At 35.6% G+C, this 140,720-nt stretch overlaps 5 protein-coding genes and 1 long non-coding RNA gene across 76 annotated transcripts in view; 4 read left to right on the top strand and 2 right to left on the bottom strand.

Annotated features, from left to right (window-relative positions):
• Positions 1-3,900, top strand: part of sdha (succinate dehydrogenase complex, subunit A, flavoprotein (Fp)) — a 16,264-nt gene extending 12,364 nt beyond the window's left edge. The window contains 3 exon segments of the mRNA NM_200910.1: positions 227-357; positions 645-758; positions 3,301-3,900. Coding sequence (NP_957204.1) covers positions 227-357; positions 645-758; positions 3,301-3,387 — 332 coding nt within the window. The 3' untranslated portion in view covers positions 3,388-3,900.
• Positions 3,901-6,937: 3,037 nt separating this feature from the next.
• Positions 6,938-35,121, top strand: rxrba (retinoid x receptor, beta a). 50 transcript variants are annotated; one of them, XR_015515722.1, is made up of 16 exons: positions 6,938-7,071; positions 7,623-7,759; positions 9,473-9,521; positions 9,732-9,961; positions 11,463-11,489; positions 11,920-12,073; positions 14,406-14,585; positions 16,855-16,878; positions 19,315-19,475; positions 21,490-21,619; positions 21,792-21,924; positions 27,055-27,096; positions 27,563-27,654; positions 29,547-29,652; positions 29,980-31,122; positions 34,068-35,121. XR_015515722.1 is itself a non-coding variant. In XM_087293900.1 (15 exons), the coding sequence occupies exons 4-15, from the start codon at positions 9,815-9,817 to the stop codon at positions 30,125-30,127; spliced, it is 1,344 nt and encodes a 447-aa protein (XP_087150026.1). In that variant the 5' UTR covers positions 6,938-7,071; positions 7,623-7,759; positions 9,473-9,521; positions 9,732-9,814; the 3' UTR covers positions 30,128-35,121. The 50 variants fall into 50 exon arrangements, 16 of the variants coding, with proteins under 16 accessions (XP_087150026.1, XP_087150018.1, NP_571350.1 ...); XR_015515721.1 differs by having other exon boundaries at positions 29,980-33,228; XR_015515720.1 differs by having other exon boundaries at positions 29,980-33,911.
• Positions 35,122-39,298: 4,177 nt separating this feature from the next.
• LOC147832458 (uncharacterized) lies at positions 39,299-42,767 on the top strand. Its single transcript, XR_015516463.1, has 2 exons — positions 39,299-39,378; positions 41,956-42,767. It is a non-coding gene; the product is annotated as an uncharacterized LOC147832458 (long non-coding RNA).
• An 11,960-nt stretch (positions 42,768-54,727) lies between these two features.
• Positions 54,728-100,453, top strand: col11a2 (collagen, type XI, alpha 2). 12 transcript variants are annotated; one of them, NM_001328265.1, is made up of 66 exons: positions 54,728-55,011; positions 55,123-55,236; positions 63,432-63,593; positions 65,553-65,763; positions 66,432-66,594; positions 68,287-68,409; positions 70,561-70,677; positions 75,691-75,819; positions 78,054-78,275; positions 80,580-80,633; positions 80,824-80,865; positions 81,153-81,215; positions 81,329-81,403; positions 81,580-81,666; positions 82,366-82,422; positions 82,571-82,624; positions 82,788-82,841; positions 82,962-83,015; positions 83,184-83,237; positions 83,375-83,428; positions 83,552-83,596; positions 83,783-83,836; positions 84,316-84,360; positions 85,066-85,119; positions 85,202-85,246; positions 85,344-85,397; positions 85,593-85,637; positions 85,815-85,868; positions 86,465-86,509; positions 86,637-86,690; positions 86,782-86,889; positions 87,803-87,856; positions 87,943-87,996; positions 88,111-88,155; positions 88,319-88,372; positions 88,474-88,518; positions 88,610-88,663; positions 88,752-88,805; positions 88,884-88,937; positions 89,741-89,938; positions 90,110-90,163; positions 90,273-90,380; positions 90,464-90,571; positions 90,662-90,715; positions 90,835-90,888; positions 91,017-91,124; positions 91,309-91,362; positions 91,483-91,536; positions 91,643-91,696; positions 91,795-91,848; positions 91,979-92,086; positions 92,170-92,223; positions 92,378-92,431; positions 92,510-92,563; positions 92,760-92,813; positions 92,904-93,011; positions 93,096-93,149; positions 93,304-93,465; positions 93,824-93,877; positions 94,007-94,042; positions 94,143-94,196; positions 94,602-94,881; positions 94,973-95,085; positions 95,471-95,539; positions 96,865-97,101; positions 98,708-100,451. In NM_001328265.1, the coding sequence occupies exons 2-66, from the start codon at positions 55,155-55,157 to the stop codon at positions 98,852-98,854; spliced, it is 5,412 nt and encodes a 1,803-aa protein (NP_001315194.1). In that variant the 5' UTR covers positions 54,728-55,011; positions 55,123-55,154; the 3' UTR covers positions 98,855-100,451. The 12 variants fall into 12 exon arrangements, with proteins under 12 accessions (NP_001315194.1, NP_001073461.2, XP_087150757.1 ...); XM_087294631.1 differs by lacking the exon at positions 70,561-70,677 and adding an exon at positions 73,778-74,548 and having other exon boundaries at positions 54,841-55,011; positions 98,708-100,453; NM_001079992.2 differs by lacking the exons at positions 70,561-70,677; positions 75,691-75,819; positions 78,054-78,275 and adding exons at positions 74,277-74,392; positions 74,473-74,500.
• Positions 100,454-100,498: 45 nt separating this feature from the next.
• Positions 100,499-106,322, bottom strand: hsd17b8 (hydroxysteroid (17-beta) dehydrogenase 8). Of its 2 annotated transcripts, NM_001005292.2 has the most exon segments (9): positions 100,502-100,652; positions 100,775-100,849; positions 102,246-102,288; positions 102,759-102,843; positions 103,261-103,346; positions 103,473-103,568; positions 105,443-105,559; positions 105,648-105,850; positions 106,259-106,322. In NM_001005292.2, coding segments are annotated over 9 exon segments (771 nt in total). In that variant the 5' UTR covers positions 106,305-106,322; the 3' UTR covers positions 100,502-100,632.
• Positions 106,323-109,518: 3,196 nt separating this feature from the next.
• Positions 109,519-127,719, bottom strand: brd2a (bromodomain containing 2a). 10 transcript variants are annotated; one of them, XR_015515703.1, is made up of 13 exons: positions 127,068-127,719; positions 122,927-123,221; positions 121,954-122,091; positions 121,628-121,772; positions 120,945-121,147; positions 118,839-119,327; positions 118,630-118,758; positions 117,954-118,040; positions 116,518-116,739; positions 116,139-116,401; positions 113,735-114,057; positions 111,131-111,259; positions 109,519-111,029 (listed from the first exon to the last, which is right to left on the bottom strand). XR_015515703.1 is itself a non-coding variant. In XM_087293877.1 (12 exons), exons 2-12 carry the CDS (start codon positions 123,197-123,199, stop codon positions 110,899-110,901), a joined length of 2,457 nt encoding a protein of 818 aa, XP_087150003.1. In that variant the 5' UTR covers positions 123,200-123,221; positions 127,068-127,719; the 3' UTR covers positions 109,519-110,898. The 10 variants fall into 10 exon arrangements, 6 of the variants coding, with proteins under 6 accessions (XP_087150003.1, XP_087150005.1, NP_571275.2 ...); XR_015515702.1 differs by lacking the exon at positions 127,068-127,719 and adding an exon at positions 125,553-125,696 and having other exon boundaries at positions 116,506-116,739; XR_015515701.1 differs by lacking the exon at positions 127,068-127,719 and adding an exon at positions 125,553-125,696.
• Positions 127,720-140,720: the final 13,001 nt, after the last annotated feature.

Raw genomic sequence — 140,720 nt, 5'->3', positions numbered from 1 at the left:
AACTTTTTTATGTTAAGTAGCCTTGTAATCAGTAGGATAAAGTACATCCAGAAGGGTTGTTTTCACAGAATAAAGCATTCAATTTTATACAACAGTGCTGCCAATGAGCCTGTTGATCTTTTATCTGCCATAATAACTTATTAACTTATAACTTATTGTGTTATATCTGCAGCATGATTGTTCTTGTACTGTGCTGTCTTTCATTCTTCAACTTTTGTGTGTTCAGGTATTGTGTGGAACACTGATCTGGTGGAAACGCTGGAGCTGCAGAATCTGATGTTGAACGCGGTGCAGACCATCGTCAGCGCTGAGGCTCGTAAAGAAAGTAGAGGCGCTCATGCCCGCGAGGACTTCAAGGTCGACTTTCTTAAAACTACACACATCCATTAATGCACAAATTGAGTTGAATAATTCCTTCCCTGTACATTTTGATTAACATAATGAACTGCATCTCACCTGTTGTAAAGCAAATGTTTCACTGTTTTTTTTTTTTACATAGAGTTGCATTGTATTTAGAGGAATAATATTTATAATCCAATAATATGAAGGCTACCAACTTAAAGCTTATAGGGTTGGTGTTTGGGCTGTCATTTTGATGATATGTTCACATTTTTTATAGTTTTGTTAATCTGTTTTTCTTCTAGGATCGTGTGGATGAGTATGATTATTCCAAGCCTCTGCAGGGACAAGTGAAGAAGCCTTTCGAGCAGCACTGGAGGAAACACACATTGTCCTATGTGGATCCCGAAACAGGAAAGGTAAAAATATAATGGATCCTTTGGTTCATTGCAGCACTGTCAATGCCAAAGAGATACTTTAAATCTGTTTTTTTTTTCTTCTGTTGAGCACAAAAGAAGATATTTTAAATGATTTTGTAAACCCATAACCATTGACTTCCATGGAATTTTGTTTTCCTACTAGGGAAGTCAATGGCTCCTGGTTTCCAACATTATTTTAAGCATTATTCTAAATCTGTTCACTTTATAACAGGATTGATTGTGTGTCTATTCAGAGGACTTTACCCTTTAACTGTCACCATCCCTTAATCGTGACACTTTTTAGATCACTTTTTTGCAGTTAAACCCTAATCTAATCAAGACTTCTGAATACATTTTTTTTTCATTGTTGTTTTTTTTTTTTAAGAAAAAAAAATAGTAATAGATTAAAAGACATAGACTGTTACCATGCAACCCGTGGAACCATTTATTGTAAAATCTTTAAAGCATAATATTTTAGTCTAAATATAATCATAACAACCCATATGACATTTTAAAGCTTAATGTCTGGTTGTTTTATAGATATCACTGAGCAACAGATATTTGTTTATTTGAAACAATGATTCATCAGATTCGTAAAACATTCGTTAAACATTACTTTGCTACAGCAATCCACATGTAAAATAGTTTTCGATGTTTCTTTAGAGGCTTAATTCAAATCAAATGCCATTAAACTTCCTATACTACTTTAGAATTGTATGTCAACATTAAAAATATTGTCAAAAGTATGAAGGAAAAAAGGGTTTATGTACATCAAAGCATAGGGGGTGCCACATTGTATGGTCACTGATTGAAACCGAATGTCATACGGTGGTGATGTTGGGTACTGTGGCTAAACAATCCTCCTGAAAGCTCATCTTTTAAGATTTCAGCTTCATATTTTTGGAATATTATTTGTTCAGATATTTAGCTTTGATTTTTCTGTCAATTCTGGGCTAAAACAGGGTAATCATTAAAGTTGAATATGTTATGTTCATGTATATTTTCAAAAAGTGGGGGCATCAGTTGAGGGGTTAAACCACTTGTTTCATATTGATTTGGGTTTTTTAAGTTGGTAATCATCAGAGTTCTGGACAAACCAAACAGATTTTCAAGTACGTTTGAAATCAAAATTGACAAAGTTTATTTTGCTACGGCATGTTGTTGTTTTTTAGGTAAGTAATGAATCTGTTCAAGTTAATCTTGGTCATTTTATTAATCTTTAATCAAGATTTGACCATCTCTTGTCAGTTTGTTGCTTCAGCCACAATATTCTTAACCTCTTCCCTCTTACTGTTCATTTGCTAAAAGGAAATGATGCATATAAATATTCCGTTCAGTTAAAAGTAAATCAACATACTGAAATAAAAGTCTCAGCAACTTCTGATTCATGCCAAGATAAAATAAAGTAAGAGAAATTTCTCTGATTTTAAAGATTTATCACTCACCTTCTCTCTCACTCTCCAACTTAAATTTTCTGTCAATATCTGCTGTTTCATCATATTAAAAGCAAAAATGTATTCCGAAGACTAACAAATTTTGAGTTTGGAACAACAAAGAGGCATTAAATGATCACAAATGATTTTCATTTTGGTGTGTACTATCCCTTTAAATCAGGGGTCACCAATCTCGTTCCTGGAGGTCTGGTGCCCTGCAGGGTTTAGGTCCAATTTGAATCAACACACCTGCCTGAGTGTTTCAAGTATACCTAGTAAGACTATGGCTGTTTCTCAATTCCATGAAGGCAGAGAACGGACTTGTGTTCTTGTGGAGACAGGTCTTGACCGATCTCCTCGGTAGAGCGAACTCAGGAGACTGCGAGGGCAGAGAACGCGTCCTTTGAGGAATGAGATGCTGTGTTCTTCCTGGTAGTCACATGACCTTCACGCGTTTTAATAGTAAATGATTTAAACATTACAGCATTCATTCAACGATTTATTGTTTTTCCCCTTTTTTAAATATATACTTTGCATAAAACATAATAAATATACGTTGCGCAATATAAATAAAACAGATTTTAATAGGAATTTCAGCAAACAAACACCCTTAATGTGTTTATTCCTTTATTAAGATGTTCATGGTGATGTTTACTTTCACTGTTTCATTTAGGGAAGCTCCTGAGGTAAATAAATGATAACTCTGAACTTTAGTAATAAATCTAAATAAAATGCTGCGCTTCACACCTCCAGTCGCAATGACTTCTGGGACTTCCAGAGCGAGATCGTTGCTCAAGTCTGCATCTGTGCGTCCTCAATATCAAGAACACATCCTGGAAGTTTCACGTGGCCTCCATTCTTACAGTCTTGAGTATTGGAACTGAACTTTGTCAGCTGATGATGACGTTACACGAGGAAGCAAGACCGCAGAAGAGCGCATATTGAGAAACAGCCCTTGATTAGCTTGTTCAGGTGTGTTTGATTAGGGTTGGAGCTAAAATCTGCAGGACATTGCTCTCCAGGAACAAGTTTGGTGATCCCTGCTTTAAATCCTTTATGCAAGTCTTCATACAGTGCTATCAATGAGCTAACAATAATGTGTGTTTCAGGTAACTCTGGAGTACAGACCCGTGATCGACAGCTCTCTGGACGCTGAAGACTGCGCCGCCATTCCTCCTGCAATCCGTTCCTATTAAACTCCTCCCCTCCCACCCAAGCTGACTCCGCCCTTTTCTTTATTTATAATCAGCCAGTAAAATGAATATCCTGCATTTAACAGGCTACGCTTCAGTTAAACATGAGCACTTGCAGAAATATCAGTGAAATACTACTCCAGTCAGACTTCATGTTAAAGATTCAACCGTTCTGTAAACTTCAGACAAAAAATGCGACTTTTTGGTGTGTATTCTCAGAAATGCATCCATCACATTTGCTCTAAACTGCGCTGGCAAGTAAATCATGAAATATTTAATATTTAAGTGTTGAATGATTGTTATAACGCTGTCAAGTAGCAGTTACTATCACAGTAGTAAACTCTTCAACTTAACAGCTTGTGTGCAATTGAATATCCGGTTTCGCATGTGTTCGACCTGGTGGCCTTTCATCTGCAAATATGCTCACAACTTGTCTGTATGTAAAGTCCTGTACATCTTGCTTTGTTCTGTTTCGTAGATTCAGTTTCAATTCAATAAAGATTATCCGGGTGACAATAAATGCGTCTGTGATATTGACTGAAATGTTTGAGGATTCACTGTAGAAGAGAAGTTTTGGGTGAGGGAAAATATGGAAAAATATTTAAAATAATATTACAAATTATTGGGGGTCATGGTGGCGCAGTGGGTAGCACAATCGCCTCACAGCAAGAAGGTTGCTGGTTCGAGCCTCGGCTGGGTCAGTTGGCGTTTCTGTGTAGAGTTTGCATGTTCTCCCCGTGTTTGCGTGGGTTTCCTCCAGGTGCTCCGGATACTGGATAAGTTGACGGTTCATTCTGCTGTGGCGACCCCTGATTAATAAAGGGACTAAGCTGGACAGAAAATTAATAATGTTACAAACAATTTGTCCGTAAATGTCACAGAGTTCTTAATATATTCTGTTATGCTTAGTTTGCTCATTCATTCATTTTCCTTCGGCTTAGTCTCTGATTTATCAGTGGTGGTCACAGCGGAATGAACCGTCAACTATTCCAGCATTTGTTTTGTGCAGCGGGTGCACTTCCAGCCACAAGCCAATACTGGGAAACACCCATACATATGCTCATTTACACACAATTACACACTAAGGCTGATTTTGTTTACCCATTTCACCTAAAGCGCATGTCTTTGGACTCCACACAGAAATGCCAACTGACCCAGCCGAGGCTCACAACAGCGACCTTGCTGTGAGGCGACAGTGCTAACCACTGAGCTCTTCAATTAACATTTATTATTATTTTCAATAATGAATACAGTCGTGCTGCTATATTTTTGTTTGAACTTGGACAATTTTTCAGGATTCTTTAGCAGGTCGCACACCAGAAGCGCCGCTCGGCGGCGCGCCGCGCAGCGCCATGTATTTTAGAATTCTAAACATAGGTTTCTATCAGGATACACACACCGGCGCCGCAAGTCGGCGGCTGTCGGCGACGGCTCAGGACACAGTTCATTTTTCAGCCGCGCCACAGAGCGCCATCTGATTAGTTTCATGTTAAATATCATTCGAATGTGCGCGTCTGGTGTGTGATACCTTAAACTGTCATGTACGCGCCGTGTCGCGGCGCCGAGCGGCGCTTCTGGTGTGCGACCTGCTTTTCAGTAGATAAACTGAATAAACTGTAGATTTAAATTTATTTAAATGAAAACATTTATTTACTGTTGGTTTTGATATGTTCAATATATCCTTTCTGTACAAGAACACAACTGTAAACTGCACATATTTGATATTACAGTAAAACTTTATCATAGCACATAAGATCTACAAATATAGGTAAGTTATTGTTTTCTTAAATTGCCTCATTTTGGTTGTACAGAAAGAAAATGTCTAAAAGAGACAAAAATATCCATTGAAACGAACTGGCATTTGCATGACGCAAGCCATTGAAATGAATGGGTTTTGTGAAGGCAAATTGATGGAAAATTTTGATGAGAAAAATTAAGAGTGCACTTAGTTATGGGTTTGAGGGAAGTGTTAATATTTGTGCTTTTGTAATATTTTGTTTTAATTAACATTTATAAAATATTTAACAAAGTAGTACAATACCAAATAACACCCCAAATCCGACCAAAAAAAGGAGGGATCATCTCTGTTACCATATATATATATATATATATATATATATATATATATATATATATATATATATATATGTGTGTGTGTGTATATATATATATATATATATGTGTGTGTGTGTATATATATATATATATATATATATATATATATATATATATATATATGTGTGTGTGTGTGTATAAAAGAGATGACAAAACTCACATTTTTACAAAGCCAGTGTAGTGTTATAAATTTATACAGTAGGTTAGAAATAAAGGTGAAGATTTACAAACTTAAAATGATAGGCCCTTTTGTGGTTTCAGCTTTTAAGTTTCAAGATGTAGTTGTTCCATTTGAATGACATAAAGCAACTCGTTTAACCATCTCTGATAACAGGGAGCTTTTGGAGATTTCCAATTGATTATCTTTTTAGCTGGAGTCATGCCAAGCATCAGGACTTGCTGTTGGGTTAACGGAAAGGTGTCTATTATATTACAATATCCAAAAATAACCAAATTGTAATCAGGTTGGATATTGGTCTATAAGCACTGTAAAACAATTCAAAAATGTTGGAACAAAACAGGACAAATTCAAAATGATTGTGCCAAAGTCCCTTCTGCCCCACCACAACTGTCACATTTAGGAGATGCAGACAACAGTATCCGGATGCAGCCTTAATGATGCAAGCTGAGATTGGATCTGTCAGAAAGGAAATGTCATACACAATGCACTCAATTGAGCTAGTGACGTCACTGTGATGGTAACAAAGTCCCTATATATATATATATATATATATATATATATATATATATATATATATATATATATATATATATATATATATATAGTGTATTCTATAGTCTTTTTGGGTAAGGTTAGGGGTCAGGTGAGCCCATTCAAAAGCATTGCATGCAGATTGCGTCTGCAGCCAGGCCCCTCTCCATACAGAGGGAATTGTTTTACTTTATCCGGTTTTAGAGAAGCGAAGGCGATGTAAAACTTTAAATTATATTAATTAACATCTTGAGTTTATCAACCCTTTCTTTACTCTCGACAGGGCTTCTTCTCAGATCTCATCAGCCAATATTTGTGTTTAATATAATGTCAATTAATGTTTTTTTTCCCAAGTAATGACAATTGACCTGAATGACAAATAGTTTTAATTTGTTGCAGTTGAAAATTAAGAATACTGCCCCAAATATTAATTTCCCATCTTCTAACATTGTTTTTACTTTAAATTTAGAGTAAAAAATCCAGATCCAGTTCCATAGCTGTAAATTTAGAACAACGTCTGTATTAAGTTGTATATTAATGTGTTAAGTTAATGCGACACACTTTGAAAGAATGACTCAGGCTGTTACATAAATGCACTTTCACTGCAGAAAACTAAATTTGGAGTTAGACATTTTGGCTCGAATCGTCTATCGCATGAGCCAAAATGGCGTCGGTTTCGATGCGCGGACGTAAACAGCTTCAGTTTCCTCCTCAGAAAGGAAGAACAGGGCAACTGTGAGAATCACACCGAAGAGATGGGAACGGAGAGTCGCGGCCCTAAATAAGCCATTTTAAACATAAATCTTTATCGCATTAACGTAACTCGGGTTAATGCTGCTGTTGTTTACATTTCCCGACAGGTATATAATGTTATTACTTGTATTATAATACTCGTATTTGTATTTTTTCGAGGTTTGTTTGCGAGCTGTAATTTGTTCTTGCAGAGTTATTAGCGTTTAGCTAACATGCTAACTGAGTCGATTAGCCGAATAAAAATGTGTTTTAACACGTATCACTCTTAATATAAATAACTGTCGTTTACTAAAACGCAATCAATGATTTTAATTATGTACTTTCATCAGGTTTAAGAGGGGGAAATTACACTTGTTTTACTAGTACATTAAACCTAACGTTACCATTACAAGCTAATCGGCTAGCCGATACTGAAAATTACATTTGACATGGTTTCCCTTTAATAGTCCTATTTCATCAAACTAATGTCATGCAGAATTCACTGAATGCAATTTTTTGTTTGCTAAAAGTCACGCAACTGATCGTAAAATTAAAGCTTTTGGCATGTTTACATAGAAATGTAATATACATGTTTTAAAGCATAACGACTAGTTATATCTATATATTATTTGTTTAAATGTTCATTGGTATCATTTACGCGGTGTTTTGGGAACTGCAGGGATCACTTCGGTTGGTAAAAGATCCAAAGGCCCGGGCCTCAGTCCGCGGTCTTGAGTTCGACAGCCACCCGACATCAGAGCGAGAGAGTCGGTGTGAACAGCAGAGCCCGGCTGCACAACATGGGCGACAGCAGAGGTGAGACTGTTTTGCTTTTATACCTACATGTGGCTCCATGTTTACGCGGTGAAATTTACACTTGGAGTTGTAAACTTTTTAATTGCCATTTCTAAGGTTTAATAGCCAGAATATGATTTTTATATGACTGTAGTATTGTTAAGGTGGTTAATTTATATAGCTTTGTTTGCCTGAGTTCTATTACAGAAGACAAACCTTTGCACAAGGCCCGCAAAAATTTAGGAATCTTTATCTCTGGCTATTTAGTGTAGTGTATTTATTTATTTTTATTCATTAAAATATTTTATGACTAATTTTAGGTAAAACTGTGATAACCTAATGTTTTTAAAATACACGTCAAGCCACTGTATCTGAAATTTGAGAATTAAAAAAGATGAATACAGGTATACAAGATTAACACTTGTGGCTCCTGTTAATATATTGTGACCTTGTAAAGGGAAATGTTCGATCAGTGCAAGAAACTGAACATTTATTACAACATTATTACATCCACAGCGTAATGATTTACATGGCAATCTGGAGCATACGCTTAAAAAATATATTGTGCGTAGTTAAATTTGCTTTCAAGCTCTTGCTGTTTGTTTACAATTGTGAGAAAGAACACATTAATAGTATTGTTATCAAGCATATCAGTACTGAAGACAGAAATTGAATAATCACAATGCAAAATGATTTCCCAAAATTTTTAGTCCAAATATCTAAACAATTTCAATCAAGTAAAAAATTGTTTTGTTTTCAACTTTAGAAGAAATAAATAAAAATTAAGCATTTTTATTCTTAAAGCAAGTCAAAGTGGAATAAGTAATATAATCTTGTTTTCACTTTAAAATGTAGATATTTGGACAAGAAACAACAAAAATTAAAGTTAGACTTTTTTCTTCTTCGTTTATTAAATGGTATAAATACAATAATTAAATACATTTTTTTAGCTCCTGGTAAAATAGAATTCAGACTCAAATTTGCACACTGTGTGATGCATTACATTACGATATCTGTGCTGAAATGATATATTATGCAGCCATAATTTTTAATCTAAATGGTATTTACTTGTGCTCTTGCTCCAGACTGCCATTATCAACTATGGTGTAGTGTGGCAAGGCTGTAGATTAAAGGATTAGGGCTGGGTCATTATCAATAGCTGTCAAGGTAAATGTCAAATCTCTATTTCATTCCAATTTAAAGGTGTATTTTTGCTTTTGAGTGTGAGTTTTAGAAACCAGATTTTTCATTTTTACTTCAACTCTTATATTGTAAAAATGTGACAAACAAGTCAACTAGATAGACATTTGACAAATCTGACTTGCAATGTATCAGTATTTATAAAATGTATAAATATTAACTTAAAATCTTTATAAGAGAAATGATTTTCCTAATTTCAGCATGTTCTAATATTTATATCAAATCCTATAACAGTTTGTTTTCTGACTTAAAAGGCACAATGCAGATGTGAATTTATGTTCAGTAAAATAAAAACAAACATGATCAAATATTTAAATAGTGTGTGTGCTTGATTTTAGTAATCTTAAATATTGTTATATCTAATATCATCCATCTTGAAATGTAACTGGTTTGGTGTTTATGATGATTGGTCAAATATATTAAGAATAAATAGGAATACTGTTGCTTTTTCTGGGCGAAATTATGTAGCGATACATTATCGTTACTGTTTTATCGCCTAGCCGTTCTATAAATAATATTCAGTTTCTTGCACAGGCTGATCGTTTTGCTTCATAAGACCGCAGTGTATCATCAGGAGCCTCAGGTATTTATTTTGTTTGCCTGTATAATTTTTTTTCATTTAATGAATCACTAAAAGGTCACAATTTCAGATTAAAATCTTTTTGTGTTGTTCTAATCTACGGATGCTTTTGGATGGCCCGAGGGAGAGTAAATTAAAATAAGCCATGTATCATCTATTTAAATTGATTGTCCAGTTTGTATTCAGTGTATAATCTTTTGTCTGTCTTCACAGATTCTCGTAGTCCAGACAGTTCATCCGTTTCCTCACCACCATCAGGTCAGCGTTCGCCCCCGTTGGCCCCGTCAGCTGCCGCCATGACTTCTCTCCCACCCATCACTTCGGCTGTGAACAGCCCCATCAGCAGCATGGGCTCACCCTTCTCGGTCATCAGCTCATCCCTGGGGTCTCCTTGCCTTCCTGGAACTCCCTCGGTGGGCTACGGCCCCATCAGCAGCCCACAGGTGAGCAGCTTTTCAGCAGGGTTTCATTCTGTGTGGAGGGCACTCAAAGAAAAAGAGTTCAGCTTGTTTTTGCCATCAGGATATTTTTAGAACATGATCATACTAGATTTAAGTCACCTTCTTTCTTTTTTTAAAGGTTACAGTTAGAAAGCTGCACAGTAGATCACTCAAAAATGAAAAACAAATTATTTAATAACCTGTCAAGTGCTTATAAATCTTAATCTACCATGATAATACTAGATTTTCTACCATGATAATACCATGATGATATTAGATTTTTATGTCTATGTTTTGTATCTAGATAATAAAGTAGATACACAGTAGGTGAAGGATAGCTCACTCAAAAATAAACTCATTTACACCCCCTCAGGTGGTTGTATATCTTCATCTACCATGATAATACTAGATTTTCTACCATGATAATACTAAAGTCTATTTTTCTATTTATATCATGGAGATTGCAGTCAGAAAGCTGCACTGTAGATAAAGGCATAGTTCACTCAAAAAAGAAAGTTTACTCATTTAATATCCCTCAAGCGGTTATAAATGTAAATCTACCATTATAATACTAGATTTATACCATGATAATACCATGATAGTACTAGATTTATGTCATGTTATTTTATTTAGATGATGATGACAGTCAGAAAGCTGCACGGTAGTTAAAGAGACAGTTCACTCAAATTATAATTAACTCACCATTTACCTCTCCTTGAGTGGTTAAAAGTCTTTGAGTTTCTTTTCTTCGATTGAACACGAGAAGATATTTTGAAGAATGCTGAAAACCTGTTACCATTGACTTCCATAGTTGTAAAAACAAATACTTTTGATGTAAATGGTTGCAGGTTTTTTCAAAATATCATCTTTTGTGTTCAAAACAATTAAGAAACACAAGCCGGTTTTAAACAAGGGAGCGTAAATGAGTGAAATTATTTTTGGGTGAACTATCCCTTTAAGTTATCAGCATTGCGATGTATATTACAGTATAAAGGTTTAAGGTCAGAAAGTTTTTGAGAATAAATACTTATATTAATGAAGCACAAATTTTAATATTAATATGTTTTTTTTAAAAGGATCATGTGAAACTGAGTACAGGAGTAACAGCTGCTTTAAATTTATCTGTAAAATTATATTTTGAACTATATGAAATAAGCTTTTACAAATTTCACAATTACTGTCTTTCAGTACTTGCATTTGTATACAAATTTCTCTATTTATGCGAACAAATTCATTGAAAAAAATCCCAGTTTATTCACCAAGATAATTGTAGCGTTTCCCTCTAAAACTGTTAATCTTTAACAGAGCTTCTGGTATTTTGACCTTAATTTCCAAAGTCTCTCAGGTATGCTTCTGCCGATCTAAGCCAGATTTTTTTTGGCAGTCTAAATTTTACTCTTAACAAACTAAATTTCATAGTGGATTTAGTGATTCTTTAGCAGCTAAACCCTCAATCCAGAAGCTTTTTTTGTGCGCTCCTTATCACTGCATTTCTGCTTCACAGATGAACATGTTTCCCAGAAACGCAGAGGTGAGACCTTGTACCCTCGCTCAGTTCCTCGCTCTCCAATGCTCTTTTTCGTTTTCTAGTCGCTTTTCTTTTGCATATTCTTTTTCTCTTTACTACTGCTGGTAAATGCTCAATTTGGACAATTAAATATCATCTTTTTGTGAAGGGCTGTGTTCAGATTACATCAAAATAAAATCAAAAAAGTTGATCATGTGTTCAGAGGGTTTTATTTGAGATGAAATGCTGCTTGAATGATTTGGGGAGAAATGTCTGGTCATGATCAGTTAATTAATTATCATAAAAAAATTAACATGTATTTTTCTGTTATCGTTTGATTTTTAACACTAACTAAAATGTAAGAATTATGTCATTTATCTATAATTTAATATGCAATTTTTCTGGCACTTTATGTCTGTTTTTCGTCTTGACGTCTCATCATCATCCTCCTCAGATCAACTCCACCGTGTCCATGTCAGGTCTGCATGCCGTCAGCAGCTCCGATGACGTGAAGCCACCCTTTGGTTTGAAGCCGCTGTCCTCTCACAGTCCAGGACCCATGGTTTCACAGAAACGCCTGTGTGCCATCTGTGGAGACCGCTCCTCTGGTACATCACATTAAGCATTCTGAATAAAACATGAACATGTTCTTTTTAGCTACTGAGTTAAATTGCAAACCTAAAAAGGAATTGACCTTATTCTGTAAAGCGGAAATGTGCCCATTTTTGCAATTGTTTTAGATGACTAGGAATATAACATGGCAGAAAACGCTCAGACTACTAGCTCTACAAACAATTGTGTTTATTATTATACTTAAAAAAAGTACAATAATATATCAGAAAATATCAGTTTGCAATGTCAACCAGCATAACAAGCTGCTTTCAGAATCTAAATATCTATGGAAGTGAATGAGACCAAAAGTATTGAACCAAAAAAGATTCCAATGACTGCACCTGCTCATATGTGAAGAATAAGGTCAATAGTATCATCAGTTTGGGTTTGTGAAATCGGAAGTTTTATATCGGAAAACACCTACTTAATAAAAAAATGCTGACTCACTTCATACTTCTATTACAGTGCAGCCTTATTACCTTTTAATCAAGAAGACATTTTAAAATAAAAGTTAGTAAGAATGTCGTTTAATTTGATTTATTTTAACATTTCATTTATCAGGTACATGTGTTATAATAATGTAACATGATTTCGGCCATTTTTTTTTGGTAAATTTTGTTCACAGAAGTTATTTTAAGACTATGATGTAAACACTTTAATATATTTCTGTGTGTATAAAATCTGTTTTTTGAATGCAACTTTTAGGGTTGAGAGACAAAATTGATTCATTGAAGCATTGCGATTCTTCAACCATTCTGAATAATTCTCAACTTCAGAATCAGTTCTCTTCAAATTAAGCCTGTGTGGGTGCATGCTCGAAACAATAATAAACATATAATACATATATATAATAATATACATTAAAAATAATAAACCTATACTGCTAAACATGCGTCAATTGGACAAAGATGGATAAATGTAAGAATTTTATAGACGCTGCACATTTCATCCATTGTGCAACTAGCTTCAGTTTAGAATTGCTAAAGAATGTTATAAAAACAAAAACAATTCCTAAATATATTTTTTTTCTTTGGCATTACTTAGTTTAAAAGGTTATTAACAAACTGCAAAAAAGAAAGCTCTTGCTTTTTTTATTTATATAAATTTAACAATGGTTTGTTCTTTATAATGACTCTTTGTGATTTGGCCCTTTACCGTTTCATTCAGACCTTCTTCATGCTAAATATAGCTTTAAGAAAATAAAATGTTTTGTAATGGCAGTGCTGTCAAACAGATTTCGATTATAATCAAAAGCATTGAAACTCAAATTCTGATTCAAAGGTGAAGATCTGTCAGCGCCAACAGCCTAGTGTTTCGTGTGTCCACATATAGCACAGAAGTACTCACAGTGACCCGAGTTCGATTCCCAGCTTGAGGTCTTTTGCTGATCCTTTCCATTTCTCTGCTCTCCTCACTTTCCTGTTTGTAATCTCTACAGCAGGGGTTTTCAAGCTGTGGGGCACCAGCACCTATTAAGGGGGCTGTGAGACATTTGAGGCGTGCACTCAAGGAAATTATGATGACGATTTTAACGCGTTCACAAGAGTGAATCTGATTAATGTTAGCTGCACATCTAACTATCTGGCCCCTGTAGAGTTAATGCATTTGAGTAAAACATAAACAACAAAAAAAAGGACCTGGTGCTTTTTAAAATGATTGATGGCGAATGAAAGTAAAACTGGTGAGCCATCTGAATAAAATCAGCAGGATGCCCTTTCAGATCTTTCACTAACTTGAGACACTACTGATTACGCTTACATTTAATTTTTTCTATTACATCACTATTTGCCTTAATAGACAATAATATAATTAAGTTGTTTACGTGAAGTGCTTTCATGTAAGAGTTTCATGTAATTTCAGTTCGGCAGTTTCACCTTCACTCATGAACATTCATGCTCCTGTGACAAACCGGAGGATTATCCGCAAATAAGGTGTAAGATTTACACGTGTCCTAAAAGGTTGAAAACCCCTGCTCTACAGTTCTATACATTTTTAAAGCTGAAAACCCCCAAAAATAATTCTTTTAAAAATAAAAAAGTCAAGGTCAATTTGAAGAGCCCAGAAAATGGGGAAAATGTAGGTCAAGGATTGTTTTGGAATCATAATCTGATCCAATTCTGGAAGTCACGATCTGAATTCTCTAAAGATTCCCACATCGAGTAATTTATTGCAAAAAAAATCGTCCATCTTGTCTTTGATTCGTTTACATTATTTCATGATGTAACACTTACATAACAACAACATTATGAAATTGTCTAAATTGGGTCTCTCCAATCTGGTGACTAATCTTCCACCTCGACAAACTGACCTGGCGTCTGTTCTCTCCAGGCAAGCACTATGGAGTGTACAGCTGCGAGGGCTGCAAGGGCTTTTTCAAGCGCACTGTGAGGAAGGACCTTAGCTACACATGCAGAGACAATAAAGACTGTCTGGTGGACAAGCGCCAGAGGAACCGCTGCCAGTACTGCCGCTACCAGAAGTGCCTGGCCATGGGGATGAAGAGAGAAGGTAAGAAGACAACCTTACACATACACATATTAGACGCCAATAGGAGTTTCACTGGTGGTGGTGGTGACCTATAAGGGGTTTGAAGTGGGTGATGTCAGTGTTTTCTTTCCTCATGAGTGGCCCTGTGTTTAATAGTCATTTGTTTGTAAATCACAGTACATCGGTCACAGTGTTTGTATTAACATGAATATGATGCAGCCGAAAGACTTGTAATGTGAAATATGTTTTGCTGTGATGTAGTGGTGCAGTGATAGTGTTTGATAGGAGAATTAGTGTGTAGGATTTAATGGAAATGTGGATGTAGCCAAAACCTGCAGAAATCTATGTATTTATTTATTTTATTTAGTTTATGTAAATTAACTTGGCCAAAATGTTAGTCCATCACTAAGAGAGATAAATAAGGGGTTAATGCTTAATAAAATGTAGCCAAATCAAAACAGTAATCACAAAAGCGGGTAGGGCTGGGCGATATGAACTAAAAAAAAAGATCATTATTGATAATTATAACAATAAATTTCCAATCTTAAAGACTTTTTTTTATGTCTGGGTAGAATTTGGTGAAACCAGACAATTAATTTAACTTTTTATTGTCAGAACATGACAATATCTGAGGTACAATCACAAATCTGAGGTACTATATTTATATTTTAAATTTTAGCGGTGGATGTACCAAAAAAAAGAAGTGATTCACAGAAGCATTGCGATTCTTCTTTCTCTAACAATTCTGAATCATTTCTCCATTGTTGTAGAATTTCAGATCTCTTAAAATTAGGCATGCATGGGTGCAAGCTGGAAACAGAAAAATAATAAGCTTTTTACCCATGCAACTACATGCTGCAGAATTTGGTTAATTTGGACAAAGATGGACCAACATATTTACGACAAAGATTTGACATACACAAAGCTTTAAAACTTTTTGGTCTGCCTAGATCAGGGCTGCCCAAACTTTCTCTTTTGAAGGGCCAAAAACTAAACTTGATCAATATAGTTCACAATAGTTAGATACTTTCATAATTTATTTAATGATGTTTAAAAATGACTAGAAAACACTGCTTTATATTACTAATACAGTAATACAATGAACTTAATACAGTAAAAACAAAACAGTCTAGTTTATAACAGAATTACACTAGTTTTTGCCTTGATTTGCTCACCAATGTCTTCTGCATAGTCTTCTACCTGTCAAGTGACTGTATTTGCAACATTTGAATGGAACTTGTAATTTCAGGTTGTTGTTTTTTTTGTAGCTCAAAACAAACAAAAAAGGTTGTCAAATTAGAAATGATGGTCTCTGTGTTAAAAGCATTCGCCCCAACCCTCTTCATCATACTCACTCTTCTCTCAGATAGGATGGTGGGCCAAATCAAAGGTTACAATGGGCCACAGGCCCTACTTTGGGCATCTCTGGTCTAGATAAAAGTTGGTCAAACCAGACAGTTATTTTACCTTTTTTATTTTCAGAACATGAACACAGGTATAATCACAAGTTTGAGGTGCAATATTTATGTTTTAAAATATTTTCAAGTAAGCTTAAATCCTTATTGTTAATAAATAATCTACTGTAGATTAATTAATAATAATAAAAACTACTACTACCAAATACTACTAAATAATAAAAATAAACATTATATAATAAACTCAAATACACTATTTCCATATTTAAACATCAATTGCTGTATTTCATTCTATTATTCATTTAGTACATTAATACTAAAATTTCATCTGTATAATCTTCCAATGTTGCCCTAAAACTACAGTAAATCAGTGGAATCCCCTTCAACTGAATTGCTTATGGGGCCGTGCTTTGTTTGTCCGCAGTATTGAGAATGTTAGCATGCCTTCATCTTTGCTAATTTCTAGCACTTCTCTTAAGAGCTTGACTTAAAATCAATAAAAAAAATGTGCACATTCAAACGAACCTAAATATGGTTTGGTGTGATTTGCAAACATTAAATGAAACATGCTATATTCTAACATTATGAAAATATTAAAGCAAACATGCTATATTATTATGCAAACATTAAATCAACGCTATATTGTGCGCTATATATTTAGCAATATTGTTTTATCGCCCAGCTCTAACAGTTGCTATAGCAGAGACGTGTAGATTTCATAAGATGTTAAAAAGGGCATGATCATAGACATCACAGCACAAACCGAAGAGGAGAGGAGAGGGGGAGGGAGGGCTGTTGTCACCACTAACACATGTCCCCCTCTCTCCCTCTTTTGTTTCCTCTCGTTCTCTCTCTTCCTCCCTCTCCTTCTGTAGTGGTCCAAGATGAACGACAACGATGTAAGGAGAAAGCAGGGAGGGAGGGAGGGGTGCTTGTGTGTATGTATGTATGTTTGTGTGTGTGAGAGAGAGAGTATGTGGAAATGATGAATGGATTGCTCTGTAGAATTGTAGTCACATCCATTAAAGCGTTCATTTCATCTTTTATTTTTTATTTTTAGATCCACTTTGAGTGTTAGAACATTTTTTTAAGCTAAACGTAGAGTGCTGGTTTAATTTATCCACCTTTTACTGTCTAAACAATGTTTTTCAAGTCATTTGTTTTCCAAATGATCCATAAAGGCAAAGTTCACCCAAAAAAAGAACTTTCCATCATTTGTATTTTGAAAAATGCTTGCTGATGGTATCCTTTGACTTCCACAGTAGGAAAAAGTTTACCATCGCCGGCATTTTTCGAAATAACTTTTCTGTTCAGCAGAGAAGAGGAACTCAAATAGCTTTTGAACAAATAAAGATAAGTAAATAATGGCTGATATTTCATTTTTGGGTGAACTATTCCTTCTTTGCCAGACTGATATAATATTAGATGACTTTAAAAATTAACTTGACACATGTATTTCTAATGTTAAAATGAATATTGAGAATTAGGTACTACACAGACAAAAACAGCACATTTTACTTCCTATAAATATATATATAAAAATGTATTTAAATATATTGTATTGATATTTATTTAGATTTTTGGTGTTTAAGAGTAATAATATCCATTTGCCATTTTGTAATTACCATGACCATATGCACTCATTTTTCTTTTTCCCATCTGAACTATTGACATTCATGTGTCTTCTATTTGCCCATGTCCACTGAATGGTGTGGTTCGGTACGCTTTTATAGCCGTTTCCACGGTCAATAGGTACCAAAAAGCAAACCATACCATACAACTTTTTTGGTACCCTTTAGAAAGGTTTCCTAGCACAACAAAAGGGTACAGAAAGGCGGAGAAAGACACGCAGCTGAACGCTATTGGTTTACAGAGATACGTCACTAACTCATACACAAGCCAGGAGAATAAAAACAAAGAATCGCCATTTTTTAAATACAAAGCTGAGACATTACACAGTAATAATAGATAATAACAAGCCATGGTTAACCCGAGCTTAAACAAACCATGTCATCATCTAGATCAACAGCCACAAAGCCAAGAAGAGCAGAACTACCCTGTGCCCCGTAGTTGTTTACAAGGCTGTCTAAAGGAAGCGTGGTTTCGCTTTCTCGCTTGCACTTGCCGTGCGTCTATATTTAAAATGACAAACTTCTTGACCTGGTGATAATAGAGTGTGCATGATTATTGAAGCACCTCTGACATCTGATCCTTTCAGAAACGGACAAATGCATAAGTGATGCGCAAAAAACAAAAGAAAAGTCAGAAAAAACAAAGAAACAAAGAATTTAGCCTTTAGCAACCTAAAATATGAACAAACTGCCATGTTTAACTATTATCATCACCTTTTGGGCTATTACGAACTCGGAATGACAAAAAAACTTTCTAACAAGGGGATACATGTGCTGGTGAAGATTAAAGATGCAGATAAGAGGTTTGCACTGTTGTATCCAAATAAGTACTAAATGTATGCTGTGTGTAGTTTTTCTGTAATGTATTGGAGACTGTAAGGGTCTGTATGTGTTCATATATGTTGTTTATTTGTTTCATATTATTGCAGATGTTACAGTAGGCTATTTCACATTATTGATCTGCAGTTATAATCAAATCATGTTCATAGAAAGGTTATTAATGAACATTTATACACAAGTATTTCTGTGTATAAAGCATCTGTTTTGTGAGAAGTGCTTCTCATTTGATATGTGAACGACCCGTACAGCTTTACGTTGACATTTCCTCGAGCGAAAATGACGATGACTAAAACTTTGCATCAGACAATACGCCCACCAATCCATTGGTACCCTTTTGGCAGTGGAAACAAGACTGATAAAGGTGATCCTGTATCGTACCACTCAGTGGAAACAGGCCATTAGACAGATGCAGAAGTTTTTATTTTTTGCTGATTAGTTTCTCTAAATTATTTTTTTTGAAGGTTATGCATCAATGTTTTGCTTCCACATGGTATGATCCCCTTTCAATGACAGAATGCAGCAGAAACATTAGTCATGTGAGAATGTTGTCATGAATATGTGTGATAAGGCAACTTTGTAGCCTTTTCTGGGTCATGGAAGAAGGAATGTTGCTGGAGGACTTTGAATGTGTGCGTGTGTGTGAATGAATGTGTTGAAAACTAACCAGGAACTACATGTATCTGTATATCTCTGTGTCTCTCTACATCTGTTTCCATCTTTACCGCTTTACCCATTCATCCCCCTCCCCTTTCACGTTCTTTTTTCCCCCGTTATGTTGGTCTTTCTCACACTATCCTGCACTCTGCCCTTCATCTTCGTTTCCCCGTCTTGTTCCTCTTCCTCATTTCCCTGTGTGCGATGCAGCCGTTCAGGAGGAGCGTCAGAGAAACAAAGAGCGCGATGGAGAGGTGGAGTCCTCCAGCGCTGCCAATGAGGAGATGCCCGTGGAGAAGATTCTGGAGGCAGAGATGGCTGTAGAGCAGAAGACTGAGCTGCATGCTGATGGCAGCTCAGGGGGAAGCTCTGTAAGTAACCCATAAGCGTGTTAAGGAGGATTATTGACCTTTAGTGCTGGGATTATTTTGTTACGTGATTGAGATCTTCAAGGTGATTGAGCTGTAATTGTAGCAGCCCATTGGCAGTGAGATGGTGGATTAGTTAAAAGCAGGAAGTTGAATAGAAACATTATTCATGTTAGAGTTTTGATTTGATGCATGATATTGGAATTTCCAACTTCGATACCACACCTTGAAAATATTTCATTATTTATTTGTTTTTTGATACCTTAAAACAAACAAATCCCGCCACATTAAAAGTATGCAAATAAAGTAAAAGGGAAGCAAATAATTAAAACGTATAATGCTTAAACCAGGTTTGTCAACAGTCCTTAAGTCTAAAGGTAACAAATAAAAAATATACAATCTCCATCTTTCTGATTAAAACAAACATGTTAATATATTATTATTTATTATTCATTATTCATCCCCCTTTTGGTGAGAAGAGAGAGTGCGAGAGAGCAAACCCATTATCGATATAAACCAGAAGCAAGATTGTATTGTAATAAATATTTCAGTATCGATATTTATCTATACTAGTATGTATATCTGGTTCTATCGCCTCTAGAGACTAGATATTCTAATTTCCAATTGTAAATGGCCCCCAAAAAATCTACAGTGGCAAGATGAGCAAAAAATATTAAAATGCCCAAACTAATGTGAGCTCAATTAAGGCAGATACTTTGCATTGTCTACTCTGCCTTGAGTTTGGTTTAATCGTACTAGAGTTCCATTTCTCATTTGGTTTCGGGGTGAGTTTGCTCCACTGTGTCTATCATGGATCCTTAAAAAAAAGGAAGATAAATGGACACAGTCAGTCCTATTAGGGCCTTGACACAAAAAAGCAGACTGCAAAAAACTAGCACCAACTAAACACAACCGTGTTGTCGCCTTGGACCAAAAAGCTGCACATTAACACACCAAACAAATGAAATTCAACTGAAACTAGAGTCGTGTTGGCATGTCTTTCTGCTCTTCAGGGTGGCAGTATTCCGTTTTTTCATACTACAAAGGGAAACCAAACTTCCAGTTCACAAACAAAGCAGCGTTTAGCACCATTAAAACAGTAATTGTCACTTGCCATGGAAGGATTCGTTCCTGCAAATAAGTCTGATAATCTAATAATCCTTATCTTAATGCAAATATTTTGGAAATTTAGCACCCAAAGACACAAATAAGGAGGTGTGTAAGGTATGGGGTAATATGGTGGACTAATTACTTTACAAAACTAATTTGCCTGAGCCAAAATGATGCCATCAAAATAATTTGGTTAAACAAGCTACCAGAACACACACTATGCTTTTTCCAAACATCAGTCATCTAGTTAAAACCACAAATTAGCAAAACAGCTTATATTGTGCATGTGTGAATTTGTATTTTTTGGGCTGCAGTTTTGAAATAAAAGTAATTTGTAATGTCAAGATATAAAAATAGCTGCAGTGCTCCCCATTTGCAGTGATTTTTTTTTTTTTTTTTTTTTTTTTTTTTTTTTTTTTTGCTTGTGTCTTAAATGCTTTGCTTTGGTTTCTGAGAAAAGGCATGATTTTGATCTCCTTTAAGACATGACACAAGCAGGAAAACAAGTAACTGAACCTTGTTTTAGTTCATTTTTCACAACACATGCCAAAATGGTCATGTGTCAGAGCAGCATGTGGACAGGAAGTGTTTTTTTTTTAGCTTATCATATTCATTTGATCACATGAGTATTTGCAGTACAAATGCAATCCGATCAGTTCATTTTGAATTATCTGTGGAAGGGATCAAAAGCGGACAAGCTCTGTATTTTTCATCTGTATTTCACCTGTACTTAGTAAAAGTGTTGTCCACTTGTGGTAAGCTTTATGAGGGTCTTGTCTGCAAAGTATTAATGTGTTTTTTCCAGATAAATTTACAGGTCTGCATTGGAATCAGCTGTTTTTCAGTTATTTACTTTTTTCTTACTCTTGTTACGTTTAACCTAAAATGCATGTTTTATTCTCCTCAGCCGAACGACCCGGTCACAAACATCTGCCAGGCCGCTGATAAACAGCTGTTCACTTTGGTGGAGTGGGCCAAACGGATCCCTCACTTCAGTGAGCTCTCTCTGGACGACCAGGTCATCCTGCTGCGTGCCGGTAAACCCATTTACCTCTGCTTTTGCCACTCTGTGTAACGTTTTTGCACATTTAAATTATTTATCTGAAGCTGCAAAATGTTTTTTTAGTGATTTCTTCCCCTAGCAAACACTGTTAATAATTTATATCTCTAAATATTAAGTCCCCACTCATGCTCTGCTTTATCTGTCAGGCTGGAATGAACTGCTGATCGCATCATTCTCTCATCGCTCCATCACAGTGAAGGATGGCATTCTGCTGGCCACCGGTCTCCATGTGCACAGGAACAGTGCTCACAGCGCTGGGGTGGGAGCCATCTTTGACAGGTAATAGTCATGTCCCGTGACTGCAGGCAGGATAGGCTAGTGTTCAACTTTAGTCTGCCAGTCAAGTGTTTGAGGTCAGTGGGCTTTTAAAGAGTCTTAAACTCATCAAGACTGCCTTCATTTGATCAATAAAAGTCAATTGTTTGCTTGACAAAAATCATTGCTAATTTTCAGAACTAATATTCTAATTATTTTCTACTTGCTTATAAATGTTTTTTGAAAACTAGCATTTTAAAGAGTTATTAACTGAATTGAACTTTCAAACAGGGCTGGGTGATATTATAGCAAAGAATATTAAGATATAATGTATCATAACATTCAGTATAGATAATTTTTTTATTTTATTAAGTACATTTAAGAATGTTAAGTTTTTCTTTTATTTAACCACTTTATAGTTATAATAGTTAAAGTATTATTATAAATATAATAATAGTTTAAATATTTTTATAAACTATTAAAATAATAATTTTTAAAAAACAAACAAAAAAATCTCATCACGTATGTCTTATAAAATAAACATAAGTGTTAAAGAGACTTGATAAATAAAATGTTAAAAAATGTGTGCTATGGTAAATTGTAAATGCTAAACAATCAAAGCAAACTTTAAGGTAGATCAACATCTGTAAGATGTCAGTATTAATGATACGTTAAACCTCAAACTCTATAAACAAAACAAATTATGATAATCAAATCTGAGCTTTCAAGTAAATAAACCAACCATCATTATTCTAAAATACATATTGCTACATTACAAATTGTGAAGTTGAAGTCTTTATTACCCCGTATGCTACAATTTTTAGTGACTGGGATGCACAAGAAAAGAAACCAAAAAGCCATTCTGGTAACATCCTTACATCCTTTTCTATTTACTGTCTCCATGCTGCTTGTCATGACACTTGTCAATTTATCATGTTATTTTGACCTGAAGTGCCCTTGACAAAACCCAAAACTCGCAAGTGAAAAGCACAAGCGCGCAAATACCTTCACCATTTTTCACCGTCTCTCGTAACTAGGTGACCATCAACCGTTTTCTCAGCAGATGACAAACAGACAAACCATTGCTACAGTTCCGATACAAGTTTTTACTTATAGAGAAAATAAAAAAGCACTGCAGCATTTGGGTGCTCTGTGTTTGTCTGAGGTTACTACTGTAATGTGGATATTCCATACAAAGTGTAAATTAATAAATTGTGGTGCGCTCTCGGCATTCTGAAAAGTTTAACTGTTTTCAATTAGGTGCAAGTTGCCTGAAAATCCGAGCGCGCCTCGTGCGCGTCGTTTCCTATTTGTGCGTGCAAGTCACGTGCCTCGAATTGAAATAAAGTTACACCCTAAACCTACTGACATTTTTTCCAAGACGCGCGCTCAACAGCCACAATTTAATAAAACTATAGCGCTACATACCCAAACTTAATACCAAACTATTTTTTTTATCTTATCTGACATTGGTGTTCGGTCAAAAAATACAGATACCGTTTTTATCGCCCAGCCCTACATTCAAAAGACAACACTTTATTTGTATTAACTGGCTCTTTTGATCAGTTTAATGCATTCTTGATTAATAAATACTCATTTTTATCAGAATTTTCTTTTTGACCTCAGGCTTTTGAATGGTAGCACATGATCACATTTTTATTTTGGTGGAGTCCAAATATCAGTTATTGATGTGTCTTTAGCTATTCCTCATTAGAGTTGTGTACAGATCTGCATGTCACCTGCTATGCTTATGTCTGGAAAAGGATTAGGCCATTAATCGTCCGTCATACCCTGATTTGTGGTGCTCCTGAATCTTACTAGCATTGATTCTTGCTTTGACACATTTAAGCCTGCAAAGGTGGTTGGATTTTCCTGTGTCATGACAAAAAAAAAACTTCCCGACAGCCTGCCGTCTTGACGCTGCTGTATACTGCACAGAATGAAACTGCACAAACAGACAAAACACACACGCACATGCAAACACTTCATATGTGCACCGGTGCTCTCCTCTGCTTATAGTCTCAACACACACTCTCATTTACATGATTAATGGAGTGCACGCTTGTTACGTCACTCTTAGTCTGCTGGTTGTTTCTCACAGCAGCTCTTTATTTCAAGGAACAAATTTAATACATTTCTCCCAAGACTTCCGGACTTTGTCTCATGCAAATCCAGGAATAATGAGCTACAGGCTGTTGTTTTATTTTGTAAAATGAGCTCATTCTAGATGTTCTGTGCTACAGTTTGTTGTGATGTTCATATATGAAGTTGTCTTTCGTTGCCATTCATCTTGTCATAATGTCTCTGCTTCAGAAATGAGCCTCCTCCCCGTGCTTGTGCTTCACTGTCCATCTCACCTGAGTTTTGCAGCGCTTCATTGTCATCCTGTTGGTGCCATGTGATGTGTGTGTGCGCGTGTGTGTTTGCAAATGCTTTCTGCTTTGCTTTATCAGCCCATGCTTTAGATGCTGTTTAACCTTCTGTGCAAAATCTGTTATGTCTTCAGAATCATATTATGTGCTTTTATTTTAATAATCTGCTTAATATTATAGTCTAAAGCAATGATGCATAAATGAATAACATGAATGAGCAGTTATTTTCCTCAATAGTATATATTTTTTTTAACAGGGCTCAACCATAATGATTTAAATTTATTTTAAGGGAAATGTTTAAAAATGGTTCTTCAAGACTAGGGATGCAACGATTGTAGATTTAGGTTGTCCGATTATAGGAATAATCATGGTTATCAGGGTTATTATGCATTCATTCATTTAAAAACACCACTAGTTTAGATAATCACCTGAAAACTTGTATCTAAAAGTGATTTTATTGCTGCTTAGTAGCCAAATAATACAGCACAAAATAATAATAAAACAAACAATATTCCCTTTGTCTTTAGACTTGAGGGAATTAATTGAAAAATCTGTATTTGTCTTATGTTAATCTAAGCTACATATTAGCTAAGTATTTCCCTTTTAAAGAGAACAAATTAAGTCAAAGGCTGCTGTCTTTGCCTTTGTCTTTTGATCAACTATATTACAAAATTGTTTATTATTTTTCATTTAGTATTTTTCCAGTTCTTGTCCCACGACTCGTGGTGCGTTTACGGCATTCTTTGAACTAGGTGCGCCTGGAAAGCGTAAGCATGTTGCGCCGCTCGCACGCTACGTGCATGTCGATCCTAATAGCCTCCATTAGAATAAACAAATTTGCTTGCGCAAAACATGCAATATTTGAATGGCCCTTAGTTAAAGATGCCAAAAACATAACTGTAGTATATCTAAACACAGTCCCTTACCTGCCTCCAAAGCCACACCTCCTGAAATCATGAACGCGCACCTTAAAGATGACAGTAGCCAACCCACTAGATCATGTCATTCGTTAGTTAGAAAACTTTATAGTATTTTATAATACTATGATTCTGAATGGAAAACTGTGTTATGTATAGGACATCACTGGTCTCACTCTGTCACACTATTTGTCCTAAAGTGATGCTTAGTGGTTGGCTGACGGTGTGCTGGATTTACATTTATTACTAAGCCATACTTTCATGCTACTTTACACCAAATATTCAGAGTAGCATGGTGAACAATACAGGAAGCAAAATCAACCAATATGAGTATGAAACCAACTTTACCTCAGTAAAGCCGGCTAGGCAAAATAGCCATAGTTACTGATGTTTTGTTGTTAAACTAAATAAAAAATCTACATTATCAATGCTGTAAAATGACCTTATGAAACTGAAAATAGTCACATCAATCTTTTGCTGGAAGATGTCAGTTGCTGAACAACACTTCTGTGCATTTCATCCATTCGTAAAACAAAACAATCTATTTAAGCTTTGCGAGATTAAAATAGTTTTAAAACAGAACATTACCTGTCTAAAAGAAATACTTCAGCCATGGTGTCGTCCTTCATCCAGCTTGCAAAAATAACTCCAATAGTGATTCAGGTTTTTAAAAAGCTCTCTCGTCTGTACGCACAATTGGCGGATCTTAGTGAACTGGATGCACAGATTCACAAATTTGCATTTTCCTTATCCAGAATATTAAAATGCATATAAATACATTTAGGTCATTTAATTTAATTAGTTCTATTGGAATCTGAAGAGACTTTTAACCAGCACAACAAAAAAAGTTTCTGAAGACAATCACCTACGGCACTTTTATAACCTCAGCTATCATTAATTCAGTGTGTGTGCGTATTAGTTTCTGTGTACAAGCTCCGAACTTCAAACTAGCGCACAGTTCACGTAACTAAGTTGCAGTAGTATTGTTTTGTACAGAAACACGGTGTTAATAAGTCTTTACGATTAAGCCTGACGAGTTAAAGCGCGGTTAATAGAGAAACCAGTTAATCATGGCATCCCTATTCTGGAGAAATTTTTGACTGTTATTAATCAAATTGAAGTGACTTTTATGATTTTTTTTTAACAGTGTTGTTTGTATTTTTTTTTTTTGTACAATGAATGATTAAAGTCATGATTGTAAATTATATATTAAATATTTACTAGATGTTGCCATGATTACAGCTAATGCTATTGATATGGCATTAAAATACAAATTCTTATTTTATTCCTAGATTTTCACTGGTAGAAATCTGAAATGAAAATATATTTTTAAAAGTAAATTTTTTTTTTACCTTTTAAAAATAAATAAATAAATAAAATAATTAGAATTTTTGTCATTGCTGGAAATAATTGAAAAACTGATGCTTAATTTATTTTATTTGTTTATTATTATTATTACTTACAAATTTACACCAGAGTTCGCAAACAACACTGCTCAAACACTGCTCAAAAATAAAGATTAATGTTGCATTTACGTGAATAAATTCTAAAAGCATCCATCGTTATTGTTGAGCCCTGATGTTTGATCCTGATTTTTATTTATATTTTTTCCCCTTCATGTTATGTTGTGTTTGTTCTGTGCTGGGAATTCTCATTTTCAAGCTTCGCTGCTGCCGCCCCATGAGCCCGTCTGCCTTCCCCTTTCAACAAGAGCCTGTAGCTTGTTACTCTTTGAACTGGGCCTACCGCCAACACATTGTGGAGTCTTTAACGTCTCTGCCTGGGCCTTTCTGGAGCGGGGAGACATTATATAACAGTGAAATGTGTAATGACATTTGAATAACACGTTGTGATTGAACACACAGGGAGAGTGCGCACAATGCAGAGGTTGGGGCCATATTCGACAGGTAATGACACTCCGCCACACGCCATAAACAAAACAAAAAAACAGCAGCAGTCAGGAAAAGCCTGTAGCTTAAGACAGTTTATTTTTGGATATAGTTATATGTCTGGGGCTGTTTGGGGCAGGTAAACTGACCTTGTCTGTGTGTCTGCTTGCGTGTACTCACAGTGTTAACAGGAATGACTGATGTTTTACATGGCATGCTGTTTGTTTTTTATTTTTTCATTTGCATTTCTGCTTGTTTTGTTTTGCTTTTAAGACAAATTCTGAAGTCTGTTGTGTTATTTTTTGATTTTGTGTATTTTGAAATGTGGCTCTGAAAACGGCTCCATTGAGCTTTTTCTGTTGCCTGATTTGTTGCATTTCAGATGTTAACGTGAATCATCTGTGTTTTGTTTATCCCTCCTCCTGACGTTCCCTTCCTGCTTGGCATCCCTCGCTCTTTCCTGTCCCTGTTTTAATGGCATCAGGGTGCTGACCGAGCTGGTGAGCAAAATGAGGGACATGCAGATGGATAAAACGGAGCTGGGATGCCTCAGAGCCATCATCCTATTCAACCCAGGTCAGAACCCCATTGTTGTAAATATTAAGCTCATATTTGTTCTTGTTAGCCTTTATAAAATATCTATATCCCCCCCAAACCCTTGCTTTTGTATATTTCCTACAACATATTCACTTAACCTCCTTAGAGGCCACATCTGTGGACGGCACACTTTAGCTCTTAACTGGCTATTTAAAATACTTATGTTTTATATTTTGTTATAGACATACAGTGTCATCCTGCAACTGTTTTGCAGCATATGAAATGTCCCAAACACTATTTTTAACTGTAAAAAAATGGGGAAAATTTTGTTTTTACTCTCTGATACTCAAAACATGTTCCAAAAAAATTTCTGTTATATATGCATGAACTTTAGGGGAAAATGTTTTATGTAAATTTGGACCACAAGTCCACATATATGGACATAATTTTCTCTGAAAATACATCATATCAAAAGAATATACTTAGGTTTTATTCTAATTAGGTTCCAATTAGCCCAAATGGCAAAAAGAAATCAAAAATGCATGTAAAAAACACCTTGGGCCTTAAGAGGTTAATACACAAATACACTTCATTCAACATGTACATAGGCATCACCTATATGCTGTATAACTGCAGGTTAGCTATGTTTATATATAATAACATTCTGTTAAAAGCTATTAGTTATTTCCCAGTACTGGCTTGTGGCTAAAAGGGCATGCACTGCGTAAAACACATGCTGGAATAATTGGTGGTTCATTCCGCTGTGGCGGCCTCTGAAATGGAGATTAAGCCGAAGGAAAATGAATGAATAAATGAAGCTAATAGTTACTAGTTAATTAGAAATAACCTTAACTTTTCAGAATTAAATTGGAATGCAATAATGTACACTTTTTGTGGAGCTGTTTTGAAACTATAATTTTTGGGAAAAGCGCTATACAAATAAACTTTGAATATTTGTGTATTGACTGTTGTCTTTTGTTTTATTCTATTAGGATTGTTGTGTAAAGAAGGCAAGAGAGTGTGAATTGTGCTAGTTCGCTTTAGGGATCTGCTAAAAGTATTTGCATGTCAACATTTTGGCTGAAACCAGCTATTTTTAGTTGCGGACCAAAATCATTGACCTGAACAAAGAGATGTTAAAATAACTTCTCTGCTGGCTCTGTTTAGCATCCATTTTCTGCACATTACAAATGTAGAGCGCAGTGTTTTGCAATATTGTCTAAAATGCTTTTGTTTCATAGATTATTGAATGAACTGTATTTGTTTAATATGTTTTACATGTAATTAAATGTAACATTAACACACTTTAAGAGTGGTTAATTTCAAGTCATTTTAGGCCAGATTTTTCTTAAATTGTTGATTTTTGTATATAATTTTTATTTTGGTGCATCACTGATTGGTTTTGTTTTTATTTATTGTTTTAAAACTAAAATATTTTTAATCAATGTTTGGCCAGTTACACAAATTAAAAGGTAATTTTATCTGGTACTTTTAGTATTGTAGTATTTTAACTTAAATAACAAAAAAATATTTTTAAACCAAATGACATGTCCTGACTAAGCAAACCGTAGTCATGCGAATGCAACAGAAACATAATCTCCCTCTTTGAGAAGTACAATTATGGAGTATGTGAATCATTTAGTTCCCCTCGTCTGGACATTGAAATGAAGAATTTAATGACAGACTTTACAGCAGTCAAAGTTCAACCAAATTTTTTACTCGTATTCTTGTATACTTATATATGCGTGTTATATAAGTATGTAAATGTGAGTCTATATTTAGATCAAGACACAAGTGAAACACTACAATTCCACAAGTCTTAAGTTCTTATGCTTTCACATTCCACTTTATTGTTATACAAGATTCTTGCTGATCTGCAAAATGTTTGCGTATTCATGATGCATGATGGCAGCTTTTTATTTTATATGCAGATGCAAAGGGATTGTCAAGCCCAAGTGAAGTGGAGTTACTAAGAGAGAAGGTCTATGCATCGCTGGAGGCCTATTGTAAACAGAGATATCCTGACCAGCAGGGAAGGTGCACAACATGATTTTTCTCCTTTCTGAAACCCCAGTTCATTGTAATTTGTATGTTTTTGTTATGCAACAAATGATTTAGAAGTGGTTATGATTATAAATTATATATTGAATATTTAGTACATATGTTGCCATTAATATAGCCAATATATAGCTGCTGATATAAATAATTAAATAACCCCAGTAGCAACTGAATGACAGAAGAAATAATCTATTATACTTTTTAAAGGGTAAATCGTGGTGGAAAGTGAGTTGTTACTGTTTCACTGTAATGTCCTGCTGTTATTGTAGCTGAATGCAGTTTCTGTACATGTCGCTCTGTTTTCAGGTTTGCAAAGCTTCTTCTCCGGTTGCCAGCATTGCGCTCCATTGGCCTCAAGTGCCTGGAGCACCTGTTCTTCTTCAAGCTGATTGGAGACACCCCAATCGACACCTTCTTAATGGAAATGCTTGAAGCGCCTCATCAGCTGACCTAACCTGGACCAGTCTCGATCCAATTCAATCCGGTTTGCACCAGGGTATCGCAGTACCCCCTGGACTCTGGGGCTTTACTGTGTCTCACTTCCCAATAACACCTCCCCCCCCCCACAATCCTCTCCTCCACATTCTCCCTGCCGCACCTTCAAACCAGTACAGCCACAAAAAAGACTCTTAAGCTGTCTGAAAAAAAAGAGATGTTTTCCATGTAACGTTTTACACCGTATGAGCTGTCCAGAGAGATCTTATTTTTTCGAATTCCCTGGAGGGTCTAAATCAAAAGCTTTGTTTTAAAGACTTCAGCTTCCAGTTTTAGAACTCTCGTATTGATTCTAGAGATCTCAGTGTGTCGTTTTGGTTTCTATGTTACTCTGAATGCACGAACTGTACTTTTTTCTTTTGTTTTGTTTTTGGGGTCACTGCAGTTAGACAGCCCTTCGGCTGAATTTACAGTGCATGTGTGACTGGGGTGAGAATCCGGCAAGCCTTTTGGCTGGTACGAATCAAGTCGCGGCAGGCCTGACCCTTTGTGTTTGACTGTGGAAAACTGCTAACATGCTATTTTTGGGATTTTTACATTGAGATCCCACTTTGTACTGTACTCATGAAATGAGTCCAATTTATAAAAGGCATTGGAAATTCTTGGCCTGCTGCATCTGGCCCATATGAAATGCAGGCCGGGGTTTTACATTTGTGAATAAATGTATGGAGGTTTTGTTGGACATGAGTTTTTGATCATGATCCATGGAGGGCCTAAAGGCACAGATTAAATCTCGCAGGAGAATCCTGCTTTTTTGGTGGCAATAGGAGGGATGACCTTGTTATTTTTGTGTTGTTTTTAAATGAGCAAATGTGTTGGTATTGGTTTCGGTACCGTCTAGAGGACCTTATACCTTTGCCGTTTCATTATTCCCACAAGTTCCTTCCTTTGATGCATTTTTCTGTCACCAAGTGGGAACCAAATCCACACCATGGAACCACACCATACCCCCCAGTAGACAAATATTTATAAACCGTGTGTGTGTGCTGTGAAGTATGTCCAACCACTCTTGCCCTTTCCATGTCTTCGGTGTAGCAGGCCTATTTTCGTTTGTGATTGTCATCAGGCTCCTTTGGAATTAACTGGTACTAACTTTGGCGTATTAAAACCACAAAAAGTGATCTTGATTTGGTGTAAAGGCTGGGGATGCATTACATGACTTTGCCTAATTTGGGTTATCTACAGTCTAGACTAGAGGAGTCGATGCTTGTTGCTGAATTAGAACGACAGTCTGCAGATTGTTGTCAAAGTTGACTGATTGCACGGAAAATTGGTGTTTGATTGGCACAGACGTCTTTGATTATCGAGACCTGTTTGATATTTTGAGCCAATCTTAAAACACAGTTTTTGTGGCACAAGTGTGTGTGCAAGTTGGTTTTGTTTGGATAATCTGATTTGGTTTGTGATGCACGGTTTTTGTTAAACTATCTGAAAAGTTCTAGATAATGTATTTCTGCATTCCATCTGTTCAGGTCGCCTCCTTCAAAACTACGGCCATTTTGTCTTATTCAGCAGGAAATGAGGGTGCAGGGCTCTGTGGGAGTTGTGCAGTTGGTGCGAAAGGGCGAAGTGTCAAAACCAGCATCCGTCACAACATCTATGCATTTATGCGAGAATGATCGAGATCATGCATCAGGGAGAGAATTCAGGCCATTGAACAAGATCCAGCAAATGCACCAGTGTTGATGGTGGGAACATTGGTTTAAGCCACAGAAACCAATGGGCATATAAAACAAAGTACTTTTAGGCAGAGACTTGAGATCAAATACTCTCAATTACTCTAGTATTTAAAGGTTTTATAGAGAAGAATGGATTGAGTGGTTTCACCTGTTTTGGTGCTAAAAATGACAACGCTTGGACACAAATGTTGACACCAAAATAGACACGCACAGCTGTGGTGAAAATATGCAATTTCTTCAATAAGCTTGAATTTGATATGCCAATTTCTTGTTTAATACACCATCTTCTACATGACGATCAATTGTAGTATCCAGCTATATGCAGATATTGCTATCTGAAGTGTTTTTTTACATCTGTAAGGTGCTTAATTTTCCAGTATAATCATGCAGTACATCATGTAAGATGGTTCACAGGATTGATGGGTTTTACTGTTTTCCGTAATGCTAGCCATTGACATTTGACTGAATCCAGACTTCCTCTTTGTGACTTGTTCCTCATGTGTTTTCGGTTGGGCCACTGGTCTTTTTAATGTGATTAACAACTGACCTCTGGTCCAGTAAATTTGGCTTCCCAGTAGTTTAGCCTCCTCAAAGAGTTCTTGCATGCTTGTCCACCCAGTTTTCATAAATCCAGGAATTGAGGCTAATTCAGTTGGCGATGATGGTCTGCTCAGTACCGGAACAGCGGGAAGGTCATTTGATTGTGCACTGTATGCTTGTGCTTTCACGTAGGTGACTCGAGTGTTGGCAGAGTTGTCAGTCAGCCTACGGGGGTAGGTGTATTTGGGTATGTGTGTGTATGTGCGTCCTGTCTATGTGAAAGATGCATACAAAAGTGGTGAAACGCTTCACTGTATTTCCTTGAAATGGAGTGCAATGGCCCCAATCTCCTATTACTTGATTGCTTTTTGCCATAATCGACTTTCGCTTGACTACATATTACTAAAAACATACGCTGTAAGCTCTTTTGGGGTCCAGGTTTTATCCCCCCACCCTCTCAACTCTTTCATAATCTCACATTTTAACAGTTCTCAATTAGTTTAGGGTTGCAAAGCATTCATTGAAATGAACAATATATATATATAAGCCTTGCGCAGGTTTTTTTGTACCATTTTCAGTTTTGTTACAGCAGACAGTAACGCTTCAGTTATCCGTAATGCACCTGAACTGATTCAGCACTGCCAAACAGGTGCGACGGGAGACCCCTAACTAACCCCTACTGGTCGACTGTGTACTGTGATGATCACTAAACAGAACCCCTAATGCAACTATTTATACCCAGCTGAGAGACAGAGAGATCCAGAGGGTTCTGTTGGTGCATTTTTTTCTTAAGGCCTTGTTGCTGCAATTTGTCACACATGTTGGGGAAAAGCCCTCCCGGGTGTGTATTTGAAGCCAAGTGGCGCTCTGAAATATGCACAGTGCAAACTGAATGAATCTCCGCCTGAGAATGAAGTGGTTATTATGCACGTTACAGTCTGAGAGCTGATTGACTTTGATCTTCGTTTGTGGTTTTTCAGCGAATATGTAAAGACAGATCTGCGTTAGATATGAGGGAAGCGTTTGCGAAGGTCAGGAGGGTTCACACAGGTGAATTACACAAAACGTGTGTTTACATGACACCGCTGTTGGCTAAAAATGAAAACGATTTTTTTTTTCAATTCATTTAAAGCCGTCAGTCCTGGAGGGCCGGTGTCATGCAGAGTTTAGCTTCAACACAATTAGACACACTTGAAGCTAATCACGGTTTTACCGGGTGTACTAGAAACTTCCTGGCAGTTATGTTGAAGCAAGTTGGAGCCAAACTCCTTGGGCACCTGTAATTTAAAGGGATAGTCCACCCAAAAATGAACGTTTACTCTCATTTAGGTGGTTCTAAACATTTGAGTTTTTTTTTTTTTAAACACAGTTGATCTTCATAGTAATAAAATCAAAAACTGTGGAGTTCAATGGCTACAAGTTTCCAACATTCTTCACTGTCTTAGTTTGTGTTTAGCAGGTGAAACGTGAAGGATGAATAATGGCAATTTTAATTTTTAGGTGAACTATCCCTTTAATCCAGGGGTGTCCAAACTCGATCCTGGAGGGCTGGTGTCTTGAATAGCTTAGCTTCAACACACCTGCTTGGAACTCTGGTATACCTAGAAAGAGCTTGATTAGCTGGTTCAGGTGTGTTTAATTAGGGTTGGAACTAAAATATGCTGGACACCGGCCCTCCAGGACTGAGTTTGGACACCACTGCTTTAATCAAACCCTCATTTGAGAGTGTGAAACTGTTTTCAAAGCGCACATTTTTGCACATGATGCCATTTTCGTCGCCTCTGTGTAAAATAAAACAGTGATGTCATGTAGCATGTACAATTAAAACAACAGTGGCGGACTAGAGAACTCGACAGGTGTGTATTGTTTCTTCTTAAAGAGACATCACCAGCTATTGATCAACGTGAAGGGTTGTATTTCTGGAGTGAAACATTTTGAAAATGGGTGGAATGAAAAAGATTTCCTTTTTTTTATCTCAGGGCTGTCATGTAAACACCTTAAGAATGTGTCCAAGTCATACTTCACTGCAAAGTAAAATCTCATTAGGTGCACATTTTCACTTTTTATGCAAAGTGTTTTTATTTATCCTGATTCAAATTGAAATCGCTGAGCTACAGTAATGGAAATTACTATTCAGATTAATTGGAATGAATAATTAAATGTGGGAGTGCATTACTGAAGTGAACTTATGTCAAAAATATTTTGTTGTTGTTGGTTTTGTGGTGAAATGTGACATGGACATGTTTTTGTGCGATTTCCTTTATATAGGAATGTGTTGGATAGATGTACAGCTGAAGGAGGGCTACATAATAGATGATTTTGTACTTTCAAGTGGGTGGGCTGATGAAAATGGTGATTGTTTTTGGGAGTCTTTAAGAGATTACGGACTTGAAAGAGCTTTCTTAATTTACTCCCACCAAAAGAAAAAAAAACACACAAAAATATTGCTTCTCAGTATGTTTTCTGACTGCTCTTTTCTTATGCTTTACATCTTTGTGTATCCTGATGTATTAGTGTAAACTGTTATGTTATTTGGGGTCTTTTCCCCCTATCCTCAACCTTCCCTCTTCATTTTTCTTGTCTAGTTTTTAAATCTGTCTCCAGCAGTGGTGGAAAGGATTGACTGTACGGAGTGTGGAGAAAGAGAAAAAAAAACTTTCTTTTTGCTTTATTGTCATTAATTCTGAATCTGTTTTGTTGGATGTACCATGTGCAAGTAAAGGTTTTAATACAGTACTGTTGTCAGCTTATTATATGCTCTAAGAAATGTACGCATGCAGTTCAGCTGCCAGACCTTTATATAAAATAAAATATGTGAGAATAATACAGAAAATACTTGGCATTAAAAAAAAAAATAGAAATGTAAATTAGGGCTGCACGATAATTAAAAAATCTAACATTGTGATATTTATTTATTCTGCGATTACTGTATATATTGTAGGCTGGGCCGGTATAAGATTCTGGCGGTATGATAACCTTAGATATAAATATCACTGTGTTGAGATTACTGCTCTAAAATATATTGTTTTTAAATGTCTGGGTAAAAAACAAAACCCTTTTCCCCTTTGTACACAATATATTTCAATTATAATTAACATGTCAGGCTAAATAATTCAAATAAATCATTTGACTTCTGCTGTCTTCACAAAAACGCTGATTTCATTACAATTTAAAAAATGGCATTTTTGGATATTATTTCTGCTAGAGATGCTCTTGTCCTAAATAAAATGTAAATAAAAAATCTGTAACACTTTACAATAAGCTTTATTAGTTAATGCATTTACTAACATGAAGTAATCATGAACAACACATGTACAGCATTTATTAATCATAATTGAACACTTACTAATGCATTATTAACATCCAAGTCCATGCTTGTTAACATTAGTTTATGCACCATGAGTTAACGAACTAACAATGAACTGTATTTTCATTAACTAACGTTAACTAACATGAACAAATACAGTAGTAAATGCATTGTTCATTGTTTTTATGTTAGTAAATGCATGTTAGTAAATGCATTAATTAACATTAACTAATGAACCTTATTGTAGTGTGACCAAAAAATCTTATTCATACCTTAGAAATGGTATAGCAGAAAATGTTGACAGTTTTAAAACCTTGATCTTTCCCACCTGCGGTATACCTTGAACACGATTATCGATCCATGCCTAATATATTACAATATGAATAAAATTTTAATAGATGATTTGAATATCCGTTTGGAAATATGGATTTGGATGATTTTGTAGGCAAGTGCATAAAACAAAAACAATCTTCAAGCATAGATAAATTAAATAAAGAAAATTGTACAAATAAATAAACAGCTTTTTATTGTTTTCCAAGGAGTCAACCTGTATTCAGGTATACAGTAACTGAATAATCAAATGTAAAATAATACTGCATAGTCTTCATTTAATAAACAATTTAATCAAATTTAATTTAATCTCCCACAGTCACAGGCCTTAAAAACACTTGCGAAATGATCATATTGCGATATCGATACTGAAACTATACTGTGCAGCCCTGATGTAAACACTTGATATTATATTTCACGCAGTATACTAATGCGACAGACATCCAGTGTCCAACATAAGTTCACCTCCTTTGAAAATTAATTAAATTTGAAAAGCAATAATTGTTGCTTTTTACACAACTATTTTTTATTTTTATATATTTTAGATATTGAGAGTGTGGTCACTTATGTTAATAATGACAAAAATAACATTTAAATTCAAATGACATGTAAACTCAACAGATTCAATTAAACAAAATATAACAGTTTGCATTACCTCATTGATTTTCCAGGTTATTTACAATTTTAGGTTGTTTTAACAATATTAATTGAGATGAACCAAGCTTAAAGGGGTTGTTCAACCAAAAATGAAAATTTACTCATTATTTACTCACCCTTAAGTGGTTTTGATCTTATTTACTTTACTGTGCAAGTCAAATAGTTATTTCTTCAAAATATCTTCTTTTGTGTCCAACAGAAGAAAGAAACAGTTTTAGACAGGTAAAGGCTGAGTAAATGATGACAGAATTGTCATTTTTGGGTGAACTGCCCCTTTAATGTCCTGAAGTAAAAGTTATCAGACTGGTAAATACCATTCTTTTACGCCATAGTTTACATTTTAAATTGCTCTCTCACCTGTGTTTTCTAAAATAAGCTCTTCGTTTGTGAGTTGGGTGAGTCTTTTTAGTTTTGGGGTCCCTCGGGCTCTTAGGTGAGCTGGTTTGGTCTTCAGTCCAGCAGGACCCCCGGGCCCTGAGCCGATGCTGGGGTTTCAGTGACGCGCCGTGGCCGCGAGAGGGAGCGCTCCTTGTACGTCACTCCTCCAACGAACCAATGGTATTTTCTGACTCAACTCTGACTCCTCCTCCATTCTTATTGCTTGCAGCTTTCTAAATTCTAGAAGACACAAGCAAAATGGTCAGCAAGCTGTCTAATTCTCCTGGTTTAACTGATTAATATATATATATATATATATATATATATATATATATATATATATATATATATATATATATATATATATATAATATATAATGTTCTGACGAGAAATCTGGATCTAGCTAACAAATACTTCCTTATCTTGGCTTGGGTGCGGTTTATGATAGTGTGGAGCTTATTTAGTTAATAACCAAATAATTAATTTGACTTAAAACCTGTAATGTATTTATTTTGACAGCTAAAATGCTTCTTACATGCGACGTCGTGCATTTTCTCCATCAAAGCCCGTTTCACTGTGTAAGGTGCGCCTGCAGTTCCTCTCTTCGCCGGCAGGTAGAGCTCCTACAATGACTCCTCTGTGCTGGAATGATGAGGGCAGCATATTTTCGCGGTTATGTTTGCGCGGTAAACATTCTGAGTCCTGAAACTGACGCCAAAACCTAATCCTTACCCATTTGTAAATTTTGTTTGCAACATTACCCGTTTCTGTCACATCTCACGACAACAGAAAAGGCAAGACAAACCCTTTTACTCTTAACTCCACCTTTTATCCAGTCATTCAAATGTCGAGAGGTTTATTTATTCCCATGACTGATTCAGCAGATTATATAGACTTACTGACCTATTTTGGGCAGTATTTTAAAGTATAGGTTCCCTGAGGCTGTGTTGACATTAGTAGAACTGGACAACGCGTTTACAGTTGTTATAAACCTTAAAAACGCCAGGTTTAGTAACTGTGGACTCGGTTATCGGTGGAGTTATAAGGCAGCTCCACCTATCAGCTGCTGTGAGGTGAATGAAGGACAGAAAATACTCTTTCAATGACTATTACTGTTCCTTAACATGGAATTTCACAGCAAAGTAAACCTCATGTCAGGTCACAGATATACTGTGCTCAGCATATACAAGTACACCCCTCACAAATCTCTCTTTTGAATTCATATTTTTAATAGGAAGCTATACAATATTAAAGTTGCGTGTGTACATTAGATCAGTCAGTAGTGAAGCCAAATCTGGAGCTAATCTAACATAAAACTAATGATAATGGTCCAAAAACTATTACACCCAAATTTATGTTCTAGGAAAAATATTAAATACACATTTAACAAGGAGGAAAAATCAAGAGAAGCAAAATAAATAAATAAAAAATAAAAACAAATTTGTTGAAATTTTCATTCATTTATTCATTCATTTTCTTCTCGGCTTATTCTCTTTATTATTCTGGGGTTGCCACAGTGGAATGAACCGCCAACTTATCCAGCATGTTTTTACGCAGCGGATGCCCTTCCCGCCACAACCCAACTCTGGGAAACATCCACACACACATTCACACACACACTCATACACTAGGGACAATTTAGCCTACCCAATTCACCTGTGCCGCATGTCTTTGGACTGTGGGGGAAACCGGAGCACCCGGAGGAAACCCACATGAACGCAGGGAGAACATGCAAACTCCACACAGAAACGCCAACTGAGCTGAGGCTCGAACCAGCGACTTCTTGCTGTGAGACGACAGCACTACCTACTGCGTCACAGCGTTGCCTGTTGAAATTTTGTAGCTTGTAGTTTATTTTTGTGATATTTAGCATGAATTTAATTGTATCATCTTTCAATTTCTAAATATGTTTAGTGAAGTATTTTGATAAATATATCTGTTTATTAAATTTGTTTTGTTTAAATGCACCAAAATACATTGCCTATTTTCACCGAGAAATGCATAAAAATATTAATTTTCAGGGTGAACTCAATTATGCTGAGCACTGTGCATTCCAATATAATTGGCCTTTATTGTAGATGTATTAATTGTAGTAGTAGTCGTGGTAAAACAACTATCAAACTATTATTTGATAAAGAAATAGTTCACCCAAAACTAACAATTCAGTTTTTTTTTTCTTCTTATGAACACAAAGTTATTTTGTAAAAATAAAAATCTGTATCTGCTTTTTAATGGTTAAACGTTTCTAACATTTTTTTTATGTATTTACTTTTCAACAAAAAAAAATGAAACACATAAAGGATTGCAACCAGCTCAGGGTGAGTAAATTCTCTTTAAATATCTCTTTAATTCTTATGTTTTTGTTCACATTGTAAATATTGTTAAATTTAGCAATTGCAATAATAATTTGACCTGCCTGATCTAAGTCTACTAAACTAAAATTGTTTGCCAGGGAATGTTTAAGCTGTGAAAACTGTGAAGTGGACAGAAATGCTGAGATCAGTGTATACTGTAATGGAGGCTAGCTAATGTGCATCTGGTAAATTAGAGCTGCAGAAATGAGGGTTCTTGCAAATTAGCAGTATGTATCAGCCATAAGAGGTTTGCAAATTAGCACTTTGGTTTGTGAGTTTAAAACCTGACGTGAGGCAAACTAACAAAGTTTCTCAGGGGCTAAATGGCTGCCCAAACTGCAGTGTATTTGCCACAGACACTTCAAGTCTTATTTCAAAGAAAACAAGAGTCCAATACAAGGACTTTAATTTAGATTTCCTTCCCTATTATTCATTTCCTGACTAATGATGAAAAGAAAATGAGTGATGAGAAATGTTTTTTTTTATTGATTATACTTATTGATATTTTTCTCTATGCAGATCTGTGCATGAAATATGTTTTTATAGTTGTTGACGTTTACAATAGTTTTATTTCTACTTGGTGTTGCAGTGGAGAAGCAAAGGAATGCGTGTTTGCTTTTGACTAAAATATATAAACGTTGTTGTGTGTGCTTCTGGGACATTGTGTGGCAGTGTGGATGACCAGGCTTTTGTTTTCTCACATAACATGCTGCTATTTAAAGCACGTTTTTTGGAAATGTAAAGTTTTCTCTTGTATAAAAGCACCGGAGAGCAAAAACAAGTAAACATTGGGATACATTAAACACTGTAATTTGGTATTTCAACAAGCTACTCACCCCCAAAAATGCTAATTTAATGCAGAATATAGAGTTTGCTTTTAGATTGTATTGTTCGCTTTTAGTTATCTTGTGCAAAAAAATAATGTTTTGTTAAATATGATTGAACTTTAGCTTTCAGCTGTTACAATGCGAACAAACACCAATTCTGAATAAATGGGTCTGAACTTATAATATTAAATCTCTATTTTAAAGTAATTTTGTGACATCTTCATCATCATCATCATGTGACACTGAGGACTGGAATGGGGATAGTGAAAGCTTTCCCAACAAAAATCAATTATGTTTAGAAAAATGTTAAAATAGAAGACTTTTGAGATAAAATAAAAATAATATTTAGCAATATTTTATTTCAGTACTGTTGCCTTACAACAAGATGGTTGCTGGTTCGAGTCCCAGCTGGGTCAGTTGGCGTTTCTGTGTGTAGTTTGCATGTTCTCCCTCTGTTCGCATGGGTTTCCTTCGGGTGCTCCGGTTTCCCCCACAGTCCAAAGATATGCGGTGAATTGGGTAGGCTAAATTGACCGTAGTGTATGAGTGAGAATGAGTGTGTGTGGATGTTTCCCAGAGATAGGCTGCAGCTGGAAGGGCATCTGCTGCGTAAAAACGTGCTGCAAAAGTTGGCGGTTCATTCCGCTGTGGCGACCCCAGATTAATAAACGAACTAAGCCGAAAAGAAGATGAATGAATATTTTATTTTATGTACTATTGTGATATATTATTGTATATTTAATATACTTTAGTTGTATGAAATGCAACTTATACAATTTAGCCTACCCAATTCACCTGTACCGCATGTTTTTGGACTTTGGGGGAAACTGGAGCACCCGGAGGAAACCCACGCGGATGCAGGGAGAACATGCAAACTCCACACAGAAACACCAACTGAGCCAAGGTTCAAACCAGCGACCCAGCGATCTTCTTGCTGTGAGGCGACAGCACTACCTACTGCGCCACTGCCTAGCCCACCAAAATATGCATATTTTTTTAATATCATTAAAGTGCTATTAGAGTTTTGTTAAGGTATTGAATCTTTATTTATTCTTTTGATTTTTAAAATTTGATGTAAAACAAAAACACGTTCCTTTTCTGACTTTAGTTTATATACTTTTTAAAAACAGTATTATATGAATGAAATTTAGAGATATTCCATCAGATTCTGCAATGTCTTTATTGTGTATTCAGTTACATTTATAACATTCATTGTTTTGACTCAACATCTGCTTTAATTCATAAAACATTTCATTTAAACAATAACTAAAACCTAAACACTCAATTCATTTAAACAGAAACTAAATACTGGTCATTATGGTGGTACTTGGAGAGACACTTTTTTTCTGAGGTGGTACTTAATGAAAATAATTTGAGAACTGCTGTATTAGTAGGTTTCTCTGCTGGAGGGTTAAGCTGTTTGTAATGAGCATTGGTTCATCATGACTTTCTCATCCCCAGATGTGTACGGTTGTGTTTTTGTCTGTGTAAACAGTGACATGATGTGTAGATGTTAGTCCTTCAAAACATTGGTGTATAAGAGTATAAATAAAAGAAATATTGTAGTGTACTGGAGTATTTTTTATGGTAAAATTCTACTATAGATTTTACAGAATTTTTAAAGACACAAATAAATGTGTTAACTGTATAAAACTCTTGTTAGGAGTCACGCTGGCTGTCTTAGACGTCTCCATCTCTGCTGGTCTTCCTCCAGGTCTCTTCAGTCCTGTACTGTACCTCCCGCTCGCTGCGTGTCTCTGCGTTCCTGCCTCACAAAAGCCCCCTCTGTTCTCCGCGCGCTTCACCCCGGCGCCCCACACCCTTCCTCAACACCCAAGTGGTACATTCCCTTTCCTCCTCAAGCTTCCCTCATTGTGGAGCTCTTCACCTTTAGCTTCAGTCCATCTCAAAGCTGCAGTATTACAGTAGAGTCTGTGCCTCAGACGCCTCAAGCTGACGTGTGAAGCACAAACTGACCTGCTGCTTCACACACACTGAACAGACAACAGCGTAACGCTAAGACCTTTGTCTGTCTCGACACGACAGAAAGCACTGAGATTGACTAATGCTGTCCAAGTACTAATGTTGGAAAGTTTGGGATTGATCGTTTTCATGTTTACAATCGAAGTTGTAATAACTTTGCACTTGTTAAAGGTCCCATGACATTAAAAATAAGCTTTTATAGTTATTAGTATCAGTATTGTTCACTTTTAGGATATCTATAAGCTAGTGCTCACCAAAAAGTGACAAAGTTGGCGTTTAGAACATATAAAACTAATATAAACATGTAGAGCTTGTAGTTTGTCACTTCTGCCTAAATAGATCACCGGTTTGATTCCCTTTATTCCCCTTTAAGACACTTCTCATTTGATGCGCTTGGACTAAACCACTCTCACTGGCAGAGTGGTGATAAAACAATACGCTATTGGCTGTTTTTTTAAAAAGAGGAGGGGCTACAATATGTCCCACCCTCTCTTCATGTTTCGGTTGAGATTACGTCAAACATCAAATAAAAAGATGCAAATTTCAAAGGTGATTGTCTTCAGAAACTATTTTTGTTCTGCTAGTTGAAAGTCTCTTCACATCCTGATGGCAATCAATAAAGTGGTCCAAATGCATTTATGTGTTTAATATTCAGTATAAAGGTGTAAAATAGACCAATCAAAACGTTCCGTCTGAACATTATGATAGGCTGTTCTACTCGCCCGTTAAAATAAATGATTGCACACCTCTTTGGATCATGCTTATGCAGAAAGGATTTCATTAAGCACATTCATGGATGTAATTCAGCGGAAAATGGTAGATAAACGTCAAGAACGCACCTTTTTTAAGGTTTGGTATTGTAAAAACTAATTGTGTTATGTAGTTTTCTCTCTTGTAAGTTGTCTAATGTGTGTTCATGTGTTCAGGAGGCTTTGGATGGTGATTTGTAGGGTTGGACGTAGGCTTCCAGTGCTATCAGGCTAACGTTAGCATTTTCTCCTATTGATCTTTTTCTCCATTAGATCTCCTATTAAATCTTTAACAGCTTATTTAAAACACTATATTACGCATACAAATCTGTCCCCATGTAATGTGGTTATGTGAATTAATTTTTTTGTAATATATAAAACTATTGAACCACATGAAAATTCTCAGTTTTAATCTATTTTCAGTTCATTATGTGTTTGAGTGAAACATAGATTGCATTCAACAATGTTAAAAAGCTGCCTCTGAAGGGATGCTGTTCCATGGTTGTATATATGGCAGACAGGAAGGCATTAAAGTACGTCTGAATCCATATTCTTCTTCACTTCTGATCCCAGTAGGTTATTCTGATTGAATTTTGAAAGCAATGTCAATACAAAACAATCCTCACTCACTCCCCCACATTCCTTCAGGTTTAGCTGATGGTCATCTGTGTTTTGGTCATTCATCAGTGCTGGAGTGACGTATGCAGCCCTATAGGTTGATTGGGAGCGGTTTTCCTGCAATTAGAGTTTTCTAAAATGCTTGTTTTTGTAAAACATTTTCCTAAATAACATAAGCTCTGTTCTGAAATCCTGCCGGCTTCTTTGCCAAACTCTGCACCGTTTCATTCAAAATGATCATGTTATATTTAATGTGACTTTGCCTTTAGTTTACTTTTTCCTCCTGCATGAATTGTGAGGAAAGTCTTTAGGTTTAGCCTCCATGGGTGGATTCAGATTTGATGGCAAGTTTACCCACAGTGCCTTTTCCCTTAAATAACCAGCCATCCTGTTTGACATTTATTTTAACATTTTTTATTATTATTATTCCAGTGTCTTTTTTCATCTGAATGCCACCAGTGATATTGAATATTCACCAAGTTAAAATTATAATGGCTTATGCAGGCTATAGCCAAACCTCTTTTCCATTAAATGATATTTTCTTAATATTGTTTAAAATTATGTCATTTTTTACATTAATTTTAGTCATGTGATATATATATATACATATAATTGGACTTTTACTGCCTGTTGTGTTTTGCATTATTTTTAAAAATGCATATTATTAATAATGATCTTAATTAACTGCTAAAACGAATGATTTTTTTTTATCACAGCTTAACGGAATACTTCCGATTGGTCTGTCACAACACTTTTGAGGTATGGTTTTGCAATAACACTCATCAGTACCGATGCTGATTGACAATGTTAATGCTGAATATCTTGTATTAAGTTGGTTGATTGTATTAAGAATGTAATCAAAGTAATCAAATAATTGAATCACTACTTTATTGCATTGTTGCAATGTTCATCCTCCTGCCTGAACGATCACATCACATTTAAATTATTTATAAGATAACAAGCATATACAATATAATCTTACATTTGCAACATGTGCTAGTCTGCCATTGTTTCTTCTGTCAATTGAATTATATCTGCTTTCAATAATGAGTTTATATTAATTATTATTGCGAATGAAACTCTTTCAGAGTGCTTGAGTCTTGTTATTCTTGTCTGAGTTTATTCAACAACAACAACATTACACACTACAACTACAAAACTGGCTGATCCTTTTTTATTCCATGTGTCAAATGAGATGTTGTAATACATCCAGGAATTTTCTATGACATCCTCTCCCTCTCTCTCTTGCTTTCTCTCTGTCCTCTCCATCACCGTCCCCTCTCTTGACTCATCAGTATGTCCCCAAATTTCCACTTCAGTCAGTGGGTCATGAATCCACCTCCTCTCTTCAGCTCACCATTCCCTCCCATTTCACCTCTCTCTCTCTCTTTCTCTCTCTCTGTAAATACTGTTTGATCCCTCTCTCTCTCCCTCCATCAATAGACCTCATTCATTCCCTCTCTCCTGCTGCATGCCATTGGACCCCCTCACATCCCTATTCATTCCAGTGATTTTTTTCTCCCTCCGTGAAGTTTTCCTTGACTTCTCAAATAGTTCAGTACCTGTTCTCTTGCTTTCACATTATCTCTTTCCATATAGTCATTTAGTCTCCATCATTCTCCTATATTTGTTTGTTTAATCTGTTTTGCATAAATGTAGATAGCTCTGTCACAATTATCATTATAGGGTTAAAAGGGGTTAAAAAGGGGGGTCCTTATTTACTACATGCCCTGTTGTTGTTCTAATGCTGCCCTGGATTTGTTTGCACTACAATAGGAGAAATGTAAAGCTAATTGCAAGTACAATAGTTTAGTAAGAAACAATCGCAAATGTTATATTTAAACATTCTGACCATGATTGTGAACATATTTTTTCAACATTGAATAGTAATGAACATTAAAACAGATCTTATCTGAGTATGTTTTGCAAGATAATACTATCTCAATGTTCAATATAAGTAATGTTATATGTTACATGCTAGTTAATTTTCTTTTCAAAATTGCAACTGTTTTGGTCGCATATGTGCGCGAAATTTAATCTACATTCCAAAAATTTTTTTTTTTTTTTTTTTGCTGCTTGTACAAACTAGTTATTTTAGCTGAATCTAGTTTTTTTAAGGACAACTTAATCCCAGCAGGCACAGAACGTCAACATGACGTCAGATTGATGTTGTACACCAACAGCGTTGGAAGTTGCATTTTGTTTGGAAATAAAATTGGGTTGACGTCAGAACCCAACATCCAACCTAAATTAACCTATAATATCAATGTCTAATGATGTTACAGCTTGACGTTGTGTGCACTTGACCACTATGACGTCTATCAGATGTTGGATTTTGGTCGCCATACTTGACGAACAAATTGGACATCAATATGACGTTGGTTTAAGATGTGTGCTCAGCATTGGATTTTGGTCACTTCCCAACACAACCGAAATATCAACATCATTTCACATTGTTATTGGACGTCAAAATAACATTGTCTTAAGATGCTGGCGACCTAAATCTAAGCTAATATTAACGCTTTATGATGTTGTGTTTCTGCTGGGATTGTTTTATTTTCAATCCACTTAAATTTTTCTGACAATTTGTTTAAACAACATGAAGGAATAGTGTGGGACCCTGCATTTTTTACAGTATATGCAACGTCCAAATATATTTGGGAGCATTTGTTTATACGTCAGGCAGTCCCAGTATGTGCATGCAGATTGTTGTTGTTGTTTAGTTAGTATTGATTAGTGTTGTTTCAAATATATTAAATCTGTTTATATAAAATTGATAGTAGTGGTGCTCTTAATTTTAGGTGATGTCCTTAAATTTTGGCTGGTGCTCCTCAATTTATGAAATTGGAGCACCAGTGCTACCAAGGCAAAAGGTTATTTTCAAGCCATGAGAATGTATCTATTATTTTTAGATTTCACAATAAGATATTGCTTAATGCTATTAGCAGGTTTGGCACGCTGTCCAGGGAGAGAACCCTAAGCTTAGATATGATTGAGCCCAGGTTTCCCACCTGGTCAATTAGCATGTAAGGGGGTTCAAGGTCAGGTAGGTCTTGAGAACTCCCCCTGGTAAAGAAGGAGATGGGGTGGAAGGGGGGATTCTTCTAAAATGAAGATAAAGCTATAGGGTGAAATCAGTCAGTTTATTGTAGACTTGGATCAATCTGACTGGATTATTACTAATTACAGATGAGGAACGAGACACAATCAATCATATCACACGCTCCTCTTTAAATTAGTTTGTAAAACTTTACTTATGTTCCATTAGATTCAATTATATTTCATTGATGTTTCAACTGATTTTTTTTATCTTAACTGATCTAAAATTAGAGAAATAAAAGTTTAGTATACTTGCGTTAAAAAACAAATAGTTTATGCTACTGAAAGAATTTAGACACCGTGATCAGTCTTGGGTGAAAAAGAATAGTTAAAAATGAGTCTTTTGGTTTCAGTTTGTTTATTTATTTATTTATTTTAGCAAATCTGAGCTAATGTTAAGATCTGTGCTGAGCTTAAAGGAGACATGAACGAACCAACACAAAGTCTCTTTTTACTTCCATTTAATCTCATTGCCTTCTAGGAGAAATGATCCTATATCACTTCTCAAATCTCCATTAAATGAACTCTCAATGTATTTTCCTACATTCCCTAGAAGTAGCCGTTAATTTAACTTAATGGTGCATAATTGTGTTAAATGATCTGAGGCGTATTCAGCGGCCACATGTAGAAAAAATAAATCAGACAGAGAATTTATATAGTGTTCACACACTCGCACATACCAAAATAATCCTCACAACTAACAAACAAACATTTATTTGATCCGCTCAAAACTCTTGATGGTTTTATACCATGTGCGATCTGGCACATTTAAGCTTTATGAACCTTCTTCCTCCCTTTTTCCCAGTCTGATCTGGGCGTATATATGAGGCCGGTCTCCAAAATCACTGAGCCATTCTCTCTATAATCTGAATCTCTTACTGGGAGCTCTGTGTAGCATAGAACAGAGCTACATACATTTTTTTCCTCAATGCTCCTGCTGTAACCCTGTACCAACCCAGTCCATTTCCGCACACATGCCAATCTATTTCCTTCCCTCCCCTCTTCTCCGATCTATTTTGGTGCGTTGTAGTGGGCTAGGGTGTGTGTGCGCGGTTTGCAGCCCTGCCCAGTAAAATACAGACTTTTTTAAGGAAGTCTGCAATATAATCTGGTCGCTTTATTGTAATTACAAGGTCCCCATTTTGGAAATAACCAGGCTGTCCGCAAGCACTTGCCGTGTCTGTCTCCAAGGAAAACTTGAGCTCGCTTTCGTGTGCCCCCCCATTGTACGGCTCCATGCCCAGCACGTAGCCGTATATCGGCAGATAATTTATTTTCTCACAGCGATTTGAATTGGCTCCCTCAGATGTTGTCATAAAACCTGTTAGCATGGGTGGCCAACCAAAACCTACACAACCACATGGCTAACGGCCTATCGTCAAACCCTGAAATTACTGAGGGACAAATGAGTAGGCTGTATTAATCCCAACAGCTGTAGGTGGGAAACGTCTGTCATGAGGATTTCGCTTTTCAAAGACTGAGTGGCTTTTTACCTTTTTTTGCTTTCGGTTTTACCTTGTTGATGGCTTGTACACGTGCCAGGACATTATGTCAGTCGGCTATTTATGTCAATGTTCTCAAGGTACTTCGCAGTGTTTGAGGTGTAGATGTAAACTGGTCGCAGGCCATTTCAAGTCCAGCTGTTTTTTATTTCCTCTCAAGGTCTGTGTTCACCTGGAGGTCAAATTCTGCTTCGTTGTGGACATTTTCTGATGTCTGTGTTCTCGTGTCAGACATTTGAGAGTAAGTGGACATATGGTGAAATATGGTGGATCTCAGTGTTTACTCTCTAAAGTACAAGGTATTATGTTAATACTTTGGTTTAGGTTACAATTCAAGTTAACTACTGGCTTATTTTATGCCTATTATTAAGTTATTAACTGTTCATTAGCAGTTTTAAAGTATGATCTTATTCTACATCCCTAAACCTACCCAAAACCTAAACCCAAATTCTACTACTAACAAAAAGCAGCTAAATAGTAATTTATTAGGCTAAAAATGAATTGTGACTTAAAATGAAGTGTTACCTATATTATGAGTACAAATGGATGCCAAATGGATTCAAGAGATAAAAATTAAAATATTGTTGATGTTGTTTTAGCAAAGCATCAAAATAACATGAGCTGATAATACAAACATGATTAGAAAAAACTAAAGGTGCAATCAGTGATTTTTAATCTTCATTAAAAATTTGTCATTCTACTTGAAAGCCTCTTCACATGATAGCAATTTAAAGTGGCATCATCATTTTTCAGAAGATAATTATTTCTAAATATAAACTGAAAATGTGACTTTAGATTAGATTAGATTAGATTCAACTTTATTGTCATTACACATGTACAAGTACAATGCAACGAAATGCAGTTTAGGTCTAACCAGCAGTGCAATAGCAGCAAGTGCAGGATACAGGAATAAGTTATAAAGTGCTGTTATAGAAAACTATTGTGATATTTACAGATGGATGTACTATGAACATTATATACAGGTTGGATAAGCTATGAACAGATTTACAATATATGAATATATGTGCAGGTTGCTATTAATAAACAGTAGTGTTCCGATAGATAAACATGATAACAAGTGTATATGTTACAATATATGAATATATGTACAGGGATAGATGAACATGATAACAAGTGTATATGTTACAATATATGAATATATGTACAGGGATAGATGAACATGATAACAAGTGTATATGTTACAATATATGAATATATGTACAGGGATAGATGAACATGATAACAAGTGTATATGTTACAATATATGAATATATGTACAGGGATAGATGAACATGATAACAAGTGTATATGTTACAATATATGAATATATGTACAGGGATAGATGAACATGATTACAAGTGTATATGTTACAATATATGAATATATGAACAGTTTGCTATTAATAATCAGTAGTGTGCAGATAGATAAACATGATAACAAGTGTATATGTTACAATATATGAATATATGTACAGGGATAGATGAACATGATTACAAGTGTATATGTTACAATATATGAATATACGAACAGGTTGCTATTAATAATCAGTAGTGTGCAGATAGATAAACATGATAACAAGTGTATATGTTACAATATATGAATATATGTAAGCATGTTAACGAGAGAGAGAGAGAGAGAGAGAGAGAGAGAGAGAGAGAGAGAGAGCGCGCAATGTCCGCCACATAACCAATATAAACTAATATAAAACGTGATGAGCGACAGGTTGCTATTAATAATCAGTAGTATTATTACTGATTATTTAAAACTACTGATTATTTAAAACTTACTTTAAAAGTCCCATGAAATTAAAATAAAGTTTTTAGATGTTAGTATCTGTATTGTTATAGTTTTTTAATATATCTATAAGCTAGTGTGCTCCAAAACAGTGACAAAAAATCACAATTACAAGAATTAAACTGATGACTGATAATAAAACTGATATCAACATGTGAAGCTTGTAGTTTGTCACTTTTTACATCACCTCAAACTACAGTTTCTCATCAAATCATAACCAATCAAATGATCTCTAGTATCTGACAAACTCCACCCCCTTCAAGACGCTTTTTTTTTTTGGATACACTGAAGCGCATCACTGGCAGAGCGGGGGTAAAAACAAAACGCTATTTTTTATTATGTCCTACCCTCTCTTTGTGTTTTGGTTGAGATTACGTAAACATTGAATAAAATGCATATTTCAAAGCACTTCCTGGGACCTTTAATATATAATATATTGTGTATCATACCCATGCCTAACAGAAAGTCTTTTTCTTTTATAATGTCTCATCTATTAGATTATCAGTTGTAGCTTCACCAAACATAAATAAACTTTAAGAACACGTATATTTATTTAAAGCATTTTTATACAAACAAGCTACTTAAAACTGATGCATAAATCTTAACATTTTTTTTTAATTATTGGTTTTACTTGTGGTTTGGATAACTTCCAATCAAAATACTGCTGACACATATTTATTAATTTATATAGTAAGTTTGCTGCAAATTTGTGAAATCTAAATAATTTGTGTTTTCCTTTGTGCTTTACTTTTATCTGTCATGATTTTATCTGTCTTATACTCTAGTTTTTATTTTAATCTGTGTTCCTATAGATTATTTACAAGTTGCTTGTTCAAACTTACATAAAATGAGCTGAAACAACAAAATTCTTCAGTTGGGACAACTTAACTTTTATATGTTTAATTCAATTAAATTTGTTAAATCTGTTAACTTAACTGATTTATGTTTGGACAATATGGATAAATTGTGTGGAATCCAGTGGAATCTTTCAGTGTTTTCTCCTTTTTCTGTATGCCATAAAGTACAATAATGTTTAACATGTTGATAATATTGCGATGGAAAGGCTTGTTTCAGGTTTTTAGGGTTATCCGTGGTCTGCTAAGAGTTATTTGTTAATATAAAAAAGTTTGCATTTAATATTCAGTGGCTTCAATGATTGTGTACAGTTTAAAAGAAATTAGTTTCATTATTTATGCAAGGCTTTATGGGTCAGGTAGATAGTACATTACAAACATTACATACTTTCATCTGAGTAACTACATGTATTTGTGTCATTTGATTGGGTAACGAGTCATCAGTCTGAATGCAACCACACCACTTGTTCCTGTTCTATTTTAGGGTCTCAGACAAAGCAAATGAGTGGAATTTGAATGTGTTTAGCTGCTTAATGTGAGCTTTAAGATTTCACATCCTTTTTTTTAATGCTGTTCAGGATAAGATTGTAATTATGAACAGCTCACAGCTCTTTTATCCAACTCAGCATAGCAGTTACTTTTAGCTTCAGTGCTAATTAGAAAAAAACACAATCATTAGAAAATTTCAAACCCACACAATCTGTTATAAACATGCGCAGACTGTATGTATGTCTATGTATGTAGTCCATTTGTTTCTTCATTATATATTTACTTGTAACATTTAGTTTTATATTAGGCTTTTAAATATACTTTTATTCTTTTAGGTGGCACAAGAGCAGTTCAAATATGCCATCATTTATATTCAGCAGTATGTAGTTCACCTGACTCCCACATCCCTCATTTTCCATCATCTTTTCTCAGATTTGTAAAAATACCTTGATTCTTTCTGACATTCTCCTCTGACCTCTGTGTGTCGATGGGAACACCACAGATTTAAAGCGTATGATTATCCTGTTTTATTATAGAAACGCTAGAGTGCACCAGCCAGATGCCTCACAAAAACACACACCATGATTGTTATGGATTGTCTCCTTTAGACCATAAAAAGAAGCACTGGTCTGAATCACTTTTCATCCTGCAAGTTACAATTTCCCTGCAGGGCAAAAGCTCTCATCAGCTCCTTAATTTGGAGATATTGTATATTCATAAGTGCAGGTCATTTCGGTGCAGGTTATTTGGTGGTTAGCGGCTGATGACAGTTTGGCATTTCATTAGAATATAAAAGTTTTATACATTTATGGATCTTTTTTAAAAGAGATAAAAACAAAATGAAAATATAGTACTCATTTCAGGAATGTACAGTACTCTTAGGTTATTTCTTCAAAAGCACAGGCACTTATAACAGTTCTTGGACAGAACACAGGCGTAACCTTAAATAAATGACTTGGTTTCCTTTTTTTATTCCTTACTTTGAAGAACTGCAGCGTCTATAGGAGGCAGTGACAGACAAAATGGAGAAACATCAAAAATGGACTGGCTTCTTGTGGTGTATCAGAGATCAAAAAGTAAATGAGAGAGCAGATGATTACATTTAATCATTGCTTTCTGACTCACTTAAGTAAAAAACCTAAGGGTTATTTGAGTGTATAGAGTTATGATGACTTTTATGAACAACTAAACCTCATAACGCGCTCCAGTTCGTTCTGGCCTGGAGGAAACTTTTTTTTCTAAAAGCTGAAATTAAGCATAATAAATATGCTTTAATACCCAAATAATTAATTCATTAAACCATTTATACTTTTCCTTATCAGATGTGAATACTTTGAGAGAATTTATCTATGAAGTTCATTACTAAAATATCCTATCTTTAGACTTCTATCTTTCTCCATACCTCAAAAATATTAGGGACTGTATTTTGTTGATAAACATGTATGAAAATCCAGTGCAACATCAGAATAATCCACTAAAACATATGCTCGCCATGTGACTCGGTTAGCTACTATAGCAACAGTAAGCTGGATGAGGGTTCCATCAGTTGACATAGGTCGATAAAACTTGTAATAATAGGCCTAAGAGTATATATGATACGTTAAATCGCCAAAAATTGTGCTTGTTTTCGATGATGAATGCTCAATGTCTTGGTAAAATGACCAACCTTAGCAAATTGTATGCCAAAAATGACTAACAGAAAATAAGGAGCTTAATTAATTTGCATATGCAGTGAAAAGTTCATTAATAACGGTGTGACTCACTAAATTATAGCTTTGCTGACAATGCTAGACATACATTTTGTTTCTTAACTGTTGGCGTGGTCAATTTCGAACTCTCTGAAGAACAAAGTGAGCGTGCATTTCTATTCGTAGCTTAGGGGAGAGGGGGGACGAAAGTAACGTGGGACGAAAATAATTTTGCAATTTTCTCAAAGCCTTGACAACATTTGCTTTTCAGGTTATAACAGCACATTCAGCATGCAACCCTTGATGGAGCTGCCAAATATCAGCTGATTTTGGGAACGTGTCCCGCGGTTAGCTCCAAATTTCAGTTTTTAAGTGCAAAAAGTAAATTATTTTAGTGGTTCATTTTTCCTTATTACATGTTGTGTTTCTCTTTTTATGTGTCACAGTGATGATCAATCTACAGGTTATTTAGTGCAATGACACATGCTTGAGTTTGAAATCTCTGAGTGTTTCAGTATAAAAGTAAATCAGGTTTAAATGGCAAGAGTTCCTGTGGGGACGAAAGTGTTATTTATATCCCACTGCTAATATAAACCTTATTTTTACTTCCACATTAGAGTTTCCAGTGTTTTGATGGTTTTATATTTATAATATATGCATATTGCCAATAATAATAAAAAAGATTTTAAAAATTGTCATAAATTTTAACATTTTGCATTGTTGGCTTGCTTTTAAAACATTTGATGGAGCTGAAATTTAAAATGAAAATGCTGTTTAATATTTTTTTGCAAAAATAAAGGACAAAATATGTTAGCAGTGAACATTAACAAGGTCATAGTCAGGTATATTTAAAATAAACAAAATTAAGCCAGTAAATCTAGCAAATATTTTTATGTTACTTTGACCCATTCGTGTGTAACTTTCATGCCAGCTGATGGGGTCAAAAGTAACAATGTACAACTTCAGTTTCAGGTGAAGTTACAGGCTGTTGGAGTTGTTCCACGTTGATATAAAACAACAGCTGATTTTGCACTCGTTCTGAGTTATTAACCACAGCAAATATTTATTTCTGCTAAAACATCTCCTAAAACATCTAAAACATTATCTTTAAAAATTGTTTGTATGAAAAATGTCACTTTCGTCCCCGCTCTCCCCTATTTTAAATTTATCCCTAAAGCCGAGTCGAGAACGAGCGAGAAAGGCCACTTTTAAGTTGTCCTGCCTTATAATCCAAGCAGAATTGGGAACTCTGAATACTCAGTAAAAGCTGAGTTTCCTCAAAGGCGTGTGATCTAAAATGAAGTTTTGCTGACAGGGCTAAACGGTCATTTCGTTACGTACCTGCTGTCGTGGTCATTTTAATTGACCCTGTAGGACCAAACTATGAAAAGGGGAGGGATTAGAAGCAGCCATGTGACGTCACGAACGGATAATGATCTGATTGGCTGCCGAAGTTCTCTTCTTGTCTACGGACCCATCGGTCCTACATGGTTCAGCTGTAAAATAGACATAAATAGAAAGAAATAAACGGACTGAACTACATGCCAATTACTGGCACGTCAACATCAAACATCCCAGTTGATGAATGCTGATATTTAGGGTCATATAGATCATTTTGTAATTTAGTAAAGTCTGTCGACGAGAGTATAGAAATGCGCTCGCATCCGTGTGCATGAGTTTCCCTCCCTCTTTTTTACTCTCTACCCTCTCATTCACTCTCTCTCTCTCCACGCACACACACACGCACACACACACACACACACACACGCTCCCCTGCATTTCGTGGGAGAAAGTAAGAAGAGGGAGAGAGAAAGAGAGAGATTGAGAGAGAGTGATTTGAAGCCTCTCTCTGCTCTCTCCGCTTTTCTGTTCTCTCAGACTCAATGGGGCTCTAGCAAAAGGGATTTCAAGCTGTAAAACTACATATTTATTACCCGAACCCTTCTTTCTATTTAAGTTTTGTACATAGCACAGATAACTTATTGAAGAACAAGGTGGGTGTGCGTTTACGACGTCTCTAAAGGCTCTCTTAAAGCCGAGTCCACTGAGTTTTTGTGAGAGAAAAGAACCAAAAGGCTAATTTCTGAAACTGTCCCGCCTTGTAGTCAAACCAAACCCGTCAAAAAACTTGGGAACTATGGATATTCGGAAGAAGCGGAGGCCGTGGTGCATGGAGACCTCGTTTGTGCTCCTCCTGTGCCTTTCTATGGCACAAGCAGGTGAGCATTTTGCTTTTTGGGTGTTTGACATTATTTATGCTCGCTATACCCCAATGAAAGTGTCAGTTTTGATGCGTTTTCGTGCAGTCCATGTAGAAGAGCAGATAAGAGTATGTGTCATTGCACTAAATAACATGTAGAAGAGTCTGTCCAAGAAGATGCTTGAGTGTTTTCCACACGTTCCTCGTCATTTTGGACGCGTTTATTAGCGGGTTAACTTTTGTTAAGCTCACAATTGTGTTATCTTCAGTATCTTAATTGTGTCTCTTCAGTCGTCATCGTTAATTTGCCTTGTCAGGGTTTTTAATTGATGAGGCGTGAATAGGCCCGTGCGCTTGAGGCCGCGTTGGCACGCATAATGTGGCATCCCCGGCGGGGGCATAGGACAAGACGGTGCTTTCACTGACAGGATTTCAGGTGTTGGTTCCAACTTTAATTCAGCATGCAGCAGTAAGGGATTGTTGTATGTTGTTATTACCTCATAAATCATATAATCGGTTTATTATCTACACGTTTAAACGATTTTTAATTTTGTTTTTATCTATTTCAAAAAAAGTATTATTAGTAGCAATTTTATTTATCACACAGCTTTCTAAAATTATTGATTCTTATTGGTCAGATATTGGCATTCCAGTATCGAATATCCTGGGCTATTTCTGAATAGTTGTCTTATAACACTTTATAAATGACGGCTCATCTAATGATATATAATATATGCTCGTAGGCTATTATTTTCGTTATCCCTTTAAATAAATAATCATTGGTAATTTGATATGTGACAACAACTAAATAACTTACCTTCAGGGTGATCTAAAATTTTTGAGGATCTCCTGATGCGTCTTTCCTGTTTGTTTTCCATAATTATTGTCTGATGTTAGGCTATTCATTTTAATGTAGCCTGAAAACCATCTGCACTGTGATTTATTTTAGAATTAAATATAAAATTGTCACTGCATTTGATTTAATGGTTTAAATATATATTTTGTATTGTTTATATTGTCATATGACGGAGCCTATATGATTCTTTAAATGTTTTTTTTTTTTCGCGTAGAAATGTGGTCCGCGCTCCTGCACTTCCTATGTTCACCACTATTATTCAGTGGCGCTCGAGATTCAGCTGCTTTACAAAGTCATTCATCTGCAATAAATAGAGAATGTATTATTAAATAATTTAAATTCAGATTTATTGCCCTTCCAAATGAATAGTTCAGTCAGTAACCATGCATTTTTTTTTTATGTGCACCTAAAGTCCCTAAGGCATGGATGTAATTCCAGATTACTGATTTGATCGCTCTCCTTTTTTTCTCCCCATTCCCTCCCTTGTGTATTTAGAGGAAGTCTGAATATTTGTACCTCGTATGAGTAGGTTATTATTCTGCCCTGTGGTTCAGAGAGATGTAGTGAATGAGTTAGTGTCTCCGTGTACGTGTGAGCTCAGTGATATTTGTGTAAACGTCTATTACACTTAGTGGATTTTCCACAGTATGCAGGCTCAGTGAATGTTGCACTGTGAGCATTTCTCTATCTATTTTGTATGGTGTATATTAGTAAGAAGCTAGTTTAAATGGTTCAAAATAGAAACCAAGCCACTGTCTGTTTACCCTTTATTATCTATGTTGATTCATTCCAGCTAGCTGCTTTAAAACCAGTCATTGTTGCTCCACATTGTTGAATCTGACTTATGAAAGTGCAGTGATTTTAGGTGGGGAATATTTATTTAACATGGATGTTCCTTCGAGCTCATTTCAAAGGCAGCGAGCTCTCAAAGAACAGTCTGTCTGACTTCTGCTAACCAAAACACCCTCAACCAAACGCAGTGCTGAGGAGTGAATGGAGCCACTGTGTGTGAAGGAAATGCCCGGAATATTCACATGTATATTCGCAGCATATGAGAAAAGACTGTCCTCACGGGTGTGTCCATCATTGCTGACAGTTTCATTAAAGCAGCATGTCATTGTGTGTTACTTTCATTCATAATCTTTTTAGCTCTTACTAACTCAACATTGTCAACTAGCAACATGTAAAGGGATAGTTCACCCAAAAATGTAGTTCACCCTTCATGTCTCTGTTGAACTCAATTGAAGATATTTTGAAAAATGCTGGTTCACATTGACAACCATTGTAATTTGTTTTTACCTGCTGTGGAGGTACTGCTGGTAGAAGCTCAACCAGCTTCTTCACCACAGTCTTTATGTCACATGAGGGAGAAAAAAAAAAGTAGTAATACATTTTATTTTATGAGTGAACTTAATATGACGAAAAAAGTTGAATGGGTGCTCTTCAGATGTTAAAGTTGTGCATGAATCGTGTACATATATATATATATATATATATATATATATATATATATATATATATATATATATATATATATATATATAAACGATTCATGCATTACTTTAACATCTGAAGAGCACCCATTCAACTTTTTTCGTCATATTAAGTTCACTATTCACTATATATATATATATATATATATATATATATATATATATATATATATATATATATATATATATATATATATTTATATATATTTATATATATATATATATATATATATATATATTTATATATATTTATATATATATATATATATATATATATATATATATATATATATATATATATATATATATATAGACTAATATTGCTCTTACTGCTTTGCATATTTAATATTAAACAAGTAAATAGTGCTATTGTAGCTAGTTGTATCCTGTATGGCTGGGGTGTCCAAACTAGGCATGGGATGATAACCGTGTTCAAGGTATAGCGCAGGTTTGGAAAAGTCAAGGTTTTTAAACAGTCAAAATTTTCTATTAAATCGTTCCTTAGGTAAGATTTTTTATTTACTTTTTGTGTTGTTTTTTAGGACAACAGTAGAAAAGATATCCAAAGATATTTTAAATTTCTAAAGAAATCTGTGTTTTTAAAATTAATGAAGACAGCAGAAGTCCATCATTTATTATAATTATTCAGCCTGACATGTTTACTGCTCCAAAATATTTTAAATGTTTCTCAAAATTAAAATATTTTGTGTTCAAAATGGAAAAAAAGTTAAGATTTTAATCCAGACATTTAAAAAGTAGATATTTTAGAGCAGTGATCACAATACTGTGAAACCGTGATATTTTTATCCAGGTTATCATACCGTCAGAATCTTATGCCGGCCCATGCCTATAGTCCAAACCTGGAGAGTTTAACTCCAACCCTAATCAAACACACCTGAACTAGCTAATCAAGCTTTTATTAGATATACTAGCAAGGTGGAGCTAAATTCAGCAGGACACCGGCCCTCCAGGACAGAGTTTGGACACCCTTGCTGTATAGCTTTGTAGTTAGCATGAATGCTGCTTAATTGAATTGTTGTGGTGAGCTGTGCTATTAGTTTGCATCCAGTCCCAGTGTTCCCAGCTGTAGGAACTTTTCCACACTTACACCACAACAGGGCCTCCAGAAGCCTTAAATGACTCTGTTGACAACAATACAGTTCCTCTTGGTGGAGAAGCGCTGCTTTGCGGTATGTTTGGGAGAGATAGATATTCATCATGTCCTCAAGGTTCAGTCCACACAATCTTTTCCCTCTTTTCTTTTTTAGCTTAGCTTGTAGAATATACTTGATCACTCTTCCTGACATGTTTCTTATATTATGGATTATGGAAACATCTTTAAAAATACAAACGTGCAATAAAATTGTTTCAGCAGTTTTTATATCTCACAAAAGATCTGTTTTTCAGTGCAGGTTTAAAATAGGCTTTGTGGGATTCAAGCAACTGGCCACAAGAGGGCCCAAAACACTGCTCAAACTGAAGAGCACCACATCTGAAAGATTCACTCAGAGCATAATAAGCACCTTCATCCTTTAGTCTGACTTTTTTATTATTATTAAAGGGAATGTTGTGTGTCAGATGATTTAATAGCTGCATCTTCTTTAGTTGATGAAAGTCGAGGTTAAAGTTTTAACAATTTTGTGCTTTATTTTCACTGTTCAAATTTCAGAATATTTGCAAAACATGAGCCTTAATTTTAGATTGCTTTTCATTTGTCTTTGTATTAAGGTATTTCCACAAAATATAAACTTTACCCTGAGTGCTGCATGCTTTGGTTTGCAGTGGAGGGTGTATACAGTAGCTGTGGGGAGTCTGTATAAACGCTCAATCTTTTTTAGCGTACATGATGTTTAATATAGTGGGCGTGTGGTCAGTTTGTCCATCCTGGCAGTGCCAAGCAGAGGCACTCTCTGCACCCACACTGACTCATACTGAACCACACAGACTCACAACACAATGCCACTGGAGACATATATATTTATATATAAGATATGATATTATAGTATCATAATGTATATTCAGTTTGTGATATTTTTTAAGCAATGTGTGTTTTTAATGCTGTTCACATCAATCTTTGAAGGATTTCATCTCTAGGGTAGGAGAATATTTAAAATTAGTCAAGATTAGAAACTTTTCTGCTTCAGAATTGATTATAAGTTATTACAACAATATAAATTAGCCTTTTGCTTATAGATGCATTCATGTTGTGTTTTGTCTTAAAGGGATAGTTCACACAAAATGTTGGAAATCTTTAACCCTTGATCTCCATAGTAAAATAAAAGCAAATAATATTGAAGAACATTCTTCAAAGTATCTTCTTTTGGGTTCAACAGAACAAAAAAAGCTCAAAATGGTTTAAAACAAGTCAAAATTGGGTAAATGCTGGCCAATATTTTGAATGAACTAACCCTTTAAAGCTAACCCTTTAGTTTGAGTAAACTAACCCCATATGTCACAACGTTATTTATTTGAAAGTTTCATTAAAGTTCGTTCAAAATAGTCTTAATTTCACATCCTTAAAAGAAATCATCAGTAGTCAGACTTATACACTTGTGTAAACCTTAAGATTTGTCTAACCTTTCATCAAGACCAAGACACAATCAACCACACTAACACACTTGGCAATCTGTGAACATTAAACACTCGTTTGTTATGCACGTCTCCGCAACCCCACATTATGCCACGAGTTGGTATGATGGCATAGCTGTCTGCATATTATAAATAAATCATAAATATAGGGAGCTATGATCTAAATTATATCCTCCAGGCAGGCCTGTACATGCACGCCTAACTGTTGCGGTTGGCGGGAAGACCAGACAGATCCAGACGGCTTGATGGATTTATCTTCATGTCTTTAGCATCTTTTTGAAGCTGAATCTGCGGTTATGTCGTAGCAGTTGTTTGATACATCCACAAGTGTTTACGTCTTACTCAAAACAAGGGAGTCATTGTGAGACAGTAAAGGTGAGAGTTGAAAGGTCAAGGTGTCAGATGGTACGTCTTGCTGGTATTTAGCACAGAAAACAGAAAACAGTGGAGCAGCAAGGGTCAAAGAGAGAACATCACATTGTTGGATCTTCTGGAATGTTCTCTCATTTACTCTGCACGGTCATGACGGAGCTGTGGTGGAAGTTGGTTTGAGATGTTGGGGTCACCTTGATTGTCATTGACCTGGATGGTATTGGAATGTTTGCTGCTTCGTTCTTTGAGGGTCTTTGTGTGCTGCTGTGTTTGCAGTTTGTGTGAACACACAGTGTTTGTTTGTGTGAACGCATTGTAAAAAGCATCTATCTTGGTTTCAAACATTTAAAGATGTGTTTACGATGTACAAAACATGCTTTTAGATTTTCTGTCCTCAATAGCTACGTTTCCATTCACCTATTTTTATGCGCATTTTGGTTATGCACATAAAAAAACGATTGATGGAAACACCAAGATGTGCATTAAAAAAACGTATGCACATAAATGAGTAGGAAAAACTTTTTATTCGATAAGAAAAGATGCGCGTAAACTATGATGGAAACACTAAAAACACCTTTAAAAAGGTCATGTGATTTTGTTATAAGAGATCGTGTGATGGTAAAATGTGTGTGAATGGAAAAAAACAGCAGGCTGAGCACATTGTAAAACATCTAAATTGTTGTTTTTATCATTCTAAAATGCCTTCACCATTTCAGTATAAAATTAATTACCTCCAGAACTGTCAAGAGCATCTGTGCTTCTCATCTCATGCCTTGAAACGCCACCACGCATTCATTGTGTCAACATTTGTCTTCTAAGGCGCAAGTCAATTATTAAATGAGGAAAAGATTCACACAGCTTCTCCTAACGCAGCAAATTTCGTGTTTAATTTTGATATTTGGCACCAGTTAATCAGGAAGTGACGATTTTGCTCTCTTTGACTCGTTGAATGGAAGCGCCACTGTATTTGCACGTCTTTTATGCGATATTTCAGTTTTACAAATAAAGTTTGCATTTTAGGATGGAAACATATCTGATGTGTGTCTTGAACTTTGGTTGGTTTAATTGAAGTAATAATGTTGTTAGTAATAAATATAGTTTAGTACAACTTTTTACAAAATATATATATATATATATATATATATATATATATATATATATATATTTTATGAATTCATTTATTTATTCATTCATTTTCTTTTGGCTTAGTCCCTTTATTTATCTGGGGACTCGCCACAGCGGAAAGAACCGGCAGTTTTACGCAGCAGATGCCCTTCCAGCTGCAACCCATCACTGGGAAACATCCATACACACTCATTCACACATACACACACTATGGACAATTTAGATAACCCAATTCACCTATAGCACATGTCTTTGGAATTGTGGGGGAAACCGGAGCACCCGGAGGAAGCCCACGCGAACACGGTGAGAACATGCAACCTCCACACAGAAATGCCAACTGACCCAGCCGGGGCTTGAACCAGCAGCATTCTTGCTGTGAGGCGATCATGCTACCCACTGCACCACCGAGTCACCTACATTTATTCATTTTTTGCATCCTCAGATTCCAGATGTTCATAAAGTTTTTTAAGTAAAATAATTTCCTCTATTATCTATTGTCTACTACTGTTTTCCTTTGCTAACAAACTAAAACTATAAAACTAAACGATATTAAAATTTCATGTAATGTATTAATCTCAATTTCAAAAGAACAACATTTCCTCTAAGGGGTTTTGTGGTCGAGTGTCATTTGCAGTTTTAATATCCACTCAATAGATAATGTACAATAGTGAATCTTTTGTAAGCTTGTTTAAGATAAGTGATCATTCAGTTATTTTTTTTTTACAATATGTAATTGTATTCATATAAATCTGAATGGTTGAATGTTTCTTAATTGCTCCCAGCCTAGTTTTTACCTGTACATGTTACTTTTTGGGACTTTTTAGGCTTCTCCCTCTTAGTTTCATTCATTTAACCAGAAATGTACATATAGTGGACTCAAACAGTCTATACATTGTGCATGTTGTCTCTTCTGGAAACCGATCCAGTGTCCAGAGACTTTCTCTTTATTGTTCATCTCTTTCTCCCAGCATTTGAATAGCTTCACCTTAAGAGAATCAAGGAAGCATTGCTTTTTAGCTAGAAGCTCCATTTTAAGGTTTTCCTGCCCTCTTGAACCACTTCCAGGCTCCTCACAGTATGTAGTACACTACTTCTTTATATGCTGTTGCCCTGTCTTTATATTTCTTCACTCGACTAACCGTGTGCATGCATTCTAATTAGTTTACTTTTGAAGAATCCTCTATTTCTGCTCTGCAATATGAATCTTCTAGTTGCTAAATACAAAATGACCTAACTGCTGATTGTGGTAAGTACATAGACCATATTTGGGTCAGTGTGGTTATAGGAGCCAAAAACACTGGCAGAGCTTCAGAGAAAACTAGCAGCACTAAAATAAAGGAAATAAAAGATTTGTCAGGCGCTAGAAAAAATGCAAGAGCCAAACATGCTCAACCTCAAATGTGTACTGCCAATACATTAAGGCTCGTTAGAGAGTTTAGCATAGTTTTAGACAGTTAATAATGTAGTACACATTGTGGGTTGAGCAGATGGCTTCGGGATTCGCAGAAATCCCATAAAGAGCATCAGAGCTGCCAAAAGCAATAGGAAGATGGAAACAAGACATGAAATGTTCAAACCTGGCTGTGTGTGGGGCCTGTTGCTGGAGGATTCAGCATCTATTTTGAACTCCATTTTCCAAATCATTATGGCTAATATTATTTTGTGTTCACTGAAATTGATTTAGTCTAAAAATCACGCATTATTTTGCAAATCATGTAATAAAAATGTAGGCCATGTTAATGATATGAAAAATGTGACCAATCTCTTGCACTCCTACAGATCCAGTAGATGTTTTGCGGGTGCTGCAGTTGCCTTCCCTTCCTGAAGGTGTGCAGAAGGTTCCGGGTTTCTGTACCTCCCGATTGTCTGGGACTCCTGATCATGCCTACCGCATCACTAAAAAAGCCCAGATCTCTGCCCCCACCAAACAGCTATTCTCAGGTAGGTTCTTTCAATATCCGCTTGCTTTAAAGGAGACCTATAATGCAAAAATAATTATTTTAAGGGGTGTAAACACAGTTGTGTGGCGACAGTCAGTCTGTGAATATAAACAGCTTTTAATAATAGAAATTTATTACGTTTATTTTTTATAATCACACTGCATTAAAATAGTCTGCAGAAACACTTTGATTGACATGCTCCCTTAGTACATGCCATCAGAGGGGCAAAGCCCAGCCCATAAGTGATGATTTCTCCCTCATTAGCATAGGATATTAGTCCTGTCTTGGAATCTGCCACTATGTTGACACACAGGCGTTTGTAGCTCCTCCCTCTTTTGAATTTGAATTTAAAGCAACAGTTACCTAAATGGCACAATTAGGATCAAAGCCTAAAGAGTTACAAATATTATCTGTGGGGTATTTTGAGCTGAAACTTCACATACGCACTTTAGGTACAACAGAGATGCTTTGCATCTTGTAAAAAGGGGCATAATAATAATAATTTTGTAATAAAAATTAATCATATAAACCAAACCTGATGACTTCTGTTGTGTTTAAATATACACATTTATGTATTGTTCATTAAAAAAAAAACAGCAAATGGATCTTACAGTGACGTGTGTCTGAAGTGTTTATATCATGACAGTATTTGGCTCATTACAGAATTGCGGATAAATTTATCATTCATTCATTTTCTTTTCAGCTTAGTCCCTTTATTAATCCGGGGTCGCCACAGCGGAATGAACCGCCAACTTATCCAGCTGCAACACATCTCTGGGAAGCGGATACACTTATTTAGAGCATTTTCCATTCATAAACAGAATTAATATTGTAAAATAAAGCAAAATGATTAAATGTGATCAAGAACGTTGGATTCTGTTAGTTATTGTTGTATAACTTATTGTTAACTTTTTAAGCCATAACAGAGTTGACATGTTCAAATATTTTGTGCTTTAGCTGAAGATGCTAACCTCAAACCAGATAGCACATGGTATGTCTAAAACAGATTTTTTTTTTCATTTTTATCATATTATTGTTTGTAAAAACTAATGAGAATTTCACTGAAATATTACAGTAACAGAGTTGAAATATAATTAATTTACCATTGGTGTATCCTAAATAATTTAGCAAAAATGAATGAGAGAAGAATAATGACAGGCCTCAATGCCTTCTAGCGGTTCCTGCTAGAGTAAGTGACATTACTTGGAGCACAGTAATGTATTTATGTATTGTGAACAGACACAAAATGTATTTTTTATAACTGAATGACAGATAAAACAGAAAATGGATGTTTCATGCAAAGATTTAGTTAATGTAGTAGAGTAAACACACAATAGGATGAAACTTAGATTTAAAATTTCATGATAATTAAAGCTGAATGTATGATTCAGGAGGCAAATATGGGTTTAGTCATAGTCAAGTCAATATATATCAAGACAGAATGTCCCTAACTACACACACAAGCATTATTTTTAGAAATACTTTATATAATGTATGTTATTATTCAAAATAATAACTGTTTAAATGAATTGAATGTTTTTGAAATGTAGAAAGTTTATCTTGGGGACACAAAATATACCTGCAATACACCTGCAATTTTTAAATGACGCATATGAATTATGAAGGAATTCAAAAAAGAAAAGACTGTGTTTTTTTAATGCTTCAGACTGTATTATAATGCTTAGAAAGATTATTGGGTCTGGCTGAAAATCATTTGGGATGCTAACATGCAATTACTCCTCTAAAGCAGGATGAGAGCTCTTCAGTAGCTAATGAGATGCTTGCATAGTTAACACTAAATCTGAATCCTAGTGTCTGTAAAATGAGCACAATTTCTGCAAGTTGAGTCATGAATCACAGGTTTATCCCAGACTGCCAATGCATCTGTGCCAAAAATAATTTACTTTGTTGTCTCAAATCTTCATATTTATAATCTTTTACGTTTTTTTCCTGCCTATAGGACGTTTCCCGGAGAACTTCTCCATCATGACTCTGGTAAAGGCCAAGGCTGGTCTTCAAGCCTTCCTGTTGTCCATCTATAATGAGCAGGGTGTGCAGCAGCTTGGGCTGGAGCTGGGACGCTCACCCATCTTCCTGTATGAGGACCAGCATCGCAAACCTGCCCCAGAGGACTACCCACTGTTCAAAGGCGTCAACCTGGCTGACGGCAAGTCAGTAACCAACCCCTGCTGAGACCCATCTGTGTCTAGAAAAGCTTTATATATGTGACCCTGGACCTCAAGTCTCATGTCTTATATTGCACAAGTATATTTTGGGCAATAGCAAAATTATAGATTTTTCATTTTTCTCAAAAATCAATGTAATATTAAGTTAAAATCATGTTCCCTTAAGATACTCTGCATATTTACTACTGTAAATGTATGAAAACTCAATTTGGGACTAGTAATGTGCATTGCTTAGCACCTTATGTAGACAAGCTTAGTTGTGATTTTCTCAATATTTAATTTTTTTATTTTGGATTGCTCAGATTCCAGATGTTTAAATAGTTAATGCACAATATTGTCTTCACCCAACGAATCATACATCAATGGAAAACTTATTTATTTAGATTTTAGTGATGTATAAATAAATAAAAACTAATGCCAAACTATACTTAAACCTATGTTTTACAGTCCAGGGTCACATATATTAATATTGTTTGAATTACGGAGCCATGATATTGTTAGTTTTCAAGCAATGTGAAGTGTAACCGCTGGTGAACAGTAAACTTCACTTTCTGCATTATGAAAGGTTCCTTACAGTCTTTTAGCAAACCCACAAACTATGTAAAGGAACTTGATTCTCATTGAAACATTCAATACCTCTTCGTGTCCTATAGGTGGCACCGCATTGCCATTTCTGTGCAGAAGAAGAACATCACTCTGATCCTGGACTGCAAGAATCGCATCACCAAAACTCTGCCAAGGAGCAACAACCCAGTGTTGGACACCAAGGGCATCACTGTTTTTGGAGCCCGTCTCCTGGATGAGGAGGTTTTCCAGGTCTGCTTTAGCAACGAGTGCAATGAGTTAGAAATTGTGTGGTGCACATTTTGTGTTTGATTGATCACAATTAAAGTGATGATAAATGTATTTAATTTTCGTGTGCAGAAAATAACTACAATTTATAGTGATTCCATTAATAGTTTTCACATATTGTCTCACCATTAGGGAAACGCCCCACTGGTGGGCAAAACCTCACTATTCCCAATGACCGCCAAGTCACGGGCTGAATAATTGAGAGGGGTCTGGCTGCAGACTCGGTGCAGATGCAATCTCAGCTGCATCCAATGCTTTTTAATGTTCTCACCTAACCCCGCCTCTAACCCCACCCATCACAGTGATGTCACTAGCTCCATTGAGTGCATTGTGTGTGACATTGCATCTCTAAGCAATGCAGTCTCAGCTTGCATCATAAAGGCTGCATCCAAATACTGTTGGAATAATTTCTCTCTTTTTTGCTAAAAAGCCAGATAATTGTTGTGCAATAGATTTAAGGTAACCAACCGACGTGGAGACAAACCTGAGCTGTCCTTCTACAGAATTCCTTCAAAGAACGAACAGCCAGAAAGGAGAACTTTATGGATTTGTGCCGAATGGTAGCATCATTGACCCATAACAATGCTCTGAAAGGGATATGATGGTTTTAAATTAATGGTTGCGGATGCAGTATATGGATTGCAAGTTCCCCCAATGTACAGTTTTTACTCACATCTCTATTTTGTTCAGTTTGATTTTGTTCATTTTGATATGTGATCCAAGTATTCATAGCTTGAAACAGGTGGACATATGACCGGTCTGTGCTGCGTTTCTAGGTAGATTCCAGTGTAGCTGACAGTACCACACATTATTTTTTGCTCGCCAGGTCTCCGAACCGGTCACATTGCTGAAAACTATTAATAAGAAACTGAAGTTACAAGAATGGCAATTTTATTTAGTTTCTTTATATAGTGCAACAGTAATTATGTGGATTTTACAAACTCTAATAATTTCCTTAATACATTTTTAACAATATCTTGTACTGTTCTGTGAGGTATAATGATATCAAGATTTGTACATTATCATTAAATCATAATTTAGAATTTATTAGCTACATTCAGTTTTATCCTGTAATCAGAACACAGTTTAATCAGGTGTAGTGGATTGTCAACCAGTAAGTAAACACACACTGATATGATTTACTGAAAGTTTCCATGTTTAAATATTTTTATTCAATACACGTATATTGCTGTTTATACAAAGCATATATTTATTAAAGCAAACATCCTTAATAAGCCATAAATAATGAGTACATTCAGTATAAAGTGACCTGTAATAGCAGACAAAGCAATAGTGACCACATAATAAAACAGGTAATCAACACTTTACAGTCTTGAGCTGAATAATGACTTCTGAATTTGAGTTTGCCTCTCATTTATACTTGCATCACTGACTATGTTATATTTTCTGTTTATCACTGTGAAGTTGCTTTACAACAATCCATACAGTATAAATCATTATATAAATAAAGACAGCATAACTTTGATAAGACATACTGAGTGAATCACAAGTGAAAAGGCAATTCATTTAATAATATTTACTTTAATTTCAATTTGCACATAATAACTGCTATAGTATCTCAGGTGGCCTGATTCTGACCACAATTTTCAGGGAGAATCATTTGACATCTCTTCCTTTTCCTTTGGTTTTCTTCAGGGTGAGATCCAGCAGCTGCTGATCGCATCCAACCCTCAGGCCGCATATGACTTCTGTGAGCATTACAGCCCTGACTGCGACTCTCCTCTGCCCAAAGTCCAGTCCCAGGACCCAAACACCTATGTGAGTACCACAACACATTTTTAAAGTGAGCCACGGCATCCTGGTGTGAGATATGTAGAGATCCACTAGTGGAAACTGTCTAATTTATCAGTGAACATTACTCAGCTCATATTATTCAAGCAATTCTTCTCTCAATATATTATAAGTCACTGATGTATGTTAAATATTTTTGATTTTGTCTAATATTTGCAGTAAAATCTCATCATTAATCACGTCTTTAAAAAGCTGTGTCTGTATTTGCTTGGATATATATGAACCAATTAAAACATTGTAAATGTTACTCACAAATGCATCTCACACCAGAATGCCAGGGATATTTACATATTACATACCTCTTAAAGTCATGCACATTTTTTATGTTTTAAAACACATTAGTATTAGATTTGATGTACAATATTTGGAGCCCAGTATATATATCATCTCCCTAAAATCCATTGTCATACACCCACAAGCTCTTCCACATCATCAAAGGTGCTTTATCTGAATGCAGTCTCAGATTCTCAATAGTGCATGTTGCCTATATTTATATATATATATATATATATATATATATATATACACACACACACACACACACACACACACAGTTAAAGTCTGAATTATTAGCCCCCCTATTATTTTTTCCCCTAATTTCTGTTTGATAGAGAGAAGATTTTTTCAACACATTTCTAATCATAATAGTTTTAATAACTCATTTCTAATAACTGATTTATTTTATCTTTGCCATGATAAAAATAAACAATATTTTACTAATTATATTTCAATACACTTTTATACAGCTTAAAGTGACATTTAAAGGCTTAACTAGGTTAATGAGGTTATTTAGGCAAGTTATTGTATAACGATGGTTTGTTCTGTTGGCTATCGGAAAAAAAATATAGCTTTATGGGGCTAATAATTTTGACCTTAAAATGGTGTTTAAAAAAAAAAAAAAAATATATATATATATATATATATATATATATATATATATATATATATATATATATATATATATATATATATATATATATATATATATATATATATATATATATACTGCCTAAGATTTATAGAATACTGTATAAATCAACACAGCTATTTTGGACAATTTTTACTTTTCCAGGTATCTTAAGCAAAGGTATTTCAGTCTGAATGTAGGTCCAGAAGTACAGTAATGGCCAAGATCTCTCCACAATATTTGATTGTACAATATTTGAATGCGGAAACCACCTAACTTTATTAATGCATTGTAATAAAATTATTAGCCAAAAAAATAAATAAATAAATACAGTCACTTTTGTTTGGCAGCCGCTCTGCTGTGCATTCCATAATGAACATATTTCCTTGCAGTATCACAAATTGCACAATTTAAAAGCTGAGCACATGTAACATTTGGTCACACTTTAATTCAAGGAACAATTCTCATTATTAACTAGTGTCTTATCACCTGCCTCTTATTAAGATATTGGCTGTTTATTAGTATATACTGATAATACATATTCTTCATGATCTTATTCTACATCCAAATCCTACCCAATACCTAAAATGAATAACTATTAGCAAGCAGCAAATTAGGAGTTTATTGAGGCTAAAGTTTATTGAGGCTAAAGTAAATTGTTAACAGTGAGAATCAAACCTTAATCCGACCAAAAAATGTAAACACTTTAATCAAAACTACACAACACACTTGAAAATCTGCATCAATATGTTAAATAAAGGGTACATAAATTAACCTTTATTAGCCGGAAATACATTTGGCCATTACTGTGTTAGTTTTATATCTCTACAGGCTGAACTGCATATAAGAGCTTTATTTTTTTACTGCCTAAACTATACGCTTGTGTTAGCTTTCAGATGAATGCATTTGTTTTGTTGTTCATTCTCAATGTGATTTGCAGTAATATCCAAGTGTTACTCAAACCCATGAGTCTGATGAGCAAATGATAAACCCATCATGCTTTCATCCTGACTTTTGCTGTGAACTTCACCTCCAGTTTCTACATCTCACTTTACTCATCCATCATGTCTCTCTCCTCTATCACTGTCTCTTTCCAAAGTCTCCTTTTTTCACTCATCTCTTTTGCTTCATTCCCTCGCTGTCACTCACGTGCCCTTCCTCTGCATTCCTCTGGCTTCACTCCTCCTCTCTCTCCCCCACATGTCTCTCAGCACTTTGATGAAGAGCAGGATGATTATGAATACCCCTATTATTATGAAGGAACTACCAGTGTCCCTCCCTCCCCATCCAAACCTCCCTCCGTCCCAGCCGAGACACTCACTGAACAGGTAAAGAGGGAGAGCGACTATGGAGGGAATCAGAAAAGAGAGGAAAAGAAAGAGACGGCATGAGTTAAGAAAAAAAAAAAACAGATTTGTGTTTTCTCAAGGAAATAACAGGAGTTAAAAGTAACATATTCAGGGTAATTTTCAACTTTATTTTTCTCATTTTGCAATAAAAACACCTGAACATCCCTATTATTGTGTTTAAAATGCTTATTCTTTTAACAAGATAAACTGATAAGCTAAATATACACTTATAAAACCTTACAAAGCCTCAAAATATTAAATATTTGTTTATTTTATAGATGTTTAGGTATTTGAACATAATTTAGAAGAAAAAGTTTATTTTAGTTTAGGAGTTTTTAAAAAAATTAGAGTTAAGAAATCTGAAATATTTTTAAAAAGTTAGTGTGCAAATGTTACAATAAAATCGATGTTGCTGTTTACATTTTTAAATATTATTTGTGACAATACCAAATATTATCATATTTTTAGGATTAGTATATACATTACCTGACAATAGTCTTGTCGTAGAGCAACAAATAATAACTTTACTTATAGTTGATCATTTGTAAAAGTGGCAGAAGGTAGATTATTCCGATTATTCTGTTGAATCGCTGAAAGGTTCAAGGTGCTCCAGGATTGGCAAGCCCAGTCACCAGATCTAAACATTAATGAGCAAGTCTAAGAGTGTAGGAGGAGTCATTGAAGATGAATCCAAAGAATCTTGAAGAACTCTGGGAGTCCTGCAAGAACACTTTCTTTGCTATTCCAGATGACTTTATTCAAAAGTTGTTAGAGTCATTGCAGAGATGTCCACTGCAGCATGACTTTATACTTTATAATGTACATTATTTTTGTTAAGTGACAAGACTTTTGTCTAAGCAAAGTCAGACCTTACTGTTCTAATTAAACAATTAAAAATCAAGGCATGATCATATTTTATTTTAGTAAAATAAGCATAATCTAGATGCCTTCGCCTTTCATATAAGCCACTTCTGATACCAAATGATCAGCTAGAAGTCAAGTTATTAGTTGTTGTTCCTAAAAGTTTGATAGGCGACAAGACCTTTTTCAGGTAGTGTATACTAAAATATATATATATATATATATATATATATATATATATATATATATATATATATATATATATATATATATATATATATATAATATATATATATATATATATATATGTATAGTTTTATTGTTAAATGAGAGCCATAATGAAAGTTCACAGATGCAATGATAACTTACCCGTCTCTTTAAATTGACTCATCCTCTCTTTTCTGTTGACTCCTGTTTTGCGTCATCATGTGAAGTCCGTCCTCTTTTCGTACGCCACTTTGTTTCACCTCATCCCTCACACACTGCATAACACTGTATTAATGTGTCTTGTGTCATTTACACGTTGTCTTTTGTCATATATTTGTTCCTGAATAGCGTTAGAATGTATTTGTTGGACAGTACATGCTTGTGTGTATGTGGACTTTAAAGAGGCACTGGAAGATCAACTCACACACACACATACACTTACACACACGTCATTCACAGATCATGGCCATACTGTGTCAAACCAAGAGAGATAGCAATGCTATCTCACAGCAGCTCATAATTTTTTGATTTAGTGGCTAATTCGTACAATCTCATTCATACAATTTGTTACGACTTGCTCATCACCTCAATGACGGTTGGGTTTAGAGGCGGTGAATCATTTAAAATATTTACATTTTTATACGAATACCCACTAAACTGACAAAACGTAAAATAGTTACGTTTCCTCAAGAGATCAGGCTGGATATAGAAATAATTGTTAACTAAATAAGAGCAAGCTTATTTATTGATCATGTATGAATTATATATTATTAGTAGTATTTTTTGTAATATATTAGTATATATTACAAATTTTTAATTTGAATCGTTTTACAAGTAACATACAGATTCTGGTTATTTACTACAATTTAGTAATTCTGCATAGTAATTTATTCAGATTAATTGTTGACCAGACGAATTGTCAAGTGTAAATAAACAAGGTTATTGTAACTTAATGGTCTGAGGCTACCACAATAGCTCAGGTTTTTAAGGAAGCCACTTTTAATTCTTCTTAATTGCATGGCGTTTCCATTCCTTTAACTTTGTTTTATACTTCTGTGAATTTGCATGTGTTCATACTGTGTTTCACCTGTAAAAGCTCTTGTGTCTTGTGTCACCGTGAACTGTTAATATGTACAGTGAGCATCTGTGTCTATGTGTGTATTTAAATCCATCTCTACACTCTCCAACGTTTACTTTCACTTTGTCCAGTATTGTATTCTTACTCATTCTCACTTTGTGTGCTGTTTCTCTTCCACTGTGGACAGTCATGTCTGTATCTTGAGTGCTTATTGCAATGTTTAAACCTAAACTTGAATGTTGTCCTTCACTGTGAGAATAGATCACTTAGTTACTATAATTTAGCCTATTATGTGTCAACATCTAGAGTAGATTCTGTACAGTTTGTGCTTTTGCTTCTGGGTAGCCCACACCATTCATTCCTTTCAAATTGATTAATATAATTAGTAATATTCCACTTCAACCAAGTAATTTGATATGTTTTAAGGGGATTATGAATGATGTGATATGACTACCTCATTTCCTCTACTTTAATTTCTCTCTATCTGTGCTGTTGGGCAGCACAGTATACCAGCCATGCATCAGTTTTATCAGCAGATGCTCTTTGAGCATTCTTAATCCCCAGTGCCTCACAACGTTACATCCCCATGCGCACAACATGCTGCTTTTTTAATGTGGAGATTGGCATTATTGGAGAAAACAGTATCATTTTGTATTTATTTAGGTATAAATGAAGTTTACTAAAATTAAACTCATCAAGAATTAAATTAAACAACATTATACTGTATCCAGTAATGCCAGTGAGATCTCAGTTAGCAATTTAAGTGCCAGCGATCTTAAATTCATTGTTTTGTCTCTCTCTCTCTCCCTCTTTTTCTGTCCATCCCCACTACTTTCAATCCCACCCATCCCTTATCCTCCCATCTCTCATTCAATCCTTTCATAAATGCTGACTCGACACTTACACTTTACAATATAAATAAAAATCAAATAGGCGGGCAAGGCAAACAATGGCAAAGTCACTAAGCAAAAAACTGCTCCAGCTGCAAAGCCTGCTCCAGCTAAACCAGCTAAATCCAAGCCAACACCAGCACCCAAAACAGCAAAGAGCAAACCTACAGCAGCACAATTATTGATTTCAAAGATAAAACCTACTCCTGCTTCTAAACTAGCAGCTAAACCAAAAGCAACTCCAGCACCAAAGAATGACAAAAAGAAGACCAACGACAATGGAAAGGTCAATAATGGTCAAACTAAAGTAAATGGAAATGGTAATGGCAAGAGCAATGGAAATGGTAAAGACACTAATGGGAAGGCTAAGGCTGGCAGCAATGGTAAACCCAATAACAACGGCAACGGCAATGGAAAAAAAACAAACGGAGATGCTAAAATTAATGGCAATGGCCCGAAAACAGTAAAGACTGTGACCAAAGTAGCATCAGCCAAGAAGTCAGAAACACCCGCTACGAAAACTGTAACAGGAAAACCTAAAGCGCAGGTCAAAGCACAACCAACCAAAAGCAAGACAGACAAAACGAAAGCCAATGCGTCCCCCGCAAAACCAAAAGACACCAAAGCCAAAGCAGCCTCCGTCACTCAAAAACCTGCTGTTTTCAAACCCACCCCCGTGCCTTTGCCTCGACCTTCAAAAACCATCCTCGATGTCAATAACGTCAAATCAATGTCCAGAAATTTCCCACCCTTCGACAAGGCTGTTGTGAGTGCCACCACCATCAAGAAGAAACCGACCAATGGTTACCAACAGGTACAAAATCAAGAGCCCGCCATGGCTGTCCTAGAGCTGTAGTTCCAACCTCAGCATTCTGGTTCAGTGCTGTATTCACAAGAGTGAAAGTTGGTCTGGGATTCATCTTCATTGAAGATGTTCACAGATACAACTCGTACACGGATCTCCTATGTGTACGTACAGCTTACCTTTCAGGTTTTTCATGCATACTCCTAACATTTCAGTCTAAGTTATATTTAAAATACATCAATGTTTAAATAAAACACTGTGTTTAAAACCATGAAGGAAACATTGACCAGGTGTGAGGTTGGAGACATACAGACTCACTGGATCTCCTCCACCCTTTCATATACAAAATGATCCGATTGATCATTGAAAGGATATGATAAGCGGTCTAGACTGTCTGTCTTCTGTTTTATTTCCTTTCACTCCAAACCTTTCAATCTGTAGAAAGTCGATTACCAGGTAGAGCATGCGATGAGTTCAGAAACAAAAGATCCCTCAATTAAATCATAGAGCTCAATGTTACACATGACACAACGAGTCTCTCTCTCCGTCTCACATTCTGGTTTCAGCCTCTCTCTCTCTTTCTTTTAAGTGTTGTTTGTGAAATGCTGTCCTGTCAATTATATGTGAATGAAACATGAGAGAAGCAGCTTCACAATAGTGTGATGCTGCACTCACTTCTGTCTTTGTTGAAGATCTGTCCTGTGAAATCATGGACGTGTGTCTAAAAGTTGTTTATCATTGTTGACAACTGTGTTTAAATGGTTTGAAGACCATTGAGACTGATGTCAACATCCGCAAAGTCAACTTTTGACCCATCCTGACCTGTTATTTACTTGGCTAATTAATCCAAATCAGGTTCAAATTACAAATCTGTCAGGAACAGCAAATCTTGATGAACAAAATAAGCCTTTCACAACGTAAAGGCTTATTCCAAGATTAATTGATCTGATTCAGTTCTGATTTTACTGTGACACGAGAGCAATGGTGTTTTGCCAGAGGACGTCTTCTATCAGCAAAGCACATTGGTCTCTTCTTTCTGCATGTCACAAGTTCATCAGAACCGAGCTCGTTTCATACTAATCAATCTCTCTCCTTCAAATCTGCTTACCTCCACCCCTGACCCCACCCACCTCTCGGCCTACTCCAATCAGGACGTAGATCCTGCTTACTCAGAGGCTGACCACACCCCCACAGAGACCGATTATTATTACACAGTAGAAGAAGAGGCGGCTCCACAGCCAGAGAGTGATCTGACTGGATATGACGAAAGCATTAACCAGGTAACCCACACCCATGTATAGCTGAGACGAGCTCTCAATTACTCTAAACAATCACAATGGAGGTGAGACCAGCCTGTGTATATTTTACATTGACAATTAACAGTGCTATATCGTGATAAGTGCCGTGCTTATCTGCAAAAATGAATGCATTGCATCCATTTTATCAGAAATTCTTTTGTGATTCTTTTATTTCCGCTTGCCTCAAGATTTTTCTTCATGTTCCTATATCAAAACTCCATCTTGACATAAGAACCGAAATCTTGAGGAGCAAAGATCGCAAAAGAAATGGTGCAAATATGGAATGAATACCATGCATTCATTGCTGGACAGTTTATTTTGAGAGTAAGATATGTTCGGGAGTCTGATTTATTTCATATACATTTACTGTTAGTGAGCTGTAAATAGGTGAGATAGATTATGGAAAGACGTTTGGATCAGGTTTGTATGTAAGAAACCAAGCATTATGTACAGTAATAGTTTGGAAATGGACAATCTACATGATGGCCAAAAAGTAAAATGAAAGAGTCAACAATACAATGGTAAGAGAATGTTAGGTTGTGGTGCTTTAGAGTTTGCTTTATATTTTGTAGACTTGAGTGATTCTGTGGTCTTGTTTTTGGACTAGATTATTTATTTACAACAATATTGGAAACTATACTCATAAAAAAACATGGACTCACATTCATCTTGAGCCACAATCCTCATAATTATGGTCATACATTTTGCCTATTCGTCTTGATGATGGAGAAGAAAAGCTCTTTCACATCAAGGATGATAACTATATAAAGTTTTAATATTTGTTCCAATTTTTAAGACTAGCAAACAACACATACAGTTGAAGTCAGAATTATTAGCACCTCTGTTTATTTTCCCCCCATTTTCTGTTGAACAGAGAGCAGATTTTTTTCAACACATTTCTAATCATAAAAGTTTTAGTAACTTATCTCTATTAACCTATTTATTTTATCTTTGCCATGATGACAGTACATAATATTTGACTAGATATTTTTCAAGACACTTCAATACAGCTTAAAGTAACATTTAAAGGCTTAACTAGGTTAACTAGGCAGGTTAATTATTGTATAATGATGGTTTGTTCTGTAGACTATCGAAAAAAAAAATGCCTAAAGGGGCTTATAATATTGTCCTTAAAATGGTGTTTAAAAATTTTGAAACTGCTTTTATTTTAGTCGAAATAAAACAAATAAGACTTTCTCCAGAAAAGAAAAATATTATCAGACATACTGTGAAAATTTCCTTGCTCTGTTTAACATAATTTGGGAAATATTTAAAAAAGAGAAAAAAATTCAAAGAGGGTCTAATAATTTTGACTTTAACCGTACATTGTTTATCTTTATTTACAAGTAGCACAGTATTTACAGCCAATGAATAGGCTATTTCTGTCTGTTCGCATCCCGTCCCTTTGTGCCCCCTGGTGGCATAGACGCAATCTGCAGTCATACCTAAAAAAACACATTCTTACTCCTTTAGTGCGAAGGCCAACAAGGTGCGGCGTTAATGCTCATATTAAAGTGTCACCTACTGTAGGAGCAGTAACTCTGGAACCAGTTCAAGGAAAAACATTTTATTCTAGCTGATGAATAATTGCAGCATTCACCAGCCAATCAGAATTTACCAGACTTAACAGCAGTGTTTCTCAACCACGTTCCTGGAGGACCACCAGCTCTGCACATTTTCCATGTCTCCTTAACCAAACACACTTGATTCAGATCATCAGCTCGTTAACAGAGAATGAAAGACCCACCCGTAATGGCTGTGACAGACAAAGGAGACGTCCAAAACATGCAGTGTTGGTTGTCCTCCAGTAATGTTATTGAGAAACACTGCTATAAAGAGCTTGAGTAGTCTGAGCTAACAGAATGTAATCATATGTTAGTGTGGACGTTAGTAGAGTTTTCTATATATATTCTTGTGTGAACAGGCTTTTAAATGACAATGAAGTTTTAAAAGAGAGGACAAGTTTTGGTGAGTTCACCTGTGTTGTATGAATGTGTGTGTGTCTGTAAACCTGTGCCCATGTCTTTTCATATATGGTCTTCTCTCATGATCTGTTTTGCAACAGGTAAGATCTATTATTCTGATTATTCTGTCTCTTTGCCCTCTCATTTCCACTTCCCCCCTCTATTATCCAATCCCCTGCTGCCCCTTCACACCATATAACCCTCCAAACAATCCCCTCCACCCCTACATCTGCTCCTGATGGTACGGTCCAGGTCGACGAGACTGTCCCCGTTGAGGAAATGGATGCTACCAAGACAGGTGGTGAGGTGGCGTCTCAAACGCCAGAAGAGCCCTTCACTGAGGAGTACATTACAAGCGACTTTGGGATGAAGGAGTATGACTATTCCTACAAGGACTACAATGAGCCCATCATTGAGAGCAAGACGGAGGACACTCTAGGCCCTGCCCTGTCCGCTGTGACAGAGGAGGGGGGTGTAAGTTATCTTGTGCTTTCCAGCTAATTCATTTTAAAGCTTTGAAAAAGGCTTAAATTGAATTCGCTTCAGCTTTGAATCTTGCAGAGGCATCAAGCAGGAGGATGTTAAGACCAGCTAAGTGAGGTTTTCTGACTTAAGCTGCTTTCAAAAATCTAGTTGTCTGCCTACTAGTACAGACGTTTAATTAAATTCATTAAACTAATTATCCAATCAACCCATAAGGTATGAAAAATTGGTATATACAGTAAAAACAAAAACTCAGAAATCATAAAAATCAAATTCCAAATTGAATCTTTTGGAGTATTAAATGTGTACATGTAAAAATCTTCATTAATTCAATATTATTTTTTCAGTTTTCCCTCTCAATTAACCAATTCTTTATCCACTGCTGCCCCTTCACACGATATACCCCCCTCTAAACAATCCCCTCTACATCTGCTCCCGATGGTATGGTTCAGGTCGACGAGACCTGTCTCCCTTGAGGAAATGGATGCGACAAAGACAACAACAACAACAAAAAAACACATTAAAATGTTAACTTTTTAAAGATCTTCCAAATGTAACCTTTTAGAGAAAGAGTATTGAATGTGTAAATGTAAATAGCTTTCCTCTGCAATAAGATTTCATTAATATTACCACCCCATGCTTTTATTCATTCAATACTTAGATAATACAGAGTTGATAAACTGTGTTTAATAGCAATAAAGTGAACCGCAATCAGGTTTCTTTCGTTATTCAAATGTATTTTATTTCTGTTATTGGCAATACACAATTTTAGACAACACTTTGTTTTACAGATAAATATGCCAAACCACAAGGGCATTTGATTATATAAATTACGTTTTAAGTTATTTTATTTAAAGTCATTAGGTTTCAACTTTATTTTAGTCTGTTAAATTGATTGAAGTGTCTTGTAAAGTTAAATTTGATTCAACTTAAAAAAAAATAATAATAATATAAATAATAATAATTATATATATATATATATATATATATATATATATATATATATATATATATATATATATATATATATATAGCAGCAGCAAATTTTACTGATGAAAACCTTTTTGTTTGAAATTTTTTGGAGTTTTTGATTTTCGCATATTTAAGTTTTTTTAAACTTTGATTTTAACTAAAATTATGCTGCCTTTTAAGAGACCTTGTTTCATCCATATTTGAAAGGCATGTCTTAAAGATGACAAGTGAGCCAAAATATATTAAAAACAATTTATTATAAATATATAAACATTTAATAAAATAATGGAAAATATGTTGTGAATAATCACATTTATATTTTAATAATAAATCTGAATATTGAATTAGTCATATTTAAATCTACTTTAATCTACTTTAAACTCCGTATCATTTGTTTCAATTGAGTTCATTAGTTATCATATATCAATTTATTAATTATTTGTGTAGTAAATAATATTTATTTTGTATTTATTAATTAAAAATCTTAATGATTTTGCCATTTGTATTAATTTCTATTTCTTGTCATGTTAGTACTTATATTAAATTTACTGACTGCTCTAATTTTTTTAAGTGTAATATATTGTTATTTTATTATAAATTCATTACTGTTTGGTGGAAGGCAGCAAGGCTCACTAGGTTTTGGATGAGAACTTCACTTTCAAACAGACTTTCAGCTCATTTCTAGTCTATGTTTACCTAAAACCAAGTCAAGTTTACTTAGAGTAATGGGCTAGCAAGTTTATGACATCAACAGGAAATGGTTCCCCTGTAGGCAAACCTTGTTTCTCAAAGTATTTTAACACTGATCCATCTGCAAAAGATTCCTCTGCAAGTCTTTTAGAGTGCCTAGCTCAGTATAGCAGCATCAGTATTGGTAGACTCAGCCGCTCTCATGCTGATCTGAGACCAGCCTTAATCATGATCAGCATAGAACTGCAGTATCTTCTTGGAGGGGCATCCCCAGAGTTTCTTGACTTCAACATCAAAGCTCTTCAGTATGTATTATTGTGCAGCAGACCTGTGAAAAATAATCATTAAGGTTTACGTAAGTCTAATGTGCAGCATTTAGATGGATGACCTCACAGCAGCAGATAAGTGACTTTTAAGCCTTCTTCATCAGCCAAGTATTTACTATTTTAATGATAAATTGTTAATCAAGGCATATAATGATATTCAGTTCATAGGAAGTGACGAAAAAGGGTTGTAATGTAGGAGAGTGTAGATTGCTCAGCCAGCATCTGACTCTTGTTCTTGTGGACTGAAGCTTTCTTCTTTTTTATATTGACTGTGCTCTGTTTTGGGTTACATATCTGTTTTCCTCAGGCCTCAGTGCGAGCCATTAAGGGAGAGAAGGGAGAGCCTGCTGTCCTTGAACCTGTAAGCTTCATACTTCCTTAATATTATTAGTTGAATATTATGACATTGGTTGACAATTGTAAATCCTAAAATGCAACTGTAGTTCATCCAGACCACCAGGGGGTGCTACCAAATAACTAAAAAGTATATTTTATTGATTAAATGTCAGTGTAATGTAAGTATTTTTTAAATGCATCATTTTTGCACTCAGGGCATGCTGATTGAAGGACCACCAGGACCAGAAGGACCAGCAGTATGTTCATTTTGTTACTTTTTGTGTGAATTTATTATTAATTTATGCTCCCAGTCCTTGATCAAATTATACTTTTTTGACTGTAAAGCAAAACTTCCTTTCCTACAACATCCATACTGAGCTTTGCAAATGGCAAATGAATTCATCTAACAATGACATGTTTACTGATACAGTGATTCTCCTCATATTTTGATATTTACTATGCTAGCTACAACGTTATAGCAAAAGTTAAGTTTCATGATTGTGGTTTATGTAGATTATACACTCTAAATGTGTCTCTTCATTAGGGTCTCCCTGGCCCCTCTGGCCCCCAAGGACAACCTGGTTCTGTTGGTGATCCTGGTGAGAGGGTGCGTAGACATTTATGTAGTATGCTAGTTTGAAATATGCATCGTATTTCCTGCTGTTTCATTAAGTTTTTCCATATTCATAAATAAAAGCATCATGCTGGTTGTCTTTGTAGGGTCCTACTGGTAAGGCTGGTCTACCTGGAGCAGATGGTGTTCCAGGACCTCCAGGAACCTCTGTCATGCTTCCTGTGAGTCTTCTTCTTTATGCCAATGTTAAGAAAGTCATTTTAACACTAGATGCCACCATAATATATTATCGCAGTTAAAACTGTTGCTTTTATTTATTCCAAACAGCTTCCTCTGAGCTCCCACATCTAAAGTGCTTCAAAGAACTAATTTGCACACTCCTTTTCTGTTTTTGCAGTTCCGCTTTGGACAGAGCGCTGGAGAGAAAGGACCTGTTGCCTCTGCACAGGAAGCCCAAGCTCAAGCCATTCTGTCTCAAGCTCGGGTTAGTCCAAACTATGAAATAAAAATCAGCTTAACATTGATTTATTACTTTTCACATTCAGGTCTGAAGGCCTGTTAACACCAAGCACAATAACTATAATGATAACTATAGACATTGTTCTAAAAATCATTCTGAATGTAAACAACAGTTTCAGAGCAGTTCAGACCACAGCTACAATGATAAAGATAAATGATAAAACAACCAGTCAGAATCCAATGAAATATGTTTAAAGCAACAGCCGTCTCAGAAACAATTGGTTGTACCATGGAAAATAATGCTAAAAATAGATGCAAGCCAGGTTAGCAAACTAAAGCATAAAAATTAAAGTAGCTCAGGTATTCAGTGCTAACATCAGAATCTTTGTGTTTTTGTCCTTTGAAAATAATGAGGTGGAAATAATTTATGTAGTTTTTGTTCCACTACAAGAACTATGATTGCTAAATTCACTGTTTGATTAAGTTACACAAGCTGGATTCACTGGTCAAATGTGCTAGAAGCACACTGAGGACATCTACTGGTTGCAAGGGAGTAATGCGAAAAAACAGTACCTAAAAATAAACAGATTGTTACTGTTCATCAGTGTGGACACATATATGTTTATCATTATATTTATGGTTTTTGTGCTTTGTGTGATCGGGCACTAACTTTACACATCCTAATTTACATCTTTAATTAACTTAATCAATTTGTTCTGCATAGCTTGCCCTGAAAGGACCATCCGGGCCAATGGGTTTCACTGGCCGTCCTGGACCTTTGGTAAAAAAAAATTAAACACAAATACTTAAATTGTTCATCCAAAAAAATGTGTTATATTTGTTCCCTGTCATGTGCTTTTATTTTTATGTTGTTATCATTGTGATATTTTTGTGATATTGTTTCTTTTTCTTATTTGGTTCCTAAATAGGGAACACCTGGAAGTCCTGGCTTTAAGGGAGAAAGGGGGGACCCTGGTGCTCAGGTACTGCCCTGTGTTGATCTTTTTGTAACTTTTCGTGACATTAGCCACACACTGCGTCATCCTGTAATGCTGTGACATTTACCTATACATATATCTTATTTATACTGTAAAAAGACCATCTGCTTAAATCTGACATTTATCATGCACCCCTATTTTGTTTTAGGGTCCTAGAGGTCCTCAGGGTGTGTCTGGTCCTCCTGGCAAAGCTGGTCGGAGGGTGAGTACAGTAATAAAGTACAGAGATTACCAAAAACACTGTTACATCCTCGAAACATCTACATATGCTTTTCTCAAGTAGTGTAATAAACTAATTGTTGATACATGATGTTTCCTGCAGGGTCGCGCTGGTGCTGATGGAGCCAGAGGGATGCCAGGAGAGTCTGGAATTAAGGTCAGATATTTGATTTGTTAAAGTTGTGATTTGTGTGTGATTCATTGTGTTTTTTGTTTTTAAGTTATGTGTATCTTCCATTTCTAAACCTTTACCTCATTGCAGTCATGTTGAATTTAACCAAGTGTTTTATCAATCAGTTTGTGTATGTGTTTATTTCTGTTTTAGGGTGACCGTGGTTTTGATGGCCTTCCTGGTTTGCCTGGTGACAAGGGTTATCGGGTAAGGACACAAATTTTTACGTCATTATTCATGTTAAAACTAAAAAAAATTATTTACAAATCAGACAGGAAGGGATTTACTATCTGAAATATGAAGCATAACTTGAAGATGTATAATAATATTAACATTTTCTGCAGGGTCAACCTGGAGGAATGGGACCCCCAGGACCACATGGAGAGGACGGAGAGAGGGTACATTTCAGGGGTTTTTACATTTTGTCTAAATATACTCTTGATCGTTCACCTATCATCATTTTTGCAATGCATAAAAAACCTTGCATTTTAATTGTCCTTTTCCCTCTTGACATTAATCAGGGAGATGATGGAGATGTTGGACCCAGAGGTCTTCCTGGCGAACCTGTGAGTGTTTTTGTTGAGTGTGTATTTCACAATCTGGTCAGAATTAAGCAAGGCTCTAGAACCTGACTGTGATATTATAGACATATGCAACCTTGATTTGCCCTTTTGTTATAAATCTGTAAAGCTCTATGTTTTGCTTGAATTTTATTGTATGTATTTTGATGAGCCTTTTTCTCATTTTTGTAGGGACCCCGTGGTTTGTTGGGGCCTAAAGGGCCTTCTGGACTTCCTGGACCTCCTGTGAGTATTTACTAAAAGCTCCATCAGCTACATAAACCACATAGTAAAGTGTTAAAGTATCTCTGTTATGCTTTTTCAAATATTTTTAAACATTTCTGGAGGTAAAATTAAATTATGAGCAAGGTGGGCTCGGGAAAAGTAACAAGTCTTTTAATAATTTTTCAAAAAGCTCTTTGTGAACTGATTTATTAGGAAATAATATAGTTTCTGAAAATTATTTGTACCTTGGACTTCAGAAGCATGGAAAACAAAGACCTCCAAGACAAAGCTAGCCATCTTTAAATTAGTATAACTAGGACACTTTTAATCAGATCTTCAAATATACGTATTTTTTCATTTGCTGTGGTTGCGCAGCCACACAACTACCATCTTCAACACATCAAGATATTAAAATGTGCATTTTAGGGACATTTTTGGGTGAACTATGCCTTTAGCATCTAGATTATTCCCTATTTCATTTCTCCATTTTGTTTTGCCAGGGTGTTCGTGGAAATGATGGTCCACATGGTCCAAAAGGAAACTTAGTAAGTATATCTCAGTTTTCTGGCAATAATTCTGCTGCAAATTCTCAAACCATTTGAAATTATAAAACATTATTTGAATATAGACTATCGACTAATACAGTGGTTCTCAAAGTGGGGGTCGGGACCCCTTGAGGGGTCGCAGAACAATGAAGGGGGGTCGCCTGGTGATTTCCAAAAATCTACTTATTATTATTAGACCATAAGAATTACCATATTTTATCCATAACCAACTGAAGAGAAAAAAACAGTCGTTTATAGTTACTATAGTAGCTTATTTACTTGTTCTATTGGATTGCGACCCATGGGGTAAATACATTATATTAAAGACACAGCAATAGCGTCAGATGCAGCAGATTGATTTTATAACACCAGGTTAAACTTTCTGGCCCATTTACAGCACTGAAATACATTTAAAAAATTAAACAAAGAATAGACTTTGGTCTATTGGTGTGTGTGTGTGCCATTGCATGCAAGTTTTCTGTATTTATAATCACCTCAGGGGATATTGGGGGTCGCGAGTCACTGGTATTGTTATTTTAGGGGTCGCGTGCTGAAAAGTTTATGAACCCCTGGACTAATAGACTAGACATAATTATTGCAATATTAAAATTAAAAAGAAAAAAATGATAGCATATGAACACCATGTAATAAATAAAAATGTAAAAAATAAAATTTTTTCATTTACCTTGTCGTTGCTCCTTTAAGGGACCACAAGGAGAGCCCGGTCCTCCAGGCCAGCAGGGGGCTCCAGGAACACAGGTAAACAGTTACAATTAAATGAGGAATTTAATGACACATGTACAAAATTATAAAAAATATTCATGTTTTTTCTGTGTAACAGGGAATGCCAGGTCCACAGGGTGCCACTGGACCACCAGGAGAGAAAGTAAGTGTTGCAAAGATTCAACAGCACAAAAAATCAGTTGTAACTAATATTTAATTATTTGAATGTGCTTAATGGCATTTTCTCTGTTTTCTAAAAGGGACCCACAGGAAAGCCAGGTCTACCAGGAATGCCAGGAGCTGATGGTCCTCCCGTAAGTACTGGATATGATGTTTTGTAGTGATTCTTGTTTGTTTTTTTATATCCAAAGTACTGAAATGTTTTTGTGCTGACTTTCAGTTCATGTGATTGTGAATGAAAAACTGAACAGTCATAAGTGTATGGCAAAACAAACATGTATCTATTGTTAGCTGTTGTAATGAATGTTTTAACTGTGTTCGTCCCACAGGGTCATCCCGGGAAGGAAGGTCCTGGTGGAACCAAAGGAAATCAAGTGAGAACGTCTCATTATACTAAGTAGATTTCTCTGTGTAGCTTCATAGGTTAAATGTAATATCTGACACAACTATTTACATACTTTTTATTTAGTGTTATCAGCAATCACAAATAACTTTCAATTTGTAGTGTGTTAATATTTTTGCTGTTTATTTAACTTTCTCTCCATATTTAGGGTCCTAATGGTCCTCAGGGCTCTATTGGCTATCCTGGCCCTCGGGGATTGAAGGTACAATATATATATAAATTGTTCTGATATATTTAAAATGAAAGAATAATGGATATCTATTAGGACTGCACAACATTGGGTAAATATGCAATATGCATTGTTGTTTTTGAGTATTGCAATAACAATATTTCTAACGGCAAGGCATTTCCCTACAAATATGGGCACATTTTTTATTATTTATGTTTTTAGATAAATTATTTATGTAATGATAATAAAATGAACATATTTTAAAGGATATTTTTCAGATATAATTAATTCTAATTTAAACAACATTGCAAACATTTAGTATTAAAACACAAGCAATGCTTAAAATAAATGTGCTTTATCACACATGGCTGCAATACACTTATTGCATATGCTATTATTGCAATAACAATAGGTTTGCAATATATTTTGCAGCCATAATATCCATTTTTAATAGTTTTTATCCATTTTATCAGTGTGGAAATTTAGATAAATGGAAATGTTATTGATATATTTGTCTAAATGATCCGTTTGTTAAGAACATCTGTATGTAATAAAATTGTAATAATAATTGTTAATAGTTCATATTTACTCAGACAGATAACAGACTGAATATTTTGCTACATTCACAGGGAGCTCAAGGTATCCGTGGACTGAAAGGTCATAAAGGAGAGAAGGTGAGAGTATTTGGTTAAATACATTTGCTTTAGTCAGATTATCATTATTGAAATCTTAATGAATTTTTGTAATAAGTGCAAGTGCAACAGTAAGTGTTAAATAAACTGTTTTTTTGTTTTTTTTTAGGGAGAGGATGGATTCCCAGGAATTAAAGGAGACTTTGGTGTGAAGGGAGAGAGGGTACGCACATACAACACCAGTGGATAGAGAATTTTCGATATGCATGTGATTTAGCATTGGCTGCATTGACCCATTTCAACTGCATTAACAGGGAGAGGTGGGCGTGCCCGGCCCAAGAGGAGAAGATGGTCCTGAGGGGCCAAAGGGTCGCGTCGGACCCCCTGGTGAAATTGGTCCCCTCGGCCTGTTGGGAGAGAAGGTTAGTTTGGTGTAAATTGTATAGTTGTATTATATTATTTTAGCTGTGTTTGGTTTTCAGGGTTTCTATGGGTCATTTCTGGTATATCGTGTAATTTTAAAAGGAGTAATCCAGACATTGAACATCAGGAAATTTTTTATATTTTCTGTCCATCTCCTAAACAAACCCTTCACAATGTTTATATATCAAAATATGTCAACATATAAGTGCCATTTCAGTGAGCCTTCAATTTGAAAATTTTATATGCTTAGATTTAGTTTCTCTTGCTTTATTAATCAATATCAATCAATAATCATTTATTTGCATATTATGAATCAGCATGTGTATTTATTTCCATATCGTATGTGTTTTTGCTATTAATTTTAAATTGAACATAATGTATCATTTAATTTTTATTGTTACATTTATTTTGTGTTATAATTATTTTTTAAGTGTAACTTATATTAGGTGGCATAAATTATCACTCACCAAAATGAACATATAAGCTTACAACCTAATTATTGTTAAGTTTGACTGCATTTATAATTTTTGATTGGTGTAAAAGAATCGTTATTTAATGCATTAATCAATGTTGTGTTGATGTTAAAATCTATTCAAAAAGATTAACAAGCCCCTCAAATTAAGTAGGGCAACTCAGTCTAACTTCCAGTCCAGCTTTGCTTTGGGCTTTAGCACTGTCCTAAACAGATGACTGGATAACCTGCAATTAAAGATATATTGTCCTTTTATCTGCTCAGTGCTCATAGATCATGGAAACTCAGCTTTTCAGTCAGTGAAAGTCAATATATGATGTAAACAAGTATTTATGTAAATACTATTTATATAATATTCATTAACTGTAATGATAAATGTGTAAAATGTGTTTTTTCGTCTAGAAGATGTAAGAAATATTTACTAAATAATGTCCTTCTAGGGTAAACTTGGTGTTCCTGGACTTCCTGGATATCCTGGACGTCAAGGAATAAAGGTAAACAAAAATATACTCATGTAATGTGCAATAATATTTTTGTCAAACTGAAGACACATATAATGAGTGTAATTCTTGTTTTTTAGGGGTCCCTTGGTTTCCCAGGATTCCCTGGTACAAATGGCGAGAAGGGCACAAGGGTGAATCTTTCAGATATTTTCCTTTTACAATAGTGCTTACAAACAGGGTAAAACTCAACAGGAATAAAACTGTCACATTTTAAGTAAAAGTTGAATTGTGTTTTCTCTTTCTAGGGTTTGATTGGAAAACCTGGACCAAGAGGACAAAGAGGGCCGACAGTAAGGACCAGTTATAAATCAATCATCTCATGTCATACCCTATAATGTCTTATCTCTGTCCCACACAGCAGTAGTTTTAATTGGATTTGAGAACAAACCCACTTTGCTGATTTGTAAAACGATGTTCAATGATTTTCTGAGTCAAGTGTTTTTATGTATTTAGGGTCCTAGAGGGCAGAGAGGACCACGTGGGGCAACTGGGAAATCAGGTGCTAAGGTATGAACATCATTTAGGGTTAATTAATCTCAATAACATATTGGTCAATACCAATGATTAAATATTATTTACATATAGCCAATTTATTTGTGATGTTTTAGGGTGGATCAGGAAGTGACGGGCCTCCTGGACCACCAGGAGAGAGAGTATGTTCATTTTACAATAAGCAATCAATTAATAACTTCTAATCTTTTCTTCATCTTTAATGTATTTTTTATGGTTCTGTTTTTGTTTTAGGGGCTAACTGGACCTCAGGGTGCTAATGGATTCCCTGGGCCAAAGGGACCTCCCGTAAGGAATTATTAGTTTAGTTAGTTTAATTATTAATTTGGTCCAGTTTGTCTCTATTGCTTACTGATGTCTCAAATGTATTGTGAAGGGACCTCCAGGGAAAGATGGACTTCCTGGACACCCTGGACAGAGAGGCGAAGTCGTATGTACCCTCTAAACTACAGTATTATCTGTGAACATGATTAAATGCGCAGCAACATTAACCTTTTTGCATTCAAAGGGTTTCCAAGGCAAAGTTGGACCACCTGGCCCACCTGGAGTTGTTGGCCCACACGTGAGTTTTTAGCATTTATCATTAAAGATACAACCTATATGGATTTCTTATTTAATAAAATGTGTTGGAATATTTTCCTCTATTCCATGCGTGTTCAATTCAAACTCAGGAGAAATAGTTTATTGCTTAAAAGATTAGTAATTTATTGAATACAAATGAATAATTCGATGTTCAGAGCTCTGGGCATACACCAAAATAGTCTAACCGTTATACAATGCTAACCGGGACTAACGTCAGGTACTCTGCACCGCCCGGTACCTAGAAACCCAGTTTTATACACAAAAGGAAGAGAAGGCGGGTTGTCTCTGTCAGCTTTTCGGCCCCATCTCTAGTTCCTCTTTTCTGCACAGAAGAAGAAGACCAGTTAAATGCACATGCTTAGAGACCTACATAGGCTCCAATACTTTTCACAGGAAATCAGAGGCGAGAGACACATGTTATTTTTATTGTTTCTGCTGCATATTTCTTGTCCAAGATAGCTCCTTCTGCGAAATGCCTCATTAGTATGCAAAATACATCTCCTCAAAGGCCAGTTTAGGTTAGCATATAATTTCACAGAACATACAAAATATAGTATAGAATATATAAAAATATAGAGTAAAGAATGACGGTAAGGTAAATGATTTAACATCTATTTAGGCAAAGCATACACACCATACTAATAGAGAATCAAGAATAACTCTGAGAAAATAAAATAAAAAGAAGAATTATATTTTCTACAAATGTTATAAAATTCCTCAGATCAATAAATCTATCAAATCAGTGAGCAATGCGAGCGTTACTCAAGTCAAGTTTTTGTTTAGGGTCCCTCTGGTGAGACTGGTCAGATGGGTGAGCGTGGCCACCCTGGACCTCCAGGACCACCTGGTGAGCAAGGCCTTTCTGGCTCCTCTGGTAAAGAAGGAACCAAAGGAGATCCCGGTCCTCCTGGTGGCCCCGGTAAAGATGGACCCCCTGGACTTAGAGGATTCCCAGGAGAGAGAGGACTACCAGGAACTCCAGTAATAAGACCTGCTGATTCTGCTCTGTGAATGATATAATGTTAAACTTTAACAATTGTTAAACTAAAATTTATAACTGTTTTACTGATTTATACCTGATTTACACCAATTTATAACTATGCCTAAATGTTTTTTATACCCCATAACTATAATCTGACTCTGTTTTCTTAGGGTTCTGGAGGACTGAAAGGAAATGAAGGCCCTGCTGGACCACCTGGTCCTGCGGTATGATATAAAACACAAGTCTTCAAAATATTAAGAGTAGAATGTAGACTTCAGTTAGATGATTACATATGGTCTCATAAGTATATGCTAAGTTGAACTTAATTTCTAGGGTTCATCTGGGGAGAGAGGTGGTGCTGGCACTGCAGGCCCTGTCGGCCCACCTGGACGACCTGGACCTCAGGGACCCCCTGGAACTTCAGGTGAAAAGGGAGTACCAGTAAGTGTTTACTCTTCGTTTGCATCATGTCTCTAATACAGATTGCATAGAAGCCCATCGTCTAAAGCCATCTTCTTTTACAGGGCGAGAAAGGTCCGGTTGGTCCAGCTGGTCGTGATGGCATCCAAGGCCCAGTTGGTCTCCCAGGCCCTGCCGGACCTCCAGGTATTTCTGGAGAAGATGGAGACAAGGTCAGTGACCTTCTTATATCTTGATCTACAGTCATGATATTCAGATGGAGGCTCTTGTCAAATATTAACTCTGCTTTGTTTATTGTGTAGGGTGAGGTTGGAGAGCCAGGACAAAAGGGAGCTAAAGGGTCCAAAGGAGAACATGTGAGTACGCTTCAAAATGTCAATACATTACATAGAGCCTTAATATGTGAACGTCTTCTATGCTTAGATTTTTTTTTGTTTTGTTATCTATAATAAGTCAATTACTTGCATATTTACAGGGTCCTCCTGGTCCACCTGGGCCGATGGGTCCTGTTGGACAGCCTGGTGCAGCGGTAAGTGTGAAAGCAATCTCACTGATGAATATGCATATTCACATATTTAATGTTATACAGTTCTTTACTTAAATATTTGATAGAAACAAATCAGAAGTGCTTAATTTCCATTTCATATATGTGGTTAGGGTGCTGATGGTGAGACGGGTCCAAGAGGTCAACAGGGACAGTTTGGTGCCAAGGGAGATGAAGGCACAAGAGGTTTCCCTGGTCCCCCTGGCCCCATAGGATTGCAGGTACTGTATTCAGCATTTGTAATAAATGTGAAGATGTAAAGAAAAATCCAAGAGCGTACTGGTGTTATGAACAAAACCAGGCAAACCAACATCCATCACAGACAATATATATCAGGGCCTTTACCAAGTAAGTCTCCATATAAGATGGTTTAATCAGTACTTATTCTTTAATTCTGTTCATTAGGGTTTGCCAGGCCCAGGTGGAGAAAAGGGAGAGACAGGAGATGTTGGACCCTTGGTGAGTCTCAATCCTTTGCTCTGACGGTTATAAAGTGAATCACACATTGCTTGCATAATACGGTGTATGACATTGGATGTTGTATGTTGTATTGTAATGGGTATGGTGACTGTTCTGTAGGGTCCTCCTGGTCCTCCAGGGCCGCGTGGTCCTGCTGGTCCTAATGGTGCTGATGTAAGTAACGTAATTTGCATTAATATTATTTACAAAATGCATTATTTCACTTCATTATTTTGTAATCACTGGAAAAATGGATCATTCTGTGATCGTTGTTTTTCAGGGTCCCCAAGGTCCTCCAGGAGGTTTGGGTAATCCAGGTCCCATAGGAGAGAAGGCAAGTGTAGATGAGCTCGGTTTGTTTCATGCATGATGTCTATTTCTTTGATAATATTTACAGTTCTGATTGACTGATTGTTAATTTTGTGTTTCCAGGGTGAGCCTGGTGAATCTGGACCACCTGGTGTTGGTGGAGAGCCAGGAAAATTGGTGAGAATGTTTTTATTAATTATGTATTCATTCTTTGAACTTGTGACAAACAGGCTCACACAGAAAATTAATTTAGAAACTGCAGCATCATGTCTCAGCTAACTTCATTGTTTTGCTTGTCTAATGCCAGGGCCCAAGAGGAGAGCGTGGTGAGAAGGGAGAGTCCGGGCAGCCTGGCACCCCTGGTCCTCCTGGAGGAAAGGGACCCACTGGAGATGACGGACCCAAAGGAAACCCTGTATGTGTTAATAATGACATGTATTTGAAATAAAACATAGATGTGACTGTGACTCTTCAGCAGCTGATATTTGTATTTTTAAGGGTCCTGTTGGATTCCCTGGTGATCCTGGACCCCCTGGTGAAGTTGGACCACGAGTGAGTAGAGCTAATGTCATTTATGTACAATACATGACACTTGAAGGCCACATTAAATTAAATTAGACTTTTAATGTATTATTATTACATACGCTTGGTGTTTAACATGATACATCAGTGCAAGAAAAATCTTTCTTTCTGACCCTCTTTATAGGGTCAAGATGGTGCAAAGGGTGACAGAGGAGAGGATGGAGAACAAGGAGAAGCCGTGAGTTATCATTTCCCTACACAAATGTGTTTTTCAACATTACCTGTGTTACTTAATGCTGTCTGCGCATGGATTTAGGGCTCACCTGGACCTACTGGAGAGAACGGACCACCTGGACCTCCAGGAAAGAGAGTAAGATCACTTTGATGTACCACATCTTAACATTATCACCCCATATGTTGTATATTCATTGTTTAATGTACATTTTGAAAGACACAATCTGTATTTTAGTATTAAGGTCACATGATGGTTTTCCTCTGGTCTACTAAAGCAAGAAAATTTGTGACATTACACTGGCATACTTGATATAATAATGTTTGTATTTCAGGGTCCTGCAGGCACAAGGGGACCGGAGGGCCGTCAAGGAGAGAAAGGAAGCAAGGCAAGACTATATAACCAGAGAGCTCAACAATATTTAACAAACAGGCTTTCCATAGTAGTCTTCCTCATATGCTATCTGTTTTTCTTTTAGGGTGATTCAGGTGCTCTTGGTCCTCCCGGAAAAACTGGCCCTGTGGGGCCACAGGGACAACCCGGAAAACCAGGAACTGAGGGTCTAAGAGGGTTGCCTGGAACAGTGGTATGACATTTTTCTGTGATTTCTGTAATTAAACAAAAACTAAAATATTATTTATCAAAATAATGATCTGATAACTTCATTCAGGGTGAGCAAGGTTCTCCAGGTGCTGCAGGCCCTAAAGGACCTCCTGGACCTCTGGTAAGACCTTGTGAATGATTAAATATAAAGTAATGAACTGAATATTCAACATTCATTTACTGATACCTGAAACACTTCAGGTGTAGTGAACTGCTGTAACATCATGGAACTGAGTTTATATTGAAGGGTAAATAGTTCCCCCCTCCTGTAACAGGGTCCTCCAGGTCTGGCTGGTCTTCGCGGTGATCCCGGTGCTAAAGGTGAGAAGGGACATCCAGGTATGCTCGGACTGATCGGGCCTGCTGGAGAACAAGGAGAGAAGGGAGACAGAGGCATGCCAGGACCACAGGGATCAACAGGACCCAAGGGAGAAACGGTGAAGTCCAACACACATTAGAATCATGGTTTGACAATACAAATTATCGTGTTCTCAAAATAGGTAAACATAACAAAAAAGTCAGCGTAGTATGTTTTTGAAGGATCATCTGAAAATTTAGCCTTACCTTCACAGAATCAAATGACATTTTATTAATATATTTAAACAGAAATTAGTTGTTTTAAATTGTAAAATATTATATGTTTATTATTGTTAATTGTACAGCTTTGGAGAGCATAAAAGACTACCATTTTTACTGATCTCAAACTTTTGCTCAGTATTGCACATGCACAACCATGTTATCAAATGCCATATTTTGTATTAATGCCCTATTTCTGTCTTATTTATTTAATTTTAGGGTATATCTGGAGGAACTGGTCCACTTGGTCCTGCAGGTCCTGCTGGTATGCCTGTGAGTGAACACATTACCATTGTCTCAGTGTTTTTCTCAAATTACCAAATGCTCATTTTTTGAAGAACATGCACTGATTCTTCTTAACTGAAACTTGACTTAGCTGAATGGATGTATTATTTCTCACAGGGCCCGAGGGGTGTCAAAGGAGCTAAAGGTGCCAGTGTAAGTAAAAAAAGCATTGTGCATTGGTGACTTTTCTTCCTTTCATTACACTTTACACTAAAATGACTCAAATTCTCTTTATCTTATCTCTGTGGTACAGGGTGGGGCTGGTCCTAAAGGAGAAAAGGGTGTACAAGGACCACCAGGACCACCTGTGAGTTGAAAATGAACACCACAACATTATGTTATAAATTAGTATTAAACATAATAATTCATGCTTTATAGTATTTCAGTTAAAATAACAAATTATTGATTTATTTTATTATAGTGCTTCATGTAAGATGATGTTTAGTTGTTTACTCGAGGTTTGATTATTTGTTTGTTTCTGAAAGTCAGTTTTTAGTTCCGTCACTCAATGACATTGCATATGTTGTTAAAGACTAGAAGGGATGATTTAGTCAAGAAGCTATTTGTAGTCTGACTTGCTTATTTTCCATGACATAATCTCACACTATTGAAATATTTTTGAGATGAACATTAAAAACAAACACTATAATTAACACTTTGAAACAGAGTTCCTGCATCTTTTAAATGCATCTGAATTCTGCTTTTGTTTTAGGGTCCCCCTGGTGATGTCATCCAGCCGCTGCCCATTCAGATCCCCAAGAAGTCCAAGCGCTCCATCGACGCCAGTAAGATTCTGTCTGAGGCTGACGCTGAGGCTGCCGACACCACTGGCTCTGAGTTCCTGACTGGTAATGAAGGAATGGAGGAGATCTTCGGCTCACTTAATTCCCTGCGCCAGGAGATCGAGAGCATGCGCTTCCCATTGGGCACAAAGGAGAGCCCCGGCCGCACCTGCCAGGATCTCCATCTCAGCCAACCAGATCTGAAAGACGGTACGGTTGTCATGGTTATTACATGATTGACACATTGCATGACCAATAGGGAAGCAGTTTGCACTCTTATACTTTTATCTCTCTATTTTAGGCGAGTATTGGATTGATCCAAATCAAGGCTGTGCTCGCGACTCTTTCAAGGTTTACTGTAACTTCACTGCCGGCGGAGAGACCTGCCTGTATCCCAGCAAAGCAGTGGAGAATGTAAGAACTTCTACTTTATTCATATTTGTCATTATTGCTTACCTGCAACATCATTAAGTTCAGACTATACAGTATCTAACCTGTTTAATGTTTCTAGGATGATCTGTTTGGCATCATGTATTGTAGTGATTGGTTATGCAAGTCCTCCATGTCAGATGATGTTTAGATGTTATTCTTGTTTCCGGTAGTCAGTTTACAGTTCCGCCCACTTAATGACATCACATGCAGTGATAGACGATGATTTGGTCAAGAAGTCTACAGTGTGTGTAGTCTGACATGCTTATTTCCCATGATGTAATCTGAGCATCATAACAAAATATTGCATAGTCTGAACGGCAGAATAACACTGTGTTGACATGAATGTTATTTATTTGTTCTATAATAGGTAAAGATGAACTCTTGGATAAAGGAGAAGCCTGGGTCCTTGTTCAGTCAGTTTGCAAAGGGCAACAAGGTGAGTATATTGAGTTATTATAGTTCATTAAAACTGAAGCCAAGCTTAAAATAAAATAAAATAAAATAAAATAAAATAAAATAAGCTAAAATTTAAAACAGATATTTTTTTAATAAATTTAAAACAGAAAAAAATACTAAAATATTTTAGTTAAACTGAAGAGAAAATATATTTTTAAAATTTCAAAATTATTAATAAACACTATAATGGACTGTTTTTACAAGACCATTAAGCATTTATGGTTGTCATCAGCATCTCAAGTTTTTGAAATGTTTCATATTTAGATTTTTTTTATTTGAACATGTATGTCTTTATGTATGTATCATTAAATTACAATTGCATTAAATTACAAAAATAATAATTACAGCTTATTCAAGGTGTTTGTAATGCAGTGTCTATGGGGCAGGAGAGTTCATTTGACGTTGTTGTTTTTCCCTTTTGTAAAAATCTTTATAACATCATCGTGGAGTTTTTCTTTGATTATTTCAGCAAATAGGATTGTGAAACTCTGTACTCTTGTACTCTCTGATTCACTGCACTCTAAGTGTACGAAACTATGATGACTTCCGCTAATGATAAACCTGGAAATGTGAAAAATGGTCCATAAAATCTCACTGATTCTAAAATAATGCTGCTGTTGCTTTTAAAACTGCTCAGAAATACTTAGTTCAGTCAACAGATGATTATTTTACCAAGATTTTATTGACTGTGACAGTATTTATTGTACATTATTCACCTATGCACATCATGTTTCATTCATGTGCTCTCATAATCAACCAAACCAAATCATACAATTTAAATTGATCCACTAATCAAGTCTCACCGAACATTTACTCTTTCTCAGGAAGTATTTCTGTAGGGTTATATAATCATAATAAGTAAAAAAGAACAGTTGTAACTCAAATTCAATGTGACTTTATTAACCTTATTCTACAATGCAGAAGTGTTCTCATGTTTCCGATTGAGTTTCCTATGGGAGAAATGGCCCAGAATAAAGGGCAGTCAAACTACTTATGCTACAAACAAGTGTGTTCATGATTTATCATAAAAAGTAGAATAATAGAATAAGAAAATATCAGTTTGCAGTATAACAAGCTATTTTTAACGTCTCAAAATTAATAAAAGTCAGTGAGACTGGAAATCTCGAGCCAAAAAGATTCAAATGACTGCATCCGCTCATATGTGAAGAACAATGTCAATAGAGCATTTACACTGAAAGAGATTTGTAGTGACAACACATCCAGACACAATGTGAATGCTGTTTTTTTACAGTGTGAAGTTCAATACACTGTGAATCATGCACTGATGTTGTCTTTGTTGTCTAGTTTTCATATGTAGACTCGGTTGGAGAGGCTGTGGGTGTTGTTCAGCTGGGCTTCTTGCGGCTGCTCAGTGTCCAGGCCAGACAGAACCTCACCTACCACTGCCAACGCTCGGTGGCCTGGACTGACCAAACCACCGACGGCGGATACAAGCGGGCGCTGCGTCTGCAGGGGGCCAATGATGAGGAGATCAGCTATGAGACTAGCCCATATATCAAAGCCCTCATCGACGGCTGCTCCGTAAGAATTGACATGTTTATTCTTACATATATTTTTACATATACAGTTAAAGTCAGCATTATTAGCTCTCCTGTGATTTATTGATTTTTTTTTTATATTTGCTAAATGATGTTTACAGAGTAAGGACATTTTCACAGTATAACATTACTATAATGTTATTCCTTCAGGAGAAAGTCTTATTTGTTTTATTTCGGCTGGAATAAAAGCAGTTTTCATTTTTTTAAACCTATTTTAGGGTCAATATTGCTGGCCCCTTTAAGCTTTATTTTTTTGTTGATTGTCTTCAAAACAGACCATCATTATGCAATGATTTGCCTAATTAATCTAACTTTCCTTATCTAGTAAAATAAAATTGTAAAATATTATGTACTGTCATCATGGCAAAGGTAAAAGAAATGTTATTATAATAAATTATTAAGTTTAAAAATGTGTTGAAAATGTCTTTAAACAGAAATTGGGGAAAAAATATAGAGGGGGGCTAATAATTCTGACTTCAATGCATATACACTGTAAAAAGTAGTATTTTGTACAAATGTTATATTATTCTAGATTTTTAATAAGTTCATCAGGTTTCAACTTATTTGTATTGCTTATACAAAGCTAAATTTAATATTATTGTCTGTTTGACCGATGTAAGTTAAGATGACTAGTTGATTCAACTATAAGAATCAGACAGCTAGGATGATTTTGTGTTATACATGTTTGCACATTTGCACTGCATAAGCATGTTGAGGTCTTTTTGGAATGTAAAATGCATATTAAATTAGATTCATTAAATACTTTTATATAGAATGTCAAATATTTGGGTCCAACAAATGCATTTTAAAAAGCAACAAGAAACAGAAATATTGTGAAATATTATTACAATTTAAAATAAATGTTTCCTATTTAAATATATATTTTAAAATGTAATTTATTACTGTGTTGGCAGATCAAATTTCTGTATCATTCACTAGTCTTCAGTTTACAATGATGTGTGTGTGTAATGTATATGCTTTATATGAACACACATAGAGTTCTGATATATATTGATTCTGCTGATCATTTTAATTTAATTCAGTTCAAATGTATTTGTGTAGTGCTTTTCATGATAATTATTGCTCCAAACATTTGTAAATATTTAAATTTTATTTTTAATTTTTATTACTTATTTTTTAAGAATTTAACATTGTTTTCTTGATTTCTTTTTGTATCTTGATTAAACAGGTTATATATATATATATATATATATATATATATATATATATATATATATATATATATATATATATATTTATATATACATACATACATACACACACACACACACACACACACACAAGTTGTACTAAAAGATTCTATAACATCACACTATAAATAAATATAGAAATATATAAATAAATAAATAAATGTGTATATATATATATATATATATATATATATATATATATATATATATATATATATATATATATATATATATATATATAGTGTGATGTTATAGAATCTTTTAGTACCACTTAACTATTATTGTACAGCAACAACTGCAATTGCAAATGTTGTTATTAGGTCTTGTATATTTTCATTTTCTTCTGTGCCTCTTCATCGTTTCTCCTCTGTCCTGCAGTATCGTAAGGGTCTGGACAGGACGGTGCTGGAGGTGAACACACCTCAGGTGGAGCAGCTCCCTCTGCTGGACATCAGGATCTCAGACTTTGGGGAGGACAATCAGAAATTTGGTTTTGAAGTAGGACCTGTCTGTTTCCTGGGATAAACACACACACACACACAGACACACACATGCTGAGGGCAAGGGGAATACAATCACCAAAACAAACAACACACACACTCAATCATGCACTTAAATATACGACAAATACAACCACACACAGATGTGCCAACACAAGACATTAAGTGACACACATAGACTCACACACACACACACACACACACACACACATTGTGAATAAAAGTTGCACACGAACTACACACCCAGGGAAAAACACTCCCAGCATTGAATGGACAACACAAGAAGAGAAAGAGGAGAGAGAGAGCCGTTCTCTCAGGAGAGAAGAGATTGTGTCCAGTAACAGAAGTGTGTTGGAGCAGATACTGCTGACCCTCCGCTTCGCTCCTACAGCTCCCGTCCCCACTGTCTGTCTTCCGGGACGTCCCGCTACTCCTACCTCCATCATCTAAAGTCCTCCAGTCCACAGGTGCTACAATTAAACTGAGGAACGTTTCTAATCCTGAATGACACCAGCCACATTTATCAAATCAAACCAAAGCCATTTATACTAGTGTAAAGATGTTGACTTTGATAATGTTGTACATTTATTATAGAGTGACTCAAATCTGTATGAATTCTTGATTTTTTTTTAAAGACATGCCAACTTACCAGTCCAGTATTTATGAATTATTAAGCTGGTTTTTGTTTCACACACTACCTTTTTAAACCAATTATAATGTTTGCGTTTGATCTGACCCACAGCATTCATTCATTCACTCATCCACGATGCTGGAACGGTGCATTAGAAATCCATTTGTACAGAAATATTTGAATCTATTTATTATGTAATTGTGAAACAAACAGGTGCTCACAAGAAAACAACCAACACTCGCTGTACTAAACAATGTGGTATTCATCTGTAATTATTTCATGTAGTTTCCATCACGCTATTAAATATGTAAATTAAACCCCAAGAAGCAAATCCGCCTTCTCTGTATGATATATATACGTATATTTGCCTTTGAGCGATGCTTTGGTGATGATGCTGCATTAATCCAGAGGTTCAGGAGAGTGTGTTTTAGGTGCTGAGAGTCTGGAGCGTCAGACAGCAGTGGAGAAGGGACAGCCAGAGGAAGAGTCTGATGGTGGTTTGTTGTTTTTAATGTATATTTCCTTTTTGTTTTCGTTTTTTAAAACAAGGAATTGAGGGGAATGAAAAGCTATAAAAATGATTTGTGAATGAAAAGTTGTTTGTGTGGTTTTCTCACAAGGACGATACTGCAAGGGTTGTTTTTGAAAGACGAACATCTGTCTTTATGGTGCTAAAACGTTTTTAATGTAAGTACTTCAAAGTCTGTTTGTGTAATATATAATCTATTTAAAGAGCTGTTGGACTCCTTTGTTGTTCTTTTGGTTGTTTACTGTCGTCACATGCTAATATTTGATCTGCTAAACTGAGATCATCATCTAAACAGCACATATCATGTCTCCATGAAGCCGTCATACGTCTGTCCATCAAATTAACTCTTCAGATATCAATATTTTATTTGTCCTCCAGTTTTATAAGTGTGGGTTTGCAGCTGTTATCTGTTTTAATTCTTGTTGTTTTGGTCTAAAGTTCCCATTAAACCACACATCAACACATTTCCTCCCTGTGTGCGGTTAATTCTGTATTGAATATTCACTCTCTTCAGTTGTATAAATATAGAGTTTATTTTTTTCATTTGTTATATTGTGTACGCAGTTTTTACAGCAATTAAAATACAATTTACACACTCTGACTGAGGTAAAGGCACGATTGAGTCACATTCAACAGTCTGTTTTCAGCCAATGAAGAGTCCGCCTGTATGGATTAAAGAGGACAGTGTAGATCAGTACAACAAACTGACAGCAGCTCGTTTCTACATGAAATAACACACACGTTTCTGCTGAAATAGTGGTTTATAAAGAGATCAAGCTTCTTACCAGCAACTTCAATGCTGACTCCGGTGATATATCGGCTGTCATCAGAAGCCAGAAACGCACAGGCGTCAGCTACTTCTGCATAGACAAATAAAAAAAGAGAGAAAAGGCTTTAAAAATTGGCTTAACACCAGTTTTATTATCGTTTTTAACTCTGATTTTAATTGTGAACAGAGAAAGGTTTCACACTAAGATTAGCACCGTGGTAAAACAATAAAATACTTTAAAGAAAGAAATTATTTACCTTTATAGACAGAGCTGTTATGGGCTCTGAAACTGTCTATCAATAGTATGTGGTTTTGTTTAACCTACTTTATGTAGTCAAATGTTGTGCTACAGAACTAGATTACCCATAATGCTGTTTAGAAATATTCACCAATTAGAGAGCAGGAGCAAACAAAGCACATCTCACTTCAGTCTAAAAGTGCATAGATATATGTGGATATTTTGTGATAATTATTTAATATACTATATTGTGTAGTATATTATCATTTTCATACTAACTTGTTCATTTGGGAATCATGGGATTGTAGTTCTTTCCTTCATTAAAGATGCCAGGTGTACAGACTTTTATCTTTGTGTTTTACTTCGGATAAATTTTTTGCTCAAATCGCTTTTTTGCACAAAAGACTTTTAAAGTGATATATATAAAATGGCTATGACTGAAAAAACTTGCTGCTGTAACTGAGCGGGCACTGGGGTCACATGCTGCATTTTTCCAATCATGGAGAGACACAGCAGATTCATAACCTGAGGTTCAGGAATGTACAGAGTAACCCAGGGTTAATTATTAACCACAATAAACGTGATAAAAGATTAGACAGGACTCCCTTCATCCCGCTTCAGAATGACACTGTGTATTAATCCTTCATGAGTTTCTGTTGAACAAAATAGATGATATTTTGAAGAATGTTGAAAACCTGTAACTGACTTCCATAGTATTTGTTTTTCATACAATGGAGGTCAATAGTTAAATGTTTTCAACATTCTTCAAAATATCTTCTTTTGTGTAGAACAGAAGAAAGAACATCAAACAGGTTTGTAACAAGTAAAGAGTGAATAAAAGATGGCAATGTTCAGTTCTTTTTACACTTAAACTATCCCTTTAAGTGTAAAAAGCCGATATATCAACACAGACCTGTATGTAGTGATCATCCATATATCGTCAGCTTACAATTATAAGGTTCTATCTGACATTTTTGTCAAAATTGAGTTATTGACATATTCTTGTTAAATTACACCATATTTACATTATGAGACGTTTTTTTTTTTTTTTTAGTTGTTTACATTTTAGGACTTTTTATTTGAAAAACACATACTGTTACACACATACTGTTTGCTATGGAACGCAAAAACTTTAAACCTCATAATCTTAAAATCATTCAGGACGCAGACGGAACCTTATAATTCCAAGGTGATGATAGTTATTAAAACATTTTCATCAACATATTTTGTATAGTGAAAATGTACATACCAGCAGGCTCTCCCATTCTTCCCAGTGGAATAATAGATGTGATCTAAACACAATAAAATAGATTAGTGCTGTTATTATAGGTCTGTCTTTAAAGACACAGTTCACCCAACAATGTAAATTCTGTCTTCATTTACTCATCCTTACAACCCTGTTTATTCTGTTGAACACAAAAGAAGATATTTTGAAGAATACAATGAAAACAAACTATGGAAATCAATGGTTAGCAGATTCAGCATTCTTCAAAATATCTTCTTTCATGTTCAACAGAAGAAAGAAACTCAAAAAGGTTAGGAACAAGTGAAGGTTGAGTAAAAAATGACTGTATTTGCATTTTTGAGTGAACTTCCCCTTTATTTTGCCAAGTCACCTGACAATGTTAAAATCAGACAATAACATTTAAATTCAAATCATCTGATAAAAATGACAAAATCAATAATAGGTCATATACGAAGTAATAAATAATAAAATTAAATCAATTAAACAATTTCAAAGAAAAAAAACACTGTTGCTTACTTTATCGATGACTTTCTCTGGGACTTTATCAGTCATGGGTGTAGTGATGAACCCCGGCAGCACACAGTTACAGCGAATACCAAACCTGACGGGCACAACACCTAATATTAATATATTACAATAAAAATAATGACAAAAACACAACCTTTCATTGTGATTAGCATCATGTTTACAGCAAATAAGACACAAGCAGAACCAAAAAAACTACAGCAAAATAGAAAATGACCAGAGTGTTAAAAAAAACGGCAGGGATTTAAAAGTTTTATTCATTCATTTTCCCCTTCGACCAGTCTGTGATTTATCACGGCTCACCGTTGGGGGAAACCGGAGCACCCAGAGGAAACCCTCGGGAACAGGAGGAGAACATGCAAACTCCACACAGAAATGCCAACTGGCCCAAAAACTAGTACTCGAACCAGCGACCTTCTTGCTGTGAGATGACAGTGCTAACCACTGAGCCACCCATCTTTAAATATTTTCATGATGTTAAGTGCTCTCTTACTTGCTCAGCTCTTTGGCGGCGGTGCGAGTGAGTCCCTGTACTCCTGCTTTAGAAGAGGCGTAATTCACCTGGCCAATATTCCCAACCTACAGCCAGAGAAAGAGATTCTGAAGAGACCCTGTGCAAATGTGTGCACGCACTGATGCTTTATTAATACTCCATGATGTATAAAGTGTGAAATGCTCATTGTGACGATGTTATAAATGCTTGACCTTGCCCACGATACTGCCCACTGTAATTATGGAGCCCTTCACTGACCCTGCAGAGACTAAAGCCTTCGAGACTGCCTGAGTCACCAGAAATGTGCCCTGAAAGAGAGCAGATACACACATTACAGAGGTCATTAAAGAAAGATCAAATAAAAGTATTATCCAGCAAGAACACATTAATAATAACTCCTCTAGTTTATACAGGCCTTTTTCTGAGTCCTCAAAGCACTTTACAGATGTCAGGGGGAATCTACTGGTTAGACTGATCTGACTAACTAACATTAGATTGATAGTAAGTGAGAGTAAAGATCTTTATATTGTTTTATCTTTAAGTGTTTCTATCTCTCAAACAAGAATGAAATACATGCATCGCTTCTTTCAACCAATATATGAAGAGTTTAGATGCAAAAAACCTCTAAATGCCATCTGAAATTGTCCTCTACAATTAGTAATTTTATCAGTCTCCTGTATGTATGTTCAGTAATTTCACTTTTATGGCAAAGAATAAGTCCTTTTCCTGTTATTTAAAGTGAAATATCTCAACACAAACAAAGGAGGCTAAGAAAAGATTTCATTTTCAATGGAAATTTCAGACGGCATGTAGGTTTTTGCATCTGAACTCTTCATATTCACTTTTTAAACAATTATAATGACAAAAAGAGTTTCTGGAGCACCAGATCAGCCTATCAGAATGATTTCTGAAGGGTCATGTGACCTTGTGAAGCCTGTTCCTGGAGATCTACCTTCCTGCAAATTTCTGCTCCAACCCTGATCAAACAGACCTGCACTAATTCATTAAGACCTGAACAGCCCTTGATAATTACAGGCAGGTGTGTTTGATCTGGGCTGAAGCTGAAATCTTCAGGAAGGTAGATCTCCAGGAACAGGGTCGGTCACCCGTGCTGCAGACCAGCGGTGCCCAAACTTATTTTGCATGAAAAGCCAAAAACAAAATATCATTGAGAGCCGTGGACTGAAGCTAAATATACCAAACTATATTTGATTAAAGTTGCCATGGGTCATTTAATGATTTATTTAATATTACTTAAAACTTAATAAAAATGACTTTACATTGTATGAACTAATGCAGAATCACTTTTAAAACAAAAACTTATTGCAATTAAAACATAAACAATCACATTTATAACACAGTGGAGTTCAATGCTGAATACACTAGTCAAGCAGAATCTGCCTTTGACTTGATTTGCTCACCAAAGTCTCAGCATTGTCAGGTGTCAGGATGAACATTTAAACACAATCTGATTGATTTACACCATTTAACTGGAACGTTTAATTACAGTCAGCTTTTAACAATAAAACAAACAAAAGGTTGCATTATATTTGAATTAACGATCTCAAAAGGATTCCCATTATTCTCCCTCTCTTCTCAGATGGGATGGCGAGACAAATCAAAGGTTACCATGGGCCAACTTTGAACTGCGGGACCTAGTTTGGGCATCTCTGCTGTAGACTGGAGTAATGATGCTGATAAATTCACCCGATGTGAAATATAATCAAATATAAGATAATAAATTTAAACTGTGATTTTATTTGTAAATATCACACAACATTAGCCAATGCAGAAAAAGAGATTTCAATCAAAATCAAAACAAAAAACAGGAGTGTTACAGTCTTTTGGATGATTCCTTTGATCCTCTCTATGTATCTCCATTATAATTTAATAACATGGTCATAATTTAAAGAGGCAGTTCAGCCAAATCTGAATATTCTGTCATCATTTACTCGCCCTTCACTTGTGTCAAACCCGTTTTACTTTCCTAAATCTGTTGAACTCAAAAGAAGATATTTTGAAGAATGCTGTAAACCTGCAACTACTGACTTCCATATTATTTGTTGCTACTATGGGAGTCAACAGTTACAGGTTTTACAACCACTTGAGGAAGAGTAAACAGAGTGTAAATCTTCATTTTTGAGTGAACTAACCCTTTAAGTTTAACTCTGTACTGTGGTACCTTAAGATTGACTTTAATGACTTTGTCAAAGTCGTCTTCCTCCATCTTGAGGATGAATTCATCCTGAGTGATGCCGGCAGCATTCACACACACTGATGGAGGCTGGAAGTAGCGGCGCTGCAGGAAAACAAGACAAACATGAGCTTTTTATTTTTAATATTCAACTATAAATCTCTAGAGTAGCCAGTGAGCGTGTCCTTCACACCTGTATGCTGGTCACCAGCTTCTCCACACTGTCCTTTGAAGACACGTCCACCCCAAGGGCCATGTGCTCTTGACCTCTGTGCTCACGTGACAGCAGTTCCAGCGTCTGATTGGCTGATTCCTCATTGCGGTCAGCAACTACTACAGAAGCACCTTCAGTGGCGAATCTCTGACAGACTGCCCTGCCAATACCACTGCCACCTCCTGAACACACACACACACACACACACACACACACAGATTCATGATTTACCCATCTGAACAACAAATGTCTGATGTGTACAAAAACTCCAGCACTTTCCACTGCATTTAATGTTACTTCCAAGAAAAGTTATATGCTTTAAAATTACATGTATATACATCCAGTCGTGTACTTTAATAGTTAAAAGAAGGCTAAAGCTAACTGATGTATTTATTTGATGTATAAATAATGTAAAACAATATTGCATATCTGTAACCTTTAGTATTGCATTATATAAACAAATATACGAGCACCTGACATGGACGCCAGCAGTATGGTTGGATAATAAAAAGAACCAAAGTATAAAATGTTTTTAAAATTAACAGACATGTGCAAGGCCATCAAGACGAATGAAACGTAATAAATCTTACCCGTGACTAACGTCAACCTGGATATGAGTCGAGTGGACGCCGCCATGATGGGCTGTAGTGTAGTGTAGTACCCAATGTGTCCGCTAGAGGTCAATGAAAGACCGCTGATACTTTATATATTACTTCACTGGATGGTCGCGACCTTCTGACTTTGCTAACATTGAACGTTACAAAAGGGAAAAAGTATTTTGCACGTTTTGCGTTTTCCTAAAGAGTTGGTAAAAAATGTTACATCAAACTGGTTTTGCTTGCATATTTGTCGTTCAGAGAGTCCATTGCTGTTGCTTCCTAAGAATAAATGTGTCCAGCAGCAGCTCCTGTTAAACGGAGGTCTGGTCACGCTGGTAATCAGAGTAGGCCTATGATAAATTAATAAAACTAAAGTTATTAATTGTGTCAAAACACTTAACACTCACACATAGCTAGTTCTGATAGACTAAAGTTATTAATTTTCTCAAAACACTCAACACACAGCTGTAGCCCTACTTGACAGTATTTCGTACAGACGAATTACTGGTCTGTATATGATGACACGTGACATTTATATGTTGCCAATTTGAGCAAAAGCGTCATTTTTAAAACAAATTTAAGAGAGTTAAACGTAAGTAAATTGTTTAAAATGATTGAGAACTGCATTACATTGTTTAGTCTGAAGTCATTTGAACAACATTGAAGCTCTGCTCTTTCAGCAACCTGGTTTATTAAATAGCCACATATCCAAATGTTGTCATTAAAATATCTTAGAGAGGAACAAAATTTGACCAAACTAGCTTTTTATTTCTTATTTTTAGACTGGAAGTTAAAAGGGAAAGATTGATAATTATTTATCTAAGTAGGTAGGTAGCAAATTATTTAATTAAACAGCTTTTACGAAGCATTATTAACACACAAGGTCTGGTCAGGAATTAATGTCAATATCGTAAATGACCACAAGAGGGCAGAATTGTAGGCCTTTTGAGTCATACTAGACAAGTTTAGTGTACTCACTGTCATGTTCAAGAAACCAGTTTTGTGAGATTTGACTTTTATTCTGCTGGATGCGGCATCTTCAGCAACAAAACTCCAAAAGCCTGCCCTTGTGGCATTTACATTTAAATAGAAGTGTGGCAAAAAAAAATCTCCCCCACATCAGGCTTTCAGCTTTCTTCAAAATATTTTCTTCAGTGACCAACACAATAAACAAACTGATAAAGGTTTGGAACCACTTGTAAAAAGTAAATAGTGAGTATATTACATTTTTTGGGTGAACTATGTCTTTAAGGAATCATTAGAAACCCTTTAGGTATAAATGTGGTACCACTCCAGTGACAGCTTGTGCTTTATTTCTAAAACTGCAGCAGATCAAATCAGACGAGCTCTAATGAAACTCTTGATAGAAAAGCTTTCACACAAAAGCGGTTTGTAAGAGAGGACTGATAATAGAGTGAGTTTATCAGAGTCTGAGATGATCTCCGCAGAGCACCTGTGCTGTGAAATCTAAACCCAGCGCTGCTGCTGCGCCTGGGGGATGAAGAGAGCAGTTCATCACGGTCTCTGGTGGCTCTTTCAGGAAACACAGCCTCAGTGCTTTATTCTGCATCTTTTCTACAGCACCGACATCATTCAACACTGTTTAATTCAAATGCATTTGTCAGTAAATCCCAGTAGATTTGCATGTTTATACACATTTCATCAATTTCTCTTTGATATTGTGTTGTAAGTTTGCATTTTGATGATCTTTGTCTTTGTTTAGAGTCTGGTCTTTGATGTGTAATGAGTCTGAGGTGATCATCATAGGTAAGTTGTGTGTTTAAGTCTTTATTAAGATCAGCAGTGATGAACAACACCAGGGGGAAATAAATATCCACACATGCAAAAGCAGAGTACATTAAGGCTTTATATTTCACTTCATAAAGTCCTTCTGATAAATTAATCTTGCAGGAAGAAAAGAAAAACATCTTTTTAGATTTATCCTGGATGATTACGGTTTCATTATTATAGGATGATTAATGGTTGATGTTTACTTCTGTGCTTTTTTGCAATAGATGTATGCAGCAGAAAGACATTATAAGAATGTAAGCCTGTTATCTCTTCACATTTTAATTGGCTTTTAATTGTTTTGTTTTTATTTTTACTAATTTGTTGGGTCGTTGTTCAAATGCAATGTTAGTCACATTTTAATATTATTTATACTGTTTGTTTAGTATTTTAGTTTGTTTTATTAATGTTCAGTCAGTTTTTTAGCTAATGCTGTTTTTAGTTTTTCCATTTATATTGGTTTTCATTATACACACAGTTGAAGTCAGAATTATTCACCCCTGTTTATTATTTCACCAGTTTCTGTTTAACGGAGAGATTTATTTTTTCAACACATTTCTAAACATAATAGTTTTAATAACTTATTTCTAATAACTGATTTATTTTATTTTTGCCATGATGACTGTAAATAATATTTTACTAGATATTTTTCAAGACACTTCTATACAGCTTATAAAGTTATATTTAAAGGCTTAACTAGGGTAACTAGGCAAGCTATTGTATAACGATGGTTTGTTCTGTAGACTATCGAAAAAAAAGCTTAAAGGGATTAATAATTTTCACCTTAAAATGGTTTTTTAAAAATTTCAAAGTGCTTTTATTCTAGCTGCAATATAACAAATAAGACTTTTTAAACCTTCTATTTCACCTGTATATTTTGAATAATCTTTAATTTAATAGAAATAAAAACAAATAGAAAATTTTCATGAAAATTAAGTGAATTTATTTTCAATTATATTTAATTCAATATTTTTTATTTTAATTTAATGAATACTTTTCATTATTTAGTTTTATTAGTAATATATTTTATATTTAGTTATTTTTATATTTTAAATACTAATATATAAATACTAGGTCATTCAGATCAGATCACTTTGGAAGGGCACTTTCTATTCAACACTAAAAAGGGCATGTGCACAGCTTGAGCCCTATGTGTGCACGTGCCTGTATATGAAATATAAGATATGTGGTCTTGAGGATTACTTGTGGAAAAATAACTAATCTAGATTTTAATATTTTTAAATTTAGTTGACCACAATTTCTCAATTTGTAGAGCTAGTTCATATAAAAATATGGGTTGAGTCTTATTTTACCGTATGTACATATATTGGGGCTGTGGGTAGGACAAGGCATATTGTATATTTATAACATTTATTTAAAAAGTCCATCATTTGAACGTGGAACTGTGCTGTAAAATAAAGTGCTGATGAAGCATCCTGTAGAGAAAACACAGAGCCAGAAAGTTGTTTTAGGACTTCTCACCCCCTTTATTAACGTGACGTATTTCAGATGAGAATTATGGTTGCATGAAGCATCTGTTGAGACGATGCTTACAGCATGAGGTTTCACTTCGTTCTGTTTTTTTTGTTTTTGTTTTTTGTAATCGTCTTAAACCATAACGAGCTGTGGAAAAACCAGCCACAAGACTGAAGAGAAGAGCTGAAGGCCGATGTAAACAAGACAAACTAATGCAGGAAACACAGATCAGCTCATCAAACTGGTGCATATGTACAACATCTCCAGAGAGAAAAGAGACCGAGAAATCTTTGTTGTTGTAACAGCATGTCTTATGACACTGAACCTACATTTCCAAGTATTGAAATTCTGACTTATGAGGGTAAAAAAAACTCAATCTGTGCATGAATTCTCAGAGCAAATAATTATAAACACTAAAACAAAACGCAGATCCTAAGTCAAAAAGCAAGATGTACAGAACAGTATTGATCTCCACAGCTCGTGACTCAGCTGTGTGTCCGATAGTGCATCTAACACTCGCATCTGCTCCGCAATCCAGCACCGAAACCACACGACCGTTCCAATAATTTATGTATGCAGAAAAACAGACGCTCATGTGGCCCGGCGGATTCACAGAGCCAGACTCGGCAAGTTTGTGTAAGAAACAATGAAGATTTTGAAACTCAGAATAAAGCAGGCTGGATGATGGAGATCAGATTCAAGTTTTAAAACGCCACTGAAGCCAACAGATCACCCGGTAAAAGAGACAGGTCACCTAATGCCCTGTTCTCCATTACTACAGATGATTTCATTTGAATAGGTGGAGCTTCTGTTTTTATTTATTCAAATGCACAACACATCCATGTATGTGCAGTGTGTGTAAATCCACCAGGAAAAGCACTGGTGTCAATGTCACATTCTCACTCACACACACACACACCCACCCTCTCTCTCGCTCATGCAAACACAAGTGACAGCAGTTTCCACTCCAAGCCTTTTGTTTTCTTTAGGACAAATAATTCATAGTTTACACGAAAAAAAGAGGAGGAGAGAAAGAAAGCAACATAAAAGATTCACAAAAAGAAAATCATTGTCTTCCCTACCAGGGAATTGCTTAAAATTCTTCTTTATAAAAGAAAAATAGATATTTATATATCTTTATACAGGTATATACACAGAGCGGAGGAGGATGAACTAATGGAAACCAGTCTCCAATCAGACAACACCCTGCTCTGATTTCCCCCATCAGCTCCTCCTCCACCCTTTATTTTTCCCAGAATTCTCTGTAAAGAGAAAGCCTGTTCTTTATTTGTCTCTCTCTGCATGTCGTGATCTGGGATGGAGTGCATGTTTTTTTTTCTATCATCATCATCATCATCATCATCTGCTCAGTCTGAGTCTGATTCACTTGTGTCAGAGGATGAGGAAGAGGAGGAGGATGATGAAGAGTCTGAGCTGGAGCTGCTGGCGCTGAGACGTGACGCCACTGCGTGAGGCTCCACCGCTGACGGCTTCTCCGCTGAAATACAGAAAGACAGAAGAGGTCATTCACGGTTCTGCTTTAAACATGATCATGAGTGTGTGTGTGAGTGATTGTGTGTTCATCTTCTGGGGCTCTACCTTTGGTTTTCTGTGGTTTCTTGACGGAGTTGAGCTGTCCGCTGACGTCCTGCAGTCTCCGCTCCAGCTCTCTCTTCTTCTCCAGAGCCAGCTCCTCACGAGATTTACCTGCAGAGCCTTTTATGGCCACTAGAGGAAACACATTCACAGACACATTCAGTCAAATCTACCATGCTGTGTCTAGGGTTTAGTGTCGATTTTTTATTTATATTGTTGGAAGTGCTGTATGTCACCATTTAGTCAATCTTCACAATACAGACATCCATAAATAGAGCCAGACCGAATATGCCAATTTTTTTTTTTTTTTTTGCATTTACTTTGCAGAATTTTGTAAAAGAAAAATCTGCGGATTTATGCGGAATGATTTTAGGAGTATTGCAACTAAAAACTTCATATATAAAATATGTTTTAGCTTTTAATTAATGTTTACAAAACTAAATAGACCCACTTATTTGCTGTATGTTATGTCACCATTAGCCAACAGAATAAATAATCCCAAAATAAAAAAATTCAATAAAAGTAACAACAAAATAAATCTATATCAATAAATGTACCAAAATGTACAAAAAAATAACAAACAAAAAAAGGATTAATAAATGTAATTAGATTTTAAAATTGGCACCCAGGTACAGTTGTTAGCACAAACACATCTTGCCGTCATATTTTGTGATCCAGTGAACCAATCAAGAGAGTCCCAAAACATTAAAAGATAAATAAATAATAATAATAATAATAATAATAATATAACACTGAGACATTCAACATTTTAAAATGCATCTTTTTGGTCAAGCTTTTAATTACCAGTATAAGTGTTTCTGTATTTGGATTTTAACTTGTTTTAATATGTTTTAACACATTTTCTTTTATTGATGTGTTCTTTTACTTGTTTTCTTTTATTGTAAAGCACTTTGTGAGTCAATGTCTGGGAAAGGTGCTTTATAAATAAACCTTTACTTACAACTACTACAACTAAAAAAAATTATACCACCCAAGTGGATATTTATTAGTAAAACATATTCTGTTGTAATTTTTTTTCAATTAATACATTTTATTTGCAGTAAATCAGAGTAAAGATTTTTTTCTCTCAAACATGAAAGTGCGCATCAACCTGAGTCTAATTTTAGTATGTTGATGATGTATTTCCAACTGAATCAGAATATTGAGTAGGGGGCGGAGTTTTACTTTTGTGCTCCTCCTCCTAGCTTTCACTTGCTGCAAACTAAAGAGGGGCGTGGCTAAGCATATTTCACCTAAACTGTTGAACTGAAACTTGAGACAAATGAAGTGCGCCAGCAAAATAAACATTGTAAATTTTGTTTTCACGTGGACATTAAAGAGTAATGACAACAACAAATAGGTCATAAATCTAAATCATGTAAATAGCATCAGAATTCTACCCAAATAATAAATGTTTAATATAGAGGTTCAATGAAGTTTCACAAAATGAAAAGTAAAACAATACAAATAATGAACGCTTAAATTCAGCAGAGATGAGCAAAACAGACAGTAGTTATTCTTACACTAATATAAGGTGTCTAGTTTAAATAAATGTTGCTCTCTTTCTATTCCAAAAAATAAGCAATTTTTCACAATAAGATAAAATTAAAAAATTAAGCACCAAGGAGGATCATGTGACACAAAAAAAATAATAATTCTTATCAGCATTTTAAAATCTGTCAGTTTTATTATACTTCTGATTAGTAAGTGCAGGCTTATGAAAGCCATCATATTGTCTCCTGTTGTCATATAATTAACCTCTAGTCAATGTTGATGTGTGAGTCACACAGTGAAGGAATGAAAGAAGAGTATTGTGTTTGTTCACAGGAAGAGTAAAGAGCAGATGATCTAAGTGTGAAGTGTGCTGAATAGCATAAGGCGCGGCAGCACAGTGCATTATGGGTTAAAGTCTAGTTTTAGATTACTGTTAGCGTCTTAAGAACTCTCAAACAAGCCTTTTAAGCAAATCAAGCATACAGTAAAGGCAAGACACGGCAGGAGAAGAGAGTAAAAAAAACAACTAATATTTATCCACATACTTTCCCAGCCGATGGATTACATTAGTTTTCTAACATTAGGTTTGTTTAAATATGCAGATGAAACATTTAATTAGAATGTATTGTGTGCATAGATTAAGCACAAAAATCTGAACATTGGATAAAGTTTGTTAATTTTTTTTACATCAGTTTTTCTTTAATCTACTTATCACAAAGAAATAAATGAAAACAAAGAAAATACTTCAAAACAGACAGTATAAGAGCTGTATATAATCTGGTGAATTCTGTAGGATCAAACCCTTTTGTAAAACCTTCAGAATATTAGACATTAATAAGTTTGGTTTATGTTGGTGCAGCTGAAGTGGAGGTTTAAAGTTTAATGAATGAGGAAAATAAACAATCTCTAAAAATATATATTGTAAAATAAATCTACAATCACAAATTGATCAAGCGGCACAAAAATGGATGTTTTAGTTTGGAAAAAAAAAAAAAAAAAGCTCTGAGATTTTTGCCTCTAATGGATGTCATTCTATTGTTATGAAAGGCCAAAAAGCCCAAAGTGTGTTTCTGCTTGCTGTATTTCCTCTCACAAGAAGGATTTGACTCTTACCGAAGGGTTTGCGTGGTTTCTTTCGTAAGCACATCATTACGTAGCGCTCCAGCTCTCTCAGTGTGGATGGTTTGAGGGTCTCGAAGTCGATCTCGATCTCCTCAGGGTTGGTGTCTCTCAGCGAGGGCTCTCTGGACTGGATGATGTGAACCACGCGGCCCAGTTTTTCCCCCGGCAGACGGTTGATGTCCAGACTGAGCTGCCGCTTCTCGTCGTAGCTCATGGGACTGGTTTCCTCCTCTTCCTCGGAGTCGTAGTGAGGTGTGAGGCCACTGTGGCTCAGTGGCGGTGGGAAAAACGTGGGCTGAGCTTTCTTTGATGACCTGAGGAAAAAGAAATAAGTTTTAGTGATTAAGATTTCTAAACTGACTTATTTCAGCAAGTCTGGGTTTCTGCAGGCTTGACCAAGTCCATTTTAAAACTTTATTTATTTATGAATAGTATTTGAGATTGAGAATTACATTTTTAGTCTCGTTTGTAGTTGTAATAATGTATATTTGGACTAATAAACAAACTACATCTCAATATATACAACACATATTCAGACAATGAATATTTTAAAGAACTGTTGGGGCATTTAAGGGAGTCTTAAACCTGATTTTCTGAAAATTGGCTCATTTTACAGCCCCCCAGTTAAACAACAGAGTTTTACCATTTTTTTCCCATTCAGCTGATCTCAGGATCTGGCGGGGGAACTATTAGCTTAGCTTATCATAGATCATTGAATCAGATTAGACCGTTAGCATCTCACTCAAAAATGTCTGAGTTTCAATATTTTTTTAAAAATTATATTTATTAAATATTTAAATCTGATTCTTCTGTAGTTACATTGTGTACCATGACAGACAGACAATTAAAAGTTTTGCTGTTTTTTAGGCTGATATGTCAAGGCACTATACTCTCGTTCTGGCTTGAATACATTTTTATGATTAAAATGTCTAAACTCAAATTTCAGCACGTCTGGCTTTCTGCAGGTTTTAATTTGAGAATTGGAGAATTGAGTATTACGCCTGATTCATATTCGGGGCATCTGGATTATCTTTGCACTTATTGGCAAACATTATGGCCTTGATTAATATAATAAGCATGTGGTTTGCTTGGTTGCATAAAAATGTGGCCTAAATTATTCAATTACATTTACAAAAGAACGTCTCTCTTAAGTTAGACTTTTGTATGTCCCTGCAACAAACAGTCATTGGTGGGTTTGCAGCACCACTGGTCAGTGACCTTATTCTTTATTGCTATAAAATGAGCCTGAAAGGCCTTCTGTTAAATTTAATTGGTCAAAATATCAGTAAACAATGCAAGATGTACCCCTGAAATAAATCAAAACGTTATTTTTTTTTCCATAAAATGTAACCCATTAAATTCCATTTGATATACAATTCCTCTGTGCTCAGCTATACCATCGAGTTTTACTGTAATAAGCACATGGAAGGTAAATCGCATCTTAATGAACTACCTCAAGAAATGTGCGATTAATAATTGCAGCAAACTGTTTGAAAGAATTAAAGGTGTCCATGAAGATTTGCACACATTCACCTAGAAACTGTTTGGAAGCATATCACTGATGAGAAGATGACGAGTGTTTACTGCATGATGATCAAAATGGCCTAAAACACCCAGCAGACACACATCATTAGATTGACATTGTACCCCAACATAGTAGAGACGTTGCATTTTGTTTGGAAATGAAAATACAGTTGACCTCAAAACCCAACTTCATGCCGACGTCAATGTCCGACCTAAAATCAACCAAATATCAACGACTAATGTTACAGCTTGACATTGTGTGGATGTTACCACTATGCCCTCTATTAGATGTTGGATTTTGGTTGTCGTATCTGATAAGTAAATGTCAGTATTTGCCATCAATACGACGTTGGTTTAAGATGTTGGCTCAATGTTGGATTTTAGTAACTTTCTAACAACCTAAAATCAAACAAATATCAACATCATTTGATTTAATTATTGGACATCAAAATAATGTTGTCTATAGACATTGGATAGACGATGAATTTCGTTCATCTGACGCCATGACCTAAATCTAACCTAATATTAATGTCTTATGACATTTATTGCCCAGCAAGCACACACTAAATGCACTATAGAATGTTACGTTTACACATCCACAAATTACGTAAACGCATCAGCTTTTTACAGTGTAATACTCACTACTCGAGTTCTTTAGACAGCTCTACTTTTTACTCAGTAATATTTACAATAGATACTTTTACTCGCTTTACATTTTTAGGCAAGTAACGGTACTTTTACTTGAGTATGCTTTTTCAGTACCCTTTCCACCACTGCCTATACACAATACTTCAGTGAAAATGAAGGCCTAAATTTTTACTCTTGAATCGGACTTGTAAAACCCTGGTAAATAGGGTGAACGGAGACGTACTTGCTCTTGTTGCTCTTCTTGTTTGAGCTCTTCTTGCTCTGCGTTGACGTCGCCGCTTTGCTGTTGCTCCTGCTCTTTGGTGTCTTGGGGAGTTTGGGGATCTTGGCCGGCCGCATGACCACCTCATCCTCAATCACGCTCCTGCTTCGCTTATGCTTCTCCGGCTTCTTTTTCTTCTTCTTGTCTTTCTTCTCCTTCTTCTTCTTGGGTTTGATGATGGGCGTGGAGGACAGCGCCGCCAGCTGCTCATGAACGGCCCTCAACTGCACACACAAGCGAGTGATCGAGTCAGTGAGCGTTTGTATACCCGCGGCCACCACACCGCTCAGATTAAGCCATGTGTGCTGGAAGAAAGCTCAGCCGCTACCTGTGTACACACCTGTTCCTGAAGCTGGGCCAGGCGATGCGCTCTCTCCTCCTCACTGTCAGAGCTCGGGCTGCTCTCGCTCTCACTCTCGCTGCTCACGTCACTCTCTGAGGACGAGGAGGAAGAGGAGGAGGAAGAGGAGGAGTCACCGCCTAGACCGCCGCCCAGGGATGCAGGTGGGAGAGACTCCAGGGGCTCGTCAGGCATCTTGGCGAAGCGGAACTCGAACACGTCCTGAATTACAGAGGGAAGACATTTTTAATGTTCGGTCTGCATAGATTTTTTTTGCAAGCAGTTTGAAATGTGTGTAAATAGAAGTGCAGTTACAGCTGCCTGAATAATCAGATTTTAGTTGCAACTTTTTCAAGCTTTCTTTGTCAGGACATCTGTTTGGCTGTGCCTTTACTGGATGAGCACTGTGCTATGTCCCACAGATCGCACCATTATGTCTTTCTTTTCTTTTTCATGCCCTTAAAACGTTTTTACACATTTAAATCAGTTTTAAATAATTTTTATTCTTTTTTTATGTTCTTATATTTGTATTTTATGTTTTGTCTATTCCTGTTTATGTAAAGCACTTTGAATTACCATGTGCTACAGAGGTAAACTTGCCTTGTCAATTAAGTATGGTAGCCCCCATTGCTAGTTTACTGAATTTATTCTAATATATTTTGAAGCATTTATAAGTTCTGCATTTACAGTAAAAGCTGTTCGTCCATTTAAAGTGTATTTTTTACACAGTGTGTTTTATTAATCTTTTCAATCTGGCAACGAAGCAAATGAGCACTATTTTTGCAATGCACAACATAGTTTTCCATAGTGACCTGCATTTGATATTCTGTTTTAATGAAGCAAATGCTACTAAATCTGCCTTTTTTATATAATAAAAAGTGTTAACAAATTGTGGAATCAATATCAGTGTTTTAACATTTAAAATATGTTTACAATTTTAAGATTTAAAGGATTTTTTTTTTTAAATATGATTGTAGATCTGGTCAAAGTTAGTTAAAATATGATCATACATTTTCCTCATATGATCCAGTATTTATATTCATTCATTTTCTTGTCGGCTTAGTGGTGGAATGAACCATCAACTTATCCAGCAAGTTTTTACGCAGTGGATGCCCTTCCAGCTGCAACCCATCTCCGGGAAACATCCACACACACACTCATACACTACGGACAATTTTAGCCAACCCAATTCACCTGTACCGCAAGTCTTTGGACTGTGGGGGAAACCGGAGCACCCGGAAGAAACAGACGCGAAAGCAGGGAGAACATACAAACTCCACACAGAAACGCCAACTGAGCCAAGGCTCGAACCAGCGACCTTCTTGCTGTGAGGCGACAGCACTACCTACTGCTCCACTGCTTCGCCCCAGTATTTATATTTATTCCAATAATAATTTTAGAATTAATGCGTGAGGAAATGGTTTCTACATGCATACCTTTCAATTTAGGGTCCCATCAAATCCATTTATTCGTGTTTTCCAATTCAGTTTTTCTGGTTTCTTATTAAAACTTTATCAGCAGAACTGTATCAAATGAAACGATGAATAAAGCTTTAAAACAATTTAACCAATCTTTTAAAATGTAATGAAATAAAAATGCTATTACAAATTTTTATTAGATAAATGACTCAAAGAACTGCATACATTTGTTAAAAAATGGATAATGAATCATCTTGCTGAAAAATACTTTTTTTTTTCTTATTTAAACAGGTACATTATAATATATATTTGTTGCAGAACTTTAAGTTAAATCATTTGTTTTTATTTAGAAGGGTTGTACTGAAAGCTTATTACCAAGATGAACTAACTGGCTGTTGGCATGCTTGTGTTGCTAGAATGATCCATATTGAATAAAAATGTCTACAGCCTATCATTATCATTATGTTTATATCTGTACAGACATTATTTACAGAATTTATTTCTTTTTTATCACGTTATATAGTTATTGAACCTTAAGAGAAATGTATCATATGAATAATTCCAGCCTTCTTAATTTGTGCTAACAATGAAAAAATTGAAATGCCTTTCTCAAATGAGTGTAACTATGATAAACTATCTTGAGTGTAGTAGACTTAAAACTCAATCATGCAGCTGTAAATGCAAATCTCCCTACCTGCAGTCTCCGGGCCATGGCCACCACATCGTGATCTGGAGGATTGTACTTGTAACAGTTGGAGAACATGAGCCTGACGTCAGCAGCAAACTGCAGTGCATCTCTGTACTCCCGATGATCCATCTTCCTCTGCAAGATTGACAAACAAACATGAACATCTCATTCATTTTACAACATCACAACACACTCAGACTTCTTTACACACACACCTTAATTGTGCTCAGATCCATGGGATACATGATGATATCGTAATAATCGTGGAGTCCCAGTGAAGACACGTCCACTGGCTTGTAGAAAGGCCAGGCGTAGGCCGTATGCTTCTTGGACAGCAGCTCTTTGAGGATGGTGCTGCAGTATCGGAGCTGCTGGCTCAGCTTTCCTCGCCGCACTGGCTGATGTTGGTTCTGCGAGTCGGGCAAGTCTTTCCGAGGTGGTTTGATGGGCCGGCCACTGCCACCTCGCCTGGCTGGAACTTTGTCCTCCAGAGACATGCCCAGGCTGAGGGACAGGCTCTGTTTGGAATCCATGCCCATATTGGAGAGGGTGAGTGGGGAGTCTCCACCCAGACCCATCCCCATGCCCATTCCCATACTCATTCCCATGCCCATACCCATCCCCATGCCTCCTACACCCAAAGTGAGGGGCATGACTGTGGTGGTGGGGGTGGTCGTGTCTGCCTTGCGTTTAACGCCTTTTTTCTATTGAAAAGATGGAGAAAGATTAGCTCAACTCATCTAATACATGATTTCTAAATATTTATTTATTTATTTATTTTTTTTTTATTTATAAGTCAAATTTAAAACAGTATCATTTATAAATGAAACTGCAGACATGCTTCACATTGTTTTTCTTATTTGTAGAGTTAATAAAGCAAACTATACTTTAAATAGTGAAAGAACTGAAAACATCACAGAATCAAAACATTAAAATTGATTATAAAACAGACAGCTCCAGTGCTAGATCGTGATTGGCTGAGCTGCAGACTGAGCTGTTGTAAAATATTCTACAAACACACACCTGTGACCTAATTACATCAGCATTGCTGCACCAGAGCATACTGCAGTGCCTGCATGGCTTAACCATTTTGTTGCAACCACAACCACCGTTTCTGAGGAACTACTTTGTTTAGCGGAAGAATAATGTTTTAATGCCATTATATAATTTTAGGTGCTTTGTTTAATTTTGTCATAATATGGCTTTTTGTGGTTTACTGTTCTTATAAATCATTTGAGCATGCTGTTGGAGAATTTCATGACTACTAGATAAATTGGTATATAGTAGTGCTTATATATATATATATATATATTATGTACATGTGCAGAGTTTGCACAGGAATCAGAGAGTGAAATTTAATACCTTTAAGACCCTTTTTAAAACTCTTTCAATACATTGAGACCTTAAAACTACTTTTCAACACTCAATTTTAACTTACAGTATATTTACTGAATATTAATGTTAGAAACTAATCCAAAACTAAAAGGTTATTCATATACTGAATACATATCTATTAAATCTAGCTTATTCAGCAGGTTGGCGCCTATAGATCTGCAGAAATAATGGTGTTGCCTTGATTACTGTAGCAAATAAATCAGCATGAGGTCAAATCTAGCAGGATTTCATTGATTCATAAACTACACAGCATCCTGATATTCACAGATTTCTTTCCGGCAAACTTTGACATACAACCACATATTGCATGATCAAAAATGATATAACACCTTGCAAAATAATATTTAAGACTTATAAGGGCCTTTTTTTTTACATTGATTTATCAACTTACAATACTTTAAGACCCCACAGACACTCATGTGATTAAAAATATAAACAAACCAATTTTGTTAGATATTTAAATTTATATATAATTTGTATCATATATTCCATATACATATATACACATTTAAATCATGTTAAAAACTTTTATTCTGGACGTGAGTAACTTTTGTTCAGCAATAATATCAATAGAAATATGAATATACAGAAATAAAGTAATATTACACCCAAAAATTACATCCATAGTAACTTACTTTCCAATATAAAAGTTGGTTGGTGTCAGCAGCCAGTACTCTTCAAAATATCTGCCTTCATGTTCAACACTCAATCTTTTCTGTTCTACACTAGAGGTTTAAAACCAGATGGCAGGAGATCATTTTGGGGTGAACTATCCTTAAAATGACCTAGAACTCAATCATTCAGCTTGCGTAAGGGATTTTAAGGCATAAAATGTCTGATTTTGAAATTGTACACTTTGAGACCTAGCAGAAACCCTGTAACATGTTGGCGTTATATTGCATTCAAAAGGAAACTGTTAACCTTACCTTAGCAGTGGGTTGTGTAGGCGGGAGGCCCAAAAGCGCAGGCGTGCTGTGTAACGGAGGAGGAGGAAAGTTCTTGGTTATAAGCGTCTGTGGTGGCGTAGAAAGCACTGAGTCTGGGGTGTCTGGAGTTGGAGGAGAGTAAGCCAGCTGAGAGAGAGAAGATATGGCAGGAACCTGATGAGCTGTCGTGATCCCACCTGAGACTAAAACAGAGACAAAACATGAAAATAAAAATAAAAGCAAACATCCATAAACAAACAGCACCATTTGACCCAATTTCATATGAATCTTCTTAAAAACACACAATGAATGTTTAACACTATTAAAAAGATAGATAGACAGACAGATAGAGACAGATAGATAGAAATAGGCTATATAGATAGACAGATAGATAGAATTAGGCAAGATAGATATAGATAGAACAACATAAATAGAATTAGGCAATATAGATATAGATAGAACTACAGATAGAACTACAGATAGAACTACAGATAGATAGATAGATAGATAGATATAGATAGATAGATAGATAGATAGATAGATAGATAGATAGATAGATAGATAGATAGATAGATAGATAGATAGATAGATAGATAGGAAAATTTATAGAAACCTTAAATTAATATCGAATATAACTGAATGTAAAGAAAGAATATAATCTGGTAATTTCACCACATCCTTACATAATTTTTGGCCTTTTTTTGGTTTGCTTTGTTTTCCTCTGGGGACAGGTGCAGGAATCTCTTCCTCCACTTCAGGCATCTGTGCAACCTTCTGCAGGAAAGCCTTCTCTAGAGACTGAGCCATCAGGACGATATCATCTGTGGGCTTTAATAAACAGATGACTTTTAGATCACATGACAGTCTCTAGACAATACCACTGATGCATGTAACTCGCACCAGAACAGGCCGAGTAGAAGACCTGAGCGACTTAAAATGGAACAAATCCAAGGGCTGCACCAAAACAAGTCTGAGAACTTTTTATCCAAACAGAAATTAACCGACTGACCTTGTTGTAGATGTAGCAGTTGGTAAACATGGTGTTGAAATCCTGCATGCACTCGCTGGCACTGCGGTAATAATTGTTCTCCAGTCGCTTCTTGATGGTCCCCATGTCCATAGGCTGCTTAATGATGTTATAATAATCCTGCGTGACATAAAAGAGGCTTTAATATGGCAGAAAAACCACACACAGGAGCTGCAGAGTGTAGCGGAAACTGACATTGTGATATGTTGGTTTTCTAAATTATAGGAACACACCAGATTTCACCAGATTCTTGAACAGCTCTGTTTAGTTAACTGTTCTAGAATGATTTTAAATGTTTGATATTGTAGATGAGCGCATATTTATAAATTAAAAACTAAAATTAAAGAGTGTTTTAAAGAAATAAACTGTGCTTTATGGTTTTCTGGAGAGTTGAGTTGAATAAACAAAATGTAAAGACAGTCTTCATCATAAAATGATTAAAAACAGTATTGTTATATTCTTGTGTCTTACTTTCAAGTAAATTAATAAATATATATATATATATATATATATATAAATAAAATTTCATCTCAGTTCACTTACTACAAACCAGTTTGACAATTAGTTTTATTCTGTTTAACACACACAAAAAAAAATATTTAAAGAATGTTGGAAACCTGTAACCATTCACTTCCATGGTTTAAGTTTTTCTTCTGTGGATGTCAATAGTTACAGGTTTCCAATATTTTTCAAAATATCTTCTTTTGCTTTCAACAGAAGAACAAATAGTTTGGAATTTGGAGGTTAAGTAAATGACAATTTTCATTTTTTAAGTGAACTGTCCCTTTAAAAACACATGCAAATGATAAACTTTCACTATTATGGTTAAAACTTTGAAATGAGCTCCACCACACACAGACACTTGAGGTATAACTCGCATCATCTTGTTAAATATTTAAAATCATTCAAACAAACTACCCCTGAACAGTCCATTTTTCTGGAACAACCAACTTACAGGAAGGTTAAGTTTGGCAGCATCTACAGGCTCGTGGAAAGGCCAGGCGAAGTGATGCCTCCACAGCGTCTTCACTAAAGCCTTCTGGAGGAACTGCAGCTGATTGGTCATTCGGCCCTGCCTTGAGGGGTCCCGCACAGCGGGCTGAGGGGGTCCAGATTGAGCTATGTGTGGCAGAGCGGGTCCCTCAAACCCTTCGTACAGCAGCGACGGCTTGCGGATGCGTTTGCCGGGTCCAGAGATGGTCTGCTCCATCATGGTGAGCCCCTGCATGCCGTCGCACCCGCCCAGGGAGCTGTGGAGAACGGGCACATGGAGATGAGGCACGCGGAGAAAACCCAAGAGTATATAATTCATATTGGAATATTGTTTCATACCGACACCAAGTATACCCATAAATATAGAACTTATGAACAATAAATAGAGCAGCTGTATGATTTAATGATGTGAAACTTGGTGAGTCATCTCTGATCGGCAGCTCTTTATAGATCTCAAAGGTTATGACTAATCATGTTTGTCTTATAACAAGCAACAACCATGAAGAGTGAGCTGGCCCTACAGCGGTTTATCTGTCCAGGCATGGATGAGTTCTGCTGAGAAACATTCCAGATCAATACGCCACAGTTCAGCTGGAAACTGGGGGCGTGACCTTCAATAGACCTAATTACCCAGATCGGGTTGTGTTTGTATGTTTATCTGAGGCATTATCCAATGACTGTGGGCTTTTAAAACAAACAGTATGAATGACAAATCAATTCCCTGAAGCCTTAGTTTCACTAACAATTCCACCAAAACAAGAGTTTTATTTTATGATATTGATATAGATATATATATATATATATATATATAACATTACTTTGTTCCTTTAAAGACAGTAAATACCCTCGTCTTACATCTACCCAAACTTTTGATTTTGCATTAAACATCTCGTATAAGCATATAGATTTAAAATTAAAATGATGACCTTTAGTTTTAAAACCAGAGGAAATTAGCTATTGCAATTAAGTTAGTTCACATATTCAGTAATGCATCAAAAAGGAAGTTAAAATGCCCTTTCTACATTTTACTGTTAATGTAAAATGACAATACCTTTTAGTAACAAAAGCATAGTGTATTGGCTTTTTTCCCAACATCCCAGCGTTCAGAATCTTCTTTCCTCTGTAAACTTACCTTCTGAAGCCTAACTGTTTAACTTCATATCACATCACAATCTTTCATGTGCATCCTTTTGGGATTCAGTGTTCACTGGGACTGCTCTGATAGCAATACTGATGCAATAATTGTAAATGTATTGCAAACATAACGTTTAGAAATGTAAAAATTAACTACAACACTTGAGGTAGATGTTCACTCTTGCTGCATATATTACTGCTCTCATGCCTTCCAGACAGTTGCATACCTGCCCCAGTAAGGACTGATGAACACAGAACAAACTGAAGAATACTGAATGCAGACAGGCTGTTGCACTTTTGTAGTTGCACATATCCATCACACATTTTTAATAAAGTTAAAACATGCAATTTCTTTTAAATTAAAAAGTTACTAAATGATACAAAATCACAATCAGTTCACATAGAAAACGTTTTATTTTCAGTCAAGAAAAATGTTGGTTTACAAACAATCTTTGAATAAATGAAACATTGAACACGTCTAATTTACTCTGTCTCTAGTTTATGATGGTTGGGAGGGGGCAGATGGCAGGCTTCATGCGGCTCGTTTAACGACTCGCGTTGCTAAGCAACCAAAAGCGAAACAATTACACGAATTATTATTCAGCGTTGTGCCATTAGATTTCACAAATCATTGACAGTCGAAAACAAAAGCAGTCGAGATGCGATCTACAGGCTCGAGCACGAAGCTGCGGCCTTCCGCGCGTTAAATGTTGACAAAAGTCCACGTGGTATGAGGCGGAAGCTCAACTCAACATGGGTTTCAGAATGACTAACGTTAAAGGTAACGGTAACCTATTTTACATTCCAAGTTCCAACTTCACATCAATACAGTAACTAAAACAGTCGAGGAAGAAATATTGGAGGCATTGTATCATAACCTTCACTCGGATAACGAAAATTGTACAAATATTAAATCAACTCGTATTTAATAAAGACCCAGCAACTGCTGAGACTGTATAAGAGACTGGTCGCTGATAGCTTTAGCAAAGCATGCTAATTTCTCTTTCGCACACTATCCCGGCGTGTTTTACGACAGACAAGACGTTACTACAGTTCGAACTATCTGAGAGATATAACTGGCTTTGTATTTGTCTAACTTGTCAGTTTGAACATCAACAAAATAGCCGTCATTTTATCCACTAGCCGTGTCAGTGAGCGAAAACGCGCCTGCGCAGTAAACACCGGCAGGCGGCAGCTGCTCGTTAAAAATCACACTTTAAAACTTCAAGACTATCCCAAACCGACGCTGTTTACATTTAGTCCCCTCAAGAACACAGACACCTGAAAATAAAAGTCAATGGAGGTGTAATATTCCGGCATTTCATCTGATGCTATTGCGACAGGTCACAAGTGATTAATTTAAAATAATTCCAAAAGATGCCGAATTAGGACAATACTCCAACAACATTTTTCCTTCACAGAACAAGTGTAATGTCATTTAGTCCAACTGGTACCTGTCAAAGGGCGGGCTAAGAGCCGTTTCCATCGGGATGGATCCGGATTCTGTTTATAAACCGGTTTCGCTCGAATATCCGAGTTTCGCGGCCTTGTTTTTCTGACTTCCTCTATCCTCCAGCTCAGAGCTACAATGAAATGGCGACGCTGAGGCTCCGCCCGACTTTTTATAAACCCATCGACGGCTCCATTGGCTGCTGTAACGCCATACGTACACGCCTACGCGTATTCTACAGGCCAATCTAGCTGTCAGTCAAACAGGCCACGCCCATGCACTTCCCTGAGCATGATTTTTCGGATTTAAGCTAGATTATCAAGCAAAAACCGCTTGTCTATGCAACAAAACTGCTTCAGTTATGAACCCAATATTTAAGAAAACAATTTCGTGAAAAGTTTTGAACACCTAAGGATGCGATAACACTGCAAGAAATGCAGCGTTTCTCAAGAGTTCTGTGTTACGTCAGAAGGCTTCGCTGATTGGTTCCCTAAAACTAAGGCGCGATCATCCAGTGCAGGTTGGAAACACGCCATTGGCTCACCCGATTAGTCACGCGCAACAGACAAATGCGGCACACACACGTACAGATCAGCTCGCTAAGCATGTCCCTCATGGACTGTCTGAAAAATCACTTTAAAAAAACAGACAAAAACTCTTAACGACTAAAGGCAACGTCGTGATATAAGTACATACAACATTTCTCCCGAACAAAAAACAGCCCGATACCTAAAAAAACGTAGTTTTTTTTTTAAATCACATATAAACTGACTATACTGACAACATACAGAAAACCAACAACACGAAGTGAAAAGGACAAAGCGAAAAGGCGATGTCCTTCTATGTCGATTCAACATGGCCTACAAGGAGTGTCCGCCATGAAATGACGCAGCAACTTTGGTTCCTCGAACGACGACTCACATTGGTAAAAACACGATAAAAGAGACAAATGTGTACAAAAGACAATAAAGTGACCAGAAATCATTTAAGTTATCGAATTAGGTTAATAATATACAGACTTCAACGCGAAATAAGGAAGAGTGTATTAAAGCCAACGTGGAACTTTAAACCACTCCCAAAATAAATGTACAAAAATTAAAATATGCTTGATTTTGCCATATTTCTAGCTAAACGAAGAAAACAACTTAAACTTAACGAGTTTTTACAGCCGTGTTTTTAGAGAGCAATGTGCTGCGCATATCAAATTAATTTATTTAGATATATTAACGATGTTAGACGCTTAAATGTAAAAGATGAAGTTAAATAACGTATAAATTAAACGAGCTTTAACTTTAAACGGTGTAAAACAGCACATTTTTAGAAGAATATACAGCCGCCCATCCCCCACTTCCAAGGTTACAGATTTGAAACAATGTCATACAATGTAGAAGAAAATACATTACCAAATCGTCTGTAATTAATAAATTAATTCAAATTAAACGCTTACCATTAAATACTACTATTTTATCAAAAAACGAATTTTGCTAAATAAAATAAATCTGTATCACTTAACATATACCTCTATCCAGATTAAGTGAAATGAAAAGAAAAAAGAAAAACAAAACATGTCGAACTCCTCATTGTTGGGAAAAAATCCTGAATTTCTTCTTGTCTTCAGCCACGTTTCTTTATTCAACACATTTCCCTCAAACATGTCCGACTTCTTCTTCCCCCGTCATTGGATCGAAGTGGGGGGAGGGAGAGTCATGTGATTAACCCACACAACTACTCGCGTGGCTTAAAACCGGTTTTAAGGCGGGAATTCCAGAAAACACGTCTTCTTTTTGAAATACGTTGTATAGCAAGAGCATCCCCATAGTGATTAAAGACTTGATTCAGTGAAATCCATAACATGTAAAAGCGTAATTAATCAGCAATGTTCATAAATCCAGAACAAAGAAAACATGGCTATCGCTGCCGCGCCATGATTGGACAGTGCCGATCACGTGTCTCGCAAACCATCGCGCCATCGCAAAAAATAAACCTGATTATTTCTTCGCCTAGATTATCTTCTTGGACAGTGTAATCCGATTCCATATGACTCCCTTCCAAATGCTCTGAATATTAAAATTCAGTTCAGCAAAAAGCGCGACGTAAAGTTTATTAGGAGCACCAGAAATCCATGTAATCAATAGCTTTCATCTGCCCAGAATGTAATCCTTTGCGCATGTGCAGTTTCTTCAGCTCCCTTCCCCCTCGAAACTTCACACAATTGACAAATGTGAGCTAAAAGGAGAAATTTGTTCTTGGGAATAATTATTTTTACTTATTGCAAAATATAGCTACACTAATAGCCTAGTATAAGTCTGGGAACATATTTAATACATCATTATGATGTTCAGTGTTGGGTAAAAAAGTAATATATTAAGATAAAGAATATACCAATCTTTAAAAAAAATAAAACTTAAAATTTAACTTACACATTTACTTAATAAAAAATTATTTAGGATTGTAATAAATTACTTATAAAAGAAGTGTTACCCAACTATGATGTTGTTTGATAGTCAAATATTATTAGGTATTCTTAAAATAGCAAATTGGTAATGTATGTTACCTATTATTTATTATTGCTGCCATTATTTTGCAATAAAAACAACTAATATTTTTACATTATTCTATTTGAACAGCTACATCAGTATTTTTAGGGTTAGAGTGAGATAAATTAAGGTTGAGATCCATAATATGAAGATTTTTTTTAGACAAAATAATGTTTACATACGTAGATAAAGGGAGTATCTACACATTTAAACATTTTTTCCAAAGAAATCTTCATATTATGGATCTCAACCTCAACATCCTTGGGCTTAGTGGCCACAAATGTGTACAAGACATTTTCACACTTATGTCTTATGGTTTATATTTTGTTGCATACATACATACAGTGTCATCCTGCAACTGTTTAGCAGCATATGGAATGTCCCAAACACGTTTAACTGTCCGAAATGGACAAAAATGTTGTTTTTACTGATAGTCAAACATTTTCAAAATATATGTATGTGTTATTAATGCATTAAAAACAGTCAGGAAAAAAACTGCTGTGTTCAAGGCAGAAATAAAGAGTTTTTTATTCTATTACTCAAAGGACTATATTGTGTTTTATGGAAAATTTAGACCAAAAGTCCACATATATGGACATACATTTTCTCTAAAAGCACATCATATCAAAAGCTGATATTTAGGTTTTATTCTCATTAGGTTCCAATAAGCCCACATAGCAAAGAGAAATAAAAAACAGCTTAGGCCTCAAGAGGTTAGTTTATAGTTTAAAAATGCAAAATAGATAATATACCTAAAAAAATATAAGGTAGTGGTCAGGTAGTAACTTGACTATGGTGTACTAAAACAACATCAGCAGCACAACAGAAAGCAAAACACAAGCCTGTGCTGTCATTCATGACCTGCACAACCAAACAGGCAACGTTAACCCAGTCTGACTCAGCGTCACAAGGCAACTTGGCCAGCAGGGGAAACCGTTGCTATGGAGGCTTCGCTCACACTCTCTTTCTTTTTCCTAAAAGCAAGCTTTTCTTGGCATTAGACGCTGTGCTGAAGGGGACATTTTTTTTACAAAGCTGCATGATGGTTGATCTACTTTTTTGTTGCTATTTGGGTAGTTTTATTTTTGGTATTTTATCATCTTTACTTTAGATGGCAATGCTTGAACATGTTTGTGTATAATTTGAAGGCTTTAGCATTTAAAATAATACTCATTAACACTTTGAAATCTAACATTATTGTAACATAAAATATAAAAGAACTTGTTAAAAAACTTTGTTACTGCATTTGTGTTTTGTATGCCTTTAAAGACCACATAATAGTACAAAGGACTAGTTGTATTTGAGGCCTAAACTGAGTCACTTAATTTCATTATAATTTGCTATAATTTAACAAACTATTAAATGCATAAAATAATTATAGATACCTGGTGTAACCTTATATCTCTCAAAAAACATTAAATATATTGTGTATGATATTTACATGCTTGGTGTTTTAAAGTAATTTCAAGTTACTAGTCCAGCAAACATTCATCTCAGAATGCTAATAAAAATATAAATGTACTCTTACCTTGACTACTGGGTTAATGTTTCATGTTGATAATCTATATTTAAAGGGATAGTTTACCCAGAAGTAAAATATACTCATTTATGTTAATGCTAAAGTTTGTTGTTTCTGTCAAACACAAATCTAAATATTTTGAAGAATGATGGAAACTGGTAGCAATTGACATCCATAGGAGAATAAATATTATGGTAGTCAGCTGGTTTCCAACAATCTCCTTTAAATCTTCTTTTGTGTTCGATATAGCAGCAGCTCCACAGTGATAGTGAAGCTGAATCAGAGGAAGAATAAGTGTTTCTAATGGTTCGGATTTCCGGCCTGTTGAGAAATGATTGATCCTTTATGTCTTCTTTTGCATTCAACATAAACTCAAGTTTATGGAATTTATATTATTTATGTGAACTATATTCCCTTAAATTAAAATACCCCTTTTAAATATTTAGTAGGGTTTGTTTTTGGCTTTTTCTATATCTTCAATGTCTTGAATTGAACAGGTTTTCCTGTTGATCAATTGAAGCATGAAATTCAATAAATTAAATTGTTAATTCAATAAATATTCCTTTCTGCAGATTCAGTTTCAGTCTTTTAAAGAAGGTGTGTCTTAACGCCATTCTGCTGCAACTGCTGCAATCTTTTGAGCTCCTCTATAGGCGTATCTGTGAAGATCATGCTATAATTGTAGAGCTATTAACAGTGATTCTCACAGCTATTTGCACTTCTATTCTGAACCCAGACACAATGAACCCTGCGACTTCGCTTAGCACAGGTGTGAAGTGTTGGTATGCAGATTTCAGAGGCATTGTTGCATTATCACAGTATTATCATCACAGTACAATAAAAAATCCAGCTACACATTTTAAATAATCTCTTAAAAAAATAATAAAAACCAAGAAGCAAATCATTTTCTGATTGAAACATAAAAGCCTCTTTTTATTTTTGCTTTTATTAAAGATTATTTAACTGAAATATTGTTCATTTACATGAATAATTCGTTAAACCATCAGACAACATCAGAAAAGGAAGCATCTTTTATCTAAACAATCTATAAGGCATTATAAAATCGTTCTTTCGTTATAAAATCTTGCATAAAATGGAGGGAATGAAAAGAGGTCATCTGTTTTAGCAAGTTATTATTCTTACTAAGTAATTCTTGTTGCTATTAATAGTTTTTACTTATACTTGTCTTTTATCAGGATGAACAAATAAATAAATAAAATTCAACTGAGCTAGAAAAAAAAACCCTGATGACTTTCTATTTGTACAGCAGCGACATCTAGTGTACATTATGGAGAAAAGGTAAAGAAATCGTTTCTTTTTCTCTGTTTCTTTCTAGTATGCCATTTCTCCAGACTGCATCTACCTCTAACTCCTTTCTTTCAGGAGTTCAAAATGTTCACAATGGGCTATAACATTGCATTTGGCACCATGTTGTTAGCACAGACTATATATTTTTTAACTATAACAGTATGATATTAGCATATTTTAAGATTTAATGAAGTGCACTTTATATGACTTATATTAAAAATTATTTATATCTGCAAGACTCGGCTTGGTCAGTTGGCATTTCTGTGTGGAGTTTGCATGTTCTCTAATTTGGCCCATGTGGAAAATCATAAATTGGCCCAAATTATGGAGGACAAATGTGGGCCACAGTTGGCAAAAATGTAGCATGGTCATTTAAGGGTAATCTGGGTATAAACTAAAGTTGCCACACGTGTAAGTGCAAATGTGGCCCAATTATCTTAAGACATATGTGTGCCACTTTTGGCAAATATTTGGTACAGTAAGCTCTGGCTATTGCGGCTGTGAGCCTAATGAAGCCCAGTTATTTGAAAACATACGTGAGCCACGTTTGGCAAATACTCGGCACAGTAAACTCTGGCTAATGCAGTCGTTAGCCTATAGTGGCCCAGAGAAGATATGGCAAATGTGGCCCAGTTATCTTAAAATATATGTGGGCCACTTTTGGTAAAGTTTCAGCACAGTAAGCTATGGCTATTGTGAATTTGAGCCTATAGTGGCCCACAGAAGATATGGCAAATGTGGCCCAGTTATCCTAAAACAAATGTGGGCAACTTTTGGCAACTACATGACACAGTTAGCTCTGGGTAATGTGACTGTGAGCCTAAAGCGGCCCAAAGAAATTATGGCAAATGTGGCCCAGTTATCTTAAAACATATGTGGGCCATTTCTGCCAAACATTCGGCACAGTAAACTCTGGTTTACATAACCGTTAGCCTACAGTGGCCCAGAGAAGATGAGTATGAAGTATGAACGTCAACAACGGTGACAATTAACAAAATGAACTCATTAACATCACAAAAAGTACTATACATACTACATACTAAAAGTGACAAAATCAATAACGTCCACATACACAGCAGAATCAACAGCAAATAATGAAAACTGCAGCATCAGTAGACTATATAATGTAGTAATACTGCAATGCATGCTGGGATTTTTGGATATTGTCACACCCAAGGTAAGGTGTCAGGTGTAGGCCAGATCTGGGCCAGAATAAAAGGAAATTATGGCCCAAAATAGGGTCAGTTCTGGTTCATTTGGTTGAATTGTGGCTAATATGTGGTATTATTGCTTTGGCTCATTTGTGGCCCAGATCTGACAAACAGGAGTGGACCACCCTAGAGCCATCATTCCATTCAGTATGTGGTCCAGATGTAAGTGTCTGGTGTGGGCCGGATCTGGGCCAGAATAAAAGCAAGCTGTGGCACAGAATAGGGTCAGTTTTGGTTCATTTGGTTGAATTCTGGCTGATATGTGATATTGCTATGGCTTAATCGGGGCCCAGATCTGGCAAACAGGAGCGGACCGGCCAAATGCCATCATTCCATGTGGTATGTGGGCTGGATTTGTGCCACATGAATTTTGATAGCTGGCACATGCTTAACAGGGTATAAAAATGTTGTGTTTTTAAACAATGTCAAGTTTGTGGAGGAACCCCAGAACAACTTGTTCATGGAAGATGAAGTTTGAGTTGGCCAGCCCATACATTATAACCTAGGATTTGTAATGGCTGACAGGGCTGATAAATGCCATCCTCCATTAACCAATTCCACATATTGGAGAAAGGCTGCACACATTTCACAGATCCAACATGACGAAGAAGTGAGCTACACAAACTTTCTTGAGTGTCACAGGGATCATTGGAAGAGAGTAAAGGAACTTGAGAGTTTGGAAAATTAGAACCTGTGCAGTAATCAATACAGGGTCTCAGACCACAAGCCTTTTCCCCACAAAGAGGAAGATTCAAGCAGCAGGTGATGTTGGTGGCTGGAGGAAATCTTGGTGGACAGCGTCAGGCATATACTCATCCACAGTTTTTTTTCGGGATGGACAAGGGGTTGATCTTTCCTGTAGGTAAGTTGGTGACAGACAGTAGGTCTATGGCACATTTCCAGTTTGCAGAAGGAGAGTGCTTATTAGGGCTACACAATATTGGAAAAAGCTGTCATTGCGATATTTAAATTTTTTACCATATATATTACCATTTTGAGTATAATATCACCAGATGAAATGAATAGATCTGTTTGAAAAGGACTCATATTTTTTAAGGGAGAATAAATTCATAAGGGAGTGCATCTACATAAAATACATAAAACCAATCACAAACATACAAATATATATATATATATATATATATATATAGGAAAGCAGCAATACTGTTTAAATAAAATGCAATGTGATTAGTGATTTTCTGGAAGTCTTGCAATATTCAGATACACAAATTTAATAATCAAATGTAAAGTAACACTTTATAGTTTTCATCATATATACACACAAACAAATAATCTTTCCTAAAGTTAGAGATGTGTTATGTCTGAATACTTTAAATTGACTTGAAATGCTCACAGGGTCACAGGCCGCAAAACACACAATGACTCCACAAATCATGAGTGTTTTCAAATGTGACTTTTGGTTATCTACCAAACTGGTTAAACATTGCAGATCCTGCAATGTGACTATTTTGGATGCACATACTGCGATGTCGATGCTGAAATGATATATTATGCTGCCTCAGCACTCATCCACTACAGAGCTTTTCAACACAAGAAAAGCAGGTGATCTGAATATGTAAATTCATTGGCATGTCTCTTGGTGATGTTCGTTTACAGTGTTTTGTAGTATTTATAATGGATATTCCTTCATTTGTTTGATTTTTTTAAATTACAAAATACTGAGTTAAATGCTTGTCATGTGTTCATTGTTTAACAGAATTGTAATGTATGGTTGTAATGAAAATACAAAACCTGATCCTAATTGAACAAAGTTTTTTTTAATGTCTAGGTAAAAACAAAATCTATCTCAAGGCTGTTTATATAGAGAGCTATACACGTACACTGAAATATAATTGGATAAACTCAATTTAATTGAGTACAGGATTTCCAATCAACCAATTTGCGAAGCACCAAAAAAAAAAAAAAAAAATGACACAATTAAATGCAATTGGTCCAACATGATTTTTTGAAATAAAAGTTTAAGTATTTTAGTTTAACTTAAACTCAAAGGTCTGGTAATATCATATGTGCCTATTGTGTGTCGTACATTTCTTAGTTTTATTTAAAGTTGTCCTAAATGAACTAAAAGAGCCATTTTAAGCATATTTCATGAGTTACATATACAGTTGACTGAGACTGATCTCCGAATTAATTTAGGACAGCTATTGCTCAATGAGCAAAGCAACAAACTGCAGTTTTGCTAATTAAGCTGCCAACAACCAGATGCTTCTGCGAGGTGGTAACTTTAAAACTCAAAGCATTACACGAAACTCTTTTAAATCTTCAAACTAAAGTGAAGATTAAACTTTAACAAGTCTTTCTATTAACTTTAAACACCTACGATTATCTTTATTGTCAACATTTCCCTCTCTTAATTTAATCCCATGCAAAGCATGCTGAAAATGACAAATCCTCTAATAAGGTAGTTGGACCAACACAATTCCTTCATGTTGTCCCAACACAAAATGCTTACGTTAACTTAATGGTTTACAAATTTAAGTTGACTAAACATAAAACAAATGAACTAGCCAAAGAAATAACAAAAAATGTGTTGTTTCAGCTCATTTTAAACAGGCAGTTTGAACAAGCAGCAGTAATTTTTTTTATAGTGTAGCTACATGACATTGCACACATTTTTAATGCCTGCAGATGGCACTATGATGACATTTTCTTTAAAAATTACTGCTATATGGGTCATAAATGTTGCAGTTAAGGGTTCAAGCCTTCACGTAGTGCTGAAACCCTATTGTATTATTCTAAAATATCATTGAACAAAAATATATTACAGTATGGAGATTTTTTTACTTCAGGAAAACAAAAATAGCCTTATTTTGATTTCGTTTGACTACAAATGAGTCAGGTGTCACCCCAAAATTCTTAGTGAAATAAATAGTAAAAGTAAAAAAATAAATAAAAAAAAAGGATATTATCATTTAGTGTAATTTTATGGAACCCCCTCCCTGTGGTATTTGCCTACATATTTATAAACTTGTAATGTATATTATGGTATGTTAAGAGTGCAAGTTAGATAAAGAATCACCCAGGATTAAATTCTTGAAAAACAAACATAAAGCCACGCACGTTGTGACCTCCAACCAAGAGTTACACCAGGTAAGTTCAACAAAACCACAACTGAGGTATTTGTTTCTTTTTTTCACACAACCCACAAAACAAACACCTCAAACCATATTTGCAGCAAGATTCACAGACAAACCTTTAAAAAAGACATTTAGACTACAATAAAATATTAACAATAATAATAATACATCTGTTTATTTACAAGATACATATAACTGTTAATATAACTTACACAAACTGACCTTTCATTTGGCTTTGATATCTCGTGCCTTTTGTAAAGACATTGTTTATAAGTGTTCACAAGATGGCGCTACTGTCTGTGCAGTATTAGCTTTCAGGTGACATGGCAAATTTGGCGCCTTAAATTTGTTAAATTATTTTTGATTGGGCGCGTCATTCGTAAGAAGTTGCCATGAGAACGAGGAAGGATCATGTTTGGAAAAGTCTTAATGTATAACGACAACACAAAAACAATACAGGTAGGCAACTGTATAAAGGACATTTTTGAATGACTGTCTTCTAGCACAGTATAAAGACTGTACATAATTATGTGAAATGAATATAAAAGAAAAGTGAATCTAAACCATATATGTATAATATAATCTATATAATCTGTCTCGTTGTCAAAAGTAAACTCTGTTAGTAGGTCAGGAGTAATCTAACGTTAGTCTTATGAGGGAGCTCTTTATCAGCCAAAGACTGAAGAGCTGTTACTGAATAAGGGACTTCCCATAGCAAATGCCGATGTTTACCATATTTATGTTAATGTAACCATGAAGCTACACACCCCTTAATTTCCCCTTTGGAAACTTTGGGGGATTATCTGTCTATTAACCCAACCAATTTGGCACAAGGCCTTATGTGACCTGCTCAAGCATAGGCTACTCACTGCTTAACATTTTTTTGCATTTATTGCTATTTATTATGAGGAATTTTAGCATTTTCAGTAAATATTATTGCCTTGTTTATAATTTGCTATTGTATATAATTGTTTTGTTTATTGAGCATAATAGATTTTGATGTACAGTTAAAGTCAGAATTATTTGCCCCTTTTGAATTATTTTTTCTTTTTTAATTATTTCCCAAATGATGTTTAACAGAGCAAGGAAATTTTCACAGTATGTCTGATAATATTTTTTCTTCTGGAGAAATCTTATTTGTTATATTTCGGCTAGAATAAAAGCAGTTTTTAATTTTTTAGGAATCATTTTAAGGTCAAAATTACTTGTCCCTTTAAGCTATATTTTTTTGATAGTCTACAGAACAAACCATCATAATACAATAACTTGCCTAAATACCCTAACCAGTCTAATTAACGTAGTTAAGCCTTTTAAATGTCCTCTAGTAGCAAAGAATTCTGGCCGAGATTTGCCAAAAAGCTGGCACAGCAGGCATTCATCCGGCACTGGCATACAGCATGTGGGCCAAACATGGCCCGGGTTTGGCAGAGGTGGCACCGTTTTTAAGGTGGCACACAAGATTTGGGCCAGATGTAAAACGTAGTATTTGGCCCAGATTTAAAAATTTGATAAGTGGGCCATGTGAGTTTGGCCAGTCTTGACCCACATTTAATATACACTAAAATAATTTTTGAGTAAAGAAAAAAAAATCTACCAATCAGGTCACTTTGAGAAAAAGCGTGCCCATAGTGTGCCTAAAGCGCATCACTCCATGGGTTTATCAATTTCATTGCAATTGTGCCACACCAACCTATCTGGCCCAGTTCAGGCCCAGTTATGAGTTATTAACTTGGCTGAGACTTGGCCCAGATATGGTCTTTGTTGGGCCCTTGTCTGGAAGCCAGATTTGGTCCAGTCATGTACCGTAATTCACTGTGGCATGTGGGCCAAGCAAAACCTGATTGTGTGGGCCAGAGCTGGGCCAGATAAATTTTGCTATGTGGGTCACTACGCTGTATAAAAGTGTCTTGAAAAATATCTAGTAAAATATTATTTACTGTCATCATGGCAAAGATAAAATAAATCAGTGATTAGAAATGAGTTATTAAAGCTATTATGTTAAGTAATGTATTGAAAAAAATCTTCTATCCGTTAAACAGAAATTAGGGGGAACAATAAACAGGTCTAATAATTCAAGGGGGCTAATAATTCTGTATGTCGAGGTAAATCACCCTGAGGGTTCTGTAGAAAACCACAAAAAATAAACACTAGTAATTTATTCTAAATACTACAATGTTTAGTTGTAGCTTTGAACTTCTATAGTAAACTGTATTATACTGTATTCATGCAGTACATGTGAATTGGGTAGGCTGAATTGTCTGTAGTGTATGAGTGTTTATGTTTCCCAGAGATGGGTTGCAGCTGCGTAAAACATGTGCTGGATAAGTTGACGGCTCATTCCACTGTGGCGACCCCGGATTAAAAAAGGGACTAAGCCGAAAAGAAAATTAATAAATAACAAGTAATTTTCATGTGGATATATATTTTCATTATAATTATTTATTAGACACTGTCAGAAATAAAGGTACAAAATCTGTCACTGGGGTGGTACCTTTTCCAAAGGTACACTCTTTACCTTTAGGCTAGACTTTTGTACCGTACTGATGGACATTAGTACTTTTAGGGTACACTTTTATACCATACTGGTGGACAATAGTATTTTTAGGGTACACTTTTATACCTTTAAGGTTCACTTTTGTATATTTAGGGTTGACTTTTGTACCTTTAAGTTACTGTAAGATACACATTTGTAATTTTTATGTATTAATATGTACCTTTTAAAGAATTGTTAGGAACAAATATTTACCTATTGGAAAAGGTACCACCCCAGTGACAGATTTTGTACCTTTATTTCTGAGAGTGTATTGTTAGCATGATAGGTTGATTTTGTTTTGCTTGTAATGTAGGTTAGATTATGTAAATTCTCTGTTGTATTAACAGTCAGTACTGTTGCTAAAACCCAGCCCACTGTTTTACTTGGTTTCATTATCACATATAATTTTTGGAAATGAATCATGTTGTTATTTATAATGACTCATTGGAGAAGCTTTTGTATGATGAACACACCTCTTTTAAACAGGCATGCTAAAAATGAGGAGAATTTCCCCAAGTTTCCCGGTCTGCTTTAATATCATGTTAAAATTTCATGATATGGACTGTTTCAGTGGCAGTAAAAGTTAATTATCATTGATTGGATTCAAAATAACTCTAGTGTTTAAAGTCCATAGGTTTTGCACTGGAGCAGTTCATCTATTTTTGGTCAGTCAGTTTTCCCTCCCCCACAGTCTCTGCACTGTAAGCTTGGCCCTGGCGTGGCATCGCCATAACAGAAAAGAAAGCGAAAGGGTTTTGGCTCGGTACTTTCCAGAATGTTGTCATCAGGCTTGGCATGTGATATTCAACCAGTGGTGGCGTGGTTATACAATCAAACCAACAGAAAACACGAGAAACGAGTGCTTTGTCAGGACTCGTGGAGGCAAAAAAAAGGATGTCAGACACACTTAGAGTGAGCTTTTGTATCATTTGTTTCGGTTGTAGTATTTTCTTTTTTTTTCTGTAGCATGCTTGTGGCAAACCTAAAAAAGCACCTAAAAACCTGCAGGTATTTTACAATATCTCATCACTCTTCCACCATGCATCTTGAGTCCTGAACGTTCAGCTACAATTTAAAATATTTAATTGAAAGCCAAAATATATTTTTAAGAAAATAAGTTTCCTTTTGATTTATGAATTTATGTTTTACTACACTCAGAAATGTTCAACATAATGCATTTTCTTTTCAAGTGAGAAAAAATAAATAAATAAATGAGGCAACCAATAATGCACTTGAGAAATATGTGATATGCATTTAAGTCCGAGACAGTTATTCACTGTGATATTTAATCATTTATTTATAGCAGTACCGTGTAATGGTGGCCATGATATCACTGCACCATTTCTTGCCAGCTGTATATTTTCCAATAGGGGGTGATAAAACATAACATCAAAGTTGTGGCTTAACCAGACAGTATAAACTAAACAGACCTGCACTACCAAAACAAGAACAATAGGGACTTTCCAGGAAGACAATGTCTCAACCCAAAGATGATCTATAAAATACAGCAGCACTCTTAACTTTTAGGGGAAATTAATTTAGGTTGCAACACAAAAATCCCCCCTAAAAGAAAAAATGAATACTAGTTTGTATTATAGGCAGCTTTTAAATAATAGCATGGTTTTAAAACGGCAAGCATTGAAAAAGTGCTGAACATCCGGATGTGTATGTCCACACTCTCTCCTTGCAGAGAAGTTATTTTCACGGTGATCGTCTCACCGTCACCTGAACTGGCACACTATTATATCCCATCACAAAATGTCCGGCAGTCACAAAATGGTGCTGCCAATGAGGGCTCTGGTAACCTGGGTATTTTATGTAAGTCACATGGTTTTAAAAAAACAATTCTGCACCTTCACTGGCATGCAAAATTCCTTTAACTCTTAATTCCTTAATATCCAGTCATGCTCTTTTTTTCGTACTGTGGGTTTTTGTATTTGCCCTTCATTTATTTTACAGTATTCCTTTGCTAGGTGGAAAAAAGACAGACTTTCTGCCTTTAGTTATAGTAAATTGTTTTGTGAAGTGTTAACATCTTCACATTTGCTTGCAAAATATGATACAGGTTTCATTTCAAGTGTAACTATTACCAATAAATGAAAAAAAAAAAACATATTTCACAATAAATCTAAAATCTATTCGAAGAGCAAATCAAACATGCTAACTGTGTGTAATTTTATGGTGTTTTATATTATTTCATTGCTTAGCTAATCGCCAAACTGCCTAAAATAAAATTCGGATGTAGGTCAGAAAGAAAAGGAAAATCTTTTACCTTATTTTTTCATGAAGAGTGTGTATTAATATTTCTAAAATGCTTATTAGAACTTTTCTGATGTTTTGAAACTGTTCCTTTTGAAACTTTTTGAGAGTAAAGTTGCCTGTGCAAAAATATATATTTTTTTCAAGTACTGCTGGAGGGGCATCCCCTGTGTAAAACATATGCTGGAATAGTTGGTGGTTCATTGCACTGTGATGACCCCCTGATAAATACGGAACTAAGCCGAAGGAAAATGAATGAATGAAAGTAATTAATTTATTAAACATTCTCATATATACATACTGACTGATAGCAATTTGAATCTATTTACAATCTGTTTCTGTTTTGAATCTCTATACAAGAGTCATAAAACAATGAAACTTTCATTTTATTGAGCAGTGTTGGCTTTGATTAAGTGATATGAAACAAGGTCAGTTTTAAAGAGGTCAGAGAAATCTGTTTATTTTTACAGATAAAACAAGAAAGTTAGCTAAAACCAATCCTTAAAACCTTTTTAGGGACATCATTTATATCTGGGACGTCAGGGAGGCACAGTGGGTAGCACGATTGCCTCATAGCAAGAAAGGTTGCTGGTTTAAGCGCCAGCTGGGTCAGTCAATAATATCCAGCTGCAGGCCCGCAGAACCACACACGTTTTAGGCACACACAATCTAGGACACACAATCTAGGCAAACTATATATGGTTGTG

This window comes from Danio rerio, chromosome 19, assembly GCF_052040795.2.
Source record: "Danio rerio strain M-AB ecotype USA chromosome 19, GRCz13ab, whole genome shotgun sequence".
NCBI lineage: Eukaryota > Metazoa > Chordata > Actinopteri > Cypriniformes > Danionidae > Danio > Danio rerio.
Note: the sequence above shows the minus strand (reverse complement) of the source record. Positions and strands in the feature narration are given on the sequence as shown.

What these genes read in the sequence shown, in the direction of transcription:
- rxrba (XM_087293892.1), top strand. An exon ending in TGTTTCCCAGAAACGCAGAG is followed by an intron (nt 11,490 to 11,919) that starts GTGAGACCTTGT and finishes CATCCTCCTCAG; the next exon opens with ATCAACTCCACCGTGTCCAT. An exon ending in GCAGCTCAGGGGGAAGCTCT is followed by an intron (nt 19,476 to 21,489) that starts GTAAGTAACCCA and finishes TATTCTCCTCAG; the next exon opens with CCGAACGACCCGGTCACAAA.
- col11a2 (XM_087294631.1), top strand. Translation starts at nt 55,155, where the DNA reads ATGGATATTCGGAAGAAGCGGAGGCCGTGGTGCATGGAGACCTCGTTT. An exon ending in ATGGTCCAAAAGGAAACTTA is followed by an intron (nt 84,361 to 85,065) that starts GTAAGTATATCT and finishes TGCTCCTTTAAG; the next exon opens with GGACCACAAGGAGAGCCCGG. An exon ending in AAGGTCATAAAGGAGAGAAG is followed by an intron (nt 86,510 to 86,636) that starts GTGAGAGTATTT and finishes GTTTTTTTTTAG; the next exon opens with GGAGAGGATGGATTCCCAGG.
- brd2a (NM_131200.2), bottom strand. Translation starts at nt 125,584, where the DNA reads ATGGAAACGGCTCTTAGCCCGCCCTTTGACAG. An exon ending in CTTAGCCCGCCCTTTGACAG is followed by an intron (nt 123,222 to 125,552) that starts GTACCAGTTGGA and finishes CGTTCTCCACAG; the next exon opens with CTCCCTGGGCGGGTGCGACG. An exon ending in CCATGGCCCGGAGACTGCAG is followed by an intron (nt 116,740 to 118,629) that starts GTAGGGAGATTT and finishes TCTGTAATTCAG; the next exon opens with GACGTGTTCGAGTTCCGCTT.
- hsd17b8 (XM_087294957.1), bottom strand. Translation starts at nt 103,751, where the DNA reads ATGTTAGTTAGTCAGATCAGTCTAACCAGTAGATTCCCCCTGACATCT. An exon ending in CAGAGAAAGTCATCGATAAA is followed by an intron (nt 102,289 to 102,758) that starts GTAAGCAACAGT and finishes TATTGTGTTTAG; the next exon opens with ATCACATCTATTATTCCACT. An exon ending in AAGAATGGGAGAGCCTGCTG is followed by an intron (nt 100,850 to 102,245) that starts GTATGTACATTT and finishes TTGTCTATGCAG; the next exon opens with AAGTAGCTGACGCCTGTGCG.